Here is a 141,865-nt window from a genome sequence, read left to right as displayed (position 1 = left end):
CAGTCTTGCAGCCTTGAGGAATCAAAAGAGGTGGGGCCACAGATTCAAAGGACAAGGCTAAGGAGAATACAAAAGAGGGAAGGGGGCTGCTGCTGGCATCCTGAGATACTATATCTATATCCCAGTTTAAGGGCCTCTGCAGTCAGGGATGTGGCTTTAAATCACTTGCTAAGAGGCAGCTGTAGTGAAGTGGCTAAGAACTCAAGATTCTGGAATCTATCTGCCTGGACTTAAATCCCTGCTCTGCCACTTCCTAGTTGTGTGACCTCAGGCAATTTACTTATCATAACAGCACTCTGCCTGAGTTTCCTCATCTGTAAAATGGCCTGCCCCAGCCATGGGAATTAAATGAGGTAATTCATTTGAGTTAATACAATGTGCTTAGAACAGTGCCTGGCACATAGTAGGTGCTCACTAATTGCTACCTATCATTCTCAGCTGTGTGGCCCTGGACTGTGAACTCCCTGATGGAAGAGGCTATGTCTAAATTCTCAGCTCCTACCACAGTGTCTGGCGCATAGCAGAGGTTTCTATGCTTCTTGAATGAATGGGCTGGAAGGATGAATAAATGCATGAACTAGTTTCACCTGACTAAGGTTCTTTGTCCCCATTTATATAATAGAAATGTTGCTGTGAGCATTAAAAAAAAAAAAATTTAAAAACACTTTTTAAAGCATCGACCTTGCATCCTTTCATATAGCAGGCACTTAAAACACTTAGTTTCAGGCTTCCCTGGTGGCGCAGTGGTTGAGAATCTGCCTGCCAATGCAGGGGACACGGGTTCGAGCCCTGGTCTGGGAAGATCCCACGTGCCGCGGAGCAGCTGGGCCCGTGAGCCACAATTGCTGAGCCTGCGCGTCTGGAGCCTGTGCTCCGCAACGAGAGAGGCCGCGATAATGAGAGGCCCGCGCACCGCGATGAAGAGTGGCCCCCGCTTGCCGCAACTAGAGAAAGCCCTCGCACAGAAACGAAGACCCAACACAGCCATAAATAAACAAACAAACAAGCAAACAAAAAGTAAAAAAACACGTTGCAAAAAAAAAAACACTTAGTTTCATTCACTTATAATAGTAAATACAATTTACAACCTACTTACCAAGTAACAGGTATTAACTATACTATACTAAACTAAAGCACTTTATATACATACTGTCTCATCTCATCCTCATAATATCATATCACAGATACTCTCTCCCCTCTATTACAGATGAGAAGGCTGAAACATGGAGAGGTTAAGAGGCAGAGCTGGGATTAGAAGCCATGTCTGTCTGACCCCACCACCTGTCTCTCCTCTATACTCCACGCACTGCCTTTTCCTCTCTGTTGATCACCTATAAATGATTGTGACCATAAAGAGAAGCAACTGACTTCTTAGCTCCCAGAAGCAGTCTTGGTGACTTTAGTCCCTTAAGAATCAGCTGGTCCCACATTGTTTTCCTTAAAGCCAAGTGCTTCTAAATTCCCACTTCCAACAAGGGGCCTAGGTCGCCTCAGGTTTGACATAATCTGGGACCAGCCCTATTGTTCCTACTTCGTATTTATTTTCACTCTGTTTCTTTCCCTTCTTTTCACCTGTGTCCATGCTGTGGACAGCTGGAGTGTAATTAGAACATTTTCTAGTGGAAGTCCTGAATATTATGGCTGGGAGGGACCTTGGAGAGTGTCTAGTTCAATCTGTTTGCTTTTTAGAGGTTTTGAAATCTCCCCTCCCAGCTACTGGAGGGGACATGCACAAAGCCGGAGAGAAGTCTGCAGAGCCAGGATCAAAGCCCCAGCTTCCTGCCCTTCTACATAGCTTTCCATTATGCCAGGTAGGTGGGCAGGCAATGTGGACCAAGGGATTTGGGGAGTTAAAAAAAGAACACTATGTTGTACAAATATATGTAGCAAACATAGAAAATACCATCTTCAATTTTTCTTCATGACACGAGACACATTCAATTCACCTTCCCAAGTAGGAGAGTTAAGACAGTGAAAAAACTCTGATTTTCCTTCCATTTTGGTACGGGATTTGATCTTGGGATCTTCCAAGTCATAGGCTGCCAACCAAAGCCGGGTTAGGCAGCATGAAAATGACCTTCATTGGCCACCAGGGGGAGGGGATGAGCACTGGGATGGCTTCATGCAAACAAACACTTTGCAGGTTACTTGGAGGGACTCGTTTCCACTTCTGAAGGACTATTCATGTTGACTACTCTTCTTGGCTCTAAAGGTATTGCAGAAGGGTGGGAAACGTTTAGTGCTTTCCTTTGCAAGGCTGAATGAATATGGGTGTCCTGTAAATGGGAGGAAAGAATCATTTGGTAGTTGTGTTTCAAGTTTTAGCCAAGTTTTTTTACCCTGACCTTCACAGCCTAGACTTTTCTTTCAGTCTGTAGGAATGCATACGGCACTGAAGAGTTTTCCTACTGTGTCTGCCTGTGACTTTCCTTCTCTTCTCCCAAATAATAGGCTTTCCTGCACTCCCCTCCCCTTTTCATCTTTTGGTCCTCATTCCCCTCCTAGAAGCATCCTCTGAAGGCTTTCAGTGGCTAGCCCTTGGAAAAGGTCGAAGTAGATAGGGGGAAAAAAAAGATGTGGAGGTAGGACCTCTGGATCTTGCTTTCAGCTTTGCCTCTTTGACATAGTATGTCATAAGAAGCCAGTACTTATCTCCTCCCTCATTCCCTGTCTTCTCCATCATTACAGAATCACCAGGAAGATAAAAGCTTCATATCCAGAAAAGTGCGTTGAGCTTTGAAGCAGGCAGGATAAAATAAGATGCCTTCTATGGTCTTTGGCTTTTCATTCTAGCCACGCTTTGAATTTCAGCACAGGGCCTGAAGGGATCCTTAGCAAAACATGGACTAACAAGGGAGGGGAGGAGGCACTCAAGTACTCAAGGGCTTTGCCAGTAAGTGCTGAGAATGACTGGCCACATTCCCTGGGAACAATAAGAATCTTGCTGACTCAGATGCCACCTTTTATTCTGCTAGAAACTGAGGAATTCTGCAAGACTGGAAGATGCAATTTTCAGGGCAGGCTCATGCCCAGCCTTTTTCTCCACAAAACGCAGTGCATAACTAACAAAGGCCGATGGTTCTGGATCTAAATCCCACCTCTATCACTTACTAGAAGGGCGACTGTGGGTGATTAACTGAGTTTCTTTGTACCTCAGTTCCCTCATAAGTAAAGTGAAGATAATAATATTCATCTCATGGGGTTGCTTTAAAGATTAAATGAGTTAATATTTCTAAAGTTCTTAAAGTAGTGTTTGGTTCAAAATAAGGGCTATATTGTAAAATGAAAATATAATGGTGGCATTGGTGTATACAATAAATAACTTATTTAAGTGCCTGGCACATACCAGTGCTTAGTAAACTGTTAGCTCCCTTCCCGCGTCATCCCCAAATGGAAGTTACATTTTTCCCTAGGGCTCATATCCCAAAGAACTTTTCTCAAGCCTAGAAGAGTTTTCCTTCAGGAGGGTGAGAACTAACATCTGGAAATGAAAGAAAAAGAGGCTGGAAAGGGGGTAGGTTATTTGCAGAGGGCTGTGCTGCCAAGAAAAACAGCAGTGTCTTTCTGTAAGGATTCTCCAGACAAAGGAAGAAAGGTTATCAAGAGAAGGATCCAAAGATGGGGAAGGGGGAGGTGGAGAGAGTTGTGCGATTCCCAGGGATCTCTTGTATCTAAGGGACAGTTCCCTGGGGGCACCGGGTTTGGGAAATCGAGGGAGGTCAGGAAGTGAGGGTGCACACAAAGGGCGACCCGGGTTCGGGAGAAAAGCTAGGACAGGAGGGGAGTAAGGAGCTGGGAAAAGAAGGGTCGGTGTGAGAAAGGTCCTGGCATGGGGGGTCTTGAGGATGAGAAAAGGGTGTGAGAATATTTTAGCAGTGAACTCAGTATGGGGCGTGGAAGAGGGTGAGCGATACCTAGACCTGCTGAGAAGCGGTGGGCTATGGAGCCGAGAGGAAGCGGGTGCGGTGCGGGTGGCTTTTGCCACCTGGTAGAACGCCACCAGGGAGGGCAGAGGGGGTAGCCCTGGGGAACTGGGCACCGTGGGGGACAAGGGGGACATGTAGAACCTGGTTTTCAGTGGGGAGGCACTAGGAAGCCGCGGCCTGGGGACAGCACCGAGCTTTGGGGCGCTCTTACCCGCGACTTTTACTCTCCCGTCTCGCCCCCGCTCTGCCGCCCGTACCGCTCGCAACCACACTGGTGGGTCCCCTGCTCGAAGGATTAAGGAGACACGCTCCCATTGGCTGCCAGACAACCCGTAACCCCAACCCGCGCCCCTCCTAACTTGGGGTCCGCCCAGCCCTCCTATTTGCATATAGGGCTTTCCAGGCCTTCGACCGGCCCCTGCGGTAGGCTGACATGCCCCTCCTCCCGTTCCCCAGTTAACCGCTCGGAGAAGGAAGCGCCCGAGGTCGTCCCGGGAGACGCCAAGGACGCGGGGACGCCGGGCCGCGCTCCCGGCGCGCGAAGCTCGACTACCGCTCACCCTACTCAGGTCCCCGCCCTCCCCGGTCTGTCCCGCCCCCGCGTCCGCGTCCGTCTGGGCCCGCGCCGTCGGGGCGTCGTGCGCAGGCGCGGCTGGAACGTCCGGGCTGACGCAGATCAGCAAGTCTAGCTCCGGAGCTCCGGCGGCGCGGGTGGCGCCGAGCTAGGGGCGCCTTGCCCTTCGGGCCTCTGCGGAGGATAAAAAGCCAAAACCGGGAGCAGGAGGCGCCGTGCGGAGAGCACTGGATTGAGACCTAAGTCAAGATGTCAGATTGCTTGTGTAACCTCAGGCAGCTGACGTGACCTGAGGCCTCGCTTCTTTAGCAGTAAAATGGGTATCACAAACCTGTGATGAACAGCTCAGTCTTATTGAATCATGACTTCTCCTCAGAGTGTGGGGGGTCTTGGCCCTTGCACTGAACTGCCCAGTAAGAGAGAGCCGCCGAGGGCTCAGGGGTCTTGGCTTCTCGAAGTAACACCATGACTGTCCTCAGGTGGAGAATCAGAGTAGTGACTGGATTCAAATAATTGTGGTTTCCTAACGTTTCCACCTGTCTAAACTCAGAGTCCTGCCTGCAAAGGATTGGCAGCCAGTAGGGCTGTTTCTGCCTGGGTTGATTCAGGATTGGTGAAAGATTGAACAAAGGATAGATTTTAAGGTCTTGAACCATAGTGATTTGGAGAAACTCCCTTATGGATTGAGCCGAGGAGTCTTGTTGCCTGTGTCCATCCCTCTTCATTCTTTTTTTTTTTTTTTTAAAGTTAATTTTTTTTAAGCAGATATTCATTTTTAATCAATCAATTAATTATTTATTTATTTTTGGCTGTGTTGGGTCTTCGTTTCTGTGCGAGGGCTTTCTCCAGTTGCGGCAAGCAGGCGCCACTCTTCATCGCGGTGCGCGGGCCTCTCACTATCGTGGCCTCTCTTGTTGCGGAGCACAGGCTCCAGACGCACAGGCTCAGTAGTTGTGGCTCACGGGCCTAGTCGCTCCGCGGCACGTGGGATCTTCCCAGACCAGGGCTTGAACCCGTGTCCCCTGCACTGGCAGGCAGATTCTCAACCACTGCGCCACCAGGGAAGCCCCCTCTTCATTCTTGAAATTTTTCCAGATGCTTAACTTTATGCCACTGAAATGTAACTGCTCCTGTAAAAAGAGATCATTTAGTCCCAAGGAGTAAGATTTATGTAAGATTTGATCATTACTCTCTACTGAGGGTAGAGCTCTTTTCCAGCAGTTGAGGGGAGACATGTAAAAAGGAGAAACAAGGCCATCTCAGAAAACCTGTAGTCGAAACAACTAAGGAAAGAGGCAAAATCCACATCTCTGACGTGAAGCATGTTGGAGTTAGTCCAGGAGTGTTTCTTAGAGCATGTAAGCTTTTAGCAGATTCATTGGGAACATTCTGGTCAGTGACTATGCCCAGGACTTCATGCTACGCTGTGATAGGATATTGGAGAAACAGCAGGTGAAGGGACTAAAAAAACCCTTCAGGATGGTTTTTACTTTAAGGTGGAAACATTTGAGCTACAGCAGATGCAGAAAGAAATCTTATCTGAACTTCGCTTATCTGAAAAATGCAGAGGTTTACAAGAGCCAGCAGTTACAACCCAGCAACACCCCCACCCCTCCAGGGAGACCTCCAGTCAGGGAGGCACCATCCTGGGATACACGGATATTCCAAAAAAACTGTCTAAATAAGTCTCATCAGAGCCTTCCATCCTTTGAAGCCTTAAACACCCCCCCCCCCCTTATTAAACTGATGTACAAACCTTAATTCCTAGCTATTGGGGGAGTTACTCACTCTTGACTGCTCTCGTATGCATATAAACTGTTACCTTTCAGACCTAAATTGGTAGAGAAAAGATTTCCTGCCAACACAGGACACCGCCCCTTTACCTGCTGATCTGACCAGGCAGGAGGATAGAGGCAAAGGCATAGCTTAACCCGAAGCAGACACTGAAATCCTGCTACGTGGTACTTAAATTCACACTGGAGGGCCCGAGGTGGAAGCAGCAGCCCATCTGCTGCTCTTCCAGAAAACTCTCTGCCATCCTGTCCTCTTCCCTCTTCCCTTTTCCCTCTTCCCTCCAGGTGGCCCTAGGCCATCTTGCCCTTCCCCCTCTCCAGGGCCTTGGGTACCCAGGTGACCGTCATCGACTGGTCACTCAGCAGATGCTTCCCTAAGACCAACTGTCCCAGCTTGGTTCCCCTCCCCCATCCTGCCTCTTTCTTTCCCCAGTGTCCTACCAATCTGCTCTGGCAAGCTCACACTTTGGTCTCTGGTTCCTCTGGAGTGATATTGTGATGGAAATGAGGGAGAGGATGCAGGAGGGAGCTGCAAAGATTTACAGCTTCCAGAGGGCTTCCATTAAAATCCCTGACAACGGGTTATTTATGAGAGGGTTGGCTGCAGTGGGAGCTAATAGGCCAGAGCCTGGCACTGCTGTCCTTTCAGGGGTGATGACAAGAACAAACACAGGGTGAATAGTAGAGCTGCCCCCACTGTAGAACAAAGCAGGCTTCGACCCCATTGGGCAACCTCTCCAGGGCCAGAGAGTGACAGCCAGGAAATCAGAGCGCATCAACGATTTGTAGCAGACAAACCAGAAACAGAAAAATCCACATGACAAATACTGAGGGGTTTTCTGAGCCTGGGTGTGAAGGTTGAAGCAGTGTATTGGAGGGTCCTTCCAGTCGTTGCAAAATGTGAACTATGTCCCCTCCTCTTAGCTCCTACTCAGAGGAAAGAGTGTGTGAAAAAATACAGGTCTGAAACTTCTGTTTTCACTTTTTGTTCCTAAGGCACCCACCTGACTAAATAAATAGTAAGACAATAACAAAACCCTCAGAAGGTTGTTTACTCTACAGTTGACACACACTCTGTTTCTCAGTTTGAGATGCTTCCTTTAAGTAATTAATGAAAAAAGAGAGAGTCCTGCCTTTACTCCCCTGAACCAAGGTCCCGCCTAGAAGCCCTCTCTTCCTGTGCCAGTCAAAAGAAAGTCTTGGTATATGTACCAGGGATGAAGTAGGGAGTTGAAATGCTGCAGTGTATTAGGGAATGTTATAGAGCTGTGTCCAATCACAGAATCAGAAGTCTTGTTAAATCAGAAGAGATCTTAAACACCCTGGTATTTCTCTTGTTTTCAGATGAGGAAAGTGAGGCCCAGAAAAATATGGTGGCTTGGCCAAGGCCTTGCAGGGTTTCATAGAGAACTGCTCCTTCCTTCACACATTCTTAGTACTGTTATTGGTGAAATAGAAACAGAAATTGCTGTCCAGCACCTCTTTTGACGTCTCCCATTTTGGTATGTATCTGGTGGAACTGAGAGAGCCCCTGGGAATGGGGCTACTTGACGAGGGCAATGGAGCTTCCAGGCTTCTGGGTTTTCTTTGGTTTTTTTGTTTTGTTTTTAAATTTATTTATTTTATTTATTTTTGGCTGTATTGGGCCTTTGTTGCTGCACGGGCTTTCTCTAGTTGCCGCGAGCAGGAGCTGCTCTTTGTTGCGGTGTGCGGGCTTCTCATCGTGCTGGCTTCTCCTGTTGCAGAGCACGGGCTCTAGTTGTGTGGGCTTCAGTAGTCGTGGCTCGTGGGCTCTAGAGCGCAGGCTCAGTAGTTGTGGTGCTCCGGCTTGCTCCGCAGCATGTGGGATCTTCCTGGACCAGGGCTTGAACCATGTCCCCTGCATTGGCAGGCGGATTCTTAACCACTGCACCACCAGGGAAGCTCTCCAGGCTTCTGTTTTTATCTTGTCCTTCTTCATCTTCCCTCTGCCTTCTGGGGAAAACAGCTTTCCTTGAAAGGAGCTATTCATGGTTGTTTTTAGGGCACCCTTTTCTTGGCATAGATGCTCTTAGAAATAAGTTCCATAGAAAGTGCCCTGACTGCAGCTGAAATAACAGGCACATTACTTGAACAATTTCTATGTGCAAGGCAGTTTGCTGGGTGCCATGGGAGACACCCAGACACATGCACTTATAAGTTCACTGCATGTAGCAAAGGATCCTCTGCAAAGTTGCCTTTTTATTTTTCTTCAGAGTGCTTGGAACACTCATTTCCCACCAACACTTCTTTTTGGTGGGCCAAACAATATTTGTGTGTGTGACATAGGTATATAGTATGGAGTCCTCTCACTTACACATTGGTATCATTTTATAGGGTAAAAATAGTAATGATAGTCAAATTCAAGAATTACAAAGCAGTTAAATAGATGCAGAATCTTTGCTTTTTAAAAACTGTTTAGGGAATTCCCTGGCATTCCAGTGGCTAGGACTCTGTGCTTCCACTTGCAGGGGCATGGGTTCAACCCCTGGTCAGGGAACTAAGATTCCGCATGCTGCACAGCACAGCCAAAAAAGAATATAAATAAATAAATCAAAGTTGTTTAATGCATAACCTAAATATTCAATGGTTAGAGAACGGGGAAGTAAACTGTGGTAGAACCACTTATGTAACAACAACCAAAAACAAAAACAAAAACAAAAACCAATCATTATGAAGTTTTACAGCAGTATAAAAGAGTTTTTAACCTAATAGTAGTAAGTGAAAAGTAATTTTATAAAGGCTATGACTATAATTATGTCAAACATGTATTTGTATGCATTAAAATTTTGAAATACTAAGAGAATGTTCACCAAAAACAGTAAAACCGGGGCTTCCCTGGTGGCACAGTGGTTAAGAATCCGCCTGCCAATGCAGGGGACACAGGTTTGAGCCCTGGTCCGGGAAGATCCCACATGCCACGGAGCAACTAAGCCCGTGTGCCACAACTACTGAGCCTGCGCTCTAGAGCCCGCGAGCCGCAACTCCTGAAGCCCGGGCGCCTAGAGCCAGTGCTCTGCAACAAGAGAAGCCACCGCAATGAGAAGACTGCACACTGCAACGAAGAGCAGCCCCCGCTCACCGCAACTAGAGAAAGACCGCGCATAGCAACAAAGATCCAATGCAGCCCAAAATAAACAAAATAAAATAAATTAATTAAAAAACAAACAAACAAACAAAAATGGTAAAAGCATGACTTATACTGGTATAAAAGTGAATGCATATTAAAGATGTTATTTAACTTATTCACTGAAGATAGTCAGATAGTCAGATCGTCCAGCTGGTTCAAAAAAAGCAGCACAATTTGATAAAAAGAATTGCCAACACAAATAATCAATAACCAAACTATAATAGGAATATAAAAGAGTTGTATTTGAGCCAACCAGGAGACAACCTCTCAGATAACTCTGAGGAACTGCTCTGGAGAAGCATGGTTTTCAGCACAGTTTTATATCTTGTCAGAACAAAGAACATCAAACAAGTCAGGGATACATTCCTTCAAGGTTTCCAGGGAAAAAAAAAACAGATCAACATGTACACAGCAAGTCAGTATGGCCTTGGCACCTGGGAAGGGAGTCTTATCATCAGAAGAGTACCAGCATTGGTGTCCCAGGAACTTTATTTTTAACATGGATATACTTTATTTCTGGTCAATGTCCCCTTTTCTTTAATGAGTAAAGCAGATGCATAATGTATGTTTGATAGGCCACAAACAGTCTGTATTAGTTAGCATAAAATTCAACTTAAATCATCTATAAGCCAGAATGACTTCCCCATACCTCTATATGTGAAAATTTCTTCCATTATTTCCCCCTTTTGATTGTAAATCTTTTGATAGAAAGCACTGATGATCAAAATATTTGTCCCTCAATTCCGGGGCGGTTGCTGCCTGCCCTGGGTCCATCGTGTCCCTCGGTGCTAGGCCTCCTTTTTTGTTTGTTTGTTTATATATGTACAGAGATTTCCCTAGTTATCTACATTGGGGAGAAACTAAACAGACATAGTGAACAGAATAGAGGTAAATGCTGATGGGGAAACATTTTATAGGCTATCCATTTTATCAATTATATCAAATTGTCATACAGACATTGTTCATGTGCTTTTAGCAGTAGGCTTAAAGAAAGCAGTGATACATGTCATGAATAGCTTGATAGCTAGGAAAAGAATAATAATACATACTATGACAATGATTCAGATAATTGTCTATAAAGCAAAGTGGAAAAATTATCTGTTCCTAAGGGGAACCAACTAGATAGATCATTTAAAAGGTCAGTTTTTCTTACATCTTATAACCATTTTGCCTTTTGGGAAATCTTTTCTAGGTATGTCTCTACTTCTCCAGAGGTATCAGTATAAGTGCAACAAGTGGTATGAGCAATAACACAAATACCTCCTTGGTCAGCCAGTAGAAAATCTAAGGCAACTCTGTTATCTAATGCTACGTGGGCTAAGGAGATTAGGGATGTCTTTTGTGCAGCAGTGCTTTTTGCAGTCTCTGGCTATTTGATCAATGGTGGCTGATAGATTTCTGATTACATATAGTCCTGCACTAGGAATTAAGATTCCCAAAAGATTTTGCCACGTGGTATCTTGGTATCCTGCTAACGTGGATCTCTTAACTCTGTAATGGGAAGAGAAAGGAAGTTCATCTGTTTCCTTGTGTATAGACAATGGGGTAACATAATATCCCAGTAAGCAAAAACCTCCTATCTGCCAGCTATTAAGACATTTATGTGCCCATCCTTGGGAAGGTGGGTCATTTCCAATACCACATATGAGACAAAACCTGGAGGGGCACAAGTGATCCCTCCCAGAGTGCTCTCATTGATAACCTCATTAACTGGAAGTTTTTGTTAACAGGGTATTAAACCATGGGTCATTTCTCTTGCAGGCTTTCCAAAAGCCATCAATATGGTATTTGACATAAGGGAGTTATGGGCATAATTTACTTATTTTTTTCTCTTTAAGACATTTGTTTATTAAGTAAGGGATGGAGTGAAGGGATCCTAGGGCAAGTTGTGTCCAGTCTCTAAGGATTGAGGACAGTATCAGACAAGGGATGGACACGTTAATATGTTGAAGAATTTGAACCTGAGAGGTTAGGCCAGAGGGAGGTAGGTCTAGGTAAATGGTAATGTTAGGAACATATTAAAAGTTGGTGACAGGAATTATGAGGGACCTATATTGATCTTGTATTGACTGGGGAATTTGATGACAGATCCAACAATTGGTTAGATTACCCCAGTAGCTATACTCTGTGACAACTTTACTAAAGAATTTTCTTTCCATCCTGAATATTGGGGCAAAAGTATAGCTAGAAGTAAAACAATAATTTTCAATTTTGATAGGGAGACAAACATTTAGTAAACAGTACAATTGAATTAGTAGGATGAGTCTCACAAGCCTGGTTCGGATTCTTGTGTCAGCAGTCTACCACCGATGTTGTCTTCTTGTCCTGGTGTGGGTGTTGTTTGAGGTCAGCAATCCTTTTTATAGACCAGTCCAGTACAGAAGCCCTTCTTAAGTGGGAAATATGAATTTAAGAGTAAATTCCCTTCACTTTCACTGCATGTGAACTACTTAAGTATACCTGATAAGGGTCCTTCCAAATAAGTTGGAGGGAGACCTTTAAATGATGTCTTTTCCAGTATGCATAATCCCCTGGTTGCAGGACATGGAGCATCTGGTCTTCATCCAAAAAAAGTTTACTATGATCAGCTTCAGAAACAATCTTAGGGGCTTCCCTGGTGGTCCAGTGTTAAGAATCCGCCTTCCACTGCAGGGGGCACGGGTTCGATGCCCAGTCAGGGAACTAAGATCCCGCATGCTGTGCAGCACGGTCAAAAAATTAAAAAATAAAAAACAAAAAAATTTTTATTTTTAAAAATAAAAGATTAAAAGAAGACTCCTATGATTTGCCCAGGGAAGTGGGTGCCTTGATCACTGGAGATTGTGGAAAGCATACCCCACATGGGAAATACATTTTCTAACAGTTTCTTTGTCCTTGGGAGGATGTCAGCTTTGCAGCAAGGGAAGGCTTTAACCCATCAAACAAAAAGGGGGTTGCCAGGGAGCCAGGAAGAGCCAAGCAGCTGTATTGGGTTTCCCGTAGCCCCAACTGTTTAATTTACAGCTATTGTTTACCCATCTTAATTCCTCTGATTTGGGAGCAGACTGTTGTCATGTTACAAAGACATCAAGATGGCAAAAGTCTGACAGCAAGGGGTTCATTTTTGTAAAAGCAGAATGGACTTTATCTACACGTGCCATAACCTTTACAGATTCTGTTGTTCTTGCCTTTGTATGAAAGTCAGCTAGAGCATTTCCCTAATACTCCGGTTCAGTCCCTTTAGTGTGAGCCTCAATTTTGATGACAAATGACATTTTTATATGAGGACATATAAGACTTCCAGGAGGGACTTCCCTGGTGGTCCAGTGGTAAAGAATCCACCTTCCAATGCAGGGGACACAGGTTCGATCCCTGGTCAGAGTACAAAGATCCCACATGCCACAGGGCAACTAAGCCCGCCAGCCACAACTACTGAGCTTGTGCGCCTCAACAAGAGAGCCCGTGTGCTGCAAACTACAAAGCCAACGCTCCCTGGAGCCCGCATGCCACAACTAGAGAGAGAAAACCCACACACCACAACTAGAGAGAAGCCCCCGCACCACAACGAAGACCCCACATGCCACAACTAAGACCTGAAGCAGCCAAAAAAAAAAAAAAAAAAAAAGACTTCCAGGAATTTCACATAATTTCTGGAATGTTTATAATATATATTTATATAGGCATAACATAAAGAAGGCTTAATGTTACCTTTTATTTGACAATGCTTCCCATGTAATTTAACATACCAAATAAACCCAATTAGTTTAATGACTCTCTTTGAGACACTTTAGGACAAAATTACTTTCTTTTCCCTTAACAAAATTCATTTCCATTCCTCATACCATTTTTTTTTTGGCTGCATTGGGTCTTCGTTGCTGCACGCAGGCTTTCTCTAGTTGCGGCGAGCAGGGGCTACTCTTCATTGCAGTGCGTGGGCTTCTCATTGTGGTGGCTTCTCTTGTTGCAGAGCATGGGCTCTACGCATGCAGGCATCAGTAGCTGCAGCACGTGGTCTCAGTAATTGTGGCACACGGGCTTGGTGGCTCCGTGGCATGCGGGATCTTCCCGGACCAGGGATCGAACCCATGTCCCCTGCATTTGCAGCTGGATTCTTAACCACTGTGCAAGCAGGGAAGTCTCTCCTCATACCTTCTTTTACTAAAAACACACACCTATTTTCCTTGTATACTGAAATGTTTCCCATATTATTTCTAGTAGCTTTAATTACATATGTATTATAATTTTTAGCCCTTAAAAAACCTTAGTTGCTAGATTAAGAAACCAAGAAGCAAGCAACTGTAAACTGTTTGTCATACCAACATTTCCTGATTGGCAAACTTATGAATATATTCCCAAACTTCTAGAAACATACATTTTCTCTTCCAATAAACCCAAACATCTAAGAAGACAAAGTAGGTAAACTTAGACTTGCTTAGCAATTAATGTTTTAGTATTTTATCTTAATTGGAAATGATCTGGATATTCAATGAGTTTCATTATTTAAATTAATTTAGCAAAACCCAAAAATCTGGAGAACCTATTTTTAAGTAGACATACCAGGGAGATCCCTGGTGGTCTAGTGGTTAGGATTCTGGGCTTTCACTGCTGTGACCTGATCAGGGAACTGAGATCCTACAAACAGCATGGTGTGGCCAAAAAAAAAAAAAAAAAAAAAGACATACCATAAAATGTAATTATTCTCGGGACTTCCCTGGTGGCACAGTGGTTAAGAATCCGCTTGCCAGGAGCTTCCCTGGTGGCGCAGTGGTTGAGAATCTGCCTGCCAATGCAGGGGACACGGGTTCGAGCCCTGGTCTGGGAGGATCCCACATGCCGCGGAGCAACTGGGCCCGTGAGCCACAATTGCTGAGCCTGCGCGTCTGGAGCCTGTGCTCCGCAACAAGAGAGGCCGTGATAGTAAGAGGCCCGCGCACTGCGATGAAGAGTGGCCCCCGCTTGCCGCAACTAGAGAAAGCCCTTGCACAGAAACGGAGACCCAACACAGCCAAAAATAAATAAATAAATTAATTAATTAATTAATTTAAAAAAAAAAGAATCCGCTTGCCAATGCAAGGGACACGGGTTTGAGCCCTGATCCAGGAAGGCCCCACATGCCATGGAGCAACTAAGCCCTTTTGCCACAACTACTGAAGCCTGTGTGCCTAGAGCCTGATCTCTGCAACAAGAGAAGCCACTGCAATGAGAAGCCCGTCCACTGCAACAAAGAGTAGCCCCCGCTCGGCACAACTAGAGAAACCCCACGAGCAGCAACAAAGACCCAACGCAGCCAAAAATAAATAAATAAAAATTAAAAATGAATTAATTCATTAAAAAAAGAAAATTTAATTATTCTTAATCACCTAAAAACTCTTATCCTATTTGTCTCTATTTTATTACTTACGAAAATATCATCATACCAAGTTAATTTTCTTGTTGACAAGTTTTATAACAGAGATAACATAAGTTTATTGACTTTCAGTAAACCCAGGCACATTAAAAGTATTATACTTAATGTTGATGACTCCAAAGACATGCCTGTATTAATAAAACCAACAACTTAAACTCGTTTTCATTCATTAAAGATTAATCTTAGATCATGTGATCCCTTAAAAATTGGGGTTAGTTTTTTGTTACATGTAGAAATATTTGATTTGTAAGTGCTTACTTTTAAGTCAATTAAATAGAGCTCTTTTACAAATTAATTTTGATAATATCATCTGGAGGTAGAAAAATCATATTTATAACACACACACAAGACACACGTATATCCACATAGACACACACAGAGATCTCATAGTTTTCTTGCTTGAGTTTAAAAGGCCTCTCCCCTCCCTTTCCCCCCACCTGCCCTTTTGTTTTCCATTTTAGTTTCCAGTAATTGAGCCAAGGCTGTAGTCTCAGGCAATGTGGGCTGTGTTTGCATTTCAAGGACATGACAAGAGTTATAACTTCAAGTTTTCTCCTAGAAGTACTTTTGTTCTCTCAGGGTAAGAATTTTGAAAAGATGTTTTATCAAGCCAAATTTCTTTAACTGCACATGCAAAAACCAGTTCTGGAATGTCAAAAGAGCTCCATCCTGGCCATTTTAGGGTTAGATAAGTACTTGCAAGTATTGGCTCCGTAACTGTACATGAAGCCAACAGTTCCAGTGGGTTGCTGTCTGTCTGGGAGCTGATAGGTTTTAGAAGCATAGTTTCCCACTTTTTTTTTTTTAAAGTTTAGTTTTACTATAAAGTACACATCTTTCCAATTTTAAGCTACATTTTTAAAAAAAGGTCAGCCGACCTAGTTCACTCCAAAGTTCCTTCTAGGTCCCTTGCCTAGAAATTCTCCCTAGGTCCCTGCCTAGGAATTTCCCCCTAGGTCCTTTTGTCTAGGAATTCTCCCTAGGTTACTTTCACCTAGAAAATGAACTGTTACCCCCTTAAGACTACAAATCTTAAGATAACAGCTCAAATAAAAGTCGCGGACCATTACTTAGTAAAAGGATATCCAGATATCAGGAAAAACTCACCAAAGCATCTGAAGAGTGCTGTGAAGCAGGGGTGGAGGGTGGGAGTCTCCTCAGGGAGCTTGGTACCAAGCACCAGCACAAAGTAGCATCCACGTGACCTCAGGCCAGTTTATCTGATATCCTGCCAACGACTCCAAGCATTGTCGATGTAAATAATTAATAACCAAACTATAATAGGAATAGAAAGGAGTTGTAGTTCAGCCAAACGGAGGACTATAGCATAGGACACAGCCCCTCAGATATCTCTGAGGAACTGCTCTGGAGAAGCATGGTTTTCAGCACAGTTTTATATCTTGTCAGAACAAAGAACATCAAACAAGTCAGGGATACATTCCTTCAAGGTTTTAAAAAAAAAAAACCAGATCAGCATGTACACAGCAAGCAGTATGGCCTTGACACCTGGGAAGGGAGTCTTATCATCAAAGGAGTACCAGCATTGGTGTCCCAGGAAGGGAGGCGTTTAATTTTTATTTTTAACATGGATATTTTTTACTTCTGGTCAATATAACCTTTTCTTTGATGAGTAAAACAGATGTATAATATATGTTCAATAGGTCACAAACAGGCTGTTTTAGTTAGCATAAAATTCAAGTTCAATCATCTACAAGCCAGAATGATTTCCCCATACCACAATATGTGAAAATTTCTTCCATTAGAATATTGAAAGGAGGGACTTCCCTGATGGTCCAGTGGTTAAGAATCCGCCTTCCACTGCAGGGGATGCAGGTTCGATCCCTGGTCGGGGAACTAAGATCCCACACGCGCTGGGCAACTAAGCCTGCATGCCACAACTAGAGAGAAGCCCACACGCCGCAACGAAGAGCCCATGCGCCGCAACTAAGACCCAATGCAGCCAAATAAATAAGTAAATACTTTAAAAAATATATATTGCAAGGAATTGCAAGCAGAGGTAAAACTGGTTTTTTTCCACAAGGAAAGGAGGGAAAACAATCAAGCCTCTGTCAGACAAGTCAGAAATTACTTGTCCACAAATTACTTAAAATTTACAGAATTGTGAAATAATTCCCGTAAAATCAATTTGAATCAGCTAATTAAAGGAAGGGTGTGCAACACACACATTTTTCTCTACAGATGGCAGTCTTAAAAACATGGGTGGGATTATGGAAATTTTTTTTTAGTTTATTTAATGTAATTTAAAAAAACAAATATATCCCTCCCCAATTTTTTTTTAACATCTTTACTGCCAAATTTTTAACAGGACATTCCAAAGCACCTTTAAATATTAACACCCCCTGAAGTGCTTAGTAGGTGATTTGATTTGCCAGAACATTTTAGAAACAGATAGTTAATTTGAGGCATACCTGGTTCCTGCTTCTCTCTCTCTTTTTTTTTAAATTTTATTTGTTTATCTGTTTGCGCTGGGTCTTAGTTGCGGCATGTGGGCTCCTTAGTTGTGGCATGCAAACTCTTAGTTGCAGCATGAGTGTGGGATCTAGTTCCCTGACCAGGGATCAAACCCAGGCCCCCTGCATTGGGAGCACGGAGTCTTATCCACTGCACCACCAGGGAAGTCCCTGGTTCCTCTTTCTCCTGAGGTTTATAAAATACCATACTTGACCTAATTAATAGTCTCCTTCTTCCCATTGATTACTCATTCCTTCTCTTTCTCAAACCTGGGCATACAAGCTATCTCTGCTTTGTAAGTCATCAAATTGCAGAGTCTCTAAATGGTTACAGAGACAGCAATCTTCAGGGATAAAAATTCCTCTCACCTTCCTTTTCCATGGAGTCGAGAGTCCAAAGGCCAGAGGAGCCATTGCTACTGTAAAGGACTGGGCAGGGCTGGAGCTGAGGGCAAAGGTCAAAGTAGCAGCAGCTACTTGGGCACCTTCTCCAAGGTTGCCCCTGCTTCTCCTTCCCAAAGTCCACACCCCAGCCACCCAGATGCTGCAGATCTGCACTAGCCAGGACAATGACCACATAGACCTAGTTAAATTTACATTAAAAAAAAATCCAGTTTCCAGTTGTAATAGCCATATTTCAAGTGTTCAGTACCCACATGTGGCGAGTGGCTACTGGATCAGATAGTGCAAGTAGCGAACATTTCCATCATTGCAGAGAATTCTACAGGACAGCACCACTGCAGATGACCACTCCCTCCCTCCATCTCAGATTTCTCTCCCATCACTTTTTCTGCCTGTCACGTTTGTTATTCAAATAAATCAAGCGTCTGACAAAGACTCTCTCTTTGCCCAAACTCCAGTTAGGCGCCTCTGAGCACTTTTCTCAACTAGGTCTCAACCTTCGGCTTCTGTGTCTAATCCTTGCCAAGTCCAGTTTTAGCAAAAATCCTAAGTCAATTTAGAGGGAATCCTCCACCCCTGATATCTGATCCATCCCTAGCTTGCCCTCAGCAAAAATCCTATTTAGTCAGTTTAGCAAGAATCCCCACTACCCTTGGTGTGTCCTCTTGGTAATTTTTCATCTACTGACCCCCTCACTCTGCTTAATGGCTATAAATTCCTACTTGTCCTTATTGTATTTGGAGCTGAGCACAATTTCTCTCCCCTGTTTTAATGTTCCTATTGCAACAGTTCTGAATAAAGTCTTCCTTACCATTTAACAGGCTTCAGAATAATTTTTTCTTTAACACCTCTTCTATGAAACCTTCCTTCTTGCCCCTAGGAAAAATTAATTCTCTTCTATCTTAGCACCACGTCAATTCCTCTTCTAAAGCCAATATCGTGGTATTAAACTCATTTATGTGTTTGTCTTCCCTTATGGATTACTGAACTCTCATGAAGAGTATAGTGATTAAGAGTACACTTGAGTCAGAATGCTGGGTTCAAAGTCTTCTAATGGCACTTACTAGCTGTGTGAGCTTGGGCAAGTGACTTTATTTCTCTAAGCCTCAATTTTATCATCTGTAAAATGGGGATAATAAAAGTGCTTCTCTTGTAAGAATTAAATGAGATAACCCACTGTGTCAGGCACAGAGTAATTACCCTAATCCCCAGTCTTCGTTCAACTCCATACCTGGAAGTTGAAGATAAAAGTGGAAGATTTTCTCTGTAGGTCTGAATATAAATTCCCATTTCTTCAATATTCAGTTATAAAGGGTTGTACTTGCAGGCTTCCCTTGACACTTCTACTGGAAATAAATAAATCAGACTAATTAACCTTTTTTTTTTTTCATTCTGTGCTGTCAAATTTAGCTCCCCAAGCTATCAACAAAACAACCTATTGATAAGACAAAAGTGTGTTTATTCTTACTGCAGTAAGGAAGACTAGTATCTTGACAGAGTTGTAGTAGTGGCCGACAGGAGGCAGGACAAAGTAGTAGTATTTATTGAGAATTTGAAGATTGGTTGGAGGCGGGGCGGGGGGGCGGGAATCTTTCAATGCAGGTGCGGGGGCGCATGAGTTGATTAGAATTGGGCAAGGGTCATGATAAAATAGTTTAGGATTGGAGGACACAGCAAGGATTTTGAGGCCAGCGGTTCTAAGAGTCTTGGAGTGTACAGAATTGTCAAGTGATACTTCCTATTGAAAAGCTGATGGTTCTTTTAGGAAGTTCTTAAAATGAACAATGGATTTATTTGCATTTTTAACTTCCAGGCAAGAGTGTTAATAGTTGTCATATTAACATAGACAGTAAGCTGTGTGTGTGTAGGAGGAGTCAGTTCTCAGTGCCTTTAAGAAAGCTAATAAGTAAAATTAATGGAAATATATCCAAGATTCTAAAGTCACCCCTGTAGATAGAGTTTTAAATGGAAGAGTATTATTTTGGTAACTCAGAAGGTGATCTGAACTTTCAGTAGAAACCCCACTCCCAGGTTTACTCATCATTTCCCACCATCCTTTCATCTCAGTTGAGTGCCACCAGTCTTGTGAGAAGGCAGGATTAAGAATGCTCATTCTCCTGCCTGAAACCTCAAGTGGCTTCAGGGGCATAAATCCCTGGTTAGCTGACATGGAAAACTTTCTTTCCAGATTTAGACAGATGCTACTCCTTGGAGAAGGGGCACTTCTGAATTTAACCTTCCACAGACAGCATGTTCAGTGTTAAGAAATAATTATCCTGGGCTTCCCTGGTGGCGCAGTGGTTAAGAATACGCCTGCCAATGCGGGGGACATGGGTTCAGGCCCTGGTCTGGGAATATCCCACATGCCTCAGAGCAGCTAAGCCCGTGTGCCACAGCTACTAAGCCTGCGCTCTAGAGCCCGCGTGCCACAACTACTGAGCCCGTGCACCACAACTACTAAAGCCTGCGCGCCTAGAGCCCATGCTCCGCAATGGGAGAGGCCACCGCAATGAGAAGCCTTCACACCGTGATGAAGCCCGCGCACAGCAACGAAGACCTGACACAGCCAATAAATAAATAAGTAAAATAAATTTATAAAAAAAGAAAAAAGAATACGCCTGCCAATGCAGAGGACACGGCTTCGAGCCCTGGTCCGGGAAGATCCCACATGCCACGGAACAACTAAGCCCATGCACCACAACTACTGAGCCTGCGCTCTAGATCCCGCGAGCCACAACTACTGAGCCCGCGAGCCACAACTACTGAATCCTGCGCCTAGAGCCTGTGCTCCACAACAAAGGAAGCCACCACAATGAGAAGCCGGCGCACCGCAACAAAGAGTAGCCCCCACTCGCTGCAACTAGAGAAAGCCCATGCGCAGCAAAGAAGACCCAATGCAGCCAAAAATAAAAATAAATAAAATAAATAAATTTTTTAAAAAAGAAATAATTATCCTGACACTTGATAAAACAGTAACAGAGACTTTAACCAGGACTACTGCAATAGGGACATTACAATAGGGGAGAGAGATTGCACTCAACTCCAAATACAATGAGGACAAGTGGATAGAAAATTACTAAGAGGAGACGTCAAGGGTGGGGGAACTGTTGCTAAACCTACTTACAGGATTCTTGCTGAAGGCAGGCCAGGGTTTGATCAGATATCAAGGGTGGGGAATTTTTCTCTAAACTGATTTAGCAGGATTCTTGCTGAGTTTATTCTTACTCCGATTAGGAAGAGCACTACCTTAACAGAGTTAACACTAAAGAATAATTTCTTTCTAGAGGGGTAATGATGAAACACAAACTGGGCTACCCAGGGAGGTTGCTGGGTCTCCTTTAGGGGCAAGTGGGACGCATGACTAAATGCCAAAGGGATTCTCATCTATAAGACTCTTAGTGAAGTATTACGTGGAGGCAGGAGAAAAATGAAGATGACCTCTCAATGGCCCTTCAAATGTATGGAGCTTTCACTCAGGACTAAAAGAAAAAAAAAATTTTTTTTTTAAAGTAAGGTAAATGGCTCTTTCTAGGGGAAGAAGTAGTAGGCTCCTTGGGATGTGATCTTTGCTCCGGACAGGGGAAAACCATACAGGGCTGCGGAGCAACCCTGGGGCCCAGTCACCTAAACACTACAAGTCCCCAAAAGCACCGCGGTGAGGGCGGGGCTTGCTGACCGTTATGACGTAGTGGGCGGGGTCAGACGGGACAGCTCTGCCCTGGGTTTTCAGCCCCGCCCCTGTCCCTTTCCCCGCCCCGTTGCTGTGGCGCCGCCGCTGGCTGCAGCCCCTGGTGAGTCCCTGGAGTGAAGGTAGGCAATTAGGGACAGTTGGGCCCTCGGGTTCCCCGACTTCACACATCCAGTCCTGAGAAAGGGCCATGGGCGGGCAGTGGGGCGGCTGGTTTCGGTTTTCACCTCCTTCCATTCTTTCTAGGGTGACCGTAAGTGAAAGTGGCGTCATGGGGCCCCTGGAGCCCCTCCGCGGCCTTGGAGGGTTGAGGGCAGTTTTTTCCCCGAGGAGGGCAGGGCTTCAGTGCCCGGAGCCGGGTGGGCGGCTCCTGGGGCAGAAGGAACCCTCTGACCCGAGTGAGGGTCTTTAAGTCATGGCGTCATGCCCCGCCCCCCCCTCGCCGGCCGAGGTCGTGCTGGTTCCTTAATCCCCGTGCTTGACGTCATTGGTGGCTGTGGCCGAGGGCGGACCTTGCCCAGTCACCCTAGGCAAGTTACTTTCTCTTTGGGCCTCAATTTCCCAGTCTTGATCCCTCAAGCCCCCTTCCTTCAGTTGAGGCCGTTTGTAATTGGAGGAGATGTTCTAGAAGACCGAGAAGAAAGAGCACTTGGGGTGTGGTGACCTGCTTCTTTACCGTTGATCTCCGGTAGCCCCTCCCTCCCCACCATCCCTCCCCATCTCCCCCACCCCAATTTAGTTTGGGGCTAATGTTCCCACTCTAATTTATTATGATTTCAACCCCTCCTGGACATTTAAACTTTTTTCTATCACTTGGATTCTTTGCTTCTGATGTAAGCCAACAAGTGGCCATGGTTGGAGCTGAGTAGAATAATACAAAAGCTATGTATTATAACATCTCCACTATTACAAAAACTGTTAAAAGCAAAAGACTTTTAATACAATAGGTCTTTGTAGATTATGTAGAGCGCATGATTAAGGAATATCCAGGTGACTCACTTTCACAGATACTTTCAGAGGGCCTCTATTTGAAACTCTACCCTTTTGCAGAAATGACAACTGTGGAGTGGAAAGGACCCTAAGAAAGGTAGTAAGAGTTACGTAACACTAACAAGTCATGTGGTCTTTGGAGTCAGATAGTACAAATAGGGCTCTTTAAAATTTTTGACTGTGCTTATTAATATAATACCATGCTTCCTCATTTTCTTAGATGAAAAGACAGTTAAACTCTTTCATTTCCTTTTTCCTTCACCTGGGATCATCATTATAGCTGGAAAGTTTCTTAGAGATTTTCTTGCCTGATCCATGTGTTTTACGGATGAGGAAACTGAGGCCTAAAAAGAGGTAGTGTGACTTGGCCAAGATCTCAGAGCTAGTTAGTGGCAGAACTAAGACAGGAACCCAGGTCCCTTGGCTCCTAGCTTAGTCCCCTTTCTACTACACTTCAAACACTGTCACTACCCATGTCACTTCAAGGGTTAGCAGAATCACGCTTTTCACAGAAAAAGTATAAAATCTCAGTAAAGTAAAATGGAATAAAATGGAGATTTAGTCCACAGCTTTGAGCTTTTCGCAGTTTCTCCTGGTTGCCCAGAACAGTTTTTCTGTTCTTCCCTAGTACTTTTGGCACTGTGGTGTTGTGGTATGTGGGATGAAGGCTGCTTAGAATAAGCTGGGCAACTAATTCAAACAGTTGTTAATGAATTAGGTATTAAAAGTCTCCTGGGGGACAAAATTTACTTAAGGCACTAGAAAGATTTTAGGTAAGGAACTGGAATGAACTTGGAAAATTTGGATTAGAGCAAGTGGCTCTCATAATTTGAGGACCAGTGACTATGTGTCTTTGCTTTTGCTCCGCATCTCAGGGCCATCTACACATCCATAATATCTATTGTCAGTGTTCTCTAAAGGGTAGTTTTGTGGAAGCATCTATTCCAGGGCCAGGGGGAGTGGAACTCAAATCAGTTCATCCATTTTGCTAATTGCTAGTAGTTTAGAAACTTAAGTAAGCAGAAGGATGAAGGAATTAGGTTGAATGTGTGTTTAGTTTTTACTTATTTTTGTTTTTACTATTCCCAAATGAAGAACTGATTGGCATTTCTCTCTCGGCTGTGGATTCATTTGGTTTCCTTCTGTGAATTGATCCAGAGAAACTTATCTATAGTCTTCACTTCTCTTGAAAAATGTGCCCACTGATATAAAAGGCTAATGCAAAAATGTTGGGCATTCTTTGTGCTAGAATTTTAGTTTTTGTTGCTGTCGTTTTATAAGGTTATTCTTTGTGGTTCAGCATACATGAGGAAAAATCTTTAGGAAAATTGGTGAGTTGATTTGGTTGAATATTTGCACTGTTAGAACCTAAACCAGAAAGCTTAAAAAAAAAAAAAAAAAAGCTTAACATTTTTCAATTTTTCTGCTAAAAAGCATATCAGCGTAGTTTACAGATTCATTCAGAAAGAGCAGGAGTAGAACTGGCTGTTTGTTCCTTCAGGAGAATATAAGAGAATCTGTGCCCTCATGGAACAGTCCTGGGAGTACTGTATTAGACTTGAGAAGCTCATTAGATGAAAATGTGTCAGGTTTTCTTAGAAGCCAGGAGCCAGTTCAGGAGACTCATTTTAAAATATATTGCCTGTTATTGCCTTCCTCCTCTGAGGACCCTAATCATTTTGGAAACTGAGCTGAAAAAAAAAGAAAAAGTAACAACTGTGTCAGAGTCCAAGTAAAGTGCCTCTGACAGTTTGTGGAATCTCTGCATTATTTTCCCATGTTTGATGGTTTGTTTTTAAAATTTTCTATTTGTTTTCCCTGGTCACTCTTTATATGGCCAGTCTTTGATTTGAGGGTAGGAGTGAGGAATTAAGTGGGGTACCATTCCATGACTTCTAGGGAGCCTAATTCATCCCACTGCCTTTTAATGACTCTAGGTTTCTAAATTTAACATTTGCTCTTTTTGTATTTCTTCTCTCTTCCTTGTCTCTGTGGATATTGCCAGAATTAGAAGTGGATGGTGGACAGGTTCTATAGTGGGAAGAGTGGTTAAAGGAGGGGAGCTGATGCTTAAATCATTCTTATTTTCCTTCCGCATCCTTCCTGCCCGCCCCCGCCATGAACAGTCATTTCTAGACTGCTTTGTCAGAAAGGCAATTTCCCAAGCCGTTGTTGGAGCCCATTTCTCCCAGGGAATTTTATCGCTGGGAGGAAGTATAAGCTTTAAGGGTCACTGACCTTAAAAATCAGTAGATAGCTTCCTTCCAGGAAAAGTTGAATGAGATACCTCCTCACTGACCCAGTTCAGATTGACATGGTTATGCTCTAGGTTTACCCATGGCCTTTTCTAAAAGTCGTTGGCTTTGGTAAGAAGCAGAAAAGCCACTATTGTTCTTCGCTCTACCTCCTCAAACCCTTCTGCAGTCTTGGCAGAAGAGTTTTTTATTTCAAGAATGATTGAGTTCCGAACACCCAGAGTGCCATTGGGTGCCCCCTGAGTCCTTCTGGGAGTGTGATGAGATCTCTGAAATGGGAAACTTCATGGAGTCTGTTACATTTTTGATAAGCAAGGAACCAAGGCTGTTGACTTTTCCATACAGATGTTAGGTTTTCAGATGAATGACAAGAGATAAAGTTTCCATTGGCTGTACACTCAAGCCTCAGAATATGAGCTCTTTCATGTCATTTTGTGTATGTATGCTGTCCTTTCTTCAGTGAGATTCTTTCAGGATCTCAGTTCCCCAACCAGAGGTTGAACCCGAACCACAGCAGTGAAAGCCCAGAATCCTAACCACTAGGCCACCAGGGAACTCCCTCCTCATCCTATTTTAGAAAAGAGAAAGCTGAGAAACAGCAGCTTCTCCAAAGGTACCCAACAAATTAAGAGCAGGATTAAAGATAAGAATTAGCCCCACCATCATTCACACCATTGTTTACCTACAAAGCCCCTTCCTTTCACTTTTTGATGAATTGCATACATATCTTATTCATTCATTTATTCAATGAGTAAGTACTATGAGTACATAGCAATAAGTGATTGCTATGGGCTAGTTGTTTTGTTGTGTATATAGTGGTGATAGTGTTATGAAGGAAGAGAACAGGGAGTATGATGGTATTTAGGTTAATTGAGAGACAGGCCCTGAATTCACTCTTACCTGAGTGTTCTCATGATCCACAGTAAAGGACAGATTAAGTCACATGCTCAGATAAAAGGTGCTCCAGGCTTAGGACAGAGGGGCTATGCTGGCCTCAGTGTGACTGAAGACCACTAGGAAAGACAGGGGTCTGCGAGCTGAGAAACCTCCCTGCCCAACCTCCCACAGCATCCAACAGATCAGTAGTCAACGGCTTATCATGAGGAACAAGTACTGGCCTAGACTGGAATGTGACCTCTTTCTTCCTTAGAAAAACTGATCTCAGGTTTGAGGTTGAGGATGTGGCCAAACTGTGTCACAAACCAGAAAGCTAGTACCTTTCTTAGTTCCTTAGCTCAGTCTCGAGAACAGACAGTTGAGTGCCTCAAAGTCCTCTTACCTTCTCTGTGAAAAAATTGACTTCTGGGGTAGCTGGAAGAGGAGGCCTGTTTGCTTAGAGTTCAAAATAAAACCAGGAAATTAGTGGGGTGGGGCAGAGCTAGAAGAGCTACTGTGTTTTTTTGGTTATTGTACTTACTATTTTTTTAAGGGGTGTGTGTGTGTGTATGTGTGTACAGTCTTCCAACATGTTCTAACAGCTGAATTTGTAAGATACCAGGTAGTAGTATTTGCAAATGTACAGCTGTTTCTTCATCTGCTGTGTAGAGCTGCAGTATTGTTTTCATTTCCCAGTAGAACTCTGGATTGAGAAACATAGACTCACTAAATGCATTTAGAAGACAGGGCATGTGGCTTTTGAGGGGCAGGAAGTATCAGGTCCCGACAATTCAAAAGACTTTGTTTCTTCTGTGTATTGTTTTTATCTCCCCAATAGTTCCCATCCTTGATCACATTTTATCTGTACTATGACCTAGAAAGGTGAAATACAGCTTAATATCCCCATTTTATAGATAGGGATCCAAACTTGCTTGCTGTCCTCCAAACATGGGCTGCATTTTTCCGTTTCTTTGCTTTTATGCATGCTGCTTCATTCATCTGGAATTTCCTCACCCCCCAAACACATTTGTCAGAATTCTAATCTTCCTTGAGGGCTTATCTAGGATTCTACTCACTCCTCGAAGCTTTTCTTCATTTTCCTAACCAGTTTCATCTCTCTCTCTTTTGAACCCAAGAGCATTTTGCACTTACTCTTATTTGGCAGTCACTTAAATTCTCATCTAACCTCCATATCGGATTGGGACTCTTTTGAGAGCAAAGACTGACAGAAAAGAAAAAAAACACAAACGTAATAGTCACTAACATCTGTTAAACCCTCTCTTTATCCAGACTTTGTGCAAGTGCTTTATTCTGTCACTCAGCCTTTACTTTGTGTGAATTGCCTACTCTATGGCAGGTACTGATTTAAGGACTAGACACTGTACATTGCAGGCATACCTATCTGCTTCACAGATACTATTTTTTTTTTTTACAAAATTGAAAGTTTGTGGCAACCCTACCTTGAGCAAGTCTGTTGGCGCCATTTTTCTAACTGCATTTGCTCACTTCATGTCTCTGTGTCACATTTTGATAGTTCTCACAATATTTCAGACTTTTTCATTATTATTATATTTGTTATGGTGCTCTGTGATCAGTGGTCTTTGATGTTACTTTTGGAAATTTTTGGCATTTTTTAGCAATAAAGTTTTTTAATTAACGTATGTACATTTTTTTTAGACATAATGCTACTGCACACTTAATAGACTACAGTATAGTGTAAACATAACTTTCATATGCACTGGGAAACCAAAAAAATTGTGTGACTCGCTTTATTGAGGTATGTGCTTTATTGAGATGGTCTGGAACTGAACTTGCAATGTCTCCGAGGTATGCCTGTGTTTCAATTAATGCTCACAAAAAAAAGAATGAGGTAGATGTTATTGGCCCCATTTTACAGATGAGGAACCATGCGCAGAGTCCAGTTAAGTAAATTACCCAAGGGCATGCGTTTAATAGGTGATGAAGCTGGAATTTGAACTCCAACAGTTTGATTTCTGAACCCACGCTCGTCACCACTGCATGTCAAATAATCTTCTCTCATCCCTATCTTTCTTTCTGCACCCATCCCCAACTCCTAGCAGAGTGCCTTAATATATAGAAGGACCCGATAATTCCAGGATAAATGAAATTGAATAGAGAAGCTGAAATCTAGAGAAATTGACATTCCAAAAGTCACAGGGCTTGTTGGAATGAAAAATCTAGAATCTAAGTCTTAACAGTTCCCAGCTCAGGAACCTCTAGGCTGTCTTACTAAGGCATTTAGAAGAAGGGGAGCAAACTAGCTGTGAGCAGAGAACAAGGGTATGTGAGGGTGATGGTGCCTGTGGTGAAGAGGTCACAGAGACTCAGAAAATTCTTACAGCACAGGAAGTTATGAATGCAAAGTGGCTCATAGTGAAACCGAAAGCAAGTTGTGTGATCTCAATACTTGTCAGGCTTTTGCTTTTCCTGACTTGCCCCGAACTGAATGTTCCCTGGGTGAGAGCCCAGAAATTTCCAGCATTTGACAACCCTTTTTGAGCCTTATTCTATCCCATATCTCATAACAGGACCCCTACCATGGAAGAGACAATAGAAGATCCCCCCACATCAGCTGTCTTGCTGGACCATTGTCATTTCTCTCAGGTCATCTTTAACAGTGTGGAGAAGTTCTACGTCCCTGGAGGGGACATCACATGCTATTACACCCTCACCCAGCATTTCATTCCCCGTCGAAAGGATTGGATTGGCATCTTTAGAGTAAGTGGTTAATTTAGTACCAAGTGACTGGGAACTAGAGGTGAATCTTAGTTACCTGAGTGTGTGTCTGTCTCTGTATTATAAGCATTTTGCACATATGTGTGGCCAATGTTAAAATCCTAAACTAAGCTCCCTAGCACTTCTCCCTACACACACCAGCATGTGCTGTAGGACTCAAATTTTAATTTCAGTCTTAAGCTAAAATAAGATAGCAAATCATACAATCCACAAGTTTTATTATACTTTCAAAAACCAAATGTAAATGTTTTTTAAATTATCCTATTTTGAAATATTCACCTGTGACTTGACTGGGGTAGGTGGCCCCTTACATAATTTCTGTGAATTTAAACGTCACTTGCTTACTTAGTACAGTGTTTAATTTGTTTTAATATAAGTATTACAAATCTGGAAAGGATGTTGAAAATTTACCTTGTCCTATATCTTGCACCCAAGAAGTTTGTTCCTGAATAAGCGTGTCTTGCTTCTTTGTGAAGATTGCCAAGAACGGAAAGTTTATGAGCTCCCTCGGTTTCCTCTTCCAGTGTCTAATCACCCTGTCAGTTCACGTACAGAAATGGTACTTTTTATTATAGTCAACTTACTCTCTAGCTCCTCTTCTTTCCCCCTCTGTATCTCTGTCTCTGACATCCCGTCACGCACAAACACACACATACATGCACACTCTCGTTCACTCACTCACACACCATAATGACAAATCGTCCTATTTACAGAGACAGAGATAAAGGTCAAACGTAAGTAACTTACACTGCTGAGTCCCAACATAAGTGACCTTTGTTTTGACACCTCAGTATGTCATGTGCTTGTTTACCAATGCTGTTCATCCTAAAATCAGACATCGTTCTTGAGTGCACTGTGTAGGAGCTGATGCTAATTCACATTTCCTCATCGAATTCCTTTTCCTTAATTGTTTGGAATTCCAAGCTAAGTGATAGAACGATGGAAGCTGGAGGTAACAAGGCTGGTGTTTAGAGGTGGGGGTAGTGGACAACCGGAGGGACAGCCGGAACAACTTCCAGTGAGGACTTCACTCTAAACCAAATGAGAGTCTTATGCTTTTTATTTATTTATTTTGTTTTTATAAATTTTTATTTATTTATTTGGCTGCATTGGGTCTTCGTTGCTGCGCGAGGTTTTTCTCTAGTTGCGGCGAGCAGGTGCTACTTTTTGTTGCGGTGTGTGGGCTTCTCATTGCAGTGGCTTCTCTTGTTGCGGAGCACGGGCTCTAGGCACGCGGGCTTCAGTAGTTGTGGCACGCAGACTCAGTAGTTGTGGCTCCTCGGCTCTAGAGCGCAGGCTCAGTAGTTGTGGTGCACAGGCTTAGTTGCCCCGCGGCATGTGGGACCTTCCCGGACCAGGGCTTGAACCCCTGTCCCCTGCATTGGCAGGTGTATTCTTAACCACTGCCCCACCAGGGAAGTCCCGAAAGTCTTATTCTTTTTAAAAACAAATGTTTAAAAGCATTGTTTTTAAATGCATCTATACTTCATTCATTTCAGAGGTATTGCATACCACAATAAGGAAATTGTGGTTAACCCAGAGGTTCATTGTCCACAAAGCTATTGATTTGAACACCTACCCTAAAGTGTGCAAGAAAAGTTTAAGACTAATAAAGAGAGAACACAAACTTTTTGAGAACATATGATGTGCTAGGTCTTTGATGAGGGGGTGTGTGTGTGTGTGTGTTTTCTAATTTAATCCTTACAGCACAGCAGCCCCCTGAGGTAAGTAGTAGTATTGCTTGTGCACAGATGAATAAAGTGAATGTACTTAAGATGGTGACCTTCCCAAGGTCTCCTAGCGGTGAAGCAAGTTTGTTTGACTCCCAAACCTCTGCTTTTCTTCCTCTTTTCTGCTGAATTCCTTTGAACAACAGATGGTCAGTTAGAGAATTAAGGGCTGACTGTAAAGTTGTGTGCTTCCTAGCTCACTTCTAAAGTGCTCCTGGTGTTCTTGCAGTGTAGTCTTACTCATACCCCTCAACCCCTCATCTGCCCTAACACCACTGGTTCCCAGCAGCAAGTAGGCACTCACAAATGTTTCTGCACGTGCAATATGCTACATCTTCTCCATAGAGTGAAAGCTACCACCAGTGATAAAGCCGAAAGTGGATGGGAGTTAGCTTTTCTTCCTTCAGTGTAGAGCCCTGTGCTCCATACTCTCCTTTACCCGGGCATTTATGCGATGTTCCAAGGTTTCAGGAAGGGGAAATGTCATACCACAAGAGGCAGGCTGGGACTAGGACTGCTCAGATGGAGGAGCCAAGGACAGAAATTGCAGGTGACTAGAAGTTGCTTCCTTGTTCCAAGGCAGCAGTAATTCTTAGGCCTTCCTAGATGATATTTTGGTCACAGTGCATTAAGAAACTCCAGGATGTGAATGAAGACTCCATAAAATTCCTGCTTCCTGTACCTCCGCAGGTGTCAGTGGCTCAGAGGTGCTTACAGCAACGGGGTGGGTGTTAATGAGACACTAAAACATGCCCTAGTATGTGTGATGCACTTACAGCCTTTTCAACCCTGCTCTGATTCCTTAGTATAGGAACATGGAATTTATTTTTAGTTCTTTTTCTTCCCACTGGGCTCAGGCAGGGTCACAATACGGCAATAAATGTAATTTTGCTTATTTGCTAAGTATTCTCCCCTTGAAGACACAATGGCTCCTTTTCTATTCTCCGGTATACTCTTATCTTCCAGATAGGATTTGAGCCGTCTTTTACCCCTCTTCACATTTAGTGAGAATATTTTCCACTTAGCCAGCTTTCTGCTCTGAGGCATATTTTACAGTATCTTTATATCTTATGACTTACTGCATTCCATACCTAGAAGGGGCCTTTATGACTACCAGATTGTTGTTATCTTTATCACCAAAAAGCCTTCATTAAACATGCATTAAGAAAAACACTGGGGGCTTCCCTGGTGGCGCAGTGGTTGAGAATCCGCCTGCCAATGCAGGGGACACGGGTTCGAGCCCAGGTCTGGGAAGATCCCACATGTCGCGGAGCAACTAGGCCCGTGAGCCACGCCTACTGAGCCTGCGCGTCTGGAGCTTGTGCTCCGCAACAAGAGAGGCCGCAATAGTGAGAGGCCCGCGCACCGCGATGAAGGGTGGCCCCCGCTCGCCGCAACTAGAGAAAGCCCTCGCACAGAAACGAAGACCCAACACAGCCAAAAATAAATGAATAAATTAATTAATTAAAAAAAAAAAAAAAAAAGAAAAACACTGAAGAAAGAAAACTCTACAGGTTGGACTGAGTTATCTGGTACCTCATAGTCTAAGAACTCTCTTGTCCATCCAACCCCAACACACACATTATTTTTATTTTTATTTTATTTATTTATTTTTTAAAAATAAATTTATTTATTTATTTATTCATTTTTGGCTGCGTTGGGTCTTTGTTGCTGCACGCGGGCTTTCTCTAGTTGGGGCGAGCAGGGGCTACTCTTCGTTGTGGTGCGCGGGCTTCGCATTGCGGTGACTTCTCTTGTTGCGGAGCACGGGCTCTAGGCGCGCAGGCTCAGTAGTTGTGGCTCGCGGGCTCTAGAGCGCAGGCTCAGTAGTTGTGGCGCACAGGCTTAGTTGCTCCGCGGCATGTGGGGTCTTCCCAGACCAGGGCTCGAACCCATGACCCCTGCATTGGCAGGCGGATTCTTAACCACTGTGCCACCAGGGAAGTCCTCACACACATTATTTTTAAAATGCACTTTTAAACGCAGTGATATAACCGGGTTGGTATAAGTGACAAGACTGAATTGGACACAGGAGAGGACGAACCAGTGGAGAGGGCAGATCAGAAGTGCTTTCTGATTAAGAAATTCCAAGAACACTGTTGTAGGAAAATAGCAGGATCAAGGTTCACAATCCCACAACTTTTTTCCCAATCACTCTCAGTTCTATGTCTGACTTGGAGATACAATATTTGGAACTCTTGTCCTGGGTGTTGAATGGCCAGTTTTTGTTTCCTTCTAAGACAAGTAATTTAGACTGTGTGTGTGCATACCAGTTTTTAATTGTATATATAGTTATCATAAGTCAAAAAACAAGATTTGATCCATTGTGGGTAGATCTTATCATAATGAACTTACTCTATTGTAAAATCCACGTAACAAAAAGTGCATTTTAAGAAGACATGGCCCAAATCTGAGCACTTTCAGATGCTGAACAAGAGCCTCTTGTCATTGCAGGTGGGATGGAAGACAACCCGTGAGTACTACACCTTCATGTGGGTTACTTTGCCCGTTGACCTAAACAGCAAACCTGCCAAACAGCAGGAGGTCCAGTTCAAAGGTGAGAAAAATACTGGATCAAAGGTAGAAGACAGCTAGCAGCCAAGACTAATTAATTCCCTTGAGCTTGAGCTTTCTGGGGTAGATAAAAGACTTCCAGATTTTTAGTTTTCTGAATAGACCTTATTTTGGATTAAAAATCATGTTCTGTTTTCAGCTTATTACCTGCCCAAGGATGATGAGTATTACCAGTTCTGCTATGTGGATCAGGATGGTGTGGTCCGGGGGGCAAGTATCCCTTTCCAGTTCCGTCCAGAAAATGAGGAGGACATCCTGGTTGTTACCACTCAGGTCTGTAAGCGTCTCATCGCAATCCCTTCCTGCCATTAAGAGGAGCAATTCCAGGATAGGGTAGAACTTCAGTCAGTAAGCCTTTATTGAATGGCTAACAGATAACTGTTGGGAAAATGTTATACAGTACCCATTCAAACCCACCATTCCTAAGGGAATGACTTAGGAATGTTAACAAGAATCATAACAATAAGTGATTTCTCCTTTCTCTAAAACTTCTGTAACTCAGTTGACATTCAGTTATTTAACTTTCCCAGTTACTTAATTTTTGTCATCTGCACATCTTATCACCATAGTAAATTTTATAAGCTCCTTTGAGGAGAGACACACCAAATAGTCTTCTTTGTATCTCTCAGATTCTTTGCTTACTCAGTTATTTAACAGGACACCTACTTCCATCCAACACTCTGGTAGGCACTAGGGATGTAGTGAAGAATCAATTAAAACCCTGTCCCAGTCTCAAGGAGCTAAGTCTGAGAGGAGAGACAAACAATATTAAGTGTTTGCAAGAAAAAACTATGTTCTTTTGTCATTTCCCCTTTTGACTTTTTGTGGCCTTAATTTTGTTTATCTTTCTTTCTTGGTAATGGCAGCCTCAGTGCTGCAATTATACAGGCACACCTCTCTTACCCCCTTCCCTACATACTGAGGGGCTGCTTCCACTTGGGGTACACAGATGTCAATACAGTGAGTGGGAATCAGCTAGACCCTAACCATCCCAGCCTATGGGAATTTTCTGTTAGAGGGACTTGAATATCCATTGAGCTATAAAGGGCCAAATCTGAGTTTATGGAACGTTCTTTCGTAGGGCGAGGTGGAAGAGATTGAGCAGCACAACAAGGAGCTCTGCAAAGAAAACAAGCAGCTGAAGGACAGCTGTGTCGGCCTCCAGAAGCAGAACTCAGACACGCAGGCCGAGCTCCAAAGGAAGCAGGTACGGCTGCTGGTTAAAGGTGAACTGGGAGGATGGAGATCAGAATCATTTTCTGTTTTTCTTGTGATCTCACGCCCTGATACTAATACCTGGCACAGATTTTAGTATATTAGATATTTCCTTTTTATTGTTTACATATTGAAATGATATTTTGATTTAATGGATTATATACTATTAGTAAAATAATTTCATCTATTTCTTTTTACTTTTTTTAATGTTGCTACTAAAATTTTTAAATTATGTATGTGGCTTTCATGAATTAATTGGACAGCACGTTTCTAGGAGAAAAGCACCTTTATTTTGCCCACTGCTGTGTCTGCAGTGCCAGAACAGTGTCTGGTGTGTAATAGGCACTCATTAAATATTTGTTTAATGAATTAATGGACAAATATAAGCTCTACTAGAAGAGAAATTCGGTAGATGTATTTTTTCTTCCTTTTTTTAATTGAGTTGTAGTTGATTTACAATGTTGTGTTAGTTTCAGGTGTACAGCAAAGTGATTCAGTTATAGATATATATATATATTAGATACTTTTCCCTTATAGGTTATTACAAAATATTGAGTATTGTTCCCTGTGCTATACAGTAGGTTCATGTTGGCTATTTATTTTATATATAGTAGTGTGTATATGTTAATCCCAAACTCCTAAGGTAGATGTATTTTTAATATGGAAAGAACATATTAAGAACATTTTAATATAGAAATCCTTTTACTTGGATATTTCATTCACTGCTGTGTCATGCTATATGCCTGACGTATAATAAGTGCTCAATAAATATTTGTTGGCTGCCTGAGATACTAAACACTGTCTTAGAGAAATGTTAAGTCCCTTTGATGTTTCAATCTACAGGAGGAGCTAGAAACCCTAAAGAGCATCAATAAGAAATTGGAACAGACGATGAAAGAGCAGAAGGACTGTTGGGAGACAGAGCTTCTTCAGTGAGTGTGACTCTTGAATAGGAGGAGCTGCTGTATCATAGACACCCTTAGGCAGGGTCCGATTAGATTTTAGAACAGTCTTCCTGTTATGACAGTGATAGGTATGATTCTCCCTCTTTGATTCAGGAGCTCTTTGATTCTAGGTTAGAGAATTAGTATCAGAATTTAAGGACAAATGACCTGAATTCAAGTATTAACGTTAAGTATTGAACACTTGCAGTTTGAGGTCAGGAAGCCAAAATAGGACTGAAGAAGAGACTAGTGGATTTAAAAATAACTCTGCAGGCTTAGGGCCAAGGCAGCCTTAAATCGTTTAAGGTCTGGGGGAGCTGACCTAGAATCAGTATTTTTTTTCACTTAGTCATCTCCACTTCCACAGGCTGAAAGAACAAAACCAGAAGATGTCCTCAGAAAATGAGAAGATGGGAGTCAGAGTGGATCAGCTTCAGGTAGGTAATGCCAAACCTTTGCCAAAGTATATTTTCTTAGCCTTGCCACCACTCCACTGTGGTGGCCCAGGAAGATGCAGCTCATCGTACTGAGTGCCTAGTGGTGCACCTCTCAGAGCATCACACTACAGTTTCAGGGTGTGTGTTTTCCGTTCTTGGCCCTCCACACCCTTTTTAACTTTTCTTTTAGCTACAAAATCCTTTCAAGCAAAATCTTACTAAAAAGCCTGGAATGTAAAGCAGGTAGCAGCAGAACTGCTCTCTTTTTTAGGAAGCTGTGCCTTAAAGAGGGGCTTTAAAGGGTGGTTTGTCAAATTTTACTCAGTTGAGTCTTAGATTCTTAGGTGTAAGGTAGAGCAGAAGAGTGAAGAAGTTCTTAGAGATATTTGGCAGTTGGGAGTTGCTGGGGAACACACATCTCTTTATGTTACTGTACATTTAAAAGCATTGTTCCTGTTTAGTTTTCCTTCTTTTTTATTTTGGTTATATTCACCATTTTTGCTTTAGGCCCAGCTGTCAACTCAAGAGAAAGAAATGGAGAAGCTTGTTCAGGGAGTTCAAGATAAAACAGAGCAGTTGGAGCACCTGAAAAAGGAAAATGGCCAGCTCTTTCTCAGTTTAACTGAACAGGTAGAGTCATGGAACAAAATATTTTTAGGCATTTGTGAAAAAATACATACATTGTTCTTTCTTGGCTCTATCATATACCTGGGTGTCACTGGCTGCGGGAAAGGTCTCAGGGGAAGCCATCTGAAATGAGATATCTAACAGCTTTTCTTAGAAACTAATAAGAGAAGACTTGCTTTTCTCTCTGCACCCTGCTCGCTCATTAGCTCAGCAGGCCTTTCCCCAGTGTGTGCGCACATGTGCTTGTGCGTGTGCGTGTGTGTGTGTTTTCCCAGCAGTGGTACTGAAATCTGTTTTTGTGCAGAGGGAACATCAGAAGGAGCTCGAATGGACAGTGGAGGAGATGAAGCAGAAAGAAACTACTGCAGCGAAGAAACAACAGGAGTTAACGGCATGTCTGTCTTTGGATGGCTATGTGGGAGGGAGCCTAAAGAAGGGATAGGGCCTATTTTCAAGGGATGGACAGGATAAATGACACAGATTAGAACAGCATTTACCTCTGGACTTTCTTCTCTCTACCCAAAGGGACAGAGAATCTGCCATTTACAGACTGTTTAGGAGAAGTGGGCATTTCTAATATGTGACGAGTGAACAGGAATATTGGAAGTTAAACTTCATGAGAGGTTGTAGTAAATAGAGCCTTGGGCTAGGAATCACACAGAATAACCCCTACCCCCTTCTTAAAGAGTTTTTGTCGGGGCAGACAAATTAATGATTGTAAAATGAGCTCTACAATTAGAAAATATTATAGTAGTCAAACAAATTTTGTTATAATTAATATAATGTTAGCAATTATCATCATTATAAATTATTCTGAGCTATGTAATATAGTAATGAAAGCCTAATTAACTAATAATTTCCTATAATATATTGTTGGAAACGAGGCCTCATGGTGATAACAAGTGCCTAGTAGCTCCATTTTCTGAACTGTTGTAAGGACATGAGAAATCCTGATGTGTGGAGAATATCCAGTTACTGGGAATGTAACTCATATCCTCTATGCATCATTCATTTATTCAATCATTATCCAATCGATTATTGAGTACCTACTGTATATAAGATACTGTGTATTTTAGCTTGATATAATAAAGAATAGATGCAACACAGTTTGAAAATCATCAACTCACAGGTTAAGTAGAGCCCACAGGAATGTTTTATTTGTTCTAGATGGTGTTTTTTAAAAAACTGATTTGGTGACCAACACTTAAAAATGGGAACATTTCCCGTTAAAAGAAATTTGTATTTCCAGCTTTTTGAAAAATCAGAGGCTCTGGCAACATATGAGCCGACACTCCCGCCCAGTAGCGGTATCTGGAGCTGAGTAGCTGCTGACCCTTTAGATGGGTCACGCGTTCCCCATGTGGCTGCAGTCCTCATTGTTTTGTTGCATCCCACTCCTTCATTCAGTTCCATTACTTGCCAGGCCCCTGTTGGCACTTTTCAGTTTGTGACCTCTGATGTAACAAAGAAATCTGCTTTAAATAATCTATAGCCATTCAAAGGTTTGAACCTCCTTGGTTTTCATGGAATACTTTTCAAGATCCAGGGGCTCCCCAGCTGTCTGATAGCAATTCTTTATTCCTCATGCATCCAAAAGGCCCCTAACTGAGGACTATGTATCTTAGGCTTCAGGAGCCTAGGAACAAGAAAACAGCAGTGGAGGAGCAGTTAGTACAAGAGGTGGAACGCCTAAAGGCAAAGGTAGAGGCTGGGAAAGCCTGTTTCTTAGAGAAGTACAGAGTGTCAACGGCTCCACAAACAGATCAGGCAACTCAGGGCTGCTGCATGGGTAGGCGACAGAGATGAGGGGCCCAGGAAGCAAAGGGTGTGAAGGTTTGTGGTTCCTGGACCAAGCCCAGAGGATTGTGCACCCTCGTTAAGGAGAATACACCCTCTGCTAAAAAGAGAGATGAAGTATGGGGCCAGAAACCAGCCTGGAGATCCCCAGAAATAGAGGCCCCAGCTCAGCCGTGGGTCTCAGGGAAGGTTTTTATAACCACTGAGCAGACAGACTGACAGTTTCTGTACAGACTCAGATAGTGCTCTCTTACTTCTGCCTTTTGAGGAAGTGAAGCAGGACCAGAAGAGCCAGCAGGAGCCAGTGGGGATGGGGAGCCAGGAGCCTGCAGTCAGCACTGTCGTCGGGTAGCCCCTTTCGCGTTACTATCTCAGGGTCAGCTAGAAGCGCACAGCAGTTTGGGCACCAGCATTCAAATAAAAAATCTTGAAAAAAACCCCACAACTAGTAGGATTAACTTAAAGTGTTTTTGTGAGGTATTCGCATGTGTATATATATAGGCAGGTGTCGGGAAGTGCTGAAGCCATGCCTATGAGTTTTGGCTCCATGAAACTAGTCAGGTGAACCCATCATACTAGGAAGCCCAGGACCCCAGTCTGGGTTCCTTGTAGCCTTGGATAAATGCCTTCCAGGGTTCCTTCTTCCTCAGTGTAACTTGAGTCCACATGCCTGTCTTCACACTGGGAGGGAGTCACACCAGCCTAACTCAGTGCTTCACGCTGGGTTGAGTGAGATGTTTATTCAAGACAAAGAAGATGATTGTTTCCATGGTTGCGTGGGGTTAAAAAAAGCTCAGTTTATCCCTAATTCTGTTAAGCCAGTCTTGAGGTTTCCCCCAAGCTAACTCTTTCTCTCTTTGGTCACTTACTCCCAGCTAAACCAAAAGAAACTGGCATCTTGATGCCAGCCCAAGCCTTCAGGCATTTTGTTAAGTCATTTTTCTGTAAGTCAGCATCACCTCCATGGTACCACTCCTCCCTACCCCCATTTCCTTCTCCACCACCTCAGTCCCACCACTTTGGAAAGCCAGATGCTCTATGATCTCCTTGTTTTACCCCACCTTGGATCCAGACTGCAATAGGTGGTCCTAATCCTAATTTTTTTTTTTTGACAGGACCAGAACTTTGACTTGTCAAAAAGACTGAGTGAGAACAAGATTATGTATAATGTTCTGCAGAAAGAGAAAGAGAGAATGGAAGAAGAAAATGATGTAAGTGTGTAAAAGAGTTTTAAAGGGAAGGAAAGAGTTTTAAAGGGAAGGAAGGAGAGTTTTAAAGGGTGACCCAGAGATGTGGTGATAACATAAAAAGTTAAACAAAAGAGCCCTTTCTGGGACATTGGATGGGACAGTTGCTCCCAAACAAAGAGTACCTTTCATCTGGTTTCCTAATCTACCGCAAAACCCATTCTTTGTTCTGTAACTGAAGCGTGTTTGGCGTGGCAGTAGTGACCTTGAAAGGAACAGCCTTGATGAAGATCTAACTTATTATTTTTGCTTTTAACTCCACAGCTATTGTAAGTATTGTCTTTGGGGAGTAATATCCTACATCATTTTTATGCTAGCTGAGGGACCCTTTTCCTTCAGCACAACTTTTGTCTTTTTCTCTGCTGCCAAACCAGGAGCAGAAGTGGTGGTCTGTACCAGTGCTGGACCCATGGTAGGCCCCAAATAAATACTATGCATTCATTCATTCATCAGTTCATTCTTTCATCCAACCAGTATTTATTTTCTGCTGTATGCTAAACACATTATTATTGATTGATTGAGGATGATGGCAGCAAATAAAAAGGTTGAGCTTGAAGTCATTCTCACATTCTTGCTGGCATCAAAGAGCAGGTGTCCATGCATTCTGGCTGCTCCTCCGATCTACACCTCCAGCCATTCTCCATCTCTACCCTCTCCATAACCCTTCTGGGCTGTGCCTTCAAGTGATCATTTCTACCTTTGATTATATCGTTTATGCCAATGTGTTTCAATTTTCCAGAAAGACTTTGGGGTCTGTTTCTGGTCCTGTCATTCTCATCCTCTTGATTTAGTTAGCTGTACCTTGACTTTGAAATAGTGTGGGCTGGGGGTGGGGAAAGGGTGTGCAGAAGATGGGGAAGGAAGAATGCACACAACTTGCAGCAAGAAGAAAAAGATCTGATATTTGGAAGCTTTGTTAAGAACTAGAGTAAAACCCTCTTAAGATGTTAAGAGGAAATTTACTGATTTTCTTTTTTCTAAGAACTTTAAATGTTGCCTGTCCCCCTTGTGGCTTGATCTCTTACATTCTTTCTCTCTCGCATTCCCTCCCTCTCTTTTTTCTTCCTTCTCACTCTCTGTTGGCATATCCATTTGATGGGATAAAACATGAAGAGGGAAAATTATATCAGATGAATATTCACACTATGTAAGAAAATAGTTCTAGGAAGGAGACTAAAAGAACCATTCTGCTCTCAATAATGTGTAACAGTTTCAATCTTAATATAGCTCCCACCACCCTCACATATCCATACAACTTCTGTACCCCCTTCAGTTGGTGTGTATTTAAAGATTTTAAATTCCTTTTTGCATTCATTCTAAATAAAATACAATACATATTTAAATTCAGATATTAAGAACTCACATCTTTGGAATACTGAGGCTGCTGCTTCCCCTTTTGAAGAATGATGGTTTATCATTTCTTGGGCTTCTCCAGTGCCACATTGTTAATTGAGAACTACCTGTAATGGGCATCCCTGGCCAGTTCCTTGTGGCCATTTGTTGTTGTCTTTTAACATGTCTCTGTAAATACTCTATCCTTAGCTTTTGAAGATGGAGAACAGCACACTGCTGAGTTACATGGGTCTGAATTATGACTCTTTGCCTTATCAAGCGCCTACTTCGAATCAAGGAGCTGCAAGACAAAACCCAGGACTTGTCTATGGAAACCCATATTCTGGTAAGGCAACTTTGCCATTCGAGCTGGAGGCCCCTGCTTGCATCCCTTTCCTCCAATAAATTTTTTTATCTGAAATGCTAATTAAGACCAGCCTCATTGTTAAGACTTGTTGGGCAGAAGCTGAGTACCCAACAGAAAGACTGCCAGGCAAGAAGTGTTAATTGAGAAATAAATCTGAATCTAGAAGACACAGATCAGATCATTCGCCTAGAGGCAGCAGACACAAATTGAGTCCCGTGGCTATATTCCAAATACATAAATCAGAGAAATGTCTCTGTGTAGAAGATACATACATCTAAAGCTGAGGAAGCTAATTAAGATTTGGAACTGGAAGCACGAGAGGCGGACCGTGCCGCCAGGACGGGCTGTTAGGCAGCCACCCCCGTGGCCTGACCAAGGGTAGCAGGGACGTGCTCAGAGACTCCTGAGTGGAAATGGGGTGACAACCCGTCTTGTCATTGAAGGACCCGGGGTCAGATGTCTTTGCCAAACACGGAACTTTCCTCCTTTTTTGTCTCCAAAAGCGATATGAGACCTCATTTGCTTTTTTGCGACAGTTTAAAGCAGTCCTGTTCTCTTAACAGTCACAATCTGATCTTTGCAACAGGCAGGGGTACAAGTTTATTTTTCCTTAAAAATATTTTTAAACATTTCATTTAAAAAATGACTGTGTGGATTTGGTCTTAAAATCTATTCTCAGACTATTTCCGTGTTAAATTGTTACTGTTTTCATTAAAATCTCATTTTCTCCACACTGGAAATAGGTTTATTGTTTTTTCTGATTATATAATGGCTACTGAAAATGCCACTTCATTATTTTTTCCTCTTTTCCCGCTATCCTTGACCTAGATCCCCTCTATCAAAGTAGATGGTATATATGAGAGCTAAAGAATCAGAAGGGGAACAATGAGGGCTACAAAAAACAGCTGCTAGAACACAGCTGGAGAATGCATTCTAGGGATGCATTTCATTGAATGAAATCTTTTTTATTACCTTCAGGTATCCAAGAAAGTTCTGCCCCCAGCCTGGTAAGTATTGGATTCATGAGATTGCCCACATCAGACCGTTGGGAAAATTTCCCTTCCCGCTCCATCCAGTTCTTGGGAGAACCATAGGGAGACGGGTTCACTGTGATAACTCCAGAAGTCAGCAGGGTCAATTTGGTCAGTGCCGAAAGCTGAGAGAGCCTGTTAGGGCAGGGAGAAGAAAACACAGTTCATCCATCAGTGTTCCACTGAAGATTTTCACCTGTGAATTGAATTTGGTAGCAGGACTGGGGAGGAGATATGGACCAGGCAGGTAGCCAAACAAGGTATGTCCAGTGCCCCTTCCAGGCAATGTTACATCCTTTCAATCCTAGGGTTAGAGAAATGCCCCAGTGAGTATCTCCAAATGTGAATTTGTTCATTCATCCTCTATTTCTTGATCACGTACCATCTGCCAAGCATTATGCTAGGTGCTGAGGGTATAGTAGAAAGTGAGACACAGTCTCTGCCACATATAGCTTACATTCGGACTGACCTCTTTGCTCTTCCTCCCAGCTCTCCATCAAGAAATGCCCCACCTGCAAATCAGACTTTCCTGATGACTTGTTTGATCACACCTTGGAGCAGCACATGCAGACCCTTAGTTTGAATTGTCCAATTTGTGACAAGGCCTTCCCAGCAAAAGAGAAGCAGATCTTTGAAGACCATGTGTTCTGCCACACTCTCTAAGTGTCCCAGCCTCTTGGATCTATACTGTACATGGATTTCATAGAGTAGAACCTATAGCTTCTACTATGAGTTATGACCCAAGATCCTGCCTAACCTGAATTATTAGGGATTTACTTAGTCCTGCTGCCCTATAGGTGGAGTCATGTCGATTATCTGAAGCATAGTGTTAAGGGCTGTTACTTCCATCCTTGTGGGTTAGTACCTTTTAAGTCACATAACTCCAGCTGTGTCAGCCTCTCAACTAAAATGCCCATTCTTCTGAGGGTCTCCAGCGTAAAGGCCCTGGGATGGAGCTGACCTGGCTATTCACAGCAGGCCTGACTCGAGTACTAAGTGAGTAGTTTTCCAGGTTGTCCCACTGTCATTCAGGGTCAGACCTTGAGTGTGTTTGTACTCAGTCGTCAGTCCTAACCCTGGGACTGGCGACTGATCAGAGGTTGAGAATTTCTTCCTCCTCCTCAGGCCTCCTTCTCCAGCTGATTTAGAATAGTCAAAAATGGCATGGCAGAGAACCCAGACATCCAGTTTGGATACCAAAGGTTTCTCATCTTGATTTCCCAGCTCCCAACAGAAGCATTCCTGAACTATGGACATGAAATATTATTTCACTCACAGAAAGTCTTTCTCTCTGGATACCTCTGACTGGCATTTTCTACTCTGGTTTTTTCCCGTGCACATAACTATTATTGTTGTAAGTCCTTTCTTAATGGTTAGTGGGATTTGTTAGAAACTGTATGGGTTTGCAACTTTCTGAGCAGGTGAGTTTGGATAAGTTAGAATGAGAACTATTGTTAATCGCTTTAATACTAAAAATAAACTAGTCCTCTACTTCAGGGACTTTGGTAGTTTAAAATAAACCTTGAGTTCATGTTTTTTTATTTTTAAGCTTGTGGGGAAAGTATAATCAAAAGGATTGTCGGAATTATAGACCCCACCAAAGATTTCTCTTCACCTGTCTTAACTAGTCAACAAAAGAGTGTCCTGGCCATTATCTTGAGGTGGAGAGGGAGGTGACGAAGCATTAGTTTGAGAAATCTGGAGCCCTGACTTTCTTGTTCTAACTTTCTGTGCATTTTTGAAACGGTGTGGATTTGGGCACCTTTTGTGAACTAACTTCAGTTCCCTCCATCCAGATCTGCCTAATTGAACTATAAGACAGCAATTCCGTTTTCTCCACCCAGGGACTGGACAAATGGAAATGGCTCCAGGCAGTCAGCCAGCTGGTCACTGTAGAGACTTTTACAGAAACTTTTGAATGATGTGAAACATGATGTTGTGCATCAGGCTGAGCCAACTATAGCTCTGCATTCCTTCTGGGGTTTTCCCTGACGTGACTGAAGTTAGGCCTTCGACTAACTGTATTGTCCTGGTCACAGCTCCTCACCTTTATTTCTCCTTTGATAAAATGAAGATGAAACTATATTCCCCCTCCTTCTCCCGTATCACCGTTTCGATATGATGTCTCTTGGACTCATAAGCCTTTGCCCCGTAAGAATCAGCTGTGACATTAAGACAAAGTCTAGAATAGAAATATAGGACTTCCCTGGTGGTGCAGTGGTTAAGAATCCGCCTGCCAGTGCAGGGGACAAGGGTTGGATCCCTGGTCTGGGGAGTTCCCACATGCCCCGGAGCAACTAAGCCCGTGTGCCACAACTACTGAGCCCACATGCCGCAACTACTGAAGCCTGCGTGCCTAGAGCCCGTGCTTCGCAACAAGAGAAGCCAGGGCAATGAGAAGCCCGTGCACCGCAATGAAGAGTAGCCCCCGCTCACCGCAACTAGAGAAAGCCCACGCGCAGCAACGAAGACCCAACGCAGCCAAAAAATGAATGAATGAATAGAAATATAATGGGGAGACAGTAACACAGTTTTTCTGGCAGATACCCTTCCTGCAAAATTTCTGTTGCTCCTGAGATAGTTCCAGTGAAGAATTGCAGTTTCATTTATTTTATACTAGTCAGCTCTTAATTAAGCACATGAATGGAGAGGAGCAGTGGTGCACATAACCCAAATCAGTGAATACCATTTTCTGGTGAATTACCCACCCCTTTGCCCCTGCTACCCTGAGGGTTACTGTGATTATCAACAGCAGCAGGAGCCCTTCCACAGGCTTGGTAAAAAAAACAGTTGAGGTGTTAATGATCCTTTTTGCTGGATGTAAAACAAAGCATCTTTAACCACTGTTCATTATCCCCAGCTGCTCTTACCAAGGCTTTGAAGGGGAAATTATGCTCCAGGCATCTACGAGTGGTAAAGGAAACAGTCATTCTTATATAATCCAGTCATCACCCCAGCCTTTCCCCTCTATACCTCTTACACCCACAGATTTTAAAGCTGTAAAATTCCTGCAAGAAATAACAGCTTGTGGGAGCAAAATGGTATCTACATCTAAATTGGATTTTAGAATATTTGTACTTGTTATGGCAACAAGTTTTCCTTCCTAGTTCATTTTCTCTTTTCTAATATTAATATGTTTTTGCATTACCTTAGCACACTTACTAAGCAGTGGGAAAAAAAGTCACCCATGAGTGTGAGTGGTGAAGGAAAGCTAACCTAAAATCAGAGAAGGGAGAGTTGGCAAGATATTTGGTAAACTTAGGCCCCTAAGAACACCTGTAGCTTTAGCCCTTTTGCCTTGTCTTGCTAAAAATTGGGATGAAATGGAACTGCCTTGATGTTTAAATATGACCCTGTGATCCGAGTGATTTTCTACAGTGGCTGTGGATTGCACTGAGCTAAGCACTCTCTAACCTGGTCTCCTAGCAACAAATGCTAATGAGATGGTAGGCTGTGGCTAAAAGATGCCATCCATTACCTAGGGAAAACAGCAAAATGGACTCAGCATAACACAGAGATCAAACCGGAAGAGATAGCACCTAATTCCCCTGAGTTAACCAACAACAGGCCACAAGCTCGGGGAAATTACAGAGATCTCCTTAATTGATCTCATATAAATATTAAAATAATGGCTTTATAAGCATGTAGTGCTTTATAGTTTAGAATGCATTTCATATAATCCATGTATACTTTCAGTAATCCTTTGAAACTGAGAGCTATTTTTTTAAAATTTTTATTTATTTATTTTTGGCTGCATTGGGTCTTTGCTATGCCGGCAGGCTTCAGTTGCGGTGAGCGGGGGCTGCTCTTCGTTGCGATGCGCGGGCTTCTCATTGCGGTGGCTTCTCTCGTTGTGGAGCACGGGCTCTAGGCACGTGGGCTTCAGTAGTTGTGGCACGCGGGCTCAGTAGCTGTGGCTCGCAGGCTTAGTTGCTCCACAACATGTGGGATCTTCCCAGACCAGGAATCAAACCCGTGTCCCCTGCATTGGCGGGCAAATTCTTAACCACTGCGCCACCAGGGAAGTCCCTGAAACAGACAGCTATTAACTCCCATTTTTATAGATGAATAAGATGAAACGTGGAGAAATAACCTGCTAAAAGTGGAAACAACCCAAATGTCCATCGATTGATGACTGGGTAAATATGGTATAGCCATACAATAGGATATTATTTGGCAATAAAAAGGAACGAAGTACTGAGATGTCACAACATGGACGAACCTTGAAAACAGGCTGTGAAAGAAGCTAGTCACAAAAGATCACATATTGTATGATTCCATTTATATGAAATGTCCAAAATAAGAAAATACTCTATGGAAATAAAATAGATTAGTGTTTTCCTAGGGCTGGGTGTTGGGGGAAATGGAGAATGACTGCTAATGGGTATGGAGATTCTTTCTAGGGTAAAGAAAATGTTCTAAAATTTATTATAGAGATGGTTGCACAACTGTGTGAATATACTAAATACCACTGAATTATACACTTAACAGGTGAATTGTATGCTATGTGAGTTATATCTCAAGTTGGTATGTTTTTAAAAGGTTAAAAGGATGTCTTTTTTTTTGGCCATGCCATGTGGCATGCGGGATCTTAATTCCCCAACCAGGGATCAAACCTGTGCCCCCTGCATGGGGAGCATGCAGTCTTCACCACCGGACTGCCAGGGAAGTCCCTAGGATGTCTTAAATACAGATACAGAGCAGGTTCAGCACTGTTGACCTTGGTTAAATCACACTTGTCAGTACAACCCCTGCCTCAGCAGTGTTGGGTTCTCCCCCTATCTTGGGCTGGAGGCAGTGCTTCAGTTGTGATTAGTAGGGTCAGGCCAATTAATGGTAGCCTACCATCTGGCCAGCAGCATTAGTGGTCTCTGGGAATATCTATTTTGTGGAGATGAATGGACCCAATAAACTTGGGGGAAAGAGTCACCAGCCCACAAATCCCAGGTAATCATATTAAGGGATCCAGCCTGCTCTGCCTAGTGTTATTACTTTCTCCCTGTGGAAAGAAAGACTATGACACTCTGGGGAACTAAGTCTGTCGTTTACCCAGTCAGTCAGCACTTAGTGAGCACCCACAGTGTGCAGAGCTAATGCAGGGCCAGGATTTTTTTTTTTAATAGAAAAGTTCTTCCCTCGAGGGATCTGCAAGATTAATGAAGACATTCTGTCTGCCCTCTGGGAGCCCTCGAACTGCTGGGGGAGAGATTCTCAGGTTTCAGGGGTCTCCTAATCTGTTGGGGAAATGAGATTAACTGCCCAATTTAAGGACACAAAGATAAGGGACATCATCTCGCAAACTGAAGACATGAGGGCTATGGGACCTGAGTGTTAATTAAGATGTGAGCAAAGCCCAAGTTAATGATGTCTTATAAGAGTGTGCTTTGGAAGAGGTTGAGGGACAAAAATGGCAGACCAAACTGGCGAGGGTATCCTGAGGGTCTCTACAAAGGTGGAGAGAGAAGCAGCTCCAGAATGCAAAGAACTTTTAAGCAAAAGTACTAGCATATAAAAAGAAACAAGTTTCTGTCCTGAAGGACACTACAGTCTAGTTGAATCACATCTAACAAGCTCATTTGAGTTCAAAAGGGACAGGAGGGAGGGTGGCGGAAGGGTGTCAGTTTTAAGGATATAGGAGTGTCTCAGAGCCCCAGGCTTAAGATTCCCAGCCCTCAGGGCCAGAGTGCTAGGTGACACGCAGGCATCATCCCTTGCCTTTTGTTATCCTGATTCTCTGCCTCCCAGACTGCTTGATGTAAAATGGTTGCTGCTTATCTGAGTTTTTAGGCTACTCTGCTTTAAAAAAAAAAAGTTTTGAAAGGAAAGGATGGGAATCTCAATCCAACTCTAGATTCCCTGAGGGAGGGACTTGTTTGGCCCTGCTAGGGTGAACCAATGCACTCACTCCTTGTTCAATCAACTGTGGCCAGAATGTGCGGTCACCCTGCACCAACCTGGCTGCTCTGAGTCACTGCAAGGATGGGATGGGGGGTGCATGGGGAGAGGAAGATACCAGAGAAGATGGTGTGAGCTGAGCATACAACAGATAATTGCAATAATTTATAACAAATGCTGCGGGTGGGAGGATGGGATTTGAATCTGATTAAAAGATGAGTGGCCTTTAGGTGGAGAAAACCGGGGAGAATGCCATAATAAAGCACAGGATGGGGACTTCCCTGGTGGTCCAGTGGTTAAGACTCTGCACTCCCTATGCAGGGGGCCCAGGTTCGATCCCTGGTCAGGGAACTAGATCCTGCATGCTGCAACTAAAAGAGCCCACATGCCACAGCTAAAGATCCCGCATGCCACAACGAAGGTCCCGCACGTGGCAACGAAGATCCCGCGTGCCACAGCTAAGACCCGGCACAGCCAAATAAATAAATAAATAAATAATTTTTTTTTTTTAAGGCAAAGGATGGAATACTACCCAGCAATTAAAAGGAACAAACCTGGCACATGCAATAACTTGACTGAAATCTCCACAGAATTAAGCTAAATTTGAAAGCATTTTAAATTACATACTATATATTCTGTTCATTTAACACTCTTGAAATTTCAAAATTATAGAAATGGAGACTAGGCTACTGATGCTAGGGGTTAGGTAGAAGGGAGGTGGGGGTGTGATGGCTATGTGAGGAAGGGGTCCTTGTGCTGTATCTTGACTATGGTGGTGTATCCACAAACCTACACGTGATAAAAATGCATTGAACCAACTATGTAATGAGGACCAGAAAAATAGGAAATTGAATAAGGTAGGTGAATTGCATCAATGTTGATATCCTGGTTGTGATACTGTACTAAGGTTTTGCAAGATGTTACCACTGAGGGAAGCTGCATTAAAAGGTGCACGTGATCTCTCTATTTAATTTCTTACAATTGTACATGAATCTACAATTACCACAAAATTAAAGGTTTATTTTCTAAAAAAGAGCAGGAGCTTCAAAAAGCAGGTCATGACAAGGAAATTGCAACGATCCGTGTGATGACAGCACAGCGTTCCTAGTGGGGCAGAGTGAGAGAGGAGGCTGGAAAGAAGGTTAAATCCAGCCTGGGAAAGGCCTTGTATACCATCCTGAGGAATAATCTGGACTTGGTCCTATTAAAGGCAGTAGAGAGCTTTTGAGGTCTCTTAATAGGGGAGTGATGTAGTCAAACTTATATTCTAGAATGATCCCTGTGGTTCTAGGTTGTGGAAGCACTGTGGAGAATGGATTGGGTGTAGGGATAATAATCAGGGAAAGCCTGGAGGAAGGGAGACCAGTTAGGAGACCACTACAGTGGTTCAAGAGAGCACAGGAGGGCCCGGACCAGACAGTGGAGATGCAGAAGGGAGGGAAAACCAGAGCTATTTAGGAGTTGAAGTCAACAGGACTTTTGTGATCAATTAGGTGCCAAAGAATGAGGTTATATTAATTTCCATAACAACACTAACTGGGTGCCTTAAAGCAACAGAAAGTTATTCTTTCACAGTGGCAGATTCTGGAGGCTCTTAGAACTTCAAGGTGTTGGCAGGACCACACTCCCTCCTGAGGCTGTAGGGGACAGTCTGTTCTTTGAGTGGCTGTTGGCATCCCTTGGCTTGCAGCGTCATGCCAGTCTCTGCCTCCGTGGTCACAATGCCTCCTCTTCTCAGTGTGCCTTCTCCTCCATGTGTCTCTTAAGGGCACTCCTCATTGGATTTAGTACCCACCTAGATAATCCAAGATAAGCTCCTCTCAGGATCCTTAATCACATCTTTCTTCTTATAAGGCAGTGTACTTTATCCATATAAGGTAGTGATTATAAGACGTGGACATCTCTTTTCAACCTGCTACAGAGAGGTAGGGAAGAATAGATGATAACTAGGATTCTGACCCAGACCACCAAGACAGATGATACAGAAGGAAGAGTTGCTCTCAGGCAGAGAGTTTAAGTTTTAAGCATATTGAATCTGAGGGACTTGTAGGGATAGACAGTAGGTGATTGGAGAAATGTTTCTGCAAGAAGATGAGTTGGGGGACTTCCCTGGTGGTCCAGTGGTTAAGAATCCGCCTTCCAATGCAGGGGACATGGGTTCGATCCCTGGTGGGGGAACTAAGATCCCACATGCCATGGGGCAACTAAGCCCGTGCACCACAACTGGAGAGAAGCCCGTGTGCCACAATTAAGACCTGATGCAGGGGCTTTCCTGGTGGTGCAGCGGTTGAGAATCCGCCTGCCAATGCAGGGGACACGGGTTCGAGCCCTGGTCTGGGAAGATCCCACATGCCGCGGAGCAACTGGGCCCATGAGCCACAACTGAGCCTGCGCGTCTGGAGCCTGTGCTCCGCAACAAGAGAGGCCGCAATAGTGAGAGGCCCGCGCACCGCGATGAAGAGTGGCCCCCGCTTGCCACAGCTAGAGAAAGCCCTCGCGCAGAAACGAAGACCCAACACAACCAAAAAAAAAAAGACCTGATGCAGCCAAATAAATAAATAAGAAGATGGGTTGGAGCTGCAAGTTGCTACTGACACAGGGCGGTGTAGCTGCAGCCATGGGAATGAGTGTGCTAACCCGAGGGTCAGTTGAGGACAGGCCCTGAATAACATCAACTTTAGGGGCTAGGCAGCCATCCAAGAAGCAAAAGAAAGCTGCCACCTGAAAGCCAAGCGGTAAAACAGCTTCAGAAAATGAGTTCAATAGTGTCAAATACTAGCAGGTAAATTAGGTGCAAAGGAATCATTAACAAAGGAAAAGAAGAACATATGGAAAGAAGACGTGCAAGTGAAGTATAAGGTGATGGAGGCCTAACTAATTTAGTCAGTTTTAGCTATATCAGTAGGGCTGGAAAGAAACCTTTGATTTCAGGAACTAAACGTTGACAGGCAGATGCGCTTCTTTTCTCTCTCTTTAAAAACCAGTATTTGCTCATTAAAGAACATTTGAAATGCATGAAATAGAAATAAAATAAATATAGTTCCATCAAGCAATCACTATTAACATTTTGATCCAGTTCTTCTTATGCACAGGTGACCTTAAAAAAAAAAAAAAACGTTTTATTATTTATACGTGTGTGCTCATGTGTGTGCATAGCCACCTGCCTTGATTTCAAACATGAGGATCCTTCTCTAAATCCTCCTGGAGGATCTGTCTCCAGGTAGGGAGACTGAGTTCTGGACCTTGGTGAGGCTCCCCCAGGGCGAGCTGCAGGAGCCTCAGCCTCCCAACCTGGGCCATCTTCCTGCACCTCCTCCCGCAGAAGCTGCTGCACTGGTTTGGCCTGGACAAACACCAGGCACTTTTCTCTGGGTCAGTATTTCACATCCGTTGTCAGAGGCTAATCCTTCCTCAGCATCTGCTCCCTGGGATGTTGTTCTCTGCCCCGCTACCTCTGATACCACCTGGTCTCTCTACAAGCCCCCGAGGCAGAGGTGCTTTCTCCACCTTACTGCTTCTTGGTGTTGATCCTCCTCTCCTTTTTGAATCCTGTACCCTTTGCCTGAGCCAATAATCTCCTGCCGATTACTAGAAGAAGGCCCCTCCATCTGGAAGCCTTCTCTGATTACTGAACACACAGGTGCCTGGTAGATGCTTGTTGCCTCCTGTTGAATTTGGTGACCCCTGCCTAGTCTTCAGCCAGCACAATCTAGTCCCTTCCATCCCCTCCATGCTTTTGTAGTGAAATGGTCGATTCCCCAAGTCAATTCCCCAGAATCTGCCAGGGGGCCCAGAACACATTCTGACCAAATGTCCAGCTTGCCACCATGTGCTTCCTGACTGCTGCTTCCTGCTCTCAGTCTGTGGGAGCCCGGAGGACACACTTTTATTTGAACAGCATCTCAAAATAGACAGGGATGAGAAAACCAATGCAAAAGTGCGACAAAATATACTGCAGAGAGTAACTAGAAATTCTTTCCAATATTTGTGTTTTGCTCCCCACCACTGGCTGGAAAAGGCATTTTCCAATTGCATTTCTTTTGATTTATGCCTGGCTTGTTCCTCTAATCAGCTCCCAAGAAAAGGGACAGACTCTCTTCTCTGTTCCTTCCCCTCAGTGCAAATCTCTGACCTCAGGAGTCATCACGTATTATATTATTTAAATCCAAGATACATTGAGTGTTTACTACCAGTTAAGTGCTCTTGTTATCCCCTTTTATAGAGGAGGGAGCCAGGGCTTAGTGAGGATGAGGACTTGACGAGGGTGGCACAGCTGCAGGAGGCCAAGCTGGACCAGGGTTTAGGTTTGTAACACAGAATCCTGCTGTGAGGGAATGGGTGGAGTGGGTGTGGCGCCTGAGGCCAACTTTCTGTCACCCACCCATTCTGCCCTCTCTGCAATAAAGTTCATAGTTCAGGAAATCCCCTGCAAGTGACAATGACTCTGAAACTTCCCTGAAGATAAAAACTGCTTGGCCGGGGCCCCACTCACCACTTGCCATCCCTTCAGCTGACGCTTAGTAACTCTTCCTTTGCCAGTAGTCAGGCTTTCCAGCTACCTTCAAGTCAGGACAAATTCTCTTAAAGAGGCCCTAGTGACATCCAGGCCCGGATTCAGGCCCATCCCCCATTATGGAGGACCCATCCCTGCCACCCCACCCAACCCACTATCCCTTCCTTCCTTTCTTCCTTCAGGGAGTTTTTGCAGCTCAGCTCTCACTCAGCCAAAGGGAAGCAACTGCTAATGTTAAGCAGTAAGGAGACTTAGGTAGGGGCCCAGGAGGTACTTTTTGAACAGAAATTTACTCAGGTTCAGGAAACAGCTATAAAGGGCATCTTGGCAATGCAGGCGCTCCATCTCCATCTCCAGGCAGTGCCATACAGAGTGTCTGTTTATCAGTTGTCGTGGATTCAGGAAGACAGACCTGCCCATCACCAGGGCATCCCCAGGCCCTGCCTCCAGAAATGACCACCCCTGAGTTGAAATCCACTCTTGGAAAGAAACTGAGGAGGAGCTTTTACAAGTTTCTTAGGCTTCACACCCTTTGTTGTTAGGAAATTCTTTCTATAGCCAACTTCAGTCCCTGTTAATATATTCTGAACAATAGAATTGTTTTTGTTGTTGTCCCCCATTTAATTTGAATAAAATAATAGGCATTGAATGTTTGTATGACAAGCATTGTATTAAGCACTTTGTACTTGGTCATTTTAATTCCCACAAAAAGCCATTAATCATTACTGTATAAACAGTTAATGAGTAAAGGTATCATTAATATACCCATTTTACTGATGGGGCACCAAGACTTAGGTTGAGTAAATTACCCAACATCGTACAATAACAGAGTAGGGATTTGAATTCAGATAGTCCCAACTTCAGGGCCCATGTGCTTAATTAATTATTAATGCTCTGTGTCTCCCTACAATTTTCCTTTCCCCAAATGGGATCGTTCCACCTGCATATACCTGACCACAATATTTCCCCTTGAGGCAGGCAACCTAGAACTGGTCCCAAAGGCCCTGAATAGAGTCATATTAGGGACCAGGGCCATGGAAGCTTTCCATTCCATCTCCTAATTCAATCTCTGACTACCTCCACACCAGCCTTTCCCCTGTATGGCCCATCTTGTTAATATCCTTCTCAACAAAGTGGTTCCTGCGCCTAACTGGAGGACTGTGTGAGCCCTTCAGGAAAGCTCCGACAGACCAGTAGCCCTGGTCACCAGGGGAAAATGAACCCCTCTTTGCAAAGTATTTGCTAATTAAAAATTACTTCAGAGCTTCCCTGGTGGCGCAGTGGTTGAGAATCTGCCTGCCAATGCAGGGGACACGGGTTCGAGCCCTGGTCTGGGAGGATCCCACATGCCGCGGAGCAACTGGGCCCGTGAGCCACAATTACTGAGCTTGCGCGTCTGGAGCCTGTGCTCCGCAACAAGAGAGGCCGCGACAGTGAGAGGCCTGCGCACCGCGATGAAGAGTGGCCCCCCCTTGCCACAACTAGAGAAAGCCCTCGCACAGAAACGAAGACCCAACACAGCCATAAAAATAAATAAATTAAAAAACAAAAAACAAAAAAAACCCAGTGCAGCTCTGGAGGTCTCAATCATTAGACAAATCTAAAAAAAAAAAAAAAAAAAAAAAATTACTTCAACAAAATGCCATAAGGAAAAGATACCTGGGGAGGCATTATGTTCTCAGTAGTTTTGGTAGGAACTCAGCATTGAATTCCAACTGAGGAAACAGCAGAGAGAAACACTGTGATCAGCTCCTGCGGCTGGGTTCTCCCTCACACATCACATAGACCACTACATCCCTCCCTCTTATTCTCTACCCCACTGGGCCTGTCACTGCCCCAGCCCCATACCTTGTGACCCCATAGAGTAGGCAGGCTTGTGGTAAAGAGCCCAGACTCTGGAACCAGACAGCCTGGCAGCCACCTTCAGCAAGTTACTTAGGCTCTCTTGGCCTTGGTTTCCCCATTTATGAATGGCAATGATGACTACATCCTCTACTTCAGCTAAATGAGTTAAAACGTGCAAAGCATCTAGAACAGGGTCTGACACATTGACTGGAAGCACTCAATAAATGTTCCACTCTTCCATGTAATTCATAGCCCTGTAAAATTGGGCAGGCCACTTTGAAAGAGGGCATGATGTAGTGATTAAGAGCACTTGGTTTGAAGTCAGATAACCTTGCCCTTGAATCCTAACTTTCAACAACTTATTTAACCTCTCTGAACCTCGGTTTCCCTATTTGTAAAATGAACCTAATAACATCTACCTCTCATTAGGATTGTTGAGAGGATTAAATGAGACAATATATGTAAGGGGCTTAGCACAGGGTCTGGATGGAAGTAAGCACTCAATAATTGGCCCTTGTTACTATTATTATTAACTCTCTGAACTTCAGCCCCTTCATGTGTGACTTGGAGACACCACTGCCCTATGAATTCTGTGAAGCCTGAAGGACATGTCATCTAGTTTCCCCTCCACTCTCTCCTGCTCTTTTAGGATGTTCCAACTACTGCCTGTGTGACACTCACTCACCTGTCAAAGCCAACTCAAAATACTGCCTCTTCCCAGAAGCCTTCCTTGGTCCCTACCTAGTGCTTTAGAGCCCCTGACTGGTTCTGACTTGAATTCAGAGTCACTTGGTCCCGTTCTTGTCTCCTGCCCATTCTACCCTCTGAGCCAGAAGCCCCAAGGGACAGAACCCCTTCCTATTCAATATCTTCCCAGTGGAGAAGCTTAAACCACCCCTCTGCCATCTTACCTTGAGACCAAGAAAGATGGTGGCTGAGGTCAGCCTTTGTTACTGACCAGGCCTGGGTAGGCACGGCTCCAGAGCCCCCAGCAGGAAGGGGGGAGGCAGATGTGGGTGTGCAGGCCTTTAGCCTCAGACTCATTGGGTAGCTAAGCTAAACAGCAGGGCCCTGAGCCCTCTGGTGGGGAGTCTGGGCTTCCAAGTAACATTCCATTCCGCTTCCTCCCTCCCAGGGCCTTTTCAAGGGCACCAAGGGCACTCGATGCTTTAGGACTGCCCACATAATGACAAAAACTAAGATGCACTCACATGCCACATGAAATGTCATTTATACATAAACTATGTACAAGTGGAGCTGCAGTAAATTGGTTGACGTTTTTGTCTTATAGCCATTTATTTAAATATGAATTTTCTTTGTTCATTTTGAAACCAAAAACTTTTTTCCATCTTTCAACCATAGTCCCCAGGCCCTAAGCCTGTGTCTAAGGTATGGGCTGGCCGTGCCTGGTTAGAATCCCAAATCCCAGTGCTTGTCAGTTCCTGAGCCCATCTGGACCACCCGACCATATCTATCCACCCACCTATCTATCATATATGTAGCATCTATCTACCTACCTATCTATCTATCCATCATCATCCATGTAGGCTGCCTAAAGTAATAAAGGCAACTGGACAGAGGGTAGAAAAGCCGCATGTGGTGTGAGACTGCCCTCTAGAGGTTGCTCCAGGAAGGTGCAGGTGGGCAGCCCCCTCTGCCATCAGGCTGAGATCAACCCCACCATTCACTCACTGACATTTATTGAGCGCCTACCTATACCAGGCGTCCTGTACGCACTTTGGGAACAAAGGGTAATAGACAGGAATAAAGTTCATCCCTGTCATCTGGGAGGTCACCATTTTGTAGCAGTGACTACAAACACAAACACAATTACAATTCAGTGCAATGACTACTGTAATATATGTGTGTACCAAGTTGCGTGGGAGCACAGGGGGGATGTGAATAAGTCTGGGACACTAGGGGAAGTGTCACCACAGGGGAAGTGACATTTTACTAAGCATTTTCCAGGCAGTGCTAGAGAGGAAAGACATTCTGGGCAGAGGGAACCGCATGAGCAAAGGCAATGCACTGTAGAAGTGTGAGCTTGTTGGGGGGCAGTGAGAGGTGCCGTGCAGCTGGAGTGTGCATAGCACGGAACAGTGCAAGACCTGCCTAGAGAGGCAGGTGGCGCCAGATGGTGACGCAGCTCCCGTTTGAAAAACAGGGACGTGCAACTCTGGCCGGGACCCTGTGCCCAGCAAGAGGGAGGAATGTCTCTCCATTCCCATGGGTTTGGTTAAGGTCTTGCATTGGCCTCCTTGTTTCTCCCCTGCCCCTCACATCACTACCTAAGGATGCTTGTAAATCACAGTCAGGTTACTCCTGACTTCTGCCTGCTTAAACCTCTCCATTGGCACATCAACAGGCACAGGGCAAAGGCCAGACTCCCAGCCTCACATATAAGGGGGTGAGTTTGGGGCTCTTTCAAGAAGAAAGTTCTTTACATAATGGGGGTTTATTACGAGGCCACACGAGGAAGGCAGGAGGACAGGAGTCTCAGCCGCCAAACAACCAGGCTGTGCAGTGACTGGAAGGCGACTGAGCAATCCCGAAGGCGGCAGTGCAGCTGTGAGGGAGACAGTCCTTTACTGGCAAGCATGACACATTCCTACAAAAGTGTATGAGAGCGATATGTCTGAAAGCTGAACAATAGATTCGTGTGTTAGAGGAAAGAAAGTCCTGGCCCCAGGGAGCAAAACAAAAAAATATCTCAAAATACCTAAACATGGTCCAGAAGCAGAATAAAATAGTGACTAAGAGTATTGGTCCTGGCACCAGGCTGCCTGGCTGCATCACTTATTACCTATGAGATTCTGGGGAAATTAATTAATTGACTGCTCTCTGCCTCAGTTTCCTTTCTATACTAGTGCCCATTTCATACATTTTTGTGCAGATTACAAGTTTCACACATGTCCTGTGTTTGAAATAGAGTGTCCACATAGGAGCCACTCAATAAACATTCTCTATTATGATTCATGCAGGCCTTGGGTCAGAGAGGCCTAATTACCCCCTGAAGTACTACTCTCCACTACCTAGTCTCCCTTTCTTCTGGTTGGTAATGGAAACACCACCTTCAAGGATAAGTGGTAGTCCAGCCAGAGACCAGATTTCATCACCCTCCTTGCAGCCTGGTGTGGCCATGTGACCGAGTTCTGGCCAATAAGAGGCAAGCAGTACTGAGGTGCCCAACTTCTGGATCCCGTCCTTAGAAGGAGAAAAGGTGCTTGCCCTTCACATCTCCCCTTCCTGCTGATGAGAAGTAGCTTAGACACAGAGATGGAAGCACATGTTGAAGATGGCAGAGGCACTCCAAAAGCCCCAGGCTGCTCACCTCTTACTGCTACATGAGAAAGAATTGATCTTCTGTCTTACCTAAGCCACTGTATTAGGGGCCTCTTTGTTACAGCAGTTTAGTGTGTACCTTTAATGAATGCAGTATCTTTTTCTAAAGTAATCCTTCCCTGTTAGAATAGTGGGCAAGAGGCACAAGGAGATAGTTTACTCACATACATCAGAAAAAAACATTTAAAAATGGCCTTTAAATAGATGAAAATATGCTCAATTTTACTCATGAAGAAGAGAAATGCAAATTAAAAGTACACCGTAACCCTATTTCTCATTTATCAGATTGACAGAAATTCAAAGGCTTGACCACATACTCTGTTGGCGAGGCTGTATGGGAAACACACACTTTCATATTTTGCTGCTGTGACATAAGAAAAATATATTTGGTCTCTGCCACTGTTGCCTGACACTGAGCCCCTAAAACCCTAGGAATTTCCTGAGTGTAGGGGTGATAAGCCGCTTTCAACTTTACCTGAATTTATGCTAGTGAGGTGACTCTTGGAGGATAGGGGCCGGTTGCCAGAGGAATCAACCACAAGATCAGAGGGTTGGAACTTTCAGCTCCATCCCACCCACACCTCTGGGGAGAGGAGACGGTCTGAGGATCAAATTAATCACCAATGGCCAGTGATTAAATTAATCAAGCCTGTGTAATGGAACCTCCATTAAAATCCTAAATGAATGGGTTCAGGGAGCTGCACATAGAGGTGCTGTGTGGGTGGTGCACCTGGAGAGGGTGGGGGAGCTTCGCACCCCTTCCCCACATACCTTGCCCTGTGAACCTCTTCCATCTGGCTGTTCCTGAGTTACGTCCTTCATGATACACCAGTAAGAGTATGCAAAGTGTTTCCCTGAGTTCTGCGAGCCATTCTAGGACATTATTGAACCTGAGGACAAAGTTGTGGGAAGCCCTGATTTACAGCTGGTCGGTCAGAAGTATATGAGGCCTGGACTTTCGACTGGTGTCTGAAGTGAGGAGCAGCTTTGTGGGCCTGAGCTCTTAACCTGTGGGGTCTGCTCTAACTCTGGGTAGTTAGTGTGTGAATTGAATTGTAGGACACCCAGTTGGTGTCTGCAGAGAATTGGAGAATTGGTTGGTGTAGGAAAAAAAGCCACACATTTGGTGTCAGAAGTATTGTTGGTGTTTAGAGGAAACAGTTTTCCTTTAGCTGGTGGGAGTGCAAAATGGTACAACCCCTATGGAGGAGGATCTGGCAATATCTAACAAAATAGGCATTGACCCTTTGACCTGGCAATCCCACGTCTAGAATTTACCCTGAATATAACCCTCCAACACTATTTAAAAAAAAAAATACACACAGGTTTTTCAGCATTATTTGTAATAGCAAAGTATGAGAAACAAATGCCCAAACATAGGAGATTGGCTAAAGAAATTCTAGTACATCCGTGCAGTGGAGTACTATGCAGCTATAAAAAAGGAACAAGAAAGTTTGCTTTGAACTGATATAGAATCATGGTCAGGATGTATCATTAAGTGGAAAAAGCAAGATACAAAAGAGTTTGCAGATATCCCCTGCTTCTCAAAAGTTCACTTTACGCCACTTTGCTTTTACAGAAGACCTACATTAGTACCTGTTTTTGCTAACCAAAAGAAGTCTGAAGAGGATTTTTGCTTTAAGAAAAAAGGTGAAAGGGGGGACTTCCCTAGTGGTCCAGTGGTTAAGAATCCACCTTCCAATGCAGGGGACGGGGGTTCGATTCCTGGTCTGGGAACTAAGATCCCACATGCCGCAGGGCAATTAAGCCCGTGAGCTGCAACTAGAGAGAAGCCCACCCACCGTGACGAAGATCCCACATGCTGCAACTAAGACCCGAAGCAGCCAAATAAATTAAAAACTAAATATTTAAAAAAAAAAAAAAAAAGGTGAAAGGGAATTCCCTGGCGATCCAGTGGTTAGTGCTTTCACTGCCAAGGGTCTGGATTCATCCCTGGTCAGGGAAATAAAATCCCTCAAGCCGCCTGGAGCGGCCAGAAAAAAAGAAAGAAAGAAAAGCGCTCAGCTTTGCAGCTAGCTGGGCAGCGGGAGCAGCGCCACCAGGCTCCTTCCCTGGGAACTACACTCAGCATCTCAGCATCAAGCCACTGTAGCTTTGAAACGTGCCTGTGAGCATCTGTGATTTATCTCAGTTTATTCTGTGCATCCCATTAGCAAGATGTGTCCGAAGGTAATTGTTTCTTCACTTTACGCCATTTTATTTTATGAAAGATTTCATAGGAACACTCTACTTTTAGATAGCAAGGGAAACCTGTATATTTATAGAAGACTACCTTTCGTATAAAAGAAATATTCCCAGTCACAAATGGGATTAAGGAAGGGGGAGGGAAGAATTAGTAGTAGCTACAAAGAAAACTAAACAAATGAAAGAATGAGACAATTATTTCCAGACAAACCAAAAAACTGCATAAGAAAGGAAATGTAATTATAGTATAATATTTGGTTTAGCTGGGAGTCATAGTTACTTAGTCATAAAATGTAAATGTTAAATGTTGAATTAACCAAAAATTATGGTATGTGAAGTGTGGAGGTGTAAAGAGGAGAAATCAGGAATTGAAGGGGGCTCTATGCTCATCTACCATAATAATAAGTAAAATGGGTAATGTCTAACGTTGAGAAATTAGGAGTTAACGGTATAAGCGTATTACTTAGAAATATGGTGGTAATACCAGAGGAAACAGCTAGAAATGTTAGATGAAAATAATGGCCTCTGAGGAGTAGGACTGGGAAGTAGGGCAGGGTCAGGCAGGGAATTGATATTTTCCATTATAAGTCTTTTAGTATCATTTGCTTTTAAATGGTGTAAATATATTATGTTGACTTTAAAAACATGTTTTTCACTTTTAAAAAAATAAATGAAAAATTAAGAATAGGAGACCCCATACTAGCGGTAAAAGCTAATAGAGCGTGAAGGGAACTGGGGAACCCACTTCTGTTCTCATTTGGTCAAACCACCTTCTATACCTCTGATGTCAGCAAAGACTGCACACAAGGGAATATTACTGGCAATTATCTGACCAAATCCTGAGATGTTTGGGTTTTTAAAACAGAACAAAGGACTTAACTTGGGTTCCCCCGGAAGCAGACCCTGAGTCTGTTTTTGAGGACAAATAGTGTTATTGGGTGATGATCCCAGGAAGCATGGGCAGAGGGCGGTGTGGGGGAGTGAGGGGAGGAATGCAACACAAGATGTGTTCCGCAGCAGATGACTGCTATGGGCAGCTGGGGCTCAGTCCTTACAGAACCCACCTCAGAGCTGTCCCAACCACGAGTGAGAAAGCTGGGGTATTTATCCACCAACTCCTACCCACCACTGGGTGAGGGCCACCCCCAGAGCTGTTAACTCCCACCAGCTGCCCCGTTTCTGGCCTGCCCCAAGGAGGCCACCTCACTTCAACAGCAGAGTGTGCCTCAAGTGGGAAGTTGCAGGTGCGTGATGTCGAGAACCATGTGTGTGGAAGGGAAGGTACATGAGGGGAGAGCGGGCGTGGAAGGGATATGGGAGGGACACTGACGCTGTCTGCCACAGGACTGAAAGAAACGGAACATGCTTTTCTTTTGGCCGGGGGTGAAGCTTCTCGAGAAGGGGCTGGGATGAACTGTACTGTGCGTCCTGTAAGAGGGGAAAGGGGGGAGAACTGAGGGGACAGAGGAAGCTGAGTGAGAGGGACCGTCCACATTAAACACCCTCCTTTCTAAGGCCTAGGATGGGAAGACCCTTCCCTTTTATGGTACGAGGGAACATGTAACATAAAGTTACCGCTTTTTTTCCCCATACTCTACTGGTCTTTTCAGCTCCTTTAGTCATTGTTGCCTGGTGTGTGTTTCATGAAGGGAAGACAGGACATCACTTCACAGGGGTCTTCTGTTGAGCTAGCCCAGATTTCTAGGTGGAGTAACTGCTAGTCACCCCCTGACGGTGTCCGCTTTGCCTAAAGACTCTTCTGTCACGGCCGCCAGGCAAGTACAGCAGTTCCAGGCATAAATCCAGACGACAACGTCCCGAGTAAGAAAAACGATTATTTATCCTTCTTGTATCTCTTTCTTAGAAATCCCCTGGCAGACTTCCCCTCATATATCATTGGCCAAACTTGGGTTTGATGTAAAGGAACCAACCATCCTGGTTTGCCTGGGACTGAGGGTTTTCTGGGATGTGGGTATTTCATGCTAAAACCAAGACAGTGCCCTCAACATAAAGACAAAAACAAACAAACAAACAAAAAAATGATTAAAAAATGGGCAGAGGACCTGAATAGATATTTTTCAAAAAAAGACATACAGATGACCAACAGACACATGAAAAGATGTTCAACATTGCTAATCATCAGGGAAATGCAAATTAAAACCACAATGAGAGATCACCTCACACCTGTCAGAATGGCCATCATTCAAAAGACATCAAATAACTAGAGTTGGTGAGGTAGAGAACAAACGTATGGATACCAAGGGGGGAAAGCGGCAGGGGGTGGTGTTGTGATGAATTGGGAGATGGGGATTGACATGTATACACTGATGTGTATAAAATGGATGACTAATAAGAACCTGCTGTATAAAAAAATAAATAAAATAAAATTCAAAAATTCAAAAAAAACCAAACAAACAACAAAAAAAGAGTTGGTGAGGACGGGGAGAAAAGGGAACCCTCATGCACTGTTGATGAGAATGTAAATTGGTGCAATCACTATGGAAAACAATATGGTGATTCTCCAAAAAATTAAAAATAGAATTGCCATATGATCCAGAAATTTCACTTCCAGGCATTTACCTGAAGAAAACAAAACCTCTAATTTGAAAAGATATATGCACCCCTGTGTTCAACCTAAGTGTCCATTGATAAATGAATGGATAAAGAAGATGTAATATATATATATATATATATATATATATATATATATACACACATATACATACATATATACATATATGTAATGGAATATTATTCAGCCATAAAAAATGAAATCTTGCCATTTGTGACAACATGGATGGATCTAGAGACTATTATGCTAAGTGAAATAAATCAGACAGAGAAAGATAAACAATGTACGATCTCACTTATATGTGCAATCTAAAAAACAAAATGAAAACAGACTCATAGATACAAAGAACAAGTGGGTGGTTGCCAGAGGGGAGGGGGTGGGGGTTGAGTGAAATAGGTGCAGGGGATTAAGAGGTACAAACCCCCAGTTATGAAATAAATAAGCCACAGGAATGTAATATGCAGTATAAGGAATATAGTCAATAATATTCCAAAAACTTTGTATGGGGACAGATGGTTACTAGACTAACCATGGTGATTGTTCCATAATGTCAAATCACTATGTACTACACCTGGAAACTAACATAATATTGTATGTCAACCACATTAAAAAAAAAAAAAGGAAAAGAAAAAAAACCAAGACAGTCCCATGCAAACTGGGACAGTTGATCACCCTAGCTCCATGCTATAGCACATGCCTTCGGTGTCCCGCTCAAATTCCCTTTGCTGGGCTGGGGATTGCTCTGAGGGTTGACTACTAATGACCCACAGATTGTCTCCAACTCCAAAGAATTGCCTTCAGCTGAACCAGAGCCACCTTGCTATGGAGGTTACACCATCACCACCCCAGCCCCTCCTCAGGGGAGCCTGTAGCCAGTGATTAACTGACGGGGGGTACAAAATGTTGGCCCCTGGTTCCAAGATGGGAGGAACTCTGTGGTGCAATTTACACTCTAGAACTCCCCATGGACTCAGATTGAAGCTAATCTCCAAATGAGACCATGTCCTTGCTTCCCAGATTCCCTCACTTCCCTTCTCCCGAGGGCAGTCCATCTAACAGTCAAGCATCCCTGTCTTAGGCTGTGCCCTAGTGAACCCAACAGAAGACACTCAACCATTGCTAAACCAGTCAACGACAAGGGCAATGGAATTGCCACGATTCACTTCAGGTTCTGCCACTGGAGTTAGGATAGGGTCCCCTTCCACTGACACGTATAACACCGTGGAGAAAAAACACCAGCACAAACTGCCCTTCAGAAGGAAGAAGAGGAAGACATGGTTATTAATCAGGCAATCAAACCAACAGAGGCGCTCTAGCAAGTAAAACTCTTGGGAAAGAATGGAAGTAATCTGACTACATCTGGGCTACACATTGTATAAGGAGCAAAGTTTGGGGTTTTATGAAATTTAAGCTTTTACTCCCTGTGAAACACCTCTGTATCTTTATAATAAGTCCTCTTATTTTAAAAACAAACTAACTTGCAACCAAAGAGTCCTAGGTGACATAGAAAGGAGCATCCAGAGTAGGGTTCATGTCACAAGCCTTGAGAGATACTGTGGACTTGGCTGAGTTGGGCAGAGGGGTGCGAGAAAGAATATGTGACCACAGAAAGGGAAGCTGGCAGCCCTTGCTATGTGGTAGTGAAGTGGTTGGTTAAGCTCTTCCCTGGTGTCTTTTTTTTTTTTTTTTTTTTTGGTAGTTTCTCTTTTTTTTATTGAAGTATAGTTAATTTACAATGCTGTGTTAATTTCAAGTGTACAGCAAAGTGATTTAGATATATATATATATCTCAATACATATATATATATATTCTTTTTCAGATTCTTTTCCATTATAGGTTATTACAAGATATTGAGTAGTTCCCTGTGCTATACAGTAGGTCCTTGTTGGTTACCTATTTTATATATAGTACTGTGTATATGTTAATCCCAAACTCCTAATTTATCTCCCCCACCCCTTCCCTGGTGTCTTTTGGTGCTCAGTCCATGTGTCCACTAAGACCAAGGCTTCAGATGACCTTACAGCAAAACAGAGTGTGTTGGCCATTGTTTGTGGACTTCAGTAAGGTGCAGCCAGAGACAAGCTGTTATCCAGCAATGGCCCAGCTGACCAAAGATGGTAAAACCCCAGGCGACCTGATGTTGTTGCAGTCATGATCAAGAATTAACCTTGGGGAATATAAAATAGATAGCTAGTGGGAAGCAGCCGCTTAGCACAGGGAGATCAGCTCGGTGCTTTGTGTCCACCTAGACGGGTGGGATAGGGAGGCGGGGAGGGAGATGCAAGAGGGAGGGGATATGGGGATGTATGTATGCATACAGCTGATTCACTTTGTTATACAGCAGAAACTAACACAACATTGTAAAGCAATTACACTCCAATCAAGATGTTAAAAAAAAACCAAAAAATGAATTAGCCTTGGGGGAATTCCCTGGCAGCACAGTAGTTAGGACTCTGTGCTTTCACTGCTGAGGGCCCTGGTTTGATCCCTGGTCAGGGAACTAAGATCCCACAAGCTCCATGGCACGGCCAAAAAAAAAAAAAAAAAAGAATTAGCCTTGGAATGGGAGTTTGGGATTAGCAGAGGCAAACTATTATATATAGAATGGATAAACAACAAGGTCATACTCTATAACACAGGGAACTATATTCAATATTCTGTGACAAACCATAATGGAAAAGAATATGAAAAAGAATATATATATGTATAACTGAGTCACTTTGCTATACAGAAGAAATTAACACAACTTTGTAAATCAACTATACTTCAATAAAAATTTTTTAAGAAATTAGCCTTGGGCTTCCCTGGTGGCACAATGGTTAAGAATCCGCCTGCCAATGCAGGCGACACGGGTTCGAGCCCTGGTCCAGGAAGATCCCACATGCCGAGGAGCAACTAAGCCCGTGTGCCACAACTACTGAGGCTGCGCTCTAGAGCCTGCGAGCCACAACTACTGAGCCCGTGCGCCACAACTACTGAAGCCCGCACGTCTAGAGTCCGTGCTCTGCAACAAGAGAAGCCACCACAATGAGAAGCCCGCACACTGCAATGAAGAGCAGCCACCCCCGCTCGCCGCAACTAGAGAAAGCCCGCGCGCAGCAAAGAGAAGACCCAACACAGCCAAAAAAAATAAATTAAAGAAAATAAATACAGAAAATTAAAAACAAAACACAACAAACAAACAAATTAGCCTTGAATCCTGCTGAATTGCTGTGTCAGATTTTCTGATTCTCTATACCTCCCCACACCCAGGAATGAAGTTAGAGCATTGATTAGAGAAACTGTAAGATCTTAGCTGTTGGAATGAAGGTATTGATCGATTCATTCAGTTAACAGATATTTGTTGAGCACCTACTCTGGGCCAGGTACTATTCTAAGCACAGTGAATGAACATCCCTGCCCTCAAGGAGCTCATGTAGGAGGCAGAAAGATGATAAATAATAAACATAACAATTACATTTGTTTGTAACAGTCAGTACAGAACAGTATGTCAGAAGGTGCTGAGTACTGTGGAGGAAATAATAGAGCAGGCTAAGAAATTTGTAGAGAGAATAGGGAAATGGTGGTTGCAATTTTAAATAGAGAGGTCAGGGCAAGCCTCATTGAAAAGGCAAGATTCGAGCGAAGACATGAAAGAAACTAGGGAGTGAGTTACCTGGACATAAAAGGGGAAGAGCAAGAATAGCCTGGGGGTTCAAGCAACAGCCAAAAGGCTAAGGGGGCTGGAGCGGGGTATGGGGTGGGGGGACTTGTAGGACAGGTCAGACAGGTAGTGGGGGACCAAGTGGGATGGAGTTTGGGCTTTTATTCTGAGAGAAATGAGAAAGCCATTGCAGGATTTTGAGCAGAGGAGTGACACAGTATACTTATATCTTAAAGGATCTCTCTGGCTGCTGGGTCGGATGAGGATAGATGATAAGGAAGCAAGTAAAAGCAGGGCAAGTGTTAGGGGGTCTCTGCAGTAACCCAGATGAGAGAATGAAGGCGGTTCAGGCTAGAGCGGTACCATTGGAGGTGTGATTAAGTGGTCAGATCCTGGACGAATTTTGAAAGCAGAACCAGCATAGTTTCCTGGGATCGAATGTAGGGTGTAAGAGAAAACAGCTTTGTTGAAAAAAAAAAACCCTCCACCAAACCTCAGATCTCTCCAAACCATCTTTCATTGAGCCCCCTCTGCTGGACAAATGTGAAATTGCCTCCCATCTTAAAAGACCTTCCTTATGGTTGTGGAACGCGAGGTTGCAGGGATGACTGACCCTCGAAGGCAGATTAGAGGAGCAAGTCAGACACCTCCACCCTCATTATTCACCATCCATACCCTGAAGCTAAAGCATGAATTGGAGAATTGGTATAGCTGGGCAGAAGCCCCTAGGCAGGCCCAGGTCTGAATCTTCACCCGGCCTGGATATTATCAAAGAAAGACAAGATTCTTAGTTTGGAGTTTTTAGCAGAGAACTCCCAAAGGAAATGCTCAGGTCACCAAAATTTTATGGGAATTGTAGTACCAGAAAAAAAAAAAAAAAAAAGTAATGCTGGCAAACAGAGGCCTGAGATTTTTCTTAAACCAATGTTACAGGAAGACTCGGTCCCAAACCTCATAAAAAGGATACCAGCAATAGTAGGAAGTAGATGGCTCCCTAGAGGAGACCCTACCCACTGGTCCTCTTTGAAGCAGTCCTGAAGGATGTTGGTTATCTCAATATAAAGGAAGTCCTCCAAGCAGGTAGATCATAGGGACCAAGGAAGTCACTCCACTGCTCGAGAAGTGAGTTATACAATGTTGCCCATGAGATTTGCTGTTGCATCATTTACCTATACAGACTTGTCCAGCAAGATACAGCACAGCCCCTGGACCAGTGGCCAAGTATGGTGCTTTCATAGAGGCTTCCCACTAAACCCTTTTCTTAAGAATAACTAATGTGATTGTCCTTTTTTTTTTTCCTTTCCCACTATTGCATATGAGTAGTGGTTACTGGTAGGTACTACTAATCAGAATTAAAATTGGGATTTTGTATGGTCAGTAATATGTAGGGAAATGTACCTTATCATTGATGCTAATGTGAGCATGGATGTTTAGGAATACTTTGTGTTAGAAAAAATTCGGTAAATTTAGATGAACGTGTCTTGGTCAGCAAAATGCTGGGAAATGCAAAACTGATTTAAAAAATAAATTGTACCATTTGACTTTTTCTTTTTTTAATCGTAAGAGAGGGGGAGGCATTGGGCTGGAAAGTGGAAGGATTTTGTGCAAAGATAATGACTGAGATCCTTAAACTGAAGGTCTAAGTTATGGACAAAATGGAATGCAATCAGCCTACTGCTCAAAAAGGTCTTGGCGCTGCACCTGCATAAATGAACCAAGTGTCCATGAATCTGTCCTGATCCTTGCACCATCTGAGACCTCTGCTGCATGGAAGGAAGCCCAAGTGTGCACAAGGTGGGGCTCTATCTATTGTTTAGTCCATAAATAACAGGACGATGTGGAGCCACACCAAGGTAAGATCGAACCTGAACTAGAAGATTAGATAGACATCAGTGGGAGGTAATACACTTGGGGAATAGCTGCCTCATTATGGTGCCTCTGGCTACTAGCTGGACACAGACGATTTTAGCTTTGGGAAGAAGGTGAGTAGTGGTTATTCTTGAAGTGGTTGGGTCATGCTTAGAGGGCTCATCTTAGGCTGTACTGGGAGAAAGGTGGTGGGGGGATGGGGTTTAGAATGTAGTGGAGACTTTTCAAGGTATCTGCCTGGCTAATGGGGATCTTCACTTCCTCTTCTCTAGTTACTGCCCTTCAATTCTTTTTTTTTTTTTTTTATGAAGCTCAGGTTCTTTTTTTTTTTTTAATAAATTTATTTTATTTTTATTTTTGGCTGTGTTTTGTCTTCGTTGCTGCGTGCGGGCTTTCTCTAGTTGTGGTGAGCGGGGGCTGCTCTTCGTTGCGGTGTGCAGGCTTCTCATTGCGGTGGCTTCTCTTGTTGCTGAGCACGGGCTCTAGGTGCATGGGCTTCAGTAGTTGTGGCTCGTGGGCTGTAAAGCACAGGCTCAGTAGTTGTGGCACATGGGCTTAGTTGCTCTGCAGCATGTGGGATCTTCCCGGATCAGGGCTTGAACCTGTGTCCCCTGCATTGGCAGGCGGATTCTTAACCACTGCGCCACCAGGGAAGCCTGAAGCTCAGGTTCTTGATGTCTCATCGCAGAAAGAATTCAGTGAGAGACAAAGTGATAGGTAAGAAGTGGATTTTTTTAGAGAGAAACACACTCCACAGTGTGGGCCATCTCAGAAGGTGAGACAGAAAGGTCTGCCCTTCAATTCTTGATATGGACTCCAACAGTCACATTTGAAAGGTTTCTTTATGTCTAAACGCATGTTTTGTAATGTTTTGATTTCTCATTTAATTACATTGTGGTCAGAGAATGTGGTCTGTGTGACATTGATTCTTTGGTATTTATTGAAGCTTGTTTTGTTATTTAGTAAGTGGTCAATAAGTGTTCCATGTGTGCTTGAAAAGAATGTGTACTCTTTAATTGCTGAGTGCAGAGTTCTATATAAGTTCACTTAATGAAGGGAGTTAATTGTGTCATTCAAATCTTCTATATCCTGGTTCATTATTGGTCTGTAGATCTGTCAATTACTGACAGATGCACTATCTCCCAACATGATGCTGAATTTCTGAATTTCCCCTAATAATTATGTCAATGTTCACTTTATATGCATGTTATTAGATGCATACACTTTATTTTTTTTATTTATTTATTTATTTTTGGCTGTGTTGGGTCTTCGTTGCTGTGCGTGGGCTTTCTCTGGTTGCGGCAAGTGGGAGCTACTCTTTGTTGTTGAGAAGTGTTGTGCAGGCTTCTCACTGTGGTGGCTTCTCTTGTTAAGGAGCACAGGCTCTAGGCACGCGGGCTTCAGTAGTTGTGGCGCGTGGGCTAAGTAGTTGTGGCTCGCGAGCTCTAGAGCACAGTCTCAGTAGTTGTGGCGCACGGGTTTAGGTGCTCCACGGCATGTGGGATCTTCCCGGAGGACCAGGGCTCGAACCCGTGTCCCCTGCATTGGCAGGCGGACTCTTAACCACTGCACCACCAGGGAAGCCCTAGATGCATACACTTTAGAATTATTACGTTCTCTTCATGAATTGAACCCTTTATTAATGTACATATGATCCTCTTTTCTGTAGTAGTGCATTTTGCTTTAAAGGATATTGTGCCTGACATCAGTAATCCAAGGCCAGCTCCTTTTGGCTACTTAAGAGCATTGCTTCAGAAGTCCTCACTTTTCTCTCTTTTATCATCAGTTTTTTCCATCTTTGTTGGTTTGTTCCAATCAGCATAAAATTATGTTACTATTTTTTCTATTTAAAAAAAACTCACAGGACTTGTCTGGCGGTCCAGTGGTTAAGACTCCGCACTTCCAGTGCAAGGGATGTGGGTTCGATCCCTGGTCGGGGAACTAAGCTCCCACGTGCCGTGTGGCAAAAAAAAAAAAGAGTAAGATTAAAAAAAATTCACTTGATCCCACTTCCTCCTCTAGCTACAGCCTGATTTCTGTTTTCCTTTACAGCAAAATTCCTCAAAAGAATGATATTTAGTCCTCTCCTCCCATTCTCTTATTTTTTCTCATTTTCAGTTTTTTCTATTATGTTTTAAAATAACCTATCATTTTAGAAGAAATACACAAGCATTGTACAAAATTAGAAAATGTAGATAAGCAAAAATAATAAAATGAAAACATTATATTCTCCCCATGTTGAGAGTACAAATGTTAATAACTTAGTACTCCAGTAATAACTGGATCTTTTACATATTTTTTTAATGTATGGGTTTTTTAAACTTACTTTTTATTGAGGTAACATTGGTTTATAATATTATATGTTTCCTGTGTACAACATTATATTTGTATTTCTGTTTGTACTACAGCATGCTCACTACCAAAAATTTAATTTCTATCCATCACCATACCGTTGGATCCCCTTTACCCATTTCACCCTCCCCCCTGCTCCTTCCCCTCTGGTAACCACTACTCTGTTCTCTGTATCTGTGTGTTCACTTTCATTTGGTTTGGTTTGGTTTGTTCATTTATTTTGTTTGTTTGCTTTTTATATTCCACATATGAGTGATATTACGCAGCATTTGTCTTTCTCCATCTGATTTATTTCACTTAGCATAATACCCTCAAGGTCCATCCATGTTGTCACAAATGGCAAGATTTCATCTTTTTTTGTGGCTGGTAGTATTCCGTTATATATATAAAAAACACATCTTCTTTATTCATTCATCTGTTGATGGGCACCTAGGTTGTTTCCACATCTTGGCAATTGTAAATAATGCTGTGATAAACATAGGGGTGCATCTATCCTTTCGAATTAGTGTTTTCATATTCTTTGGATAAATACCAAGAAGTGGAATTTCTGGATCATATGGTAGTTGTATGCTTAATTTTTAGAGGAATCTCCATACTGTTTTCCACAGTGGCTGCATCAATTTACATTCCCACCAACAGTTCATGGGTCAATGTATGGGTTTCTTTTAATCAACATGAGATCACATGGTACATAGCGTTTTGTAATTTCTTTTTATCAATTAATCATCTCTGCCTTTCCAAAATGGAGATTTTTCATCTCATCTAATACCTAAACCATAATCAAATTTTCACAATTATCCCCAAAATGTCCTTTATAACTGATATGTTCATATCTTATTCAACCTATGGCCATACATTGGATCTGGTCACAATCCCCTTTCTCAAAACCCTAACTTATTGAAGGCACTAGCTCAGATGTCCTTCCATCTGGATTTGTCTGGTTGCTCCCTCATGGTATTGTTTAGTCTGTTCCTCTATCATCTGAATTTCTTAGAAACTGAAAGTTAGATCTAAAGGCTTAATGGTTTCAAGGTAAGTGACTTTGAGTAAATATATGATAAATGATGTATACTTCACATTGTATCTCATCATAAAACACAATATCTGATGACACCAATTATGACAGCAGTCTTAGGCACTGGTTCAGGGTGAGGACAGCCTAATCCCTTTATCATAAATTGTATTTCCCCTGTGTAACTAGAAAGTAATCTGTGTGTTGCAACTTTGGCGCTACATGATATCCAATTCCCTATCTGCTCCTTCTCCTGATGGTTTTAAACCAATTAATAATCTTTGACAGAATCAGTAATTTCATAGGGTTTGCAAAATGATGATGTTGAAATTCTAGATTATTCAGGAAAGTTTTTCTTTATCAACTGAATCTATTTGATTATCCTAAAATACAGTTCCTACTGGAAAGGCAAGACAAATGTTTGTTTATTTTCCTTTAATTACCAATTTTCAAAGTAACTCTTTTTGTTTGTTTGTTTGTTTTAGGCCATGCCTCACGGCATGCAGCATCTTAGTTCCCCAACCAGGGATCAAACCTGCACCCCCTGCAGTGGAAGCACAGAGCCTTCACCAGTGGGCCGCCAAGGAAGTCCCTCAAAGTAAGTTTTAGTTAAACAGTCATTTAAAATTATGACAAATAACTCTGTTCTCAAACCCACTCTAATCATCTTTCACTCCCACCAATCCACAAAACTTTCCTTGTTAAGTTGATCAATGACCTCCAGGTTGCTCCATCCAGAAGTAAAGCCTAGTTCTCATCTGATTCGCCTATCAGCAGCAGTTGAGACAGTTGATCACTCTCTCCTTGAAACATTTTCTTCATTTTACTTTCAAGACACCACTTTGCCTAATTATCCTCCTACTTCCTGAGCCATTCCTTCTCAGACTCCTTTGCTAGTTCCCCTCATTTCCCTGACCTCTTAAGATTGGACTTCTCTATCTACACGCATTCTTTTTTCAACTTTAACCGAAAGGTATGTTTTTATTGTTAATTTATATATTTGATTTTTCAAAGTAAATGTAATATATATTCATTATATACAATTAAAAATTCAAAAAAGAAAAAGATTAATTAAGGCATTATTACTTATAAGCTAAAAACCCAGAGGCAACCATTGTTAACAAATGTATTTTTCAGATTATTAGGTTCTCTATTTAGGAGTTGTGACATGCCATTAAAATGTATTTACATCACCTTGGGGACTTCCCTGGCGGTCTAGTGGTTAAGCCTTGGCGCTTCCACTGCAGGGGGCGCAGGTTCATCGCTGGTCAGGGAACTAAGATCCCGCATGCCTCGCAGCCAAAAAAAAAAAAAGAAAGAAAACAAACGTATTTACATCACCTGAAACTAACAGAACATTGTAAATCAACTATATTTCAATTAAAAAAATTTTTTTAAATAGTATTTACATATCACTTGGATATATTTTCCTCCATATTGTAGTGTGTGTGTGTTCTGATACACAATTTTTGTTTAATTTTTACACATATTTTTTAAATTGTGGTAAAATGTACATAACAAAGTTTACCATTTTAATCGTTTAAAAATGTACAAATCAGTAACATTAAGTACATTCACATTGTTGTGCAACCTAAAATATATATTTTTAAATCTCTTTAAAATTTTTCATAATTCAATTACTATACAATTCACCCATTTGAAGTGTACAGTTCAAAGGTTTTAGTTTGCTTCTTTTTGTCCGTAAAAACGCCAAATGGCGGATGACGCCGATGCTGCGGGAGGGCCCTGGCATGGGAGGCCGTGGTGGCTTCCGCGGAGGCTTCGGCAGCGGCGTCCGGGGCCGGCGCCGGCGCCGGGGTCGCGGTCCGGGCCGGGGCCGAGGCCGCGGAGCTCGTGGAGGCAAGGCCGAGGACAAGGAGTGGCTCCCCGTCACCAAGCTGGGCCGCTTGGTCAAGGACATGAAGATCAAGTCCCTGGAGGAGATCTATCTCTTTTCTTTGCCCATCAAGGAATCTGAGATCATTGACTTTTTCTTGGGGGCATGTCTCAAGGACGAGGTTTTGAAGATCATGCCTGTGCAAAAGCAGACCCGTGCTGGCCAGCGCACCAGGTTCAAGGCGTTTGTCGCCATCGGGGATTACAACGGACATGTTGGTTTGGGTGTGAAGTGCTCTAAGGAGGTAGCCACTGCCATCCGTGGGGACATCATTCTGGCCAAGCTCTCCATCGTCCCCGTGCGACGAGGCTACTGGGGGAACAAGATCGGCAAGCCACATACTGTCCCTTGCAAGGTGACTGGCCGCTGTGGCGCTGTGCTGGTGCGCCTCATCCCTGCCCCCAGGGGCACTGGCATCGTCTCAGCCCCTGTGCCCAAGAAGCTACTGATGATGGCTGGAATTGACGACTGCTACACCTCTGCCAGGGGCTGCACTGGCACACTGGGCAACTTCGCCAAGGCCACTTTTGATGCCATTTCCAAGACCTACAGTTATCTCACTCCTTATCTCTGGAAAGAGACAGTGTTCACCAAGTCTCCGTATCAGGAATTCACTGACCATCTTGTAAAGACCCACACCAGAGTTTCCGTGCAGAGGACCCAGGCTCCAGCTGTAGCCACCACATAGTTTTCTATAAGAAAAATAAAGTGAATGAAGCTAGTTTAAAAAAAAAAAAAAGGTTTTAGTTTATTCACGGAGTTGTGCAATCAGCACCACAATAAGTTTAGAACATTTTCATCACTCTGAAAGAAACCTCATACCCTTTAGCAGTCACACCTTCTTCCCCCCAGCACCTGGCAACCACTACAGATTCTGTCTCTGGACAAATTCCATATAAACAGAGTCACATAATATGTGGCTTTTTGTGCCTGGCTTCTGTCACTAAGCATAACGTTTCGTTTTGTTTTGTTTTTTAATATTTATTTATTTGGCTGTGTTGGGTCTTAGTTGCAGCACGTGGGATCTTTGCTGCGGCACGCGGGATCCTCATTGCAGCACACAGCCTTCTCTAGTTGCGGTGCGTGGGGTTCTCTCTAGTTGTGGTGCGTGGGCTCAGCTGCCCCATGGCATGTGGGATCCTAGTTCCCCGACCAGGGATCGAACCCGTGTCCCCTGCATTGGAAGGCAGATTCTTAACCACTCCAACAGGGAAGTCCCAGCACAATGTTTTCAAGGTTCACCCATGTTGTAAAATTTATCAGTACTTCATTCCTTTTTATGACCAAATAATATTCCACTGTATGGATATGCCACATTTCATTTATCCATTCATCAGTTGATGGAAATGTGGGTTGTTTCCAGTTTGGGGCTATAAAGTTGCTATGAACATTTGTGTACAAGTTTTTCTATGGACACACATTTTGATTTCTCTTTCATTTCTGGGTGTATACCTAAACTGGAATTGCTAGGTCATATGATAATTCTGTGTTTTCAGAAATTGCCAAACTATTTTCCAAAGTGGCTGCGCCATTTTATGTTTCTACTGGCAGTGCATGAGGGCTCTGTTTTCTCCACATCTTCACCAACACTCGTTATTATTTGTCTTCTTGAGTATAGCCATCATAGTGAGTGTAAAGTTGTAGTTCATTGCAGTTTTGTTTTTTGTTTTTTGGCTGCGTTGCTGTGCTTGGGCTTTTCTCTTTTTTTACTGTAAAAGTTTTGAAATTGGGAGATATGAGTCCTCAAATTTTGTTCTTCTTTTTCAAGATTGTTTACGCTGTTCTGGGAACCTTGAATTTTCACATAAATTTTAGCATCAGCTCTTCAATTTCTGCAAAAAAAAAGCCAGCTGAGATTTTGATAGAGATTGCATTGAATCTGTAGATCAACTTGAGGAGTATTGTCATTTTAAAAATGTAAGTCTTCCAGCCCAGGAACCTGGGATGTCTTCTTTAATTTCTTTCAATAATATTTGTACTTTTTAGTGTACAAGTCTTATACTTATTTTGCTAAGTTTATTCCTGATCATTTTATTCTTTTTGGTGCTATTGTAAATAAAATTGTTTTCTTTTTCTTTTTTAAATTTTTATTGGAATATAGGTAATTTACAATGTGTGTTAGTTTCAGGTGATTAAAATTGTTTTCTTAATTTAATTTCTGGTTGTTCACTGCTAGTGTATGGAAATACAATTGATTTTCATGTATTGATATTGGGTTCTGCCACACTGTTGAACTTATTAGTTCTAATAGATTTGGGGGAATTTCTTAGGAATTTCTATATACAAGATCATGTCATCTGCAAATATAGTTTTACTTCTTTTCTAATATGGATATCTTTTCTTTCTTTATCATTTCTAATTTCTGTACATTGGCTAGACCTTCCAATACAATGTTGAATAGAAGCAGTAAAAGCAAAAATCCTTGTCTTGTTCCTGATCTTAGGGGAAAGCATCCAGTCTTTCACCATTAAGTATGATGTTAGCTGTGGGTTATTTTTTTTTTTTTAATATATAGGCCAAGATCTTTCTTTTTTTTTTTAATTTAATTTAATTTAATTAATTAATTAATTTATTTATTTATTTGGCTGCTTTGGGTCTTCATTGCTGTGCACAGGCTTTCTCTAGTTGAGGTAAGTGGGGGCTACTCTTCGTTGCAGTGTGCGGGCTTCTCACTGAAGTGGCTTCTCTTGTTGGGGAGCATGGGCTCTAGGTGCGTGGGCTCTGTAGTTGTGGCGCACAGGCTCAGTAGTTGTGGTGCACAGGCTTAGTTGCTCCATGACATGTGGGGTCTTCCCGGACCAGGGATCAAACCTGTGTCCCCTGCATTGGCAGGCGGATTCTTAACCACTGCACCACCAGGGAAGTCCTAGTTGTGGGTTTTTAATAGATAGCCTTTATCAAGTTGAGGAAGTTCCCTTCTATTCCTAGATTACTAAATATTTTTATCATGAAAGGATGTTGTCAAATGCTTTTTCTGCATCTATTGAGATGGTCATGTAGTTCTTTATTCTATTAATATGCTGTGTTGCATTAAATGGTTTTGTATGTTAAACCAACCTTACATTCCCATTCAGTCATGACATATAATCCTTTTTATATGTTGCTGCATTTGGTTTTTTTTTTTTTTTTTTTTTTTTAAAGATTTATTGATTGATTACTATGTTGGGTCTTCGTTTCTGTGCTAGGGCTTCCTGTCGTTGCGGCAAGCGGGGGCTACTCTTCATCGCGGTGCGCGGGCCTCTCACCATTGCGGCCTCTTTTTGTTGCGGAGCACAGGCTCCAGACGCGCAGGCTCAGTAGTTGTGGCTCACGGGCCTAGTTGCTCCGCGGCATGTGGATTCTTCCCAGACCAGGGCGCGAACCCGTGTGTCCTGCATTAGCAGGCAGATTCTCAACCACTGCGCCACCAGGGAAGCCCCTGCATTTGGTTTGATAGTATTTTGTTGAGGGCCCTTGAATCATGTTCATAAAAGATATTGGTCTGTAGTTTTCTTTTCTTGTGATGTTAATATCTGGTTTTGGTATCAGGATAATACAGGTCTCATAGAGTGAGTTGAGAAGTGTTCCTTTCTCCTCTATCTTTTGTAAGAGTTTGTTAAGGATTGATGTTAGTTTTTCATTAAATGTTTGGTAGAGGGACTTCCCTGGTGGCACAATTGTTAAGAATCCGCCTGCCAATGCAAGGGACACAGGTTCGATCCCTGCTCCAGGAAGATCCCACATGCCGTGGAGCAACTAAGCCTGTGCACCACAACTACTGAGCCTGCGTGCCACAACTACTGAAGCCCATATGCCTAGATCCCATGCTCCGCAACAAGAGAAGCCACCACAGTGAGAAGGCTGCTACCACGGTGAAGAGTAGCCCTCACTTGCTGCAACTAGAGAAAGCCCGCATGCAGCAATGAAGACCCAATGCAGCCATAAATAAATAAATAAATAAATAAATAAATAAATAAATAAATAAATAAATAAATAAAAATTAAAAAATAAATGTTTGGTAGAATTCACTAGTGAAGCCATCTGGGCCTCGGCTTTCCTTTTGGGAATTTTTTTTTTATTACTAATTCAATCCCTTTACTTGTTATAAGTCTGTTCAGATTTTCTGTTTCTTCTTGAGTCAGTTATAATAGTTTGTGTCTAAGAATTTGTCCATGTCATCTAAGTTATCTAATGTGTTGGCATATAATTGTTCACAGTATTCCCTTATAATCCATCTTATTTCTGTAAGGTCAGTACTGACATTTCCTCTTTCACCCTTGATTTTAGCAATTTATCTTCTGTTTTTCTTGGTTAGCCTACCTGAAGGTTTGTTAATCTTTCCAAAGAATCAATCTTTAGTTTTGTTGATTTTTTTCTATCATCTATTCTCTATTTCCTTTATTTCCATACTATCTTTATTATTTCCTTTCTTCTGCTTGCTCTGGATTTAGTTTTCCCTTCTTTTTCTAGTTTCTTAAGGTGGAAGATTGGGTTATTGATTTGAGACCTTCCTTATTTTTTAATATAGGTGTTTACAGCTATAAATTTACCTCTAAGCACAGCTTTAGCTGCATCCTATAAAGTTTGGTACATTGTGTTTTTATTTTCATTCATTTCAAAGTAGTTTTTAATTTCCATTGTGGTTTTTTCTTTGACCCACTGGTTTTTTAGGAGTATATTTTCTAATTTCCACATATCTGTGAATTTCTTCTTTTGCATCATATAGATATTTCCAGTATGTCATCTGAATTCTCTTGTTGTCTCTTTTACAGTATTTTTTAAGGTTATTTTCTTAATGGTTGTCCTGGAGATTACAATTAACATCTTAGCTTAAAATAATGTAGTTCAGATTAATACTGACTTAATTTCAATAACATACAAAAACTTTACTCCAGTATAGCCTAATTCCCTCCCCTCTCCTTTGTACTATTATTATCATACAAATTACCTCTTTAGATATTATAAACCCCATTAACACAACTTTAAAATTATTGCTTTATGTAACTGTCTTTTAAATCAGGTAAAAGAGGAAAAGAGTTACAAACAAAAATACATTTATGGGAGCTCCCTGGTGGTGCAGTGGTTAAGAATCCGCCTGCTAATGCAGGGGACATGGGTTGGAGCCCTGGTCCGGGAGGATCCCACATGTCGTGGAGCAACTAAGCCCATGTGCCACAACTACTGAGTCTGTGCTCTAGAGCCCGCAAGCCACAACTACTGAGCGCGGGTGCCACAACTACTGAAGCCCACGTGCCTAGAGCCCGTGCTCTGCAAAAAGAGAAGCCACCGCAATGAGAAGCCCACACACCACAACAAAGAGTAGCCCCCGCTCACCGCAGCTAGAGAAAGCCCGTGCACAGCGACAAAGACCCAACGCAGCCATAAATAAATAAATATAATTAATTTAAAAAATACTTTTATATTTACTTGTGTATTTACTTTTGCTAATGCTCTTTATTTCTTCATGTGGATTTGAATTACTGTCTAGTTTCCTATCATTTCAACCTGAAGGACTCCCTTTAGTATTTCTTGTAGGCAATTCTGCTAGTAATGAATTTTCTCAGTCTTTGTTTACCTGGGAATATCTTAATTTCTTCTATGGTTTTTGAAGGATATTTTTGCTATATATAGAATTCCTGGCTAACATGGTTTGTTTGTTTGTTTGTTTGTTTGTTTTGGCCATGCCACGCAGCTTGTGAGATCTTAGTTCCCCGACCACGGAATGAATCTACACCTTGGCAGTGAAAGCACAGAATCCTAACCACTGGATCTCTCTTTCAGCACTTTGAATATGTCATCCCACTACCTTCTGGCCTCCATACTTTATGGTAATAAATCAGCTGTTGGGGCTTCCCTGGTGGCGCAGCGGTTGAGATTCTGCCTGCCAGTGCGGGGGACACGGGTTCGGGCCCTGGCCTGGGAGGATCCCACATGCCACGGAGCAGCTGGACCCATGAGCCACAACTACTGAGCCTGTGCGTCTGGAGCTTGTGCTCCGCAACAGGAGAGGCCGCAATGGTGGGAGGCCCGTGCACCGCGATGAAGAGTGGCCCCCGCTTGCCACAACTAGAGAAAGCCCTCGCACGGAAACAAAGACCCAACACAGCCAAAAATAAATATAAATAAATAAAAATTTAAAAAAAAAGAAAAGAAATCAGCTGTTAATCTTACTGAGGATTCCCTTGTCCATGATCAGTCATTTTTCTCTTGCTGCTTTTAAGTCTCTCTCTTTGTCTTTGTCTTTTGACAGTTTGGCTCTGATGTGTCTAGGTGTGATAAATGCTAACTACTTACTGATGACTTCCAAATATATATTTCAAGCCCAGACTTCTCCTGGACCCCAGACTCACATATTCAAATGCCTACTTTTTGTCCTCACTTGAATGTATAACAGTCACCTCAAACTTAATATGGTAAAATTGAAATCCTAATCCCACTTTCCCAAAAAAATCCTGCTCTAAACATAGTCAAACCTTATCTCAGTTAATGCCAACTCCATTATTCCAGCTATTCAAGGTAGAAACCTTGGAGTCATTCTTAATTGCTCTCATTCTCTCATTCTCATCATCCATTAATAGCAATTGTTGTCTCTACTTTTAAAATAAAACCAGAATCCTATCATTTCTTACCACTTCCACTGCTACCATCTTGGTCCAAGCCACATCATCTCTCATCTAGATTATTACAATAACCTCCAACTGGGGTCCCTGCCTATCCTGGTCAGTACTATTTTCTCAGAATTACCCTTTTAAAACAGAAGTCAGACTATGTCACTCCTCTCCTCAAAACTCTCTAATGAGTCACCACTTCATTCAGAGTAAAAGTCAAAATTCTTACAAAGGTAACATTTACAAGCCCTCCTCTCCCACCACCAGTATCTCTCTGATTACACCTCCAGTGATACTCCTTCTTGCTCCCTCCTCTCTATTCAAACTGGTCTATTCCTATTCCTAGAATGTGTTAATCATTCTTCTGCCACAGCACTTGCTGTTCTTTCTGCCTGGAATATGTTTCCCCCAGATATTCCCATACCTTATTGCCCTTCTTTCAAGACTTTTTCAAATATTACCTTCTCAGTGAAACTTTCTATTGTAGACAAATTGTTTTTCTTTGTGGTAACTTTTAAAATTTATTTATTTATTATTTATGGCTGTGTTGGGTCTTCGTTTCTGTGCTAGGGCTTTCTCTAGTTGCGGCAAGTGGGGGCCACTCTTCATCGCGGTGCGCAGGCCTCTCACTATCACGGCCTCTCTTGTTGCGGAGCACAGGCTCCAGACGCGCAGGCTCAGTAATTGTAGCTCACGGGCCCAGTTGCTCCGCGGCATGTGGGATCTTCCCAGACCAGGGCTCGAACCCGTGTCCCCTGCATTGGCAGGCAGATTCTCAACCACTGTGCCACCAGGGAAGCCCTGTGGTAACTTTTAATATCTTCTTTTTGTAGAGTGGTCTGTAGTTTGACTAAAATGGGAAATGGGATTTTTCTTTTTTTTTTTTTTTTATTTTTAGAAATTTCATGTAATGTCTGAAACATTTATATTAACATATTTCCATACATATTTCCATACAAATACAAATATAAGATTTTTAGAAATTTCATATAATGTCTGAAACATTTATATTAACATATTTCCATACATATTTCCATACAAATATAAATATAAGATTTTTAGAAATTTCATGTAATGTCTGAAACATTTATATTAACATATTTCCATACAAATAACCCAATGAAAGTTTAGTATTAGTTGTTTTGTTTGTTTGTTTGTTTATACTGCAGGTTCTTATTAGGCATCAATTTTATACACATCAGTGTATACATGTCAATCCCAATCGCCCAATTCAGCACACCACCATCCCCACCCCACTGCAGTTTTCCCCCCTTGGTGTCCATATGTCCATTCTCTACATCTGTGTCTCAACTTCTGCCCTGCAAACTGGCTCATCTGTACCATTTTTCTAGGTTCCACATACATGCGTTAATATACGATATTTGTTTTTCTCTTTCTGACTTACTTCACTCTGTATGACAGTCTCTAGATCCATCCACGTCTCAACAAATGACTCAATTTCGTTCCTTTTTATGGCTGAGTAATATTCCATTGTATATATGTACCACCTCTTCTTTATCCATTCGTCTGTTGATGGGCATTTAGGTTGCTTCCATGACCTGGCTATTGTAAATAGTGCTGCAATGAACATTCGGGTGCATGTGTCTTTTTGAATTACGGTTTTCTCTGGGTATATGCCCAGTAGTGGGATTGCTGGGTCATATGGTAATTCTATTTTTAGTTTTTTAAGGAACCTCCATATTGTTCTCCATAGTGGCTGTATCAATTTACATTCCCACCAACAGTGCAAGAGGGTTCCCTTTTCTCCACACCCTCTCCAGCATTTGTTGTTTGTAGATTTTCTGATGATTCCCATTCTAACAGGAGTGAGGTGATGGCTCACTGTAGTTTTGATTTGCATTTCTCTAATAATTAGTGATGTTGAGCATCTCTTCATGTGCTTCGTGGCCGTCTGTATGTCTTCTTTGGAGAAATGTCTATTTAGGTCTTCTGCCCATTTTTGGATTGGGGTGTTTGTTTCTTTAATATTGAGCTGAATGAGTTGTTTATATATTTTGGAGATTAATCCTTTGTCCGTTGATTCATTTGCAAATATTTTCTCCCATTCTGAGGGTTGTCTTTTCGTCTTGTTTATGGTTTCCTTTGCTGTGCAAAAGCTTTGAAGTTTCATTAGGTCCCATTTGTTTATTTTTGTTTTTATTTCCATTACTCTAGGAGGTGGATCAAAAAAGATCTTGCTGTGATTTATATCAAAGAGTGTTCTTCCTATGTTTTCCTCTAAGAGTTTTATAGTGTCCAGTCTTATATTTAGGTCCCTAATCCATTTTGAGTTTATTGTTGTGTATGGAGTTAGGGATTATTCTAATTTCATTCTTTTACATGTAGCTGTCCAGTTTTCCCAGCACCACATATTGAAGAGACTGTCTTTTCTCCATTGTATATCCTTGCCTCCTTTGTCATAGATTAGTTGACCATAGGTGCGTGGGTTAATCTCTGGGCTTTGTATCTTGTTCCATTGATCTATGTTTCTGTTTTTGTGCCAGTACCATATTGTCTTGATTACTGTAGCTTTGTAGTATAGTCTGAAGTCAGGGAGTCTGATTCCTCCAGCTCCATTTTTTTGCCTCAAGACTGCTTTGGCTATTCGGGGTCTTTTGTGTCTCCATAAAAATTTTAAGATGATTTGTTCTAGCTCCGTAAAAAATGCCATTGGTAATTTGATAGGGATTGCATTGAATCTGTAGATTGCTTTGGGTAGTATAGTCATTTTCACAATGTTGATTCTTCCAATCCAAGAACATGGTATATCTCTCCATCTGTTGGTATCATCTTTAATTTCTTTCATCAGTGTCTTATAGTTTTCTGCATACAGGTCTTTTGTCTCCCTAGGTAGGTTTATTCCTAGGTATTTTATTCTTTTTGTTGAAATGGTAAATGGGAGTGTTTCCATAATTTCTCTTTCAGATTTTTCATCATTAGTGTATAGGAATGCAAGAGATTTCTGTGCATTAATTTTGTATCCTGCAACTTTACCATATTCATTAATTAGCTCTAGCAGTTTTCTGGTGGCAGTTTTAGGATTCTCTATGTATAGTATCATGTCATCTGCAAACAGTGACAGTTTTACTTCTTCTTTTCCAATTTGGATTCCTTTTATTTCTTTTTCTTCTCTGATTGCCGTGGCTAGGACTTCCAGAACTATGTTGAATAATAGTGGTGAGAGTGGACATCCTTGTCTCGTTCCTGATCTTAGAGGAAATGCTTTCAGTTTTTCACTATTGAGAATGATGTTTGCTGTGGGTTTGTCATATATGGGCTTTATTATGTTGAGGTAGGTTCCCTCTATGCCCACTTTCTGGAGAGTTTTTATTAGAAATGGGTGTTGAATTTTGTCAAAAGCTTTTTCTGCATCTATTGAGATGATCATATGGTTTTTCTTCTTCAATTTGTTAATATGGTGTATCACATTGATTGATTTGCGTATATTGAAGAATCCTTGCATCCCTGGGATAAACCCCACTTGATCGTGGTGTATAATCCTTGTAATGTGTTGTTGGATTCTGTTTGCTAGTATTTTGTTGAGGATTTTTGCATCTATATTCATCAGTGATATTGGTCTGTAATTTTCTTTTTTTGTAGTGTCTTTGTCTGGTTTGGGTATCAGGGTGATGGTGGCCTCATAGAATGAGTTTGGGAGTGTTCCTTCCTCTGCAATTTTTTGGAAGAGTTTGAGAAGGATAGGTGTTATCTCTTCTCTGAATGTTTGATAGAATTCACCTGTGAAGCCATCTGGTCCTGGACTTTTGTTTGTTGGAAGATTTTTAATCACAGTTTCAATTTCGTTACTTGTGATTGGTCTGTTCATATTTTCTGTTTCTTCCTGGTTCAGTCTTGGAAGGTTATACCTTTCTAAAAATTTGTCCATTTCTTCCAGGTTGTCCATTTTATTGGCATAAAGTTGCTTGTAGTAGTCTCTTAGGATGCTTTGTATTTCTGCGGTGTCTGTTATAACTTCTCCTTTTTCATTTCTGATTTTATTGATTTGAGTCCTCTCCCTCTTTTTCTTGATGAGTCTGGCTAATGGCTTATCAATTTTGTTTACCTTCTCAAAGAACCAACTTTTAGTTTTATTGATCTTTGCTATTGTTTTCTTTGTTTCTATTTCATTTATTTCTGCTCTGATCTTTATGATTTCTTTCCTTCTGCTAACTTTGGGTTTTGTTTGTTCTTCTTTCTCTAGTTTCTTTAGGTGTAAGGTTAGATTGTTTACTTGAGATTTTTCTTGTTTCTTGAGGTAGGCTTGTATAGCTATAAACTTCCCTCTTAGAACTGCTTTTGCTGCACCCCATAGGTTTTGGGTTGTCGTGTTTTCATTGTCATTTGTCTCTAGGTATTTTTTGATTTCCTCTTTGATTTCTTCAGTGATCTCTTGGTTATTTAGTAACGTATTGTTTAGCCTCCATGTGTTTGTGTTTTTCACGTTTTTTCCCGTAATTCATTTCTAATCTCATAGCGATGTGGTCAGAAAAGATGGTTGATATGATTTCAATTTTCTTAAATTTACTGAGGCTTGATTTGTGACCCAAGATGTGATCTATCCTGGAGAATGTTCCGTGCGCACTTGAGAAGAACATGTAATCTGCTGTTTTTGGATGGAATGTCCTATAAATATCAATTAAATCTATCTGGTCTATTGTGTCATTTAAAGCTTCTGTTTCCTTATTTATTTTCATTTTGGATGATCTGTCCATTGGTGTAAGTGAGGTGTTAAAGTCCCCCACTATTATTGTGTTACTGTCAATTTCCTCTTTTATAGCTGTTAGCAGTTGCCTTATGTATTGAGGTGCTCCTATGTTGGGTGCATATATATTTATAATTGTTATATCTTCTTGGATTGATCCCTTGATCATTATGTAGTGTCCTTCCTTGTCTCTTGTAACATTCTTTATTTTAAAGTCTATTTTATCTGATATGAGTATAGCTACTCCAGCTTTCTTTTGATTTCCATTTGCATGGAATATCTTTTTCCATCCCCTCACTTTCAGTCTGTATGTGTCCCTAGGTCTAAAGTGGGTCTCTTGTAGACAGCATATATATGCGTCTTGTTTTTGTATCCATTCAGCCAGTCTATGTCTTTTGGTTGGGGCATTTAATCCATTCACGTTTAAGGTAATTATCGATATGTATGTTCCTATGACCATTTTCTTAATTGTTTTGGGTTTGTTTTTGTAGGTCCTTTTCTTCTCTTGTGTTTCCCACTTAGAGAAGTTCCTTTAGCATTTGTTGTAGAGCTGGTTTGGTGGTGCTGAATTCTCTTAGCTTTTGCTTGTCTGTAAAGCTTTTGATTTCTCCATCAAATCTAAATGAGATCCTTGCCGGGTAGAGTAATCTTGGTTGTAGGTTCTTCCCTTTCATCACTTTAAGTATATCATGCCACTCCCTTCTGGCTTGCAGAGTTTCTGCTGAGAAATCAGCTGTTAACCTTATGGGAGTTCCCTTGTATGTTATTTGTCGTTTTTCCCTTGCTGCTTTCAATAATTTTTCTTTGTCTTTAATTTTTGCCACTTTGATTACTATGTGTCTCGGCGTGTTTCTCCTTGGGTTTATCCTGTATGGGACTCTCTGCGCTTCCTGGACTTGGGTGGCTATTTCCTTTCCCATGTTAGGGAAGTTTTCGACTATAATCTCTTCAAATATTTTCTCTGGTCCTTTCTCTCTCTCTTCACCTTCTGGGACCCCTATAATGCGAATGTTGTTGCGTTTAATGTTGTCCCAGAGGTCTCTTAGGCTGTCTTCATTTCTTTTCATTCTTTTTTCTTTAGTCTGTTCTGCAGCAGTGAATTCCACCATTCTGTCTTCCAGGTCACTTATCCGTTCTTCTGCCTCAGTTATTCTGCTATTGATTCCTTCTAGTGTAGTTTTCATTTCAGTTATTGTATTGGTCATCTCTGTTTGTTTGTTCTTTAATTCTTCTAGGTCTTTGTTAATCATTTCTTGCATCTTCTCAATCTTTGCCTCCATTCTTATTCCGAGGTCCTGGATCATCTTCACTATCATTATTCTGAATTCTTTTTCTGGAAGGTTGCCTATCTCCACTTCATTTAGTTGTTTTTCTGGGGTTTTTTCTTGTTCCTTCATCTGGTATATAGCCCTCTGCCTTTTCATCTTGTCTATCTTTCTGTGGTTTTTGGTCCACAGGCTGCAGGATTGTAGTTTTTCTTGCTTCTCGGATTTTTCTTTTTTTATAGCTATCCTACTTGGGATTTGTTGAGATTTCTAAACTATAGGATTCATGTTTTTCATCAGTCTGTAAACGTCTCAACCATTATATTTCAATATTTATTATTTCCCATTCTCTCTGTTCTCTCCTTCTAATATTCTAATTAGGTGGATGTTAGCTCTCATTTTGCCCGCCATGGCCCTTAACCTCCTTTCCATACTTTTGATCTTTTATTTCTTTGTGCTTCAATATGAATAATTTTCTCAGACCTGTTTTCCAGTTTGCTAACTTTTCCTTCAGCTCTCATTAATCTTTTGTTTAACCTATCCATTAAGTTTTTTCTTAACTTCAAGTACTATATTTCTCATTTTTTGTTTCATTTATTTCTTTTTCTTTGTTCATTTCTTTTTTATTATTTATTCATTTATTTACTTATTTTTGCTTTTTACTGAAGTATAGTTGATTTACAGTGTTGTGTTAGTTTCAGGTGTACAGCACAGTGATTCAGTTATATATATATATATATATTCTTTTCCCTTATAGGTTATTATAAAATATTGAGTATAGTTCCCTATGATATACAATAGTAGGTCTTTGTTGGTTACCTATTTTATGTATATTGTAGCGTGTATATGTTAATCCCAAACTCCTAATTTATCCCTCTCGCCCCCATTTCTTTTTCAAATCTGCAAGTTCTTTTTTTTTGTTTTAATGTATTTATTTATTTTTTATTTATTTGTTTTTGGCTGTGTTGGGTCTTTGTTGCTGTGCGCGGGTTTTCTCTAGTTGCGGCGAGCGGGGGCTACTCTTGGTTGCGGTGTGTGGGCTTCTCATCGCGGTGGCCTCTCCTGCTGCGGAGCACGGGCTCTAGGCACGCTGCAAGTTCTTTTTTATACCATCTTGATTTTTTCTTATGTCCCTAATCATTGTAAACATACTTAGTTTTATTTTATTTTATTTTTTTTAAAGATTTTTAGAAATTTCATGTAATGTCTGAAACATTTATATTAACATATTTCCATACAAATAACCCAATGAAAGTTTAGTATTAGTTGTTTTGTTTGTTTGTTTATACTGCAGGTTCTTATTAGGCATCAATTTTATACACATCAGTGTATACATGTCAATCCCAATCGCCCAATTCAGCACACCACCATCCCCACCCCACCGCAGTTTTCCCCCCTTGGTGTCCATATGTCCATTCTCTACATCTGTGTCTCAACTTCTGCCCTGCAAACCGGCTCATCTGTACCAACATACTTAGTTTTAAATAATAACAAATGCATCTGTGACACTATGTGCCAAGCATTGTTCTAGGTACTTTATAAATATTAATTCATTTAATCCTCATAACAACCCTGTATAAGGAAATGGAGGCACAGAGAACTTAGTCAACTTGCCCAAGATCACCTGGATAGTAAGTAGAATGCCTTGACTAGAATGCCTGGCAGTCTGGGTTTAAAGTCCATATTCTTAATCACTATACTTCACTGCCTCTGTTATAGTTGAGTTGCAATCTGAATATTGTGTTATCTGAAATTCTTGCTGTTTGTTATGTTTGCTGATCCTCGCTCATTGTGGATTGTTTCTTTATGGAGATTACGTTTCATTTATTGTGAGAATCCTGCATGGGTCCAGAGGAGTTTTACATTGTTTCATCTCAGGGACATCCCCTGTCTAGAACGGCTTTCAATATCAGTTCCTTAGCCTGGACATTCCTGGACCCAGGGTATAGATTTGAATCCAAAACCCAACATATAGTCCTGTCACTATAAATTCTAAGGAAAGTTTTTGTTTGTTTGTTTATTTTTCTTTTCCCACTGAGAGCCAGGAATAGGCACACAAGCTTCATTGATACCTCCCTGTGGATGGTAGTCCACATTTGAAATCCACCCTTCAAAGGGTGTAGCCTTTTGAGGATCTTAGGTTTATCTGGAAATTTCAGTTTTAACTCCTTATTTTATACAGACCCCAAATCCTTCTGTCCCCATGGGCGATTAAAAGTCAAGCCACTTAATTTCTGCGACTGATACCCCTTTCCCTATCCCACTATATTCCCAGTCATGGCAGCTTCAGTTTAATATTACATGTTTACTGCTCTAATTTTATGTTCTCTCTTTCTTTTGGGTCCTTAGGGACTCTCGTTACTTTCTTGTGAGCTCAGCTATGCATTTAAAAGCTAGGATTTATCACCATGAATCATCTATGCCCAAAGCTCGCCCCCCCCCAAAAAAACAAACAAACTCCCTTTATATTTGTTACTATTGTTGTTAAAGAATATATCATCACCACCTGGGTCATTTGGCAGAGGAGGTATTTTTTTCAGACTGTGGGAAATTGGTAATTTGGATATAATATAGAATATATTTTCTTTTAGCTGTCAAAAACAAGGCTATGCATTTTAAAATATGTGTGCTATATTTATGTAGCATTTTTAGGTGTGGCAGGAGGATTTTCAGAATACTTAGTCTGGCCATATTGCCAGAAATGGAGTATAGCAGTCATATTTCTGCTGTCCCATGGCCATGACTGATTGGCCTAAAATTGGCCACACCAACTCTCCTGTGTTTCAACATCTCATTCACTCTGCCTGGAATATCTTCATCCATTCTCACTCTCTCCCTTGATATATCTAGCTAACATATGTTTATCCTCAAAGCTCAGCCCAGAATTTTTTTTTTCCAAAAAGTTCTTCCTTGGTTCTCTCCACCTCCCTTCTCTGTACTTTGCAGGAAGTTTTCTTGTAGTGCTCATTAAGATACTAGTTCTTAGTATTTATTTGCCTATTTATTTGCTTGTTAACTGAGTTTCCTTAGTGTGGAAACTGGTTCTATTCATCTGTCTACCCCCAGCACCAAGTGCACTGCTTGGAGCTGCTAAGTGATCAAAAATGTTTGCTGAACTGAATTCCTAAAGGAAGAGTGAAACTGAATTCCTAAAGGAAGAGTGAAAAGGAAAAGGAAAAGCGAGACGATCTGAGATAAGACTCTGGGTGGAAGAGGTAGATTTGAGGAGTCAGAAATGCCTTTGGAAAGAGGGACCTGCTGGTATTACTATCCACAAGTTTGCCCTTTGCCACCTTCATGAAAAGCTTTTTTGCCATATAAATGAACTTATTTACAAAGCATAAAGAGACCCACAGATAGAAAACAAACTTATGGTTACCAAAGGGGAAAGTAGGGAGGAGGGATAAATTAGGAGTTTGGGATTAACATATACACACCAAAATAGATAACCAACAAGGACCTACTGTATAGCACAGGGAACTATACCCAATATTTTGTAGTAATCTATAGGAGAAAAGAATCTGAAAAATAACAAATACACACACACACACACACACACACACACACACACACACACACACATATATATATATATATAGAACCAAATCACTGTGCTGCACACCTGAAACTAACACAACATTGTAAGTCAACTATACCTCAATAAGAAAATACATCTCTAATAAATCATTTTGTAACCATAAAAAAAAAAGCTTTTTTGCCTACTCAGGAATCCTCTCAGAGTTCCCAAAGAAGTTCTTGGGCCTCCCCCAAGCCAGCTAGTACAACCCCCAAGATGTCAGGTCTGGGTTTGAGGTTTCCTAACCTCCTTCCACTTCCCACAGCCTCTCCTGGTTTACCAGTACTTTTTACTTCAATAATTAAAGGAGCACCTCTACATGTACTATCTCATTTACTCATAACAATTCTGTTGAAAAAGGGGTATCTCCTTTTTATAGATGATGACAGAGCATTAGAGAGGTTAAGAGCCTTGCCCCAAATCACACAGCAGTAAGTGGCATTGCCAGGATTTGAATCCTGCTTATTTAACTCCAAAATTCATGTCCTAAACATGGCACTGAAATACCTGATTTCCAGTAGGTCACAGGATAAACTTGACAATGTTGAAGTTAAGCTATGAGTAGAGCTATGTGACAAATCTGGATGTGAAAAAAAAATTAAAACATGTAGACAAAGTTAGGGATTTCCACACGAAAATATAACTTGTCCTAGAGTAGTAACAGATAGGGACTATTCACCAAACACCAACCTATGCCTGGCATTTATTTTATCTCATATTTCTATAAGGTAGGTAGTATTAACCCTGTTTTACAGGTTCCCCAGTTTTAGGGAGACTCAAGAGCTAATGGTTAAGCACTTTGGACCCAGACCGACCTGGGTCCACATACTGACTTTACCTCTTACCAAATATGCCAAACTGGAAAAAAGATGCTCTGTAACATGGGGGTAATCTGTAAAATGGGGATAATAATATCCACTTAAAAGGCTGTTGTCAAGCTTAAATCATATAACAGGTGAATGCACCTAATCCAATGCTTGCCATATGGTGAGGCCTCAGTAAATGGTAGCTTATTACACTAAAGCCAAAAGAGACGTAGTAATCTGCTCGGAGACAGACATATCTAGTTATATGATAGAGCCATGACAGGAACTCAAGTCTGTGTGATTTCAAAACTCCACATTCTTTCCACTGTACCATTCTGGCAGGATATCTTAAATCTCAATCTTAAAATATTTTTTCTACGAGTCCAAAATTCAGACTTTCCAGATTAGCATAATTGTTAATATATTGCTATTATAAATCTTATACAGGGACTTCCCTGGTGGCACAGTGGTTAAGAATCTGCCTGCCAGGGGACTTCCCTGCTGGCGCAGTGGTTAAGAATCCGCCTGCCAATGCAGGGGACACAGGTTCGAGCCCTGGTCCGGTAAGATCCCACGTGCCGCGGAGCAACTAAGCCCGTGCGCCACAACTACTGAGCCTGCATGCCACAACTACTGAATCCCGCACGCCTAGAGCCCGTGCTCCGCAACAAGCCAAGCCACCGCAATGAGAAGCCCACGCACCACAACAAAGAGTAGCCCCTGCTCACCACAACTAGAGAAAGCCCGCGTGCAGCAATAAAAACCCAATGCAACCAAAAATAAATAAATTAAATAAATTAATTAAAAAAAAATTTTTTAATAAATAAAAGTACATCTGGCTGAAGTCAGATTAAAAAAAAAAAAAAAAAAGAATCTACCTGCCAATGCAGGGGACACAGGTTTGGTCCCTGGTCTGGGAAGACTCCACATGCCACTGAGCAACTAAGCCCGTGTGCCACAACTACTGAGCCTGTGCTCTAGAGCCCACGAGCCACAACTACTGAGCCCGCGTGCTGCAACTACTGATGCCCGCACACCTAGAGCCCGTGCTCTGCAACAAGAGAAGCCACCACAATGAGAAGCCTGCGCGCTGCAACAAAGAGTAGCCCCCGCTCGCTGCAACTAGAGAAAGCCCGCCCGTGCAGCAACGAAGACCCAACACAACCAAAAAAAAAAAAAAAAAAAAACACTAATACATACTCATAAAAATATAAATCAACCTTATTACACCATACTGAATTAACTATTAATATTGATTTATTTTCTTTTTAATCTTTTTTCCATTTTTTTCACAATGCTATACAGCTCTGCATTTAAATCTTCAAAATTTGTCTTACATCATGAAAATTTTCTCAGTATAAAACATAAAACCAGAAGCATGGTTTTACTGGCCTTGCCTCAATTTCTGATGCTGCCTCCTGTTCCTGGCAGCTGCCCGCAGGGAGGGTTCACAGGTAGGGACCTAAGTAGGGCTAAGCACGAGCCACCTTAATGCAACCTTGGATCTGAGAGCCCAGAGGATGGCTGGGGTGAGGTGGGTAGTAAGGGTGGGGTCAGGGATTGAGACTTCGTCTTGTTGAACCCACCGTGCTCACCTCGGAGAAGCACTGAGCAAGAACCCAGGCTACATCAAAACTGCACAAGATCTGGGCAGCACAGAACATCTCCAAGACAATCGCCACATCACAGAATCATATCTATCTCACTGCTGACAACCTTGTGCTGAACCTACAGCATGAAGTGTAGGTCACTTCCCTACACCCAGGGAAGTGACAACCTCATCAAGGGTAAGAAATGAGCCTGGTGACCCAGAACTCGGCCCCCAGAGAAGAAGTGGATCTGTTTCTCCCCTGCTTTTTGAGGAGCCAGTTCAGGGTCCAGCACACGCCCACCCTGCCCCCAGCAACATGTGATGGTCCCCTCAGCATCTGTCCTCCCAGCACTTCTTGGAATAATGAGAACTGAGCCATTTTCAGGGGAATGACTTTCCTCCCTATGTTGGCCAGGGGTGTTGGGACTGTGTGATTTCTCAGTGATTTCCTAGTGTTGGTTGTTCCTCTCTTGAGGTTGGGAAGCCACAACCACCATCCCAGGAATTCTTAATAAATTTTTATTACTTAAGCTGAAAAAAAAAGAAAGAAAGAAGGGGGGAAGGAAGGAAATTTACAATATCTGCTTATTTCATCAAATGAAAATATCACAATTTATTTAACCGTTTACCATTTACTTGCTTCCAATTTCAACAAATTCTGCAATGTACATCCTTTGAAGAGAATCTTTGCATTTCTGATTTTTTTCTTCAAGACCGATTTCTATGAGTGATATTCCTGGGTCAAAAAGGATAGAGTTTAAAGGCTCTCAATTCCTCGGGAATTTCTGAGTCAAAGAGGATGGACCATTCAAAACCTTTCAACAAACATTACCAAATCACTTTCAAGAAAAGTTCTAATTCATACTTCTCACCAGCAGTACAGAAGTGCCTGGCTCACATTAGTAAAAAGAACTCTGCTTTTTGATTTAGTGAGAAAAGTTGGGTTTAAACTTCTATTTCTTTTTATAGTTTAGTTTAAGATTCTTCCCTTCAATTTATATTTCTTCTGCCTGTTTCCCATCCTTTGCTTGTTTCTCTATCAGGGTGTTAAATGTTTTATCCTTGGAATGTTGTTTTTACAATACAAAAATACTTTAAAAAAACAAGTAAACAAACTACTGGTTGCTAGTTCATGACTGCTCTACACTGGCAGAGGCACACAAAGTTGCGCTCGCCCACTAGCGAACTTACATGGAAGCAGGTAACCTTTACGCTTCTTCGCGGAAGCAAGCCTCCCATAAAACACTAGGGCGGGAGTTGCTGCAAAGGCATTGGCTCTCCCAGCCCGGGGAGAAACGTCTCGCGGGATCTCAGCCGCCCTTTGGGCCTCTGACCCGACTACAAATCCCAACATTCAACGCGCCTCAGGGCCCGAGCGCTCGAATGAAGGCTAAGGCCCAAAGTCATGTGTCTGTCTGCGTAAGGCGACCGGTCATCTCTCCCACGCTTTTTTCTGCTGCTTTCCACCTTGGCCGCCATTTTGTGCGGGATGTTATAGAACCTCTGAGTCCAGCCGACTCTGTGATCGAGCACTTCAGGGATCGGCCAATCGGAAGCCAGATCTCGGAGGAAAACCCCGCCTTTACCCGCACGGAGGCGGGAACTGCCACGAAGCTCCTGTGGAGAGAGAGGAAGAAGCTGCGGAAGACCAATAAGAAAGGAGGACTCGAGGATGTTAACCAATGAGGGCGCGGGGGGATTGCGGCCAATGAGAGTGGGGGGACCCCCGGACACGTGGGCCGGGGAGCTGAGCCCTGAGTCCTAGAGCTAAAGCCCGGAGGTGAGTCAGTCACCTTGAGCCGGGCGAGCGCTGTGTTCCGAGCAGGGGCAGCAGGGCAGTGGGAGTGCAGGTGACCTGGGGCCGAAAGCCTGCAATCGGCAGGGATGTGGCTGGGTTGTATGGTGGGGCATTTGTCCCTAGGGCCGGGAAAGGCAATGGCCGTCTGTAACCTTAACAACCTTCATGTTAGTTACCAACGGTAATGAGCAATTTACTGTCCCGGCTGAGGCGGGCCGTGGACTGCTGTGTGAAATGGGCAGGATCCTGAACGGCACCTGCCTAGTTTCTGCCTCCCCAGTCTTCCCGGCAGATCATCCTCTTTGGGTATCATTTCCCTGCTGGGGCTCGGGCCTCCTTCCTTTACTTCCGATCTCCGTGACTTTCCTTTGCAGACCTGTCGCGCTGAAAGTGGTGGAGAGGGAATTTGCGCTGTCCCTCTGACCTCTAATGGTCTCCTCAGCTGCGGCATGGTTCGAGGAAGAGCGTGGTCCAGGGAGGACGGGCGGGGTGAAGGGGACGACCGAAGGTCGCGACTGTAAACAAACAACCAGGCTGTCAGTGGATTTTTTTTTTTTTTTCCTCTGCAGACCGAAAAAATGCAGACCACCGGGGCACTACTCATTCCTCCTGCTCTGGTAAGCTGCGGCTCCCGGGTGCTCTGTAGCGCCAGGTGTTGGGAATCATCAGTGTTTAATGAATGAACTGAGAGGAGCTTGGCATTCTGATGATGTTGCCCCTTTAGCGAAGCAGTAGGATGGATGCAGTTAACCCCTGATTATTTGGGCCTGTAAACCAAGCTATCTTGGCTTTGGAATGTGGTCAGAGTCTGGATCTGACCTTTACCCCCAGTCTGACTTGGCCATAGTTAGCCCATTGAAACAGTGATTTTCAACCTTGGCTGTACACTGGAATCATCTGGGGAGCTTTTAAAAATCCTGATGCCCAGGCTGCACCCTATGGGAGTGGAATCCATGCATCTGTATTTTTTTTTAGAACTCCCCAGGTGATTCTAATGTTCGACCAAGTTTCACAACTGCTACGTTATATTTCTTGAAATAGTTCAAGAAAGCCTTGTTACAGGAGTCTCTGCTTAGGTGACTGTTTCAGGAGCCTCACCAGGCTTACTGGCTCACTGCATTCAGGGTGTGTAACAGTGACTACAGTTTTAGCAAAATAAGATTTTCCCCTCTGATTCCTTTGGTGGTCTGGGTACAAACCCTTCCTGTACTTGGTTTGATTAGTGTGGGGTTTTTTTTGTTTTTTTTTTTTTCCATTCTGGGATATTGATTAAGGGCTGTGCTCATAGAAGTGAACTTTGTTACCCAGTTTTAAATGGAAGGGTTGCCACTGCTGACTACACCAGGGTCTCAGGACAGCTGTCTCTGGTGTGAGCATATCTGGTAGCAACAGTAATACATTAATTGACCTTGAAATACCTTGGACTTGTTTTATTTATAATATTTGTAGTCATTTTTTGACTGAAGCTCAGCAGTTAGGGGGATTTTTTGTTTTGTTTTGATTTCTTGCCTGATTTGGAGAAATGTGTCTTTCTGATTTTATAGATCCGCTCTTGTACCAGGGGTCTGAGTAGGCCTGTGTCTGCCTCCTTCCTGAGTAGGCCAGAGATCCCATCTGAACAGGTAAAGGAGATTGGGCCCTCTTAAGAATTTCCCCAGACTAAGTTCCTTTAAGTTTGTTCAGTTGCCTTTAGGCCAAAGTGGGAGGAGAGTCAGAGAATCTGTGGTGCTTTAATAGTTCTAAGTACCCCAAGGTGAGCATTGTAGGTGAGAAACTTGCAAAAGTGAAATTGGGTTTTCATGAAGCCCACGAAATTTCCCTAGTCCTGTCTGGAAACGGACCCTAAGACTAATTCCAAGCACGCTCTGCAGTCTGAGCGTTCTGTACTTGCTAAGAGCTTGCCAACAATTTCCGAGCTCAGGTGGGTGGGGTGAGGGGTGGAGTCAGCCACCTGTCCTTGAGCCTCACTATCTCCCTTCTTCCTCTCTTTCCTTCTCTACTTCACTCTCTCTCCCCCTCCTTCTAGCCTTCCTACAGCAGTGTCCCACTCCAGGTGGCCAGGCGGGAGTTCCAGACCAGTGTTGTCTCCCGGGACATTGACACAGCGGCCAAGTTTATTGGTGCTGGGGCTGCCACAGTTGGTGTGGCTGGTTCAGGGGCCGGCATTGGAACAGTGTTTGGCAGTTTGATCATTGGCTATGCCAGGTAAGTTGTGGGGTGGCCTAGAGCATCTTCTACTGTAAATTCCATCTTATTTGGAGGAAGCCTCAGCAAGAGATCCTTCTAGCTTTGTGTTGATTTCATCTACCTCCTGTTTTCTCAGAATTTAAATATAAGTTTCCAATCTGGCTCACTTAAACTTACCATGTTGGTACTCTGCTTGCCTGTCCAATCCCCAGGATATATGCAAGCTATGCTCTCTCCCAGTTTCAGCACTCACCATTCACCTAACCTACTTGAGTCCTCCACCACCACCCATGACCCATACCCTCACCCCTTCCTTTCCCTGTCTCTGTCCCCGGCAGGAACCCGTCTCTGAAGCAGCAGCTCTTCTCCTATGCCATTCTGGGCTTTGCCCTGTCTGAGGCTATGGGACTCTTCTGTTTGATGGTCGCCTTCCTCATCCTCTTTGCCATGTGAGGCTTCATGGAGGTCACCTGTCCACCCCTGCTGCTTCGACTCCAGGCCATGCCCGGTGCTAGAGTGTGCTAAGCTTTACCATTAAACACAATGTTTCTCTAAACTCATATGCCTGTGCCTCTTTCCTTTGCCCTTGGGGAGGGCCTTCATAGAAAGGTGGGACAAGGAAGTGGGATTGGGTCAGCCATTGGTGATTAGGAACTCCTCAGGGCTGAGAAGTAGCACTGCCGTGACTGTAATAACATCTCCCACAGGAGGGAATACGGATTTGTCTAATGATAATTGGTGCTTTTTTCCCTTCAAATTTACTGTAATAATATGTAACATTTTTGAGGGGCTTAATTTGCACCAAGCTCTTTACCAAGTGTTTTGCATTTGTTATCTCAGCAACGCTATGAATTGTAAGTGCAGTTATTATACCTGTTCTGCAAATGAGGGAACTGAGCCTTAGAGAAGCAAAATAACTTGTCCATCATCACACAGCTGGAAAGTGGCAGAATTGGAGATTTCCCCCCACTCGGGCCAGCCTAAACCTTTACCTGCTGTGCTGTGCCATCTCTTTTCATTTTGGCCACACAATTAAGGTGGCACAGATAGGGAAACTTCGTCGCAAAGAAGTTGTGTAGCACATTAGAGTTGGAGGTGGGCCTCCATCTGCCTGCATTTAGCTCCACCTGTAAGTTTCATTTCCTTTCTTAGAGTGCCTAAATGTTCTTGAATAAAGCAGATGAGGGACATGGTCTGTGTTCTTGGAGAATTTACAATCTTAGCTTTGCTAGGGATGAATAGGGTGTTTGGGGGGGTGCGGGGTGGTGAACCAACTAATGAATTGCTTAGAGAGCTCCTCACAGTATCATCCTGTGGTCTCAGTCTATGCCCAGCAGGTGCCCCCCACTTGGCCTGAAGTGGGACTGATAACCCAGGTAAGAGAAAGCTAAGTGATATTTATCCACAGAATGAACTCAGGGGTGCTAGTAGGCATGGTGTATCTCAAACATGGGACCCATTTTTTGAAAACCCGATACTTCAACTTATTGCAAAACTCTGAACTAGTGAAACCAAAAAAAAATTCCTAATAATTGTTAACACCTTCCAGCTGAAGGGCAGCTAGTAGAGAAGGTTAAAACACCAAAAAATGTGAGTCAATAAGAATGGATTCAATTTAATGCAATTTAAAGACAGTTATGGAACTTCCCTGTTGGTGTAGTGGTTAAGAATCCGCCTGCCAATGCAGGGGACACCGGTGCAAGCCCTGGTCCGGGAAGATTCCACATGCCACGGAGCCGCTAAGCCCGTGCGCCACAACTACTGAGCCTGCGCTCTACAGCCCGCGAGCAACAACTACTGAGCCCGCGTGCTGCAACTACTGAAGCCCGCATGCCTAGAGCCCATATTCCGCAACAAGAGAAGTCACCACAGTGGGGAGCCTGCGCACTACAACAGAGTAGCCCCCACTCGCCGCAACTAGAGAAAGCCCGCGCGCAGCAATGAAGACCCACAGCAGCCAAAAATAAATAAATAAATAAAGATAGTCATGCAGGTATTTAGGTGTTAAGCATCCTCCTAGGAGTCTTGGGGAATGCTGAAAAATCAAGAGTGGAAACAATACTGAACAATGCCATACATTATTGAGTACGTGGGTACAGAAGCTATGTGCTATAGAAGAGGAAAAGCAAGGAGGCTAGTGTTGGTTGTAATAACATGAGCTAACATTTGAGCACTTGTATGTCAGGCATGGTGGTAAGCATTTTCAATGAATAACTTCAACCTCCCTATGAAATAAGTCGTTCTATAGGTAAGGAAAATGAGGGAGATTCAGAGAGGTGAGGAATCCTGTGAAGGTCATACGGCTGGTTAGTAAAGCTGGGATTCAAACTCCAGAACCTGTGTTCTAATCACTGTGCTGACTCATCCAAGATTCAGTGACATGCTCAAGGTCATACAGCAGGCCAACGATTTCAATCTGAGACCACCTAACATTAAACAATCATGGTCTTCTTCCACAGGATCGCTCACCCTTGGCACATTCCCGGCCAGATAAATCATTGTCTGATAATGTTTAGCAACATCCCTAGTCTCTACCCACTAGATGCCAGTGGCAACCTCCCCTCCCCCAGTTGTGACAACCAATTGCCAAATGTAAGATATTGACAAATGTCTCCTAGTTCTGGGGCAAAATCACTCCCAGTTGAGAACTATTGGTCTACTGTAATCTGCTACTTGTCCTCTTAGTCTGTTCACCTTAAGTAACTCTCAAGATTGTCCACAGCAACCCAGTGATAGAACCTGAAGCAGAGCCCAGGAATCTTAGGGCCAAAGAGAAGGAATCAGACTGAGGTTGAAGTGGCAGCTGAGGTATCACCAAGGGAGCAATGGATTAACCGGTAATGCTGTTATGCAAATGGAATGCAGTAACCTTTTGGGATGTCAGGCTGGCATCCTTGCCAGGTCACTACCCTTTGGTGGTAATCAAGGAACAGCCCCCAGGGAAGATGGTTACCTTTTCCTTCCTGTGAAACTCCAGGAATCTATTTTTTCCCAAGGGGCTGGTAAGAATTTCCCTTCATCATGGGTTCCAACCAGCTTCGGAATTGCTGGGCTTTCAAATCCAAATCAGTGGGGTTGGGAACGTGGTTGGTGGGCCCATGGAACTCTAGAGTTCCCAATGCAGGGGGCCCAGGTTCCATCCCTGGTCAGGGAACTAGATCCTGCATGCCGCAACTAAAAGATCCCAAGTGCCGCAACTGGGAGCAGCCAAATAAATAAATAAATAAATAAATGTTAGGAAAAAAAAGAGAGAGAGAATGTGCTCCCACCCCCAACCAGGCAATTAGTCCATTACCATTGAGATTCTTTATCTAAGCTCTTTGGCCCATGGATGGTACCATTTTGCTTACCGCAAAATATTTGTGAGTGCATACAGAGGTGCATTGTTCTTGGGAGAGGGGTAATGACCAAAAAAACACTGAGTAACCACTGCCTTCAGCATGGTGGCAAAGAACATGGACTTGGGAGTTAGAGGGGAGTGCAAACCTCAGCCCTGCCATTTCCTAACTATGAAGTTAATTATCTCCCTTGAGCCTTGATTTCCCCATCTCTAAAATGGGGATGAGAACAATTCATAGTGATTGTGACAACAAAGTAAGATAATACAGGTAAATGTATGCAAATAATGATAATATATGTAATGTATACATGTACAGTATTTTTAAATATACATGTACAGTATTAATGATATATGTAATATAAAGATGTATTCAGATATGTGTATATACATAATACATGTATTATTAAAATTTTTAATATAGCTATTATTACTTATAATCAGAAGCCTCAAAACACCCAGTCTAAGTTCTGATTTTTCCTTTTAGCCCCCAATTTGTGACCTGGGTGGGAACTCTTCATCTATTCCTGGCACTGAGCCCAAGACAAAAGGCTAGGCCCTGGAGGGGAAGGACTGCTCCAGAGAGCAGTGGGACACAGGACCTTGGGGAAGGGGAGAAGGATCTTCATGATGTATCTATTTAGAGGGTTGAAGCACAGCAGTGACCTGAACTCCAGGATACTTGCTGGTCTGTGTCCTGGGGGAGAGTGCTTGCCAGGTTGCCATGAGCAAGGTGCTACCAAACTGTGCTGCACTAAGAGATGGCTCAATGCAGTCCAGTGTGCTGGGGAGGAGAGAGAGGCTTGGATCCAGTTTCCTGTCGGAAGACAGCTTGGTTGTGTCATCCATCCCCAGAGGCCAGGGGAGTGGCTCCAGGAGGCACACTCTTGCCCTCTGGCCAAGCTGCCAGGGAAAAGCAGCCAGGTGTTGCCTTGAAAAAGCCAGTGAGCACTGGACTAAGCAATGCCAATTCACAAAAGTTCTGCTAGCCTCTCCCTGGTCCTTCCTCTTCCTAGTTTAGAGGCTTTCTGGAGTTCCCTTGGGAGTTGGTGAGCTGGTCCTTCAAGCAGCTGCAGCCCTTTAGACCTTGAGTTGAAGATTCTTTGTACAAGCTTGGCCAGCCCTTTGGAAAGAAAATAGGCATTTCTGAGGAAGAGGAGGTGAAATCTTAAAGATCCGTGGCTAGGGGAAGGGCAACTGGCTACCATGTCTTCACTTCCATTGTGTTTACCATTTCTGCAATACTCACTGAATGTCAGGTCCTGGAGATACAAGATAGGTGCTCCATGCTTACTGCCCTAGAGGACATCATATGTAGTAGCTAGACAGATGAGTAACCAAACCACTAAAATAAAAAGCAGTATGTGCTATAATAAAGGTATGAATTACTTCAGAGGATGGAGTAATTAAAAATGACTAATAATATTAATAATATGCCTGGGGGTGTTAAGGCTTGGCAGAGAAAGCCAGGCTTGAAGGTAAGAATAATAAGAGTTAATAATTATTGGGACTTCCCTGGTGGTGCAGTGGTTAAGAATCCGCCTGCCAACGCAGGGAACACAGATTCGATCCCTGGTCCGGGAGGATCCCACATGCCTCGGAGCAACTAAGCCCATGCGCCACAACTAATGAGCCCGTGTCCCACAACTACTGAGGCCTGCACGCCTAGAGCCCATGCTCCGCAACAAGAGGAGCCATCGCAATGAGAAGCCTGAGCACCACAACAAAGAGTAGCTCCCACTCAACACAACTAGAGAAAGACCGTGCACAGCAACAAAGACCCAATGCAACCAAAAATAAAATAAATAATTTTTTTTTAAAGAGTTAATAATTATTGAACACAGGACTTCCCTGGTGGCACAGTGGTTAAGAATCCACCCGCCAATGCAGGGGACACAGCTTCGAGCCCTGGTCCGGGAAGATCCCACATGCTGTGGAGCAAATAAGCCCACGCGCCACAACTACTGAGCCCACACACCCAGAGCCCATGCTCTGCAACAAGAGAAGCCACCCAATGCAGCCAAAAATAAATAAATTAAATTTAAGATAATAATAATAATTATTATTATCGAACACTTACTTTGGCCAGGTATTGTGCACATTCATCATCACATTATCTCTTCTTTATAGCTACTATTATTTTATCAATATTACTGATGACGAATAGAAGCTTAGAGAGTTTAAATAACTAGGATTTTCCCTAATAAAGGGAAAGCGTATTCCAGGTAGAGAAAATATGAGCACAGGCCCAGAGGAGAGAAGGCACATGGGCAAGTGAGGTGCCAATTATTTGGACAGTGCTTACCACTTTGCAAAACACTTCTAAAAATGCCACACTTAATCCTCAGAGAAACCCTGAGAGGTAGTAATTATCACCATTCTATGGATGCAGAAATAGGCTCAAAGAGGATATTTGCAGAGTGGTACATATCAAAGGTTGAACCTCTTTTTTCTGGATCTGAGGTAAGTGTTTTTCTGTTCATTGTCCCATCTCTAATGGACCTTGTACCTGAAAACAATGGTCCAATAATAAGTAAGGGACCCATTGAGGAGTCCTCTCACCCCATGGGCCCCCTATGGGCCTCTGCAGTCTGTAGCCATGGAGAAGTTATGGAGTAGTGTTTTTCTTTGTGTGAGGTTACCCAACGGGTTGACTTTTGACCATCTTACTAAGTAAATAATACCCAAGAAAAATTCTGGAATCCTTAAAAAATAGTTTGAATAGGCAATAGATGTACAGCACAACACTTAAAAGGTACAAGTGTGTTTGTGTGTGTGTATGTATGTCTATATATATGCCCTTTGCCCCATCTTGTCTGCAATCAAGAGGCAACCGCTGTTACCAGTTTCTTGCATATCCTTTCAGAGATATTTAGGCATCTTTATTATAGAGTGGTAAAATGCTATACCAATAAAACATGAAATCTGTATAAAATATTGTATCAATTCATTTTGCTTCATGTTAAGTACCTAAGCTGTGACAGGCCCCATGCTGGATTCATAGATAATACACGATCTAGAGTCCGAAGAACAGGGAGCAGGGGGGAGTAGGGGGTGGAAGCAACAGGTACCAAAGGACCGTAATTAGTACAAGGTACAATGTGATAAGTGTGGGAGAGAGTTCCAAGCTGTGACAGTATCACATAGTGGTCAGAACGTTTCTTCTGGAGACAGATTTGGCTTGCTCTCACTGTGACCCATGTAAACGACTGAACCTCTGTAAACCTCTCTTTTTCCATCTATCAGAATGGACTAATAGTACTTACTTCATAGGTTTGTTGAAAGGAATAAATAAGACATACAAAGCACTTGGCACGGGACTTGCCTGGTGGCGTAGTGGTTAAGAATCCACCTGCCAGGGACTTCTCTGGTGGCACAGTGGTTGGAAATCTGCCTGCCAGGGCAGGGGACACGGGTTCGAGTCCCAGTCCGGGAGGATTCCACATGCCGCGGACCAGCTAGGCCCTTGCACCACAACTACTGACGCCCACGCGCTCTAGGGCCCGTGTGCTGCAACTACTGAGCCTGTGTGCTGCAACTGCTGAAGCCCGCACGTCTAGAGCCCTTGCTCCGCAACAAGAGAAGTCACCGTAATGAGAAGCCCGCGCACCGCAATAAAGAGTGGCCCCTGCTGGCCGCAACTAGAGAAAGCCTGTGCACAGCAACGAAGACCCAGCACAGCCAAAAATAATTTTTAAAATAAGATAAAATTAAAAAAATAATAATAAAAAAAGAACCCGCCTGCCAATGCAGGGGACACGGGTTCAAGCCCTGGTCCGGGAAGATCCACATGCCGCGGAGCAACTAAGCCCATGCGCCACAACTACTGAGCCTGTGTGCCACAACTACTGAAGGCCGTGCGCCTAGAGCCCGTACTCTGCAACAAGAAAAGCCACCACAATGAGAAGCCCGCGCACCGTAACGAAGAGTAGCCCCCGCCCGCCGCAACTAGAGAAAGCCCGCGGGCAGCAACGAAGACCCAACGTAGCCAAAAATTAAAAAAAAAAAATTATTAAAAAAAAACCCATTTGTGTTTAAAAAAAAAAAAAGCGCTTGGCACCTATTAGGCACTCAATAAATGTTAACTAAAAAACCAGTATTTTAGCTCTCAATAAATGCTGGCTATTATCACTCAACTCCACAGTCCCTGGTTGGAAAATTCACAAAGCTGTGAAAACAGAACTTCTTTTTTAAAAAACAAATTTGGCTGCAAAACGTAATCTAAAGTGAGGCTAGGGGCTTCCCTGGTGGCGCAGTGGTTGGGAATCCGCCTGCCAATGCAGGGCACACGGGTTCGAGCCCTGTTCCAGGAAGTTCCCACATGCTGCGGAGCAACTAAGCCCGTGAGCCACAACTACTGAGCCTGCGCTCTAGAGCCCACGTGCCACAACTACTGAGCCCTTGTGCCACAACTACTGAAGCCCATGCGCCTAGAGCCTGCACTCGGCAACAAGAGAAGCCAACGCAATGAGAAGCCCGCGCACCGCAACGAAGAGTGTCTCCCGCTCGCTGCGACTAGACAAAGCCCGCGAGCAGCAGCGAAGACCCAATGCAGCCAAAAATAAAAATAAATAAATAGATACATTAAAGAAATAAAAAGTTTAAAAATAAAAAATAAAGTGAGGCTATTTGGCTGATTTAGTATGAATATTCATAAGTGTACCCAAATTAATATGAATATTCATATGCTTTGCTTCAGAAATATCAGTATGTTTGGTTACTGAGGGCTGCCCGAGGTCTTGCTGGGAGTGTTAAATTATGATCCTGTACTCTTGATAGGGAGAAAAAGGAAAGGTTTTTTTTTTTGATGGCTTGTTTTTGTTTTTTTGATGGCTTGTATTTTTTCAGCTTAATCTCAGTAAAGTCCTGAGGAATCCTCCCAGGATTTAAACTCACAGACCCTTGATTCCTGAATATTCAAGGACTTGTGGAAAGAAATGTTGAGCTTGGAGTCAGGAGGCCTGATTTTCTTCTTTTTACCAAGCTTCTGTAGGTTTGTTTTATTATCCCTATGGCAACGCCTAGCAAAAGTGCCTGGCATTTAGCAGGTCCTTCATAAATATATATCGAATAAACTCTAAAACGAGGTAGTTTTTCACTCGTAGTTCCTGATTCCTTCCTTCCTTCCTCTTGGTCCTGTTGCAGGCAGGGGGCAATGGCAGCCTGCCCTCCGTGGGTGAGGGTGCAGGAAGGATAAATCACAGAGACTTTCGGACAGGAAGGGCCCTAAGCGAGTCAACTCCTCTACTCAGCACCTCCCCACAAGGAAGCTGGATCCCCAGTCCTACCCCTTGGGCACGTCTGAGGGTCGCTTTCCTAGATGTGGTCAATGGTCCTCCTCTCCTCCCCTTCCAACGCTTGAAACTAAAATATTCCTTGGAATTGGGTCCTCAACTGCACCTAGGAGTCCGGACCCGCCTCAGAACTTCCTCCCGCAAAGCGCGGGACCCGCGCAGGCCCAGTACCCTCGCTTGGCCGGCGAGCTCCGACCCCCGCCCGCCCTGGAGGACTGTGGGTGGACGCTCTTGCAGAGCGCCTCTCGCTGGTCGGGGCGGGGGTGGGCGGAGCCAACGCCGCCCAGGCCGGGGAAGCGGAGGGTGGGGACACTCTGGCCCGGCTCTCGGTGGTTCGGGGAGCGGGAGGGAGCAGCGGCCGCTCTGGTCGGCGGACGTGCTGCCGAGCAGTCCCGGAAGCGAAGGAGCGATGGCGGAGAGTCCGACGGAGGAGGCGGCGACGGCAGGCGCCGGGGCGGCGGGCCCCGGGGCGAGCGGCGTCGCCGGTGTTGTTGGCGTTAGCGGCGGCGGCGGGTTCGGGCCGCCTTTCCTGCCGGATGTGTGGGCGGCGGCGGCGGCAGCGGGCGGGGCCGGGGGGCCAGGGAGCGGCCTGGCTCCGCTGCCCGGGCTCCCGCCCTCGGCCGCTGCCCACGGGGCCGCGCTGCTTAGCCACTGGGACCCCACACTCAGCTCCGACTGGGACGGCGAGCGAACCGCGCCGCAGTGTCTACTCCGGATCAAGCGGTGAGCCGGGGTTTTTCCTCCCCCAGCCCCGAGCTCCGGGGCTCGACCTTCCCCGCCGCCCCCACCCTGTCCCACTACCACCCCCGCTGCCCTCGCGGCGGCCCAGCTCCAAAGCCCACGTCTTGCCAGCCCGGAGCGTCGGGATCCAAGTCCCCTTTCCCCCCGCCCCCAGCCCCACACGCACCAAGCCCCTCCTCGCGTATCCAGGTCCGACCCCGCCCCTCGGTAACCTCCCTTGAGCCCTCGGTCTCCAGTCCGGACACCCTCCCCCACACCTCCCGACCTCCCGCCCGAAACCCGACCCTTCGGCGCTTCAGTAACACCCCCTCCCGCCCTCCGCACCGCCCCTCTCCCCCCTTCTCCACCCCAGCCTTGTTAGATGCAGCCCGAAGGCCCCACCCTCAGCGGTCCCCTGCGTCGTCTCCTCCCGAGCCCCGTTTGTAAGACACACACACAGCTTGCTTTGCCCGGCCTGAGACGTCAGGCCATCCTGGCTTTATTCCCGACCTCCTCAACCCCCTCCACAGAGTCCCCTCCCCAAGTCTAGGTCGCTTCTCTCGCATGCCCGCAGCCTTCTCTTGAACCACTTTTCCAGAACCCCAAAGCTCTCTACTCTCACACCTGTTCCAGGAACTCAAGCTTCCATCCCCCCGCCGCCCCCCCACCCAGTCTCACATTGGCTTGTAATATCCCACTCAAGACTTTCTTTTCTGTATTCTTTTCTCTGAATCATGTGATTTACTTTCTGAAGCAAGTGTACCCAATTGAAATATAGGAACAAAGGCCCAAGTCCCTTCTGTGCTTATTTCTTGGGTGACTGATCTCAGATCATATCATTTAGTAGATAATGTTTTTGTGAAATTGCTTAGCATAGTACCTATCACATAGGAAAAGGGAATGCTTTTTAGCTGCTGTTAATCCTGAAACCTGTTTGCTGATAGCCAGACTCTCTCTCCCCATGCCCCCATCACAGTCATCTTCATCTAGGTAATCACATTCCCCACATTCCAAGTTCTTTCAGATGTTTCTACTTACTTTCAAGGTTGTACTAAAAATTAAACAGCATACTGTGTGTAAAGTACCTGGCCCAGTGCCTGACACAGTTTGCCAACTCCATCAAGGTTGCCACCTTTAACTTAAGAAACTCAGCACTCCTCAACTCTTGTACTCCTTCAGCCATTTCAGTCTTCCAATCCTAATACACCTCTGAGTTCTGCCAATACTTCTTTTCCTCCACTCTGTCGCTTGTTTGCACTTTTTTATGTCCCTCTACTGTAGCAAGTCCCTAGATTTCCCACCTATAGGCCCTTGCTCACAACTGATCCATTCTAGTTTATGAGCTGTGACCTAGAAGTCGTCTCATCTTCTGTAGTAATGACTTCATGTCGTCCTCCACCTGTGAGATTCTCAGCAATTTCAGAGGGTCCCCCATCCCAACCTGAAGAGGTCCATACACTATTAGCCTCCTGGGCAAGAAGGCCATTATTGCTCCCTGCTAGCTCACTTGCTTCATATAATCCCCATGCTAACAACGGTCCACTGTTTGGTTTATGGAATTAATTTTTTAGTGGAGTTGATTATGCCTTCCCAGTTACCGAGAAATCTTCATTTAACATTCAGCCGTAGTACCTGGGAATCTCGGAGGTGGGGAGTGAATGAAGTGCCATGTGGGAGGAAGTGAGAGTAAATGGGATGTGGCTTTTCCAGGGTGACATCGGATACCATTGGGATCTCTGATATTTTTTTTTCCCCCTCTCCCTTCCCTCCCCCTGAGGAAACAATGCCCCTTTGATAATAATTTGCTCTCTGCTTGCCTGACAAATACTCAGCTGAGATTTCTCAGCCAACAAGACGGTGCAAACATTTGTGGTACCAAGCACCACTTTCTCGAACCCTGGCCTCACTGAGGTGATAACAACTGTCCTGCTCAAGGGATTCCCCTTTTTTCTCCTCTCCCTCACTCCCTCCCCCACTTCCTCTTGGTGTTATACAGGGATATCATGTCCATTTATAAGGAGCCTCCTCCAGGAATGTTCGTTGTACCTGATACTGTTGACATGACTAAGGTATGTACCTTGGTGGGGTTTGGGGGTTATTGGGAAATTGGGCCCATAAAGTTGAAAGAGCCTAAAAGAGATTATCCAGCTCACATCTCTGATTACATAGATGAATAAATCAAAACCCCAAGAGAGTAAGTGGCTTGCCCAAGGTCACACAGTGAGGTGGAGCGGAGCCTTGAACAGGTATCTGTTTTGGGGTGCCAAAAGGTCCTGGTTGGCTTGGAAAATCCCAGTTTATGCCTGTTGTCCAAGCTTAATTATTAATAGAGCACTCTTTACCTCTCAGAAATGCTCCAGTTTGGATGATAAATTATATGGTCACCCTATTGTACTAGCCAACTCTTCCCCCATCCTGCCACTCTTGACCTTTAAGTGTGGTGCTGTAAGTCAGATGCCAAGAAGGTTGGGGATGGGACAAGCTTGAGTGAACAGTGTTTGTAGTTACAGGGCCTTGTTTAGGCTCCTGTCCTTACTGATTGCTTTTGAATATCCTTTCCACCCCAAAGACCGTTCCTCTCTTGTCCACACACAGACACAGAGAAAGCTTAAATTCCTCTAGCATAGATACCTAGACTTCTCTGTCACTGATTGCTCTACCCTGAGAAGTGAATTTTTACTTCAACTGATATCGGGAAGAAATCAGATTACCTAAATCTAGGGTTGTTTAAATGAAAACTCCTTGTAGTGTCAAATTTCTTATAGTAAAAATTCAGATTTGGTATTATTTGTGTGTCTGTTTTGTTTTGAATAGGTTTCCCTTTAAATTGATTTTTTTCTTTTTATGTGGTTGGAAATGTTTTTCCTGGGACATCTTGTTCTTAGTCAAGTATTAGTGTTAATATGCTAGTCCCTGGGGTCCCAGAATTGATGTCATGTTGATACCATTTGAGCTTGCTATTCCAAGTGACTGAAGGCTAAAAGATAACATAGGATGCTACCAGGGCAAGGTGGGGACTATAGACAGAGACATTGGATTGCAGGTCCTTTTTCCTCTTGCTGTTTAAATTCTGAGCAGACTTAAGTGCCTAGGAGCCTTTGTAGATGAAGAAATATAACTGAGTCAGTTAGGTTTTCTTCCCTTCAAGAAGGGAAATCTTGTTCAATAAATCACAGCTGGAGAAAGAGAATTTAGCGTTTTGTTTCAAGTGCTGCTGATATTTTTATATTATTATTAACCTACAGTGTTGGGGAAAGTTCGGGGGATAGTCTATGGCTCCGAGTGGACCCTGAGTTTCCCCATTTTTCTTTGTATCTTTCACACAGCTGGATGCTGCCTGAGCCACATCCTCCACAGTAGGTTTGATCCTCTGCGGAGGAGACAGACACCGTAGGCCTCCATCACAACCCTCAGCTCTGCCCTGGGATTGGCACTGGTGCTGTGGCCTCCAATCCCTTTCTTCTTTTCCATTCATCTCCTCCCCTTTGTGCCACATAAATGGAGGGTGGAGTTGCATCGTACGCATGTTTAACCTAGGCAAATCCAAACATACGTACTCAGTAAAAATATGTATTGATTTCTTAAAATTAAACATGCTAGGGCAATATTTTACAGATGTATATTATGTTTTGCACGTTGGTGTTCTATCCATTTGTTATATAAAATACTGATCAGGGAAGTCCGAACAAAAAACATGCTTTAAGGGAGTTTTAAGGGACACTCAAGGGTGATTTTGGCTAGATTCAATTTTCACCTTGGGCTCTAACTTTAGAATGTAACCCCTGAGTAAGATGCCACTACACTGTAATGGGGTTTCTTAAAATTCCAAATATATTAGTGTGAGTGAGCACAGGCTATTCATTTTTCATGGTGAGGATATGGAATATCGATTCAGATGAAGGTCCTGCTTCTGGCGTGGGTAGCAAGTGGAAGTCAGGAGGGTTTGGGATGGGACATCACCTCACAATTTTGAGATGGGGTTTTATTTTGCAGATTCATGCATTGATCACAGGCCCATTTGACACTCCTTATGAAGGGGGTTTCTTCCTGTTCGTGTTTCGGTGTCCGCCCGACTATCCCATCCACCCACCTCGGGTCAAACTGATGACAACGGGCAATAACACAGTGAGGTTTAACCCCAACTTCTACCGCAATGGGAAAGTCTGCTTGAGTATTCTAGGGTAAGAGGAGACTTCTAAGTGGCCAAGTTGGTTGTTAGCAAATATTACTCTAGGCCAGCCTTCATCAACCAGGTTTCTCATCTGAATCACAGGACACAGAAAATGATTGGAGTGACTGTTTCCTCAATTCTCCCCCGGATGGTACTTGATTACTGTCATTCTAGATGCAGAAAAAGAAGTTAATTCATGACGTACAATGGATGCCTTAGTGAAGTGGTTCACCACGAGCAGCAGTAGCATCTGGGAATTTAGAGCCATGTAGAGTCTGGGCCCCCACCCTAGACTTATTATATCAAGAACTCTGGGGGTAGGGCCAGCAGTCTGTGTCTTACAGGCTCTCCAGGTGATTCTGGTGCAAACTGTTGGAGAACCACTCCCTTAGGGCATCAGGGCTTAATTCTCTCCTGAGCAGGTTGAGAAAGGCTGCAGATCCTGTGCCATTCAAGGCTGTGAATGTCTTATTTCTGAGTCTCTCGTAAGTGGCTTTGGAGGCAGTGGTGGTGATGATGATGATTATATTTTAGCAACTGGATGAAAAATGTCTGAGGTTGGAAGTCACATCAGATATGAAACACAGATGTTTCAAGTACATTTTTGTTTCTGGGTGCTACCAAGATTTTGCTTCATGTAGTTCTCATCCATTCCCTTTTAATCTCCTTCGGGGGTTAAAAATTCAGAATGGAAATATCTTCTAGCATACTCTGGATTGGTCTTTTTAGTGTGGTCTGAATCTCCCTGGGGCAGAGAACAAGTAAAAGTTGAAGTTAAGAAAGTTGCCCAGACTGGTGATACTGTTTTCTTTCTTCCTGTCCAATCCAATACATTTTTAGGTTTGTGTAGGGAAAAGGCAGCTGAAACAAACTTCTCCCTCTGCCCAATTCTCTCAGATCCAAGAATATGTTCTGTGATGGCGGCAGTGAGATAGTCCTTTGAAGGAGGTTGTCCTTAAAGAAGTCCTTTATCTCGTTAGGGTATAGGATTGTCTGTGCTAGAAGGATAGTGGTATATATAAACCACAGTGGTTAGGAAACTTAGTTGTTGTTTCTGTATGAAAGTTGTTCTTGAAAGTGTTTTTGTATTAGGTTTTCCTTCATTAGGCCAATATAAAACTATTTCGAGCAAACATCAGCTCACGGTAGAAACAGGGGAAGTAGGATGGTGGGGTAAAAGTGGCAGAAGTATTGGGTGGAAAAGGAGAAGCTACTCTGAAAATTTGCCGTCAAGAATCAGAGTAGAAAATTCCCATGCGTACTTAGTTGACTATTCACTTTAACAGCTGCATTCCTTTCCTCCCTACCTAGAAAAAAATATTGGGCTGACTTACAAAAGAAATTGAATGAGTTTACCCTGTTGACTTCAATCCCCGAATACTAGACGCTTGGGAGAGCACAAGGTCTAGGGTTCCTGGGGGACCGAAGCTGAGAGGAGAGGTTGAGAGGCACTGAAGGGCGAGCTCTGAGGAGGTTACTGTTCCCCATCACTTACTCTGCCCTTCCCTCAAGGCCAGCAGGGAAAGGGAAGTGGCGAGTTCACTTGAACAAGCCAGTCCTGGTTCACGTTGTGTTCAGCTTCCAGCTCAGGTGCCATCTCTTCAATTAATTGAGTTAAAAATAAATGTCCTTAATGTCCAAGCTTCCCTCCTTCTCCCAAAATTCCATCAGGCATATGAGAGAGAGGAGCAACTTTGGTGTTTCTCTGTTGTTGAAGATGTTGTTCATGTATTATTTCAAACCCTCCGCACTCTAGAAGTGCCCCTTATTCCCTTGCTGTCCTTTGGCAGAGTTCTGTAGTTTTCAGAGCATTTGACACTCTTTGGGGGTTTGATAGAGAGCTGGATCCCCGATCATCAACCCCACCACATGGCCTCTAACCAGGGAGCTTCAGTCCCTTCTCTGCCTCTGTGCTCAACTTCTCTCTCCTCTCTGACTCCATCACCACCCATAAATAAATAAGCTCTTTAAGATCCGTAGAGGTTAACATTTAGACTGCCTTTGGAGCTGTTTTCTTACCTTATTTCTTTCATTTTGATGGAGGGAAACTTCCCTGGCTACTGTTTCTCTCCTAGCCCAAAGAAAATCCCTTCAAAGTTACTTTGCTTGCTTTGCCCTCTTTTGTGACACTTGATAAGAGGATTAGGCAGTTGAGTGATTTCTGGTGAATGAGGGTGAGATGGAGGCTGGGAAATTCCAGAGTATTAATAGTGAAAGAGAAAGTGAGTCACTTATGATGGTGCTGCCAGGCCCCGGGGTACTCGTACACTGGTCTTTCTGTATGGCCTTTCCCGTCTCTCTCTGCCTCACCCTCTTCCCTTCCCTCTGCTGTGTTTTGCAGTACGTGGACTGGCCCTGCCTGGAGCCCAGCCCAGAGCATCTCTTCCGTGCTCATCTCCATCCAGTCCCTGATGACTGAGAACCCCTATCACAATGAACCTGGCTTTGAGCAGGTAAGGCCAGGTGGGCCCAGCTTTGGGGTGTAGAATATTGGGTTTTAAGAGATCTGAAAGATCTGCTTGAGGGTTTTTGTTTTGTTTTTGACCTGGCTCAGCCTCGTTTATTAAACTCGTCACTGTGGGAGAAAAAAGGAGCTGGCATGTGTGTGCCTTAATAATGAATTTTTTTCCTTATTAAATTACAATAACATTGTCAAGTTATTTCCATTTGACTTGGATTAATCTACCATGTGGAAGTCAGTGGAGTCATTTGGAAATTGATTCTGCGTCTGTTTTGGGGGCTCTTGGAGCCAGTGTGTTCTTCTGTATGCCTCCATTCCCCAGTATCCCTTTAAAGTGCTCCCTAGTGACTGCTGCTGAGCCAGAGTTTCTTCTGGAGTTATGAAGTACTGGTACCTGCAGAGCCACAGTAACAGTCATTGGCTAGGGCAAGAATATTTTAGTCAGTGCTGCCAAATAGAAGGTGGAGAAAACTCATATTTTCCAAGGGTGTACTATATGCCAGCCACTGCCAAGCTTTTATATGTAACTTCTCATTTAATCCTCATACTAACTCTGCAAGATAAATGTTATCCCCATTTTCAGCTGAGGTAATGGTGACTCGGAGAGGTTAGTTAACTTTCACAAGGACACACAGATCAGGATGTAGTCCCAGGAGCCCAAAGTCTTCCATTGTTTCAAAGCCCCTTTCAGATTACTCATGAGCACAGGAAAAGAGTTCCAGTGATATTATCAAAAGATATAATAATTCAGTTTAAATGATTAAAACGGCTTAATTCATTTCGAAACTATTTGAGATAACACTAACATTGGTGATTCTTCTGTAGTCTTAAACAAAGGGAAATACCCTTTAAGAATGAACAAAAATTATTCCCTAAGCCATCCTTTCAAACAAATAGTGAACGTGATTTCAGGAGTAGGTGGAAATGGAAACGAACCTCATTGGCTAACCAAGGAGCTGATTTTTACTTCTTGTTTGGAAATTCAAGAGATGGGACTTTTATTCTTAAAACTACCAAACATTCTTGGTTCACAGAACCCCCTTGTCTTGGTAGTTTTTTTCACAGTTCCCCAGGCAGAAAGAAATGCCACACTGTTCCATTTGTTAAGTAGTTAGGTGCAAACAACTTACTTCCTTCTCAGATGGCTACACTGACTTAATAATAGGATGTGTACACCTGTTCAGTGCCACACAACTTTTAAAATCTTGGAATCAGATCAGAGCCACCACCCTCATTTCTGTTCCCTCCTGTTTTCATATGCTACTTGCTATTTATTAAAGTAGTGACTGAAAATCCAGCTTCGTGAAAACAATGTCATCAAAAGGAATGTAATACAGTTCAGCATTAAAACTGAACTACCTATCTCAAGGTAGTAGTTTGCATGGAGTTTCACAGGTGTTGAATACTGTGGTTTTCCTCAAAAAGTTTACGGTATCCCACAGTGCCCTTGTGATTTCACTGTGGTGCACATTGGGAACCGTGGTGGTAGGCTGAAGGCATGTGTGTATTTCCTGTTCATTACATGTTTTGATCAGAGCCAAGGCTCTGATTGACTAGAGTTGGTGGTGGGAGGGGGGAACAAGGGAAGAGTTAAAGGGTGGAACGCCATGCTCCCGTCTGTTCACGCCCACATGTTCCTATCAGCTCTCCAGACCAGGTTCGGAGTTTTTTCTTTTGAAAACTTCAGGTTCTACTTCTGATAGACAATAGTTGAATTCAATGATGGTGGAATCCACAGATGTGTAGAGGAGTTAACCAGGAAGCATCCCGATATCTATAGGTTTTTCAGGCTAAGACTCCTAGCATCATTTATACCTTTTTGTCCCACCATTATTCTCATACATGATTATTTCCCACTTAATCCTTCCTGCAAGGCCTTTCATTTCAGGCTTAGGGAAATCTGATGGATGTGGTTTGCTGCTTATAGGTCAAATGACCCATAACAGAGGATGGGTACTGGTATGTGTGGTGGGGGGGGGGGCGGGGTGAGTGGTCTCAAGGACTTAGTTGCTCTTCATGGATCTGTCATATAGTGGGAAAGGTATCCTCTTAGTTCATTTGCTTGGGTCACGTACCCCATACTAATCCTAAAATCTCTTCCCATTGGCTTTTCTTTTTACCTAAATTTTGTACTTGGATACTGTGGTGTCTGTCACATTATAGGAGAGACATCCAGGAGACAGCAAAAATTACAATGAATGTATTCGGCATGAGACCATCAGAGTGGCAGTCTGTGACATGATGGAAGGAAAGTGTCCCTGCCCTGAACCCCTACGGTATGTGTAAAGAGAGCCCACTTGGTACTTGGTATTCCTTTTGGATATTTAGCTTGTTCGTACATTTGAGAACCTTTGGGGCAAAGTCCAGTGTTGGGCATCAGAGAAGGATAGAGAAAAAGGAAAGATGTGGTTCATGCTTTTAAAGAGCAAGTGACCGAGGGGTTACCCAAAAGGAAGTTCAGAGAGCTTTTTGGCTCTTGGAGAGTGCCAAGCCTGATGGGAAAGACATAGTCCATGCCTTCAGGGAGCCCCTGTTTGACTAAAGACACTTAACTGTTATACAGCCAAATGAGGTGTAGAGTATTTCATAATAAACCCCTTTCTTAGGGTTCAAGTTTATTTCTAGGTGTTAAAAACTAGATGAGCAAAGAGTTAATGAAACAAACTTTTCTAGGAAATGGGGGGGGCAACGGTTTTTTTTTCTTTTTTTTTTAATTGACGTATAGTTGATTACAATGTTTCAGGTGTATCTAGGAGAATTTTGAGTAAGGTTTGGGATTAGGGATGGCCTATGGAAAACGAATGAGATTGAGCAAGTCATGAGTTGAAGTTGGAGTTCAAATGATCAGTATTAACAGTCACTCTCATTTTATAATCCTTAGGGTATAAGGGAAATCAACCATGGGCAGTCAGCTGTTTCTTTTTCCATTTTCCAATGAAAGATCTTTGTAGGAAACCAAATCTGGTCTTGGGAACTCTAGCTGCTGAATTTGCCATTAAGGTTAGATGGTGAAGGGGTGGTGCCTTCCCCTCTTGTTCCTAAGTGAAGCCTCTCTGCTTGTTTTCCAGAGGGGTGATGGAGAAGTCCTTCCTGGAATATTATGACTTCTATGAGGTGGCCTGCAAAGATCGTCTGCACCTTCAAGGCCAGACTATGCAGGTAAAAGCACCCCTGCTGCTGACTCCAGAGGCCTTACAACAGACCATGTAAACCCCCCTCACAAGGGTGACATCCGCATCTCTCATAGAGTTCAGAGCCAAAAGGAACCTGGTGCATTGAGTAGCTGAGGCCCAGAGAGAGACTGAAGTCATATGGAGTTGGTTCTAGGTTCCTGGCATAAAGTAGGTACTCAAGAGTAGAATCTGAATCATCCTGCTTTCTAGCCTGGAACTCCTTCCCTTCTTGGTCAGTAGTCTTTTCAAACCAAGAACATTCAGCCCTCTCAGAACTTAGGGATTATGAGAGTCATCTGTTGGAATTCCATCCCTAGGTCAGGGGGGTGCTAAGAGAAGGAATGCTTAGGGAAACATTGGGTGTGCAATTATTGTTGAAAGAATCTAATACAAGGATGGTAACCAGTTGTTCATTCTCTGCCTCAACTGGGGAAATGTGCTTCTGCTTCCAATAAGAATGCAGAATTTAGGCTTGCTTAAAAGAAGAGGTTCTTATTAAACCGAATTGTAAATAGGATCAAATATAAGAGACTGGTTGAGAATCTTCCTGTCCTGAAGGGCCAGTCCTGTGTCTCTTGGATCATTTACTTGCTTAGAAAAGTGGTGACTTGGATAAGTGGCTAAGGCCTCTTCAGGTTCTTTCCAGGTCTTTTTGGTCTATGTTCCCACCGACCCAGCACCACCAGCCGTGGGAGTAACTGTTCTGTTTCCTCAGGTGCTGCTCAGAGATGGTAACTTCCCTACCCTCCCTTCAAGGACTTCCCGCCTATGTGCCGCATTTAAACTCATAGGGCAGGGCCAGCTCAAGGCTGACTTGTTTCCTGAACCTTTTCTGAGAATGTATCAAGGGTGATGCATGCTATAGCTTGTTCCCCATCAGGAATTATCATTGCTGGTATCTAGCAGCATTTCTAATATTCAGTCTGTGAAGGAAAAACAACTCATGACGAGGGAAGCGCAGGGAGGAGCAGCATCTGGGGAGGAAGAGAATGGGTGGAAATGGAGCCAGTGATGAAAGGAGGAAGATCTGGGAAACGGACAGCTCCAGAGTAAGTGTGGAGTTCAGTTTTGGGGGAACATAACCCTCAAATGTGAAAAGTATGGGCTGTAGTCACAAGAGACTGACTTACATCCACTGGCCCTTGAACATGAGGGTAACGTGTGGGCAGAAGTGTGGAAGGAGTTTAGGTGGGAGAAGCAGACATTATGTGAGAGCGAAAACCGTGGACTTTTTGGTAACTGCCAAAGAAAGAGGTCTCCACTTGTTTGAACCCTGGGCAAGCTACTTTGCTGCCATAATCCTTATTTAGCATTTTAAATTTCTTTCTTTATACCCTCCACCCCACCCATAGTTATTTTTGAGACTTTAAGGACAGTTAACCCCTTTCCACGTAATGTTTGGTTATCTTTGATCTCGAGTGACAAGGACTGGAGTGATGCCCAGAAACCTGGACAGGAATGTGATGACCGGTCCGTGGGGAGGAGGGCAGGTGCTTATCCGAAGTCAGAGCTCCTTCATTCTAGACCTGCCTGTGATCTTAGAAAAGCAAATTACCCTTTTTGAGTATAGGGAATGAAGGATAATTTTCCCCTTATATAGTTTGTATGAGGTTAATTGAAAACACCAGCACACTTAATGATTACAGTCCTGGTCTTGAATTTCTCTTCCCCATCTATCTCGCTGTTACTGTGTCCCCCTTCTGCACAGTGGCTTGCTTTGGGGGAATGCAAACACATTTTAATGTTGGCCCAAGCCAGACCTATCTGGGGTGGTGAACGTGCCACAATATTCCTAAACAAAGATGCTGTTGTCTGCTGTTGGGAACTCTGTGCTATGCCCCCTTCTGTCCCCATGCTCAGAAGTTGAGCGTGTGTTTCACGTGGGCCTAAAGCTGCTCTGTCTAGGGTGAGCCACCCAGACTTGAATCTTCCTTCCCGCTTGTCTCCTTTCCCCCACAGGACCCTTTTGGAGAGAAGCGGGGCCACTTTGACTACCAGTCCCTCTTGATGCGCCTGGGACTGATTCGTCAGAAAGTGCTGGAGAGGCTCCATAATGAGAACGCCGAAATGGACTCTGATAGCAGCTCGTCTGGGACAGAGACAGACCTGCACGGGAGCCTGAGGGTTTAGACCCTGCTCCCCTCTCCCCTCCCCCCACTCGAGAGTCCCAGCAAAGTCCCTTCCCCCCACCCCAGGGATGGAGAGGCACTTGTGTATCTCCCTCCAAATGTGACATCATCCCGCAAGATGGCAAGAACCAAGCAAGCTTGGATCCCAGGGTGTGGAAGTGGGGAGGCTGTTCCCGACCTGACCTCCTTGGCTCTCGAGCATCTGGGGCTGTGTTCATCCCATATCAGGGGCCAAGGTACCTATGCAGGAGCACCTAGGGCGAGGGCCTCTGGCAAAAACAAAACAACCAACACACCTCTCCACAGGGCCAGCTCCTTAGGGACAGGTGGAGACAGAAATTGCAATTCCTAGAGGGAGTGTGCCCAAATGATTTATGGGGATATCTGGAAGGGAGCTTGGGGTGGGGGGCTGTCTGTGACACTTAAGCAGTCTGGGTGGTTGTCTGTCTGTCTGTCGTCAGTTTTGAAGCAGGGCTTCCCGATGCCCTTTTCCTCCCTGCCTCTTTACCCCCATTATTTCCCACAGGCCAGCATAATTTTGTTTTTCCTAATTTATAGTCACTGTTCTAGACAGACCAAAGAGAAGGAACAGTGGTGGAGTCTAGGCTGCTGATGAGTAAGCTTTACCTAGCACCTGAGCACCTTTCTCCTCTGCCCCCCATTCCCTCACTCATTCTAGATTTAAGACAGAAGGTAAATTTGACTGGGCCTGAACCAAGGTCTTGGTAAAGCCTGCACAGGCACCATAAGAAGCTGAAAATGCCGTTTGTTCCCGCAATCACCGATTTGAAAAGTTCCCAACGCAGACAGCTGTTGTGTGTATGGGATTAGAGCCACTACATAGAACAGTCTCTTACAGATTTTTCGTAAATACTAGTCACAATGAGGGTATTACTCCTGGGGGTGGGGTACAGGGGGGAGGCTGATGCTAGTCCTATTGTGTTTTGTTTGGCTGTCCTTGTGTGTTTTCACCTCAGCCTGTAGCCCCCCATCTCATTTCAAAGCCCAGGGAGTTGTGGGGAGCAAGGGTAGCCAATGGCAGAGGGGATTGGGGCTGGGACTCTGAAGACTCCTCCCCTTCTCTCCCCCCCCCACCCTCCAACTGCTCTTTGTCACTGACTGATGGGTGTTTGCCTGGCTGTGTCGCTTCTCTATTTAGCTGCAGTGATCCTTTAGCTGGTTGGCTCAGAAAAATGTGCTTTAGGTGCCCTGTGACACTGGGCATCAAGGGGACCCATCCTTCCCCTTTTTGATGTGTTCTCCTGTACTTTCCAGATTCTTACTGATAGGTCTCCCAGTGGGGTATTGGTGATCCACATGACACAGGGCCTCAGTCAGTATCCAGCCACGTGTAAGGGAGAGGATAACTTGTACCTGCTCTGCCCGCTGCTAGAGAGGCCTCTGCCTTGTGGGTCATGGGACTTCCTGGGGAAGTTGGGAAGGGGGTTGGGCACAAAGGAGAATGTCCTACTTGGGAGGGCAGGAAGCAAAGGAACTGGACAGGAAGTGGGCTAGGGGGACAGAAGTTTAGCTTTGATACCTGAAGGCTGGGTCTCTTCACAAGGAGACTCAAGAAGGGGCCCTGCTTCCAATTTCCCTCTTCCATTCCCAGAGCTAGTACAGGGCTTGGAAGAATGCCCTTGGTCTGTTGGTCCAGTGTTAACCTGTCATACATTTAAGTGTTCCCACTTTCAAGTGACAATCCTCTCCTTGGTCCTGCCATGGGCAGAGCATGTCTGGCGTACTAGCCTGACTTTTACGTCCTAATCTTGAGTTGAGGAAATATATGCACAGGAGTCAAAGAGATGTCTTTATATCTGACTGTACATAATGTTTTTTTTTTTTTTTTTTTTTCTTTTTGGTGCAATAAAGTTTGTTTTGGCAGAAGGAGGAAGCGCCTATGGGTGTGGGAGGGTTTGTGTAAAAGGAAGAACGGGATCATTTTGACAGCCACACCTCTCACCTAGGCCTGAAACTGTCAGGGATAAAGACAGTGCTCAGTGGAAGCCAAAAACTTGGGTTACGTGGTGTGGGTGGAAGCAGGACTACTGGTGGCAAAAGAAATAGTGTCCTTTTTTTGAGTCAAGGAGAGGAATGCCATCTTAGCCTCGGCTGCTTCGAAAGAAATACCTGTTCAGGAAGTGAGCTTGTCCTCAAGGACAGGCAGAGGTAGAGATGGGCTCAGACTATATATATCCCCTTGCTAAGGGAAAGGTGTCTTAGGATGGATAGTCCAAACCATTGGGTTTTCAGTTTTCTGATACCAAACTACCCCTTCTTGGGAATTCAGAATTCAGACCATGAAGACAGGGCTTAATGCTGGCCTCCCAGCTCATCACCACCTTCTCTACTTGCTATAGAAGGCTCTTACTTTCTGGTACAGAGGCTTTTCATCTTGGCTGACCATGTGTGTAAGAAGAAATTATACACAAAATGTCCTGCCAACCTGTGCCACGCAAAGCTGCGTACAGGAAAGCGTGGGCCCGGGGGGGTAGTGGGCCTAGGCTCTAGCTTTGGCTCTGCTTAAGGTGGTGGCCTCTGGTCAATTAGATTCCTCACCTGCCAAAGTTAAGGACACCTATTTAACTTTTAAGATTGTGAGGACTATACAAGGTGTATATAAAACTGGGTGTCTGGTAGGTGCTCAATAAATGATTTCCTTTCCCAGCCCTAAAGTTAGAGGGATGACCTGGTAATCACTATAGGAGGAAAAGGTAGTCAGGAATTGGAGAAATACTGCATCCACTATTGGTTAATTCCTCTCAAATTTTCTTTTCTCTAACCACCATTTCACATTGACCTCTATTTCCTTCATACTCATAGCTGAGTCTGCTGCCATAACCTGGAACCCCTGCCAAGGAAGCTGGAAGAGACTGAAAGAGTGACTATTTATACTGGTCCATTAGGGTCTGCTCGTTTGAGATAAGGAACATTTTATGAGGAAGGGGTTTGAATTAACAGAGGCTATAATTTATGTCTCAGGGCCACAGAAACTAGACTGTCTAGCCAGGAGACAGATGGCCTTCATTCTAGGCCCAGCTCTACCATGAACTTGTAGATGACCTGTGCAAGTCATTTTATACATGTTCACTGTTATCTATGTTACTCAGGTTGTCCTTAGTGGATAAAAAAGGTTTTCTCCAATAAAGATGCAATGTGAAGGCACTTTAAAAAAATAATAAAGTAATGGGTGAAGAATACTGGGGGAAGAAAAAAATTGGAATTTTTCTGGTTTTTTGGTTCTTTTTTAAAACAAAGTTGTCCAGGTTTTATTCACCACCAGCTCCTCCCTCTTCTCCCTGCCTGCTGCTGTGCCCCGTTCCGCATTCCCAGTCAGGGGAGGGCTTCTCTGGCCTCCTCAGCTGTAATCTCCTGGGAGTAGAGATCAGTGAAGAGAGCTGGCAGCCAGTAGTGGGCCTCCCCTGGGGCCTGCAGGTCCAGCCAAGCCAGCCCTTCCTTCAGCAGGTGTTCCTGGCAGAAAAAGGAAAAGTCAATTGAGAGAGGGGAGTTTACATAATGTAAGGTAGATAATGCTCAAACCTATCTTGGCTTCAGTGGGGTTTTCAAACTAAATCTACAAGAGTGCCTTCACATATTTACACAGCCAAATTAGAATGATTTGTTTAGCCTAGATCTTTGCCTGAGGTGTGAGAAATGCCACCAAGTTGCTTAATCTGTGCTGCTGGGAAAGAGGATAACGACAAAGTGGGATGTTGTGGCAGGAAGGGCTACAGAAATATTTGCTACATGGCTTTGAGCAAATCACTAACTCCATTCCCTAAAACAAAATGGAGATCAGTACCTTTCAGTTAACTTACGGAGTAACAGACAGCTAGGGGGAAACCTTTTTGGAAAAGTTAATGGAAAGACCATATTAGTATCAGAATGGACTCATAGTTCCTATAGCTGGAAGTATGCTCCAGATGGGTTGGTTCTACCCAATATCATTAAATGTTTATGTTATCCCCACTTCACAGATGAGGTTAAGTCTATAGTTCAACTGCCTGGGTAAGGAGAAAGGTATTGAAAGCCAGGGTTCCTACGTGTTCATGCTACTCCCTCTTCACAACATCAGTCTTTCATTAGTACCATGAAATGTGTATATATAAAACTATATGTAATATGCACTATAATAGTATATAATTATAGCAATGTAATTATCATCAGTAGTTAGTAATTCCCTTCACTCTGTACTAACAGTGTTACTTCCAGTACAAGCCACATTAACCATCTGGCCAGGCTTTACAGGTCAGCAGAGAGAGGTGTTGGTGACTCCCCAGTGGCAGTGGCGGCCTGGCTGTACCCATGTGCCAGGGCTGGAAGCCTGCCTTTGTGAGTTCTACCTCTCAGTGCCATCTTCAGAGAAATGCTGGGGTTACTTCTGGTGTGGCAGCAGCAGCCTTCCAGGCAAGAAGTCAGCAGAGAGAGAGAGGCCAAAGCTCTTGCCTGTGTGGTATCTGTCTACCCACCTCCTCCCATCTGGGGCCCATCTTTTCTGGGCCATTCCAAAAGTCACATACCAGCACTTGCCGCGCTCGCTCCGTCTCCCATTTAAGACTGGCTTTGATGTCACTGACAGTCACATAGCCATTTTTCTGAAGGAAGGAGGAATGGGGACTGCGTCAGTTAAGAGTGTGCTTTCCCTTAGAATCCAGCATCTGCCCAGGGACAATTAATTTACCCAGGCAGGAGGGGGAACTGCCCTTGGGTGAAGCCTAAGAGAGCATAGAAGAATGTTTAGAGGTCCCAGTAGAGAGCAAGAGAGAAGTGACTTTCAGGATGACAGAGGTAGGTTGAGGGGTTCAGTCTTAAAAAGTAGAGTCAAGTCCCTGGTACTAAAATATTAATGTAGACTTTATCAGAGAACTCTAAAGTATGACAAGGAAAGATTCAGAATGATTAACTGATAGGAAGGAATGGTGATCATCATAAACTGTTCATAATCTAAAATATTTAAGTATTCAGCCCTTGTCCTGCCTCACCCTAACCATTCCCCAATCCAGAAAAGCCCCCTCCCTCGTTTAGTTCTATTCTACATTACAGAATTGAGAAAACTGAACATGTCTTCCCTAAATACATGATAAGGATTTTGAGGAAGATGATACAGCTTAAGGCACTGCTGAGGAACAGGAGGATGGCAAACAAGATTAAACATTTTTTCAAAGAATCCATAAAGTAGGTTTATGAAGACATCAAAAAATCTGTCCACCAAGGAAATTCAGTTAGTTGTCTGCATGTCTGTCTACACTAGACTGTAAGCTCCTTGAGAGCAGGAACTATATGGTACCCATCTTTATATGCTCCTACAGCCTGGCCCAGTGCTTTGCACTGTAGCTGCTCAATAAACGTCTGCTAAATAAGCACAGGTCTGAGTAGTGCATCCATTAGACAGTTTCAGCAAAAGACCTGAGTGATGGAGGGGAGGAGATCAGAAAATCCCCTCCCAGACTGCCCCTACATGCACGTGCACGAGTGCACGCGCACACACGCACACACACACACACACGCACGCACTCCCTCCCTCCCTCTCTCTCTCTCAGAAGGCCCACCAGTACCTCTGCCAGCTGCAGCACCACAGTGTGATCCATATTAAGCTCAGCTGGAACAGACTGAATGAGGTAAGTGCCGCCCACAGGGATGATGCCGAAGCCAGTGCCCAGTGCCTTTAGTTTCTTGATGGCCCTGATCAGGTCGTCTCTGAGGTGAGGAAGAGCTGCTTAAAGACCCTTGGCAGACCAGACCTAGCAACAATGCAGTTTCAGCTCTGCCCTGGGCAGGATACCCTGATTGAAGACTCAAAAGGCTGCACAACATTTAACTACATCAGTAAAAAGGCAGGGTCAAAGTGCACCAAATGGTGCTTGGACATTCCAGGGAGATGGTATAGGAGTCAGACTCTCCACTTAGCAAACCATTCCAACACCAGACAGAGATAAAAAATATGCTTCCAGGAACCCATCAGGAAATGTGAATAAGTGAGTTGAACTTAAGAGACTATAGGGAGTAGTGTCAACTATGGCGAAATAGAGAATGCTTATCCATTTGAAAGGGGCAACCCAGGTGATTACTGCCATTTGGAAATTCAGGCCCAGTAGTGCCAGATTTTCTGATTTCTTAGTTGACAACTAACTGAAATTAAAGAAAACCCACAAGATAATGTGTAGACCACATATCCAGCCCACATACTGAGAGTCTTTTTTACCTTTGGTCAAATTGGGGTCACACAAAGGCTAGTGAACCAGGTCAATTTACACCCCATCTTCTGAGCCCAACTCCTTTCCCCAGCCTTTCTCAGTGCCTGCTCTAGTCTCCTTGACCACAAATAATGTCAACAGTATATACAGCCCCAAGTATGTTTAAAAAGAAAAAAAAAAGTGTATACACACACACACATTATTTTTATGCATGAAAAAAACGCTTAGAAGGAAATCTACCAAAACTTTTAACAGTTGTAATATCTCACTTGAGAAATAATGGGTTGTTTTTTGTTTTTTTATATCTCTATTTTCAGATTTCTAAAATAAAAACATTTCTTCTGATCATGAAGAGGAATAAAAATGATTCCTAAACTAGCCTAGATGAACGAGTGGTAAGGAGAAAAGATTTCCACCTTTTTTAAAGACCTTTCTATACTCCAAGGGGTTGGAAGGCAAAACCTACTGGCTGACATCCTGGGCGAATTTGCCCCTTCCTTTTAACACCTGTTGATGTAGTTCCTCCAGAGTTATCAGACCTATTGGAGAGGGGGACAGAAAGCAGTTGAAGGATTACCTTTATGACTTTAAAAAAAAAAAGGCAGCATCTCTGAAAAACTGTAAATGCTCTCTTGACACCAAGGCTGTGTCTATAGCCAATGATTTCTAACTAGGTTTAAGTTTTATTTCTTAACTTCAACACAGACCATTCAGTGTGCTTATTAAGATGATACTACTGGATGATCGTTTTAAAGGTAACATTCTGGGGAGCACAGAGACTCCGTTGGCATCACCACACCTTGGAGAAGCAGGGCAGGCCTATAGTTACTAATAAGAAAATCATAACCCAGACACATCATCTATCAGGGAAAAAGGCCTATTTCCTACCTGCCTATATGTTCTGTAACAACTAGGAGCTAAGCCTTCCTGGCCAAAGACCTTTGGAGAATAGAGATAATCATTCAGGTTTACCCTTGGCCATGGAGACCGGTCATGGATTCAACATCATGAAGCACTAAGATACTTCTCAGGACCTAACAGCTTCTCAAGACCTTACTGGCCTGCAGACTGCAGGATAGGAAAGATCATCTTTCAAGATTTTTTCCCTCTCAGAGAAGCCCAAAGCCCAGTCCACAGGACCCAGCCACCCTCACCTCCATTCCGGTGTTTCAGGGCCAGGCACACTTCGATAATCTGGACACCCAGCTCGTAATAGAAGTCTCCCACGCCTAGCATCTCAGACCAAAATCCTTTTCCAGCTAAAAGACAGAAAAACAAAAGCTAGGTTATTCAATAGCTACATCTTTTCTTTCAAAGCTAGATTAAAACATCTATTCTAGTGCTTGCTTCGGCAGCCCATATACTTAACAAAATACAGCTATTCTATGGGAAGTCTTCTCTGCCCAGCCTTACGTCCTTCTGCTCCACTTACAACTCAGGATCCTCAACACAATCTGACTCTTGGTAATTCCTACTAAACAACAGGTTCAGACAGTTCTAAAGGTGGGCAATCTATTTGGCTGCTAACTCTGGCTCAGGATACTAAAAAAGTGAGCTTCCTTTCCCAAAGCATGCAGTGAAATATAATGGGACATACGGTCTAGACAGGCTGAGAAAAAGAATATGCAGACCTGGCATTCAAAAATCCATTGAAGATATTTTATTGAGTAAAAAATGCAAGTTACAGAGTAATAATTACAGCATAATCCCATATATTTTTAAAAAATAGTTTATAAATATGATGAAGGTGTCTAGAAAGATATACCTTAAACTGTTAACAGTACTTTATCTCTGCAATTACGGGCAGGGTCAGAAGACTTCCACTTTCTCGTTTTCTTTTTTCTCCTTTGTTGACTGACTGCCTGAATACATACTACTTTTATCAAAACTTTTTTTTTAACAAAGGGAAAAATAGTCATAAAAAAAATTCCACAGCAGAGCATTCCAGGGAAGATCATGTACACTGGCTACTCAGCCTGCACTCCAACCTCTCCATCTTTCCCATCAAACTGGATACTCAGCTATCCTGCTAGGGACTCCCTGAAGACAACATCCTCCGGATCTCCCTGTAGGCCCTTATAGAAGACGCCCCAACAGTAGTGACGACAACTAGGTGAGCTTTGTCCCTTAGCAACCCTAGAAGAACACTGGACCCCTACAGACAACTCCTTACAGGCCAGAGGATCCACCCCAATGGTGGCACACATGTCCTGGAACTGCACCCGGAACTCAGGATTCTTCCGGATCTCCTGCTTGTGCTTGCTGGCAAATTCTTCCAGGTTGGTCTTGAACATGTCCAACTGCTTTGACATCTGCAGGATGAACAAGGGGAAGGTTAGGGGCAACCCAACCAGGTGACAATCGGATGCCAAAAGTAGGCCCCTGGGCCACTGGCAGGGCAAAGGCTGGAATAACCTGTCTTCTTCAGGCCTACCATTATACTGTTTACTGTTCTCTTCCTTTTTATCCCTGGCTCTCCTTCACAGTTCTGCTACAGCAGAAACAAGATGCTGTAATGTTTCTTCAATTCTAAAATACACCTTTTTTTCCCATGTGTTCCTGTTCTAAAGTCAGGATGCATCTAACAATCAATGTGCATATCTAATATGGTGCTTCCTTTCTTTCCTTTTCTTTCTTTCTTTTTTTACAAATTTTGTTTTATTTATTCATTTTCTTCCAGTTTTATTGAGATATAATTGATATACAGCACTATAAATTTAAGATGCAGAGCATAATTATTTGACTTACATACATCACGAAATGATTATCACAGTTAAGTTTAGCGAACTTCCTTCATCACATATAGACACAAAATTAAAGAAATAGAAAAAAATTTTTTTTCCTTGTGCTGAGAACTCTTAGGGTTTACTTTCTTAACCACTCTCATTATATAACATACAACAGCGTTAATTATATTTCGCTTGTTGTAAGTGCTTCTTTTCTTTTTCCCAGAAGAAAAAAATGTTATTAAACTGAAGGTGCAATCAACAAGGACCTATTGCATAGCACAGGGAACTCTACTCAATATTCTGTAATAACCTATATGGGAAAAGAATCTGAAATAGAACAGACATATGTTTATGTATAACTGAATCACTGTGCTGTACACCTGAAACTAACAAAACATTGTAAATCAACTATAGTCAAATATAAAATAAAAATTTGTTTTAAATCGAATGAAATTAATTAATTAATTGAGGATGCACCTAATAATCAATTTTGCAGCATTCACACGGTGGGAAATCTTCAGCCACTGACAGAAAGGCTAGATAGGAGAGAAAGGAAGCCTGGCATGAATTAGGTGTGTTGTTTTAATCTTTGAGTCAAGGACCTCCTTGGGGATAACCGTAGATAAAAAAATCTCTGAGGAAGGGATGTGGGTCTACCAGAATACATTCTAAAGCTAAATACTTTTGGTTTGGGGATATTCTGACTTCCCATTTGCATTACTCCTTCTCTTTCCCTAATTAACAACCTATCTTCAACCCACCAAGAATAACCACTTCTCCTCATTTCCAACATATTAGAAATTTACACATTATTATAATCACCATTTCCAGTTGATTCCTGCATGTTATCTCCCCTGAGTGGGAGCTTTTGAACAGCACACCCTGTGTCTACTTATTTTCCTCAGTTCAAGGGCCCATTTCCCTGCCTCACTGCCTCCTTCTCTTCTTCACCAGGCAAAATAACTGAGTAAACAACAGGGCATGTACAGAAAAGGGAAGTGTTAGAGAAGGAAACTGCAGGAGCCACACCCCCATCACTGACACACACTTCTGGTAAGCACCTAGATGTGATGGTGGTGGGTGCCACAGGTTAGGCAATATTTTCATGTTATTCTTAAGTATTTAAAGTAAAAACCCAAAAGACCTAAATCAAACAACTCTACCACTTACTACCCATGTAACCTTGGATAAAGCACTTAACACCTCAGTGCCCTCAATTCTAAACTGCGAAGAACAGAGTTCCTTCCTGATACGATTGTCAGGAGGAATGAACAAGACAGTGTATGTAAAGAAAATGGACATGTGCCTGGGACGCTACAAGTAGGTAATCACTCAAAGATGTTAGCTATTATTGTTATCAGCAAGTCACCTAAATGATCTGAGCAGCCCAGAAATTGGGATTTGCCAAATGCCCTATTTTTAGTTCGATCCAAACAATCTGGTTTATATCAAAGGTGTCCTGCCCAGCCTTGTCGGATCTCCCTTGCTGCCTGGAGCCCTCCAACCCACTCACCTGGGCCAGCTGGTCCTCAGCCAAGACAGTCCCTCGCTCCTTATACTTGGCCTGTCAGACAAATAGACCAGGATAAGTTGAGAGAGTGGGTGCTGGGGGCTCCCACTTGTACTGCTTCCGCAGAAGTATTAAGAGGGTCTCGCAAATGGTTTTTCTTAGGGAGAGGGGGCGAGGAAGTAGAATAGACGACTCGTCTGTAGTCAAATTGGGGGAAGTGGCGGAAAGGGCTGATGAATCTAGGGATGCTGACATTCCAATCCATCGGAAGCTGGAGAAACTCAATTCCCCGGGACCGAGAAACCCGCGTCAGATTCTGTTGGGAGGCGATTTGAGGGTACAGAGCTCTGCGCGGAGAGACTTCTGTCTCTCGCGGGTCTGGAGTGACTGTAGGGCCCGCCTCCTTCCCCTCACCTCCGCAAGCTTCTTCTTGGCGATGGCGCCGGCTCCCACTCCGCGGCGGTGCATCCCCACCGTGGCCCGCGGGCCGCCCCGCTACCGGGACGCCGGGTCTCCGCGTCCCGGGATCCTCCACCAGCTCCCCCACGCGGATGCGCAGGCTGTACGTCATCTCCGCGCGCCGGAAGCTACGCCCAGACTTCCGGCCGCGGGGCTAACATCCCCCACCGCCAAGGGCCTGGCGGCCCCGCCTTGTGCTCCAGCCAGGATCCGCAAAACTGTTTGCGGCCCAGCGCTCCCCACCCAGGTGGACGCCTCGGACCCTCTCGATTTCATGCGACTGCCCCCACCGCCACCCCAGCCTGCAAGTGAAGGTCCGCCGCTGCTCACTGGCCGTCTGTTGCGTGCTACGCGCTGAGTTGGGCGCCGAGCGTTCCATATTAAACATAAAACAATCCGTTCTACGCTAATGGAGCTTGCCTTTTGGAATCACACGTAGAGCTTCTGACTGGGGAAGGCCTTACAGTTAAGAACTTGGACTCTGGAATTAGTTTACCTGGTTCCGTAGCTCACTTCCACTACGTATGGTCCACTAACTTAAGGCAAATTCCTTAATCTCTTTGTGTTCCATTTTCCACAGTTGAGAAAGAGTAATACCTACTCATGAAGTCGTTGTGAGAATTAAGCCAGACAATATATAACAAAGCATTTAGTGCAATGCCTGGCACATAAATAAGTATCAGCTATGTTTGTTATTCATCAGGTCTGGGGTGGAATCAGTTATCTGTGTGTTTAGGAAGTTCCATAGGTGATTTCCATAGCATTATTGAGTCTTACAAAAAAGGAGCCAAGGGAGGTTTAAGTCAGGGAGTAATAATATCAGAATTTTGTTATAGGAAAATTAGTGGCAACCTAGACTTAATTTTAAGTCAGTTGTAGCAATCCAAAGTAGAAATGATGAGGGCCAGAACTAAGATGGTGGCAGTAAGGATAGAGAGAATGCGACAGATTCCGGACAAAGTAAGAAGATGGGATGGTAAAACTGATGAGATGGGGGCAGAGTGGGTGGGAAAAGTTAGCAGGATGTTCAGTTTCCTGGCTTGGGCAACTCCGTGGTGCCATTCAGAGAGAGAGGTAGGAAGAGACCACAGGATAAAGCTGAGGACATAAGAGTGGTTTTGAAAATGTTGAAATTGAGGTGTGTGGGACATCACAGGAGAGATGGCCAATTGTCATTCAGATGTACTGGTATGAAGTTCTACAGAAAGAAGTGGTCTACAGATCAAGGCAAAACCATGAATGTGAATAATGTTACCAGAGAGGTTTCAAGTACAAGGATAAAAAGAGGATGGGAGGGCTTCCCTGGTGGTGCAGTGGTTGGGAGTCTGCCTGCCAATGCAGGGGACACTGGTTCGAGCCCTGGTCTGGGAAGATCCCCCATGCTGCGGAGCAGCTGGGCCCGTGAGCCACAATTGCTGAGCCTGCGCGTCTGGAGTCTGTGCTCCGCAACAGCAACAAGAGAGGCCGCGATGGTGAGAGGCCCGCGCACCGCGATGAGGAGTGGCCCCCACTTGCCGCAGCTAGAGAAAGCCCTCGCATAGAAACGAAGACCCAACACAGCGATAAATTAATTAATTAATTAATTAATTAATTTAAAAAAAAAGGGATGACTATGAGAAAGATTTCAAATAGCCATGCTCTTTCTTTTTTTTTTTTTTTTTTTAAATTTATTTATTTATTTATTTATTTTTGGCTGTGTTGGGTCCTCGTTTCTGTGCGAGGGCTTTCTCCAGTTGTGGCAAGCGGGGGCCACTCTTCATCGCGGTGCGCAGGCCACTCACTGTCGCGGCCTCTCTTGTTGCGGAGCGCAGGCTCAGTAGTTGTGGCTCACGGGCCCAGCCGCTCCGCGGCATGTGGGATCCTCCCAGACCAGGGCTCGAACCCGTATCCCCTGCACTGGCAGGCAGATTCTCAACCACTGCGCCACCAGGGAAGCCCGCCATGCTCTTTCTTTAAAAAAAAAAAAAAAAAGAGGATGGGAGCAGGGACTTCCCTCACGGTCCAATGGTTAAGACCCCATGCTCCCAGTGTGGCGGGGGGCAGGGGGATGGGGGTGGGAGAAGGAGTTCGATCCCTGGTGGGTGAACTAAGATCCTGCATGCTGCACCATGCAACCTAAAAAAAAAAAAAAAAAAAAAGAGGATGGGAGCCGAGAGATCGGTGGCAGTATATTTAGTTGCCATTTTCGGCCTTGAGGGATGGTGGAACCATGAGCCAATGAGTCTGGGTCCCCGAGGATTTCATGGAGCAAGCTGTCACACCAGCCCTGGGCTGCCTGCCTCTGGATGTTTACGAGAAAGAGAAATAATGCTCTATCTTGCTAAAAATATTTAGCACTTATTTGTGTTTTTCTGTATTTTGAAAGAACGACCAAGGCTGAAACAATTATTTAGGTTATCATAGTCCTACCTTCAGATTCACTCCGATACGTACCCTCAGACACTAAACTCGGATAACATAAGCCCCCTTAAACACAAACTTACTTTCTCAGACACAGATTTGTCCCCTCCCGACACATACATTTGACATCCTCTCATACACAATGACTTCCTCTATTATACCCTGTCTATGAAAAACGCATTAGCCTCATGTATGCACACACTGACCTCATATTTTCATATTCTTACTACACTACTCCCTAACACAAAAACTCCGTCCCTTAGGTGCCCACTGACACCATCTAGACACACCTGCCTCATTTCTCACTCTTTGACTCACACTGTATGACTCTTTAAGGTATACACACTGATCCCTCACACTCATGACTTCAGATTTAACTATTCAGACCCTCAAATGCACACATACATACTCCCTGATGTACACACATTGACCCTTGATAAACTTCGTTGCCACCCTCAAGCAGACATGTTCATTCCCTTCTTCAGACACATTTGTTCTCCTCTATAATTTAAGAGAAAGTATGCTGACCAGTGATGTGCTGGTAAATGTTTAACAATCACCTCTCCAGGTTGGGAGGGCGGTGCTCTGGTTTATATCATTTGCTAGTTTCCATAGTGTAAATACTCTGACCACAGCCTTTGGAGCTATTGTTTCAAGCTATGGATGGTTTTACAGCCTGCTCACAGAATTCCTGACAATTTCACAATGGCTCTCAGAAGCACTCTGCCCCAGTGCACCACTGAATGTGACCGACCATCACAGATGCTCTCAGTGGCTTTAAGTGACCAGTGAGTCACTGGCCTTATGACAGAGTGGCTAAGAGCATGGGCTTTAATTCTCTGCCTCAGGGAGGCAGTGTAGTGCAGGGTTGACAGCTATGACGTTATCATTACCTCGAAGAACTGTGATGAGGCTTTAAATGAGATCACCATGACTTTTTTTAAATGATGTTTATAAATCTGAACAAAAGCCAAAAAAAAAAAAAAAAGAATAAAAACCCAAAATTTGAAAAAAAAATGGCGTTTAGAAAGTACTGAGTCCTAATGCCTGGCCCATAGTAAGAAAGTTGTACAACATTTTTTTTAATAACACTTTTAGATTCACTGATTCACAGAGACACCCAAGACTACAGAAATATAGATCTGAACTCCTCCCCAATACAATCAGTTCTATCATGGAGAATCACTAAAATATAACCTCTGAGCAAAGGCATGCTCTAAATTGTGTGGTACACACTCTTAGAACTCTAGGAGTTTAGAGGAGAGGAAGCCCAAAATGTTAAGAACTGGAAGAGATTGCAAACTGGCAGCCCTCAGGCAAATTCAGTTATCCAAAGAGTTTTGTTTGGTCATCAGAATACGTTTAGGGGCACATTTCTTTTCCATTTTCACAGTCCCGATCCTTCCCCTTGTTTTACACACTCCCCACTTTGCTTATTTAGGTTACTGGCCCAGCCATTCAGCCAATCCAGTTTGCCACTCCCTGATTTTAAACTAATACCCCAGTGTTTTTAAAGTGCGGTTTAAGTGTGCGAATAATAATAACAAAAGTTAACTTTTATTGACCACTTACGTTGTGCCAGGCATTATTTTAAAATACCTCAACCCTACGAAGTGAGTAGTTTTTAATCTTTTCCAGACAGCAAACTGAGCTTCAGAGAGAGAGGAACTAACTTGTCAAGTCACAGACCTAGAGAGTGATTTGAATCTAGGTGTGTTTGACTCTAGTATGCTAAAATATGACTAGATCAATGGGAGAGGAGGGCACATTAGGCAAAGGTAACCTGAACTAAGCGGGAAAGAGAGACAGCCTTGCCTTCTGTGGATGCAGGGCACTGGGAGAAGGCAGCATGCCAACGTGGAAAAACATTTCAACACCGGAAGAAAGAGGTATTGACTTTTGGACAAACTGAGTTCTCCCACTTCCCTTCACCTTCACTGGCAACTCCCTAGTGTGAAATCTGGAATCCCGTAAGAGGCTCTTCCACATTCATCCCTCTTCATCTCAATTCTCACCATCATCAGTGTGATTGTTCGGGGATGCAAATAGATCTTCTCTGACCTGCCCCTGCTTAAAATCCTTCAAGTACTTGTCCTTGCGCTGAGGATAAAATCTCAAAGCTTTAACATGGCCTTTGAGGCCCTGCCTCTGCCCACCTGCCCAGTCTCTACTTGTACCGTTCGCACTGTTGCCCATTTTGCTGTGCAACAATAGCACCGGCTAATATTTATTAAGGCTCCCGTCACCCTTTGGCCATTTTATCCTTCAAATCTCACTCAGCTTAAACCGTCATTTTCTCAGAGAGGCCCTCCTGACTGCCCACTCCATCTAGATGAGGCTTCTCTGTCCTCTCACAGCTCCCTAGTGTTTCTTCACATAACTCTGCATGTTATGTAATTATTAATGTGTTTGTGTGTTTAAAGATTAAGGTCTGTCTCCACCACTAGACTGTAAACCCCTTGGGGACAAGGATTGTGTCTGTTTCCATCATTGCTGTATACCCAGTGTTCAGCGCAGTCTCTGCCTGTGTTAAGTTTCCAATAAGTGTTCGTGGAAACAATAGATGAATGAACAGATGGGTAGGAGCCATATCTCCCTTTCACTGGGTGGTGCACACACAAAGACAAATGTACAGTTAGTGCTCAGTAGACACGTGAATATGTTTTGACAATAGGCACAAAGATTTATTTCAGCTTGAACTTAGTTTGGTTTCTTTGGGGTGTCCAGGGGTGGAGCTGAGGCAGGAGCTGAGTAAGTGAAGGACAGAGTCCAATTCTGAGCTGGGTTTGGTCAGAGTCACTGAAACCTGTGCAGAGTGGAGATAGGAGTGGGGCAGTGGAGAGGAGGGTCAGTATCGGCTTAAAGGCAGCAAAGTAAATGTATCCTGGCACCCAGCCATAGTTCAACTGCTCCTACCTCCAAATTACCTCTCTAATTATAAGTAATCAAAATGATTCCAAAAAGCACAGGGACTGTTACCCCCTTTCCTGTGGAGATTTTCTCATACTCTCTTCTCCATTGTTCAGGTCACGTGCCTCTCTTCCTTCTAACCCTCTTACAGGAAGCCATCCCAGATTTGTTCCCTTAGTCCCTCAACTTCTCAGCACCGAAGTCTGAATTTGTTTTGCTTTCTGTGCCTCGGTGTCTGCATCTTAAATGAGTGTCCTGTCTCACCATTCGGGTGGATGGATCTCTCCATGGTAGTGAGCCATCCCTTGCTTCTGAGACATAATAGATTGAAAGACTTCCCAGCTTAGGAGGAGGATTTGAGGACTATTGAGACCAGCAGCAGCTACAGAGAAGCAACATGCCTCCAACTCTAGGGGTTCCATCACTGAGAAGGTGCCATGGCACGAGGGTACCAAGGGAAAGCTAAGGTTAGGATGGGCTCGGGGGGGTAGAGCATGTGAGAGCAGCATCTCACCTGGAGGAAATTGAGGAAGAAGTGCAAGTGGTACTAATAACTGTCAAGGTTACCAAACTCTTAGTACTCTGCAGATGTTGATTTCAGCCTTTTCCTTGAATTATCTTACTTAAACCCCACCAAATACCATGAAGTGGTTTAAGTAGCCCCAATTTTCACAAAAACCCCAAGGTTCAGAGAGTCTAAGTAATTTGTCAGCATGTGTTGAGGTGAAGATCTGAACCCATGTCTGACCCCAGAGTGCAAGCTCACAACCACTATGCAAGATGCCCAAAGCTACCAAACTCCCACCTGAGCCTGCAGAGCTCCATCTGATCCACTATCCAGGACAGCAGCTCTCGAATCAGTAAATCCTTTAGCAAATCGTCATCACTGGGGTTCTTGGGTAGGGAGCTACAAAGGAGAAAGCCTCAGGCAGGTGCCTTTAGCCTGGGCACCACCCAGAGAGAGTAAATACAGGACCTGGGACTCCAACGTGGTGGGACAAGGTGGGGTGGGGGTGGGGTGTACGAGTCAACACAGCTGCCTCTCAGTTGTCTCAGCTTTCAAAGCTCCACCCAGACCTGTTGGCCAGGGAATATAGGCTCTTCCATACAGGCAAAGACAAACAATTCTGGTGGGAGACATCCCACCCATCCACCTCTCCAAGTGTCCCAGAGTGCATTCCAAGACCCCAAGAGATTACTTTGGGAATATTCACTCTTTAGAAGGATCTGTGTCATCAATTCTTCAGCTTCCTACAGAGACGGGGTAACTGATTTCGGGGGACTGGCCTTCAGAGGGTCCCAGTTTCACAAAAGCCTTCCTGAAGTTTGGCAGGCAGAAGTGGAGAAGCCAGTTTCCGAGGTCTCTTTTGTGCCCCCCTCCTGGACTTGGTGACTCTGAACACTAAGTCATCAACCTTAGAAACTCTGGCCCCAGGTTCCCTCCCAGGACCCCCACCCCCATTCCTCCCAGGCTTTCCCTTAGGCTTGGGCTGACATCCAGGAGTTCTGTGAAGACCCCTCTTTGAACTCTGAGTAGAAGGGGATGCTTATCTGGGGCCTAGCCCTGCTCTGGAGTCTGGGAGGGGGAACAATGAGGTGGGGTCAAGAGGCCCCACCCCGACCCCTTCCCCTGTGGGCTGACTCACCCCTGCTGCTCCCTTGCCTCCTCCTTCCTGTTAGATTGATGGGCCAGCTCTAGGGCCCGGGCCTCCCTCTGGGTGATGTTGTGTTTCCAGCTGGTAAAATAAAGATTAGGGAGTGGGTGGGGCCAGGGGAGACTCCAGATGTTCTCCGGTCCAAAGAAGCTCCAATCTCTTGGTACCTCAACCCAAGGAGCAGAGGGTACCTCTTTCTCTACTCAGCCTCCCCACTGCTTGTCTTCAGCTATCATTGAAAAGCTTTTCAGAAGCTACCATGCTGGCCAAACAGTGAGGGCAGGGGAAAAGATTTTGCATAGAGAAGAACGATGAAAGCAGTTTATCCTATTTCCAAAGTCTGAAGCTGCCACCACCGAATAGTCATTGGCAGCAATTCAGCTCCCCTGGTTCATCCCCACCCCACCCCCAACCCCGGGATCCTCTGTGAGTCCCATACACCTTCCCGACCCCTCCTCTTAGAAGAAAAGGATTGGAAAATTGCCCCAATCCTGCCCCGCCCCCCGACCAGACTGCTGCCTGAGCCAGGGTCCCAGGCAGGGCTGCCACGCGGTCCAGCTCCCCAGCAGCACCTAAGTGAAAGGTGCCGCCTGGCCTTGTGCATCACACGGGGCACAGGGAGCAGGGACGGGCACGCATAACTCACTCGCTCTTCTTCCCCTTCTGCGCCAGCAGCCAGTTCACAAAATCTTGTTGGCGGATCTTGTCCATGGCGATACTATAGTCACTGATGAAAGTGCCCTCGGCGTACCTGGGACCTCGTGGTTGGGAGCCGCTGGCCTTAGTGTGGAACCTGAGGGGCAGGGAGGGTAGAGAGAGAGGGAAACCAGGATGCCATAGAAGGAGCAGAGGGTGCGAAGATAAATGATTGTCACCAGCAGGAGGCTGATGTTTGGAAAGGAAGCAGCCCATTTCTGGGGAGTCAGTTTTTATGGAGACACCCTCTTGTCCATGCATCAAGCCCCTGGGGCTTTATCCTCAGCTCAAGCACCCACTTCCAGCATCCTCAGTGTTTGAGGCTCTGCTTCTGGGCAAAGATCAGGGGTCTCCCTCATCCCTAAGGACTGAGCCACAGTTTCCTCCTTTGCTCCTCTTGCCCTGGCCCCACCAGATTCAGTTCTTTGGTTCTCAGTTTCCTAACAATAGTGAGCTCTCATATAACAGCACTTACTATGAGTCACGTCCTCTACAAGCCCTTTAATACAGAAACTCACTAAATCCTTACACCACCCCAAGGAGGTAGACACTATGTATATCCCCCTTTGGTAAGTGAGGAAACCACCGTGCAGAGAGATTAATTTAGCACACAGCATAGATATGATCCAGGGTTTACCCCCAGGTAGTCTGGGTCCAGGTCTATGGTCTTTAACTTCTGCATGATGTTGTCTGTCCTTGTATACGTGTGACAGCTGTGTCTCAAACTTAGCCAAGTTGACAGGGGCATATGGCTTGTCCTTGCATATGAGAAGGCCTAACTCTACTCAGACACGTCTCTCTTGGTCTCCCCAACACACAAACAGAACCCCCTGCTATATTCATTCATAATCTTCTCTGCCTTTTCCTCACAGCGCTCATGACAGTTTGAAGCTTGCCTAGATGGTTCTTCGTCTGCTTTCCCCTTGGGCCTATATGCTCCACAAGGGCAGGTGGCATTTGTGGACCACTCTTCAGGTATATCCCTTGTGCCTGGCACACAGGAAGCCTGCTGTAAAATTTGATCAAATGCACACATAAATGAATGGTTAAGGCTTTCATTAGGAAGGGAGATGCTATCATCTACTTCAGACACTTAACCACTGAGAAGTCCTTCCAGAGATCTAAGCACAATCTCTCCAGCTACAACAGTAGCTCGTAAAAAAGACTCCCTGGTTCTAGCCTCACTCTGCACTCAGACTGCTGAAAGGTTTTTTTCCGTCGAGCATCTTTCCTCTTGGCCTGGGTTTCCTCCCTTTCTCACCTCCCCCTTAAAAATAGAACCCAGTCATCCCCCCAGCCTCCTCCCCTGCACCTGACCCCTTCCTTCTCACCCCAGCCTGGAGTGACCTTCTTCCTTCTCTCCTAGCACCAGTGCCAGGAGCAGGGACACCAGCAGCAGAGAGAAGGTCTTCATGGCCACCATCTTCCAATGGTTATTTCCTGAGCTAAGAGAGAAAAGGACCAGCATGAGGTGGAAGCCCTGTGCTGAGGAAGCAGGCAGTATGGCCGTGCACTCCTGGTGCCCCAGAACCTGTGGGGAGTCTGAAAGCTGGGGGGCCCTGTGCCCTGGGAGTTGGAGCTTTTCTAAGAGGCTAGAGCAACACCTTGGGGATGGTGGGAGGAGCTGGCATTAGAGTTAGAAGGGACATTAGAAGGGATATGGAGCCTGGATGAGAGTGGACCTGCTTCTTGTTTTTTAGGTGGAGTCTGAGTGGGGTGGGAGGAGGGCAGCAGGGGGGCAATCCTGGCAGGAGAAAGCAGTGAAGGCCTGTGTGCCTGGACAGCCCCCTTCCTGGCCCCTGTGGCTAGACATCACAGGCATGTGGACTGGCAAGATTCTGCCTTCAGAGCCTCCGAAGTTCATACCAGCCAGCCTTCCAGCTCGCAGATTGGCTGTCACCTAAATCTTCGCAGCCCTCTTGGCCTGAGTGAAAACCATAAGTAGAACCCCTACCCCCCAGCCTTCACTATCCCCACTCAGGGATGTCCGACGCTTCTACCGAGGGCAAGCCCCGTTTCATCAGGGCATCTTCAGCAGAGACGAAGAACAGTAAGGAACCTTCCTCCCAAGCCCTGAACACCAAAGCTAGCTCTAGAGATGTGTGGGCTGCAAGACCTCATCTTCCTGCCTCGTCACCTGGGTGTTAAAGGAACCCTCAGCACCACCTTTTCTTTCTTTCACGGAGGAAAAGAAAGTGAGGGGCTAGGGTGCCGAACACCTCAGGGGTGCCAAGACCCACCTCCTCTCCAGTGTCCTGTCCACGTGCACGTCCACCCCCATCCCAGCTGCTCTCTTACCAGCCTTCCTTTCCGGCCCTCCCAGAAGAAGGATAGGGCAGGGGTCTCCTCCTCCCTTCTGCCTCTTTGGAACCTGTTTCAAGAAAGTCTGCCCCGGCTCCTTTATATCCAGACATCACAGACCTACTGATTAGCCTAAAAGCATCTTATCTCAAGAAATTAATCCCACAGCTCCTGCCACATTAAGTCCATTTTACACGTAATAAAGTTGCCCTTTCCACCTGAACTGCGCTAATTGGTAATTAACATTTGGGTATCTCCAGCTGCTCTCTGGGCCTGGCCTGTGGGCAGGGTACCTTAAGTGCCGCTTTTCTTCTTCCCCCTCCTCCCTTCTGGGCAGGGGAGCCCAGTATTCCCCCACTTCCTTTATAGGTGCCCTCGGTTAGAAAGGATGGGTGCCCTTGGTGTGGGCAGGCTTGGGTAGGGTGTCACTAACTGGGGTGGGGGGCACTGCCACAGACATTAGACTACTCCTGGGTCAGAGAGAGAGGGGCCACAGCGGCCCGCGGCTTTGTCAATGTGGCAGTGTCTCCAGCTCGTTATCTAGGGGGCGTCCAGCTGGCTGGGGAAAGGGCGGGAGAGTGATGGAGCAGAGGGTTGAGGGAACATGAAGGATGGGGTTTCCTGGTGGTAGCTGGTGAACTGAGAACTTCTACTCAAGCTGCCTTCCTGCTGAGGGGCAGGCAGAGTGGGGAAAAGCGGCACGTGTACACCGTGGGGACGCAGAGGAAGGCGGACCAGCTACAACTCTAAAGATTTATGAGGTCCAAGCCTCTCTCCTCCAATGCTCTGCTCTCCTGTAAGAGAGAAGTATATGCCCCTGTGTTTCGCCATCAGAGTGGGGCCTCTGAGGCTGCACTGTGCCTCAATCAGACCCGGGGCCCTCAGGTCAGGACTGGGAACCAGGGCTGTCTGCCCCATCGCACGGAGGCTTCCTGAGGCTAAGGGCCATGTCTGACCCTCAGACTGGAGACTCCTTGAGGGGCACCCTTTGCCTTTCTCCAAGCACTTAGTGCATGGCTCTGTCCCCAGGGGCTCTCAGTCCGGAAGGGGCAGGGCACAGCCTGCACGTTTGGCCGACCCCCAAGGCCTCCTTCCCAGGCTCTTCCTTCTCCACTCTCTGTGGGTACTTTGAACCCTAAACAGCCCCGCTCCTGCCCTGCCTGTTAGCTGCAGGGCTGAGTAAAGGCCACTTTCCTTTCCAGGTCAACTCCCCAGCCTGGGAGCCGGTCCAGCATGAAATTAAGTGCTTGTGTGGGATGAGAGGTAGCTGACTAGGATGGCCACTCACCTCTGCTTCCTGGAAACCTCACTGACCCACCATCCATTTTCCACCATCTCAGAAAACTTCTCTCTGGGCAAGCTCTCCAAATTCCATCTCCTAGCTATCAATGGGCAGAGATTAGACATCAATTCAGATTTGGCCTCCAAAGAGGGTGAGGAGGCTGCTTGTGATCCCGCTTCCTGCTGAGCAACACAGTAAATGCGCTCAGAAGGGTTGGGGCGAAACCTGAGCCCCACTGCTGGAGGCACAGCGTATTCAAAAAGCGTGGACATCATTCCCTGGGACCCCTAAGTCTCATGCCAAACCAGAGTCAAGGAAGGTTCTGGGATGGGTCCCAGCAGCCCTGAACCCCTGCCCGGCGCTCTGGGGATTTGTTTGGGGGTGAGCTGCTCGGAAGGCCAGCTGCACTTTTGGTCCCTAGCCCACTTCCTCTTGGAAATGACCTCTCTGCAGCCCCCTTCCATGTTTCCCTTTGATTTGGGGCTCTCATGCCCAACAGAGGACAGATTAGGGAGAAATGTGGCCTGGGTCCTGGGGGAGGGACAGATGTGGGGAGGACCAGGGAAGGAGATCAGAGAAGATGTCAAACTCCCAGGGGAACCTACAGCCCCGACCCCCCAGGGCATATTGGGAGGCCTGGGAATGGGAGAGATGGCCTTGGGAAGTTTCTGGGGATCAGAAGGGCCTGCTGGACTTAAAATAGTTCAATAAACCCAACTGGAAACCCAACCAGCCTGTCGATGCCACGATGGGCAGCGCCCTGGTGTGCGGAGTCCAGTGCAGTGCGGGGGTGGGGGCAGGGCAGGGAGCGAGCAGAGCCTCAGTGCACTGAGGAGAATCTCTAGGATGTGAGGGATCAGCTGGACACAGGGGATGGGGAAGCAGGAGATGCCCCCCACTGGTTGGAAGCCCAGATACAAATGCTGATGGCCCAGATAGGTGGAGAAAGTCTGTGGGGTTGGGGTGTCTGAGGAGCCAGGGAAGTCAGGGAATCAGCGCAGGAGTGGGTGATGGCAGTTCTGTTGCAGGAGAACCCAGGGTCCTGCTTCCCAGACCCTCCTGGCATGTGGACTGAGGCGCCCCGGGAGCTGGAGCAGCAGAGGAGCTTTGGGGGCTTGCTGGCTCTTCCAGCTCACAGAGGTGACTCACCATCCCCCCAAGGCCCACAGGGCCACCACAGACATTCCAGGCCAGTCTCCAAAGCCAAGCCAAGGTGATTCAGAGGGCTGGCTACAGCCTCCCTGCCGTGGACTCTGCTTTATAAGTTCACTTGCGGGCTTCCCTGGTGGCGCAGTGGTTGAGAATCTGCCTGCCAATGCAGGGGACACGGGATCGAGCCCTGGTCTGGGAGGATCCCACATGCCGTGGAGCAACCAGGCCCGTGAGCCACAACTACTGAGCCTGCATGTCTGGAGCCTGTGCTCCGCGACAAGAGAGGCCGCGATAGTGAGAGGCCTGCGCACCGCGATGAAGGGTGGCCCCAGCTTGCCGCAACTAGAGGAAGCCCTCGCACAGAAACGAAGACCCAACACAGCCAAAAAATAAATAAATTAATAAATTAATTCTTAACGAATATTTAAAAAAAAAAAAAAGTTCACTTGCTCTTCAAGCTCACCGGCTGACTCAGAAAGCAGACACCCCTCTCAGAGCTCACTTACACCAGGTGGCAGATTTTATTCTTCTCCTGAAGAGGAGACAAGAGGTGACTGGAACCCTGACAAACTCTGCTGAGTCATCTGGTCTCTCCTGATTCCTAGAAGGACCACCTCCATCTTTCCTCCCCAGTCACATCGCAAACACAGGGGTAGTCCCAGACATTTTTACCCACTCAGCCTCCAGTACCACTCCGGTCAAGAGAGATACTTTCCAGAAGGATCTTAAAGAAAGAATGTATTGGGTGGGCCAAAAGTTTCATTCAGTTTTTTCCATAAGATGGCTCTAGTAGCGCTTAGTTGTCTTTAACTTCATTCAAAACAATTCTGTTAGATTTTATGTGACAGCTGTCATATCAGCGTGCTTTTAAAAAAAGACTTCCACCCAAAAAAATAAAAATAAAAAAAGACTTATCAAAATTGGTGAATTTTTGTGTAGCCATTTTTGTGTGAAGAAGAAAAGCAACATTTTTGGCATATTGTGCTTTATTATTTAAAGAAAGGTAAAAATGCAACTGAAATTCCAAAAAAGATTTGTGCAGTGTATGGAGAAGGTGCTGTGAGTGATCGAAAGTGTCAAAAGTGGTTTGTGAAGTTTCATGCTGGAGATTTTCCGTTGGATGAGGCTCCACAGTCAGGTAGACCAGTTGAAGTTGATAGCAATCAAATCGAGACATTAATTGAGAACAATCAACACTATACCACGCGGCAGATAGCCGACATACTCAAAATATCCAAATCAAGTGTTGAAAATCATTTGCACCACCTTGGTTATGTTAATCACTTTGATGTTTGGGTTCCACATAAGTTAAGTGAAAAAAAACCTTCTTGACCCTATTTCCGCATGCAATTCTTTACTTAAACGTAAGGAAAACGTTCTGTTTTTAAAACAAATTGTGATGGGCGATGAAAAGTGGATACTGTACAACAATGTGGAACGGAAGAGATCGTGGGGCAAACGAAATGAACCACCACCAACCACACCAAAGGCCGGTCTTCATCCAAAGAAGGCGATGTTGTGTATATGGTGGGATTGGAAGGGAGTCCTCTATTATGAGCTCTTTCTGGAAAACCAAGCAATTAATTCCAACAAGTACTGCTCCCAATTAGACCAACTGAAAGCAGCACTCGACGAAAAGCATCCGGAATTAGTCAATAGAAAATGCATAATCTTCCATCAGGATAACCCAAACTGCATCTTTCTTTGATGATCAGGCAAAAACTGTCACAGCTTGGCTGGGAAGTTCTGATTCATCCGCCATATACACCAGACATTGCGCCTTCAGATCTCCATTTATTTAGGTCTTTACAAATTTCTCTTAATGAAAAAAAATTCAGTTCCCTGGAAGACTGTAAAAGGCACCTGGAAAAGTTCTTTGCTCAGAAAGATAAAAAGTTTTGGGAAGATGGAATTATGAAGTTGCCTGAAAAATGGCAGAAGGTAGTGGAACAAAAGGGTGAATACGTTGTTCAATAAAGTTCTTGGTGAAAATGAAAAATGTGCCTTTTATTTTTACTTAAAAACCAAAGGCACTTTTTGGCCAACCTAATACTACCTACAGCCTC

The 141,865-nt window shown here is 44.0% G+C and overlaps 5 protein-coding genes, 1 long non-coding RNA gene and 1 pseudogene across 10 annotated transcripts; 4 read left to right on the top strand and 3 right to left on the bottom strand.

The window, feature by feature from the left end:
• Nucleotides 1-21,402: 21,402 nt before the first annotated feature.
• Nucleotides 21,403-43,087, top strand: CALCOCO2 (calcium binding and coiled-coil domain 2). 2 transcript variants are annotated; one of them, XM_082373167.1, is made up of 13 exons: nt 21,403-21,491; nt 28,059-28,248; nt 32,451-32,553; nt 32,710-32,843; nt 33,652-33,777; nt 34,629-34,717; nt 35,097-35,166; nt 35,674-35,796; nt 36,098-36,184; nt 38,706-38,801; nt 40,380-40,515; nt 41,515-41,543; nt 42,057-43,087. In XM_082373167.1, the coding sequence occupies exons 2-13, from the start codon at nt 28,069-28,071 to the stop codon at nt 42,228-42,230; spliced, it is 1,347 nt and encodes a 448-aa protein (XP_082229293.1). In that variant the 5' UTR covers nt 21,403-21,491; nt 28,059-28,068; the 3' UTR covers nt 42,231-43,087. The 2 variants fall into 2 exon arrangements, with proteins under 2 accessions (XP_082229293.1, XP_082229294.1); XM_082373168.1 differs by having other exon boundaries at nt 21,425-21,510.
• A 29,428-nt stretch (nt 43,088-72,515) lies between these two features.
• Nucleotides 72,516-74,934, top strand: LOC309618832 (small ribosomal subunit protein uS5 pseudogene; annotated as a pseudogene). Its single transcript has one exon. The product of its transcript is annotated as a small ribosomal subunit protein uS5 pseudogene (transcript).
• A 17,935-nt stretch (nt 74,935-92,869) lies between these two features.
• On the top strand, nt 92,870-95,782 carry ATP5MC1 (ATP synthase membrane subunit c locus 1). Of its 2 annotated transcripts, none has more exons than XM_082373240.1 (5): nt 92,870-93,021; nt 93,609-93,656; nt 94,584-94,661; nt 95,066-95,244; nt 95,565-95,782. In XM_082373240.1, exons 2-5 carry the CDS (start codon nt 93,618-93,620, stop codon nt 95,677-95,679), a joined length of 411 nt encoding a protein of 136 aa, XP_082229366.1. In that variant the 5' UTR covers nt 92,870-93,021; nt 93,609-93,617; the 3' UTR covers nt 95,680-95,782. The 2 variants fall into 2 exon arrangements, with proteins under 2 accessions (XP_082229366.1, XP_082229365.1); XM_082373239.1 differs by having other exon boundaries at nt 92,943-93,091.
• On the bottom strand, nt 95,630-103,985 carry LOC309618856. Its single transcript, XR_014238650.1, has 2 exons — nt 103,852-103,985; nt 95,630-99,686 (listed from the first exon to the last, which is right to left on the bottom strand). It is a non-coding gene; the product is annotated as an uncharacterized lncRNA (long non-coding RNA).
• Nucleotides 103,986-104,179: 194 nt separating this feature from the next.
• On the top strand, nt 104,180-118,398 carry UBE2Z (ubiquitin conjugating enzyme E2 Z). The gene is made up of 7 exons (XM_082373215.1): nt 104,180-104,580; nt 106,574-106,646; nt 108,571-108,758; nt 111,090-111,201; nt 113,373-113,485; nt 114,278-114,368; nt 116,342-118,398. The coding sequence occupies exons 1-7, from the start codon at nt 104,267-104,269 to the stop codon at nt 116,510-116,512; spliced, it is 1,062 nt and encodes a 353-aa protein (XP_082229341.1). The 5' UTR covers nt 104,180-104,266; the 3' UTR covers nt 116,513-118,398.
• A 1,336-nt stretch (nt 118,399-119,734) lies between these two features.
• SNF8 (SNF8 subunit of ESCRT-II) lies at nt 119,735-127,516 on the bottom strand. 2 transcript variants are annotated; one of them, XM_082373223.1, is made up of 8 exons: nt 127,359-127,516; nt 126,948-126,998; nt 124,879-125,017; nt 123,860-123,964; nt 123,172-123,244; nt 122,067-122,208; nt 121,032-121,106; nt 119,735-119,982 (listed from the first exon to the last, which is right to left on the bottom strand). In XM_082373223.1, exons 1-8 carry the CDS (start codon nt 127,410-127,412, stop codon nt 119,845-119,847), a joined length of 777 nt encoding a protein of 258 aa, XP_082229349.1. In that variant the 5' UTR covers nt 127,413-127,516; the 3' UTR covers nt 119,735-119,844. The 2 variants fall into 2 exon arrangements, with proteins under 2 accessions (XP_082229349.1, XP_082229350.1); XM_082373224.1 differs by lacking the exon at nt 126,948-126,998 and having other exon boundaries at nt 127,359-127,514.
• Nucleotides 127,517-129,044: 1,528 nt separating this feature from the next.
• Nucleotides 129,045-137,728, bottom strand: GIP (gastric inhibitory polypeptide). The gene is made up of 4 exons (XM_082373244.1): nt 136,396-137,728; nt 135,015-135,161; nt 134,360-134,449; nt 129,045-133,620 (listed from the first exon to the last, which is right to left on the bottom strand). The coding sequence occupies exons 1-4, from the start codon at nt 136,530-136,532 to the stop codon at nt 133,485-133,487; spliced, it is 510 nt and encodes a 169-aa protein (XP_082229370.1). The 5' UTR covers nt 136,533-137,728; the 3' UTR covers nt 129,045-133,484.
• Between the last annotated feature and the right edge of the window lie 4,137 nt (nt 137,729-141,865).

This window comes from Balaenoptera borealis (assembly GCF_965194805.1).
Source record: "Balaenoptera borealis genome assembly, chromosome: 20".
Classification (NCBI taxonomy): domain Eukaryota; kingdom Metazoa; phylum Chordata; class Mammalia; order Artiodactyla; family Balaenopteridae; genus Balaenoptera; species Balaenoptera borealis.
The sequence above is the reverse complement of the archived record's forward strand: the minus strand, read 5'-3'. Positions and strand labels throughout refer to the sequence as shown.

Coding starts and splice junctions, on each gene's coding strand:
- CALCOCO2 (XM_082373167.1), top strand. CDS start 28,069: ATGGAAGAGACAATAGAAGATCCCCCCACATCAGCTGTCTTGCTGGAC. Junction 35,797..36,097: donor TTCTCAGTTTAACTGAACAG/GTAGAGTCATGG, acceptor GTTTTTGTGCAG/AGGGAACATCAGAAGGAGCT. Junction 40,516..41,514: donor CTATGGAAACCCATATTCTG/GTAAGGCAACTT, acceptor TATTACCTTCAG/GTATCCAAGAAAGTTCTGCC.
- ATP5MC1 (XM_082373240.1), top strand. CDS start 93,618: ATGCAGACCACCGGGGCACTACTCATTCCTCCTGCTCTG. Junction 94,662..95,065: donor CAGAGATCCCATCTGAACAG/GTAAAGGAGATT, acceptor CCCTCCTTCTAG/CCTTCCTACAGCAGTGTCCC. Junction 95,245..95,564: donor TTGATCATTGGCTATGCCAG/GTAAGTTGTGGG, acceptor TGTCCCCGGCAG/GAACCCGTCTCTGAAGCAGC.
- UBE2Z (XM_082373215.1), top strand. CDS start 104,267: ATGGCGGAGAGTCCGACGGAGGAGGCGGCGACGGCAGGCGCCGGGGCG. Junction 106,647..108,570: donor ATACTGTTGACATGACTAAG/GTATGTACCTTG, acceptor TTTATTTTGCAG/ATTCATGCATTGATCACAGG. Junction 111,202..113,372: donor ATGAACCTGGCTTTGAGCAG/GTAAGGCCAGGT, acceptor GTCACATTATAG/GAGAGACATCCAGGAGACAG.
- SNF8 (XM_082373223.1), bottom strand. CDS start 127,412: ATGCACCGCCGCGGAGTGGGAGCCGGCGCCATCGCCAAGAAGAAGCTT. Junction 123,965..124,878: donor TGGGGTGGATCCTCTGGCCT/GTAAGGAGTTGT, acceptor TCTGTCTTTTAG/CTGGAAAAGGATTTTGGTCT. Junction 119,983..121,031: donor AGCGAGCGCGGCAAGTGCTG/GTATGTGACTTT, acceptor TTTTTCTGCCAG/GAACACCTGCTGAAGGAAGG.
- GIP (XM_082373244.1), bottom strand. CDS start 136,532: ATGCTGGTCCTTTTCTCTCTTAGCTCAGGAAATAACCATTGGAAGATG. Junction 135,162..136,395: donor GAAGGTCACTCCAGGCTGGG/GTGAGAAGGAAG, acceptor CCTGCCCCTCAG/GTTCCACACTAAGGCCAGCG. Junction 133,621..134,359: donor GAGGCAAGGGAGCAGCAGGG/GTGAGTCAGCCC, acceptor TCTCCTTTGTAG/CTCCCTACCCAAGAACCCCA.